We start from the raw sequence: 144,179 nt of genomic DNA on the forward strand, positions 1-144,179 counted from the left end.
CATTCATGAGGCAGAGGATGCATGGATAGCATTTTAAGAGAGATTGTCAACTGCAGGTTAGAAGCAAGCAAGCAGATAGGGAATGGGTGATTGTCAGGTAGTGAAAGAGAATAGGTTGCTAATAAAGAAGACGCCAAAGGACATTTTCACAAGAGGAATTTCTGGTTAGGAAAACAGGCAGGCATTTCTGCTGACGTCATCATGGCTTTAGAATGATTTGTTGCGTCCCTCATAGTAGGGTCAGGGATGTCACAGAATAGATGCAGAACTTTCTTCTGGGGCAGGGCAAATAGATAGATACCATGGTCTACATTGATACTAGCAACATAGGTAAGATCCTATATTCAAAATTTAAGGAGCCAAGTAGAAAATTAGCAAGGAGGATCTCTGAGGTAGGAAACTTCCAGTGCCTAATGCAAGTGAGTACAGAAATAGAAAGATAAGACAGATGAATGAGTGGCTAGGAAAATAGCATGTGATGAGTCATTAGTTTCCTGGGACACGGAACTGACTCTGGCTAAGATGCCACTTGGACAAGCCAGACTGTTTAAGTCTGAACAGATAGGACCATGTTCCTGGAGGGGCATTTTGCCCATGTCATAATGGATGGTTTAAACTAACTCTGAGGTCTGTGCACAGTAACGGCTCCGAGAAGCAGAAGATATGCGTTGGAGATTGGCACTGAATTAAATTGGTCAAAGAGCAGATGCAGGTACCATGGACCAAATGGGCTCCTTCTGCACCAAACTAATTCTGTGATTCTCTGACTCTGTGTCCACAACACTTAATGCAGCAACATTGAGGAAATACAGGGAATTCAGGAACTGTAAAACACTCTAGTAGTGTGCAAACCACATATGTGCAGAGGCTTAGATAAAGAAGTGTGAAAACAATCAGGACAGCAATCAACATGAGAACAACACACATGATTCCAACACACCTATAAATTAAGAATGGTCATGCATGAAATCTAGATTTCTGAAGTTTTAAACCATCACAAGATCCAAAAGGATTATGAAACTACTTTTATGTTAAACAGTCTCTTGGAGTCTTAAACACTTACATTTTTCAATTCTTTTTGTGTAAATTAAATTGTAACTACCCTAATGCAAATGGATTTTTATTCTTAGTGCATGTACTCTGACCTTAAGAAAAAAAAATGTTGTGTTAGTATATTAGGAACTGCAAAGTTTTAAAGCATGAAATGCTAGTTAACCAGGAACCGGGATGGGATGGGGGGTGGGGGGGGAGCAAAAAGTGTTAACCACATGACCAAGGCAGCAAGACAGAATATAAATCTGTAGTTGCAAGTTGTGTTCTGAGCTGTTAATAAACTTATTTGAACTTTTCAAGTTAACTGAATCCATTATGTCATTCTGTATTACTTAAAATAACAAATGCAAATATGACACAGTCCATGTGGTGTATGAACACCTACAACATTATTAGAAAGTGAATTCCAGGGTTTGGATCCAACAACAGTGAAGAAATGGTATTCCCAAATCAGTACTGTATTTAGAGGATAAACTAACTCCATGGAGGCTGGCAACTGTCACCAAGTCATCCTTTATTTACATGATTTGGAGATGCCGGTGTTGGACTGTGGTGTACAATGTTAAAAATCACACAGCACCAGGTTATAGTCCAACAGGTTTAATTGGAAGTACTAGCTTTCCAAGCATCGCTCTGAAAGCTAGTGCTTCCAATTAATCCTGTGGGACTATAACCTGGTGTTGTGTGATTTTTAACTTTATTTACATGTGCATGGTACTTGCACACCGATCAGCTAGCTAAGAGTCAGTCCCCAGAGTGAAGGGAATCCCTGAGACTCCTGTTTATCTTTTTTTTCAAGCAATGCCCTTCACATCCAAAGCACCACACTTTTTTTTTTTTGGCAATGAACACTCCAGTTTATTTTTTATTTTTTTTTAATTTAACCCCCACACTACTACCTAAGTGCGGTTGTGCTTATTTTTTCCCCAGCACCCATGGTGTGTGTGTGCAGGTGTGAGACACAGTGAAAGACACAAAGTGCACGAATCTTTATTCAATTTCCACCACCAGGAAGATAGGAAAACACCCGAGTGGCCAGTGACAAGCACTGAGAGACTCCTGTTTATTTTTTTTATTTTATTAAACAAATTACAAAAACAGTCTACAACAAACAGCTGCATACAAGAGACAGCAATTTTATAAGGGAGAGGAGCAGCAAAGCCAGGCCCAAAACCATACCATTCAAACAGTTTACAGGGACATGAGGACAAACCTCAAATCCCAGTTTCACAAAGATATAAAGAGACAACAGCAATGACAGTTGTACATTACACAGTACTGTTACATACAAAAGTGCAGACAATACAGACCCAGCAAGCCCCTGCCCCTCCCACCTTCCGACCACTCTAAGGCACACTCCTTTTTATTTTTTTTTAATTTAACCCCCACACTACCACCTAAGTGCGGTAGTGCTTATTTTTTCCCCAGCACCCATGGTGTGTGTGTATACGTGTGAGACACAGTGAAAGACACAAAGTGCACAAATCTTTATTCAATTTCCACCACCAGGAAGATAGGAAAACACCCGGGTGGTACTCCTGTTTATATCTGTCAGCCAGGACTTCCTGACTGGTCCAGCTTAGCTGCCCCAATCAGGGAACTCATACTCAATGGGATCCACCTGGCCAACCTTGTTCCAATCACTGGAGAGGGGATCTTGCAGGTGGTGGTATTTTCATGTATCTTATGCCCTTGTCCTTCTGGGAGGTAGAAAGCATATGAATGCTGCCAAATAAATCTTGATATGTTGCTGCAAAGTACCTTGTATATAATATATACTGCTATCACATATGTCGTTGGTGAAGGGATTGTGTTGTTAACGTAATGGATAGGGTCTCACTTAAGCAGGTGACTTTGTCTTCGGTGGGATCAAGCTTCTTGGCTGTTGCTGGAACTGCACACATCCTTGCAAGTGGACGTATTAGATCACACTCCTAACTTGTACCTTGTAGATAGTGGACAGATTTGGGGAAGTCAGGATTAGAATTACTCACCAAAGAGTTAATAGCCTCTAATGTGTTCTTGCATTTCTATTACATTTATATGTCTGGTCAAGTTTATTCTCTTTTCAATGGTAACTTCCAGGATGTTGATAATGGGGTTCCAACCAGGCTGAATGTGTCTACACTTAGGAGCAGATGGCCAGTTTCTGAGGAGTTTTAAATGTTGCCAAATGTTGTGAAATCTTCCATGAACAGCCTAACTTCTGCCCTTATGATGAAACCACTAAGGGTGATTGGGAATTGGAAACTTTCTTGAGGAACCCTTGCAATGATATCCCATGATTAAGGTGATTGGTCATCTCCAAGACTACTTTGATATTAAGGGTAGTCAGGCTCAGCTCATCTTGAGTCCACGTTAGTTCCAAAAAAGAGTCATTAGTCTCAAAACGTTTATTCTATTTCTCTTTCCACAGATGTTTCCAGACCTGCTGAGTTTCTCCAGCATGTTCTATCTTCAGTGTTTAGTTCAGCATTTTAGCCCATGTTTGAATCAGGCTGCAATGAGATCAAGAACTGAGTGCTCCGACCAGAACACAAGCTGAATGTCAGTGAGCAGATTATCACCACTACCAATAGCAATGTGATCAACTCTAAACTGCCTTCTGCAATGTCCTAGTAACGTCTTCACTTGTAACAATCATTGCCACGTTTCAAATACGAAATGAAACTGGACATTGACAACAGCAGAAACAGCCCTGTTGACCCTGCAAAGTCCTCCTCATTATCATTTGGAGCCAGTGTCAGTGAGAGTTGTCTCACAGACTAGTCAAACACCATTCCTGATGAAGGGCTCTTGCCCGAAACATTGATTCTCCTGCTCCTCGGATGCTGCCTGACCTACTGTGTTTTTCTAGCACGACACTCTCGACTCTGATCTCCAGCATCTGCAGTCCACACTTTCTCCTATCACGACCAATAACCCAATCCATCACAATCTGCTACCTCGTGGCCTGGCACATCCCCTATTAAGCCTTTACCATTAAGCCAGTGGATCAAACCTGTTAAATGAAGAATGCAGCAGGGCATTCAGGAGCAGCATACCTAAAAATGCAATGTCAAACTAGTGAAGCTACAGAACAGGAATACTTGTGTGGGTCAAAAAGTGTGGTACTGGAAAAGCACAGCAGGTCAGTCAGCATCCGATAAGCAGGAGACTCGACGTTTCGGACATAAGCCCTTCATCAGGAGGACTTATGTGTCAAATAGCAGAAGCAGCAAGTTACAGACACAGCAAAATTATTCCACATCTAAAAGATCTGATAAGCTCTGCATTTCTGCCATACCGAGTCATGAATGGTGGTGGACAATTCATTGGAGAAGACTTTACAAATATCCCTGACTTTATTTCTAATTTCTAGCTTTTTTAAAATTGTGTTGAGAGCCTGGTTTTGAATCACGCTATAACAGATAACGTAATTTTAATTCAATAAATACCTGGACTTAACCACTTGTCAATTGTCAGAAAAAAACAATGTGATTCGTTAATGCCCTTAAGGGAAGGACATCTGCCATTCTTACAGGGTCTAGCCTACATGTGACTCCAGATCCATAGCAATGTGATCAACTCTAAACTGCCTTCTGCAATGTCCTAGCAACGTCTTCACTTGTAACAATCATTGCCACGTTTCAAATACGAAATGAAACTGGGCATTGACAACAGCAGAAACAACCCTGTTGACCCTGCAAAGTCCTCCTCATTATCATCTGGAGCCAGTGTCAGTGAGAGTTGTCTCACAGACTAGTCAAGCAATAGCTTAACATAGCTATACTTTATCATACCTTACAGACAATGTCCCATACGCCACCATTAACTTCCTTGGATATGTCCTGTCCCACTAGCAGGACAGACTCAGCAGAGGTGGCAGCACAATGTTATACTTTCGGGATGGAATTGTCCTTGGAGTCCTCAACATTGACTCTGGACCCCATGAAATCTCATGGCATCAGGTTATACATGGGCATGGAAACCTCCAGCTCATTATCATGTGCTATCCTCCCTTTGCTGATGGCTCTATGCTCCTACATGTTGAATGACACTTGAAGGAAGCACTGAGTGAGAAAGGGCGCAGAATATATTCTTGGTGGGTGATTTCAATATCCACATTGAAAGTGGCTCAGCAGCAGCATTACTGATCAAGCTGGTTGGGTCCGAATGGACATTGCTGCTATGCTGACTGTGTAGCAGGTGATGAAGGGAATAAACAAAGAAAAACATATTTGACCTCATCCTCGCCAATTTGCCTGCTGTAGTCATCTGTCCACTACAGAATCGATAAGAGTGACCGCCACAGGCATTGAAAAGTCAAAGTCCCAGTGTCACATTGATAATACCTTACATCATGTTGTGTAGCACTGTGTAGCAACTCAAGACTGGGCATCCATGAGGCGTTGTGGGCCATCAACAGCAGAATCATACTCCAAAACAGTCATCAATTTTGTGGCCCAGCCTATCTACTTTTATCATCGAGTCAGTGAAACAACCCTGGTTCAATGCAGAGTGCAAGAGGACATGCCAAAAGTAGCACCAAGCAAACATAAGAAATGCAGTGGCAACCTAATGAAGCTACAAAACAGGACTGCCTGAACGTGTGGGCCACCAGACCACCAACCCAGTGACACCACCAACACCACCCTTACACTGCCTGCCTGTCATTCATCTTTTGTTTTGAAATCCCATCTCTAAATTAACTGATCAAAACAATGAAACAGTAATGAGTAACAAATACTTTCCATCAAGGGGGCACAGCAATGACAATAACAAAGGGAGGGTAGGGAAAAAAAAGAGGGTAAATTAAAATGGAATTGAAAGGAGTAATAATGCACTCCAGTCCCTGTTGTGCCTACCTGAGTCTTAATGCCTCAAGGATATTGGTGGACACCACATGGTCCCTCTCCAAGGACACCCAAGCACAAACGTATCTGGGGAAGAGAGACAGACAGGCAATCAAGATTGATGACACCCTAACAAGCCATTGCTAGAGCTACACTCCATGTGAAAACACTCAATGCAGCAAGATGGCGCCGGATATGGTCGTCTCCTTGCGAGCTCCTGCATGCAGATCTAAGTTTCCTATTTCCTACAATCGTTCTACACTCTTTACTTATCTGTGCTACTTAACTCTGTGGTCTGCCTGTATTGCTCACAAGACAAAGCTTTTCACTGTGCTTTGGTACACATGACAATAAATTCAATTCAATTCAATTCAATATATAACTTGCTTTTGTTTGAAAACCCACCAGAAAATCACCTATTTGACCAATTAAACAATTAACAAATTATAAGCACTGCTGTAGCCATTCAACTTTATTCTTTAATTTTGTTAAACCACCATCAAATCACCTAAAAAGATCAACTAAACAATTGACAAGCACGACTCACTAGGGGAAATGCAGCAATTAGAAAAAGTGAACAAAGTGAGGGGTTTAAAGCATACAATTTCAGGAATTTTCAAATCAGTCTACTATTAAAATACGCAAGTGCGGCTAGTGGGACTTGAACCTGAAATGCTGACTCCAGAGTATGGGGCCTGACTTTAATGAATTGTCGAACAAAGTCTTTCTCGTCGACATTTAATAGCATCACTGTTCTATCTTACTTTACGAAGTGTATGTCCACAGAAACAGACTGTCTGGTTAAGAATGAAAACTCATCCCACATCTCAACTCCTCAGTCATGGGTATCTCATTTATTATTTAGCTCTGCCTTGGTTCTGTACCTTTCTTTAATTCAACTGTACAAAACATGAAGATTTCTGACTGAAACCACAAGTAATGAGAAAGGGAACGTGCCAACAGTTTTTAAAATGTGTATGGAATAAAAAAAAAACTGGCCAGCAGTAAGAAGTGAATATATGTCTTTCAGCCTGACACTGGGAACAATGGAACAATTTACAATCGTAATCATAGAATCACAGAATCCCTACAGTGTGGGAAGAGGCCATTTGACCCATCATAACTGCACTGACCCTCCAAAAAGCATCCTACCAACCCTCCACCCTATTTATATAACACCACATGGCTAATCCACCTAGCTGGCTCATGCCTGCATACTACAGGCAATTTGCCACGACCAATCCACCTAACCTGCAAATCTGTGGACAGTAGTAGGAAACCAGAGCACCCGGCAGAAACCCACGCACGCATGGGCAAAACATGCAAACTCCATAAATGATCTGGAGGGGATTACAGGTGGTCTGATTAGCAAGTTTGCAGATGACACTAAGATTGGTGGAGTAGCAGATAGTGAAAGGGACTGTCAGAGCATGCAACAGAATATAATAGATTGGAGAGTTGGGTGGAGAAATGGCAGATGGAGTTCAATCTGACAAATGTGTTGTAATACATTTTGGAAGATCCAATTCAAGAGCGAACTATACGGTAAATGGAAAAGCCCTGGGGAAAATTGATGTACAGAGAGATCTGAGTCGAGAATGTGGTGCTGGAATGACAGAGTAGGTAAGGCAGCATCCAAGGAGCTGGAGAATTGACGTTTCAGGAATGCTGAAGGGCTCATGCCCAAAATGTCAAATCTCCTGCTCTTCGGATGCTGCCTGACCTGCTGCATCTTTCCAGCACCATACTCTCGACTCTTATCTCCAGCATCTGCAGTCCTCACTTTCTCCTAGTGCAGAAAGATCTGAGTGTTCAGGTACATTGTATCCTGAAGGTGGCAATGCAGGTCGATAGAGAGGTCAAGAAGGCATACGGCATGCTTTCCTTCATCGTACGGGGTGTTGAGTACAAGAGTTGGTAGGTCATGCTACAGTTGTATAGGACTTTGGTTCGGCCACATTTAGAATATTGCGTACAGTTCTAGTCATCACATTACCAAAAGGATGTGGATGCTTTGGATAGGGTACAGAGGAGGTTCACCAGGATGTTGACTTGCATGGAGGGCACTAGCTATGAAGAAAGGTTAAGTAGATTAGGATTATTTTCATTAGAAAGATAATGGTTGAGGGAGGACCTGATTTAGGTCTAAAAAATCATTAGAGGTATAGACAGGATGGATAGCAAGAAGCTTTTTTCCAGAGTGTGGAACTCACATTAGGGATAGTGAGTTCAAGGTGAGAGGAGAAAAGTTTAAGGGAGATATGCGTGGAAGGTTCTTTATGCAGAGAGTGGTGGGTGCCTGGAATGCAGCACGATAGCATCATTTAAGAAGTACCTAGACAGATACATGAATGGGCAGGGAGCAGAGGGATACAGATCCTTAGAAATAGGTGACAAGTTTAGATAGAGGATTTGGATCGGCGCAGGCTTGGAGGGCTGAAGGGCTTGTTCCAGTGCTGTAATTTTCTCTGTTCTTTGTTCCACATAGTCACCCAAGGCTGGAATTAAACCCGGGTCCCTGAGACAGTAATGCTAATCACTGGGCCAACATGCTGGTGAAATTAGTGGAACAGATTTTTCTCTTTAACTTAATCATAATTGTTCTGGTTATTGTTCTTTTGAACTTCTATCTTTTGTTTCTCCTGAGCTGCAAGTGCAGCATCTTAGAATCATAGAGTCATACAGCACAGAAACAGACACTTCAGTCCATCCTGTCTATGTCAAACATAATCTCAAGCTAAACTAGTTCCACCTGCCAGCTCTTAGCCCTATCACTCCAAAACGTTCCTTTTCATGTACTTATCCAAGTAACGCAAGAGTCTATGATGTCAGGACACTGTATTCGGAGTATATTGTTAGATTATTGTCTTCTATTAGTTAGCCAGAGTGCTGGAATAAGCCAGGTACTTTCAGAACAGTAACCTGTACCTAGTGGAGTACCAAAGGGATCACTGCTGGGGTCACAATTATTTACAGTGTACTTTAATGACTTGGATGAAGGAAGTGAATATGCTCCAGTCGAGTTTGTGAGTGACACAAAACTAGGTGGAAAGTCAAGTCATGAGGATGATACAAAGATTCTGCAGAAGGATAGAAATAGATTAAGTGAGTAGGTAAGAAGTTGGCAGATGGAATATAATGTGGAGAAATGTGAGTTAATGCACTTTAGCAGGCAGAGGAGGAGCTGACTACTATTTAAATGGAGTCCTTGAGCACAAATCGCAAAAAATCTCCAGCATAAACGCTCAATGGGTAATAAACAGGGAAAATGGAACATTAATGTTTATTTCAAAGGGAATGGAATATATATGCAAGGGATCTTTGCCAAAACTATACAAAGTGCTAGTTAGGCCACACCTGGAATACAGATGAATAATTTTGGGCCATTTATCTAAGGAAAGGTGTACTGCATTGGAACTAGTCCAGAGAAAGTTCACAATGTTGATCCTAGACACGGAGGGATTTTTCTTGGGAGGAAAGATTGAGTAGGTTGGACCTGTACTCAGAGGAGTTTCCATGAATGAAAGTCAACCTTCTGAAACATAGTGGGCTTGAAACAGTAGATGCTGAGGGATTGTTTCCCTTTTGGGTAGAGTCTAGAGTAAGGGGTTGCCCACTAAGGAGAGAGATGAGATATTTCTTTTCTCACAGGGTAGTGAATGTGTAGAACTCTTTAACACTGAGCCCTGTCGAGACTGGATCATTCAATATATTCAAAGCTGAGATAGACAGAATTTTAATTAATAACAGAAAGAAGGGTTATGGGGAAATGGCAGAGAAAGGGAGTCTATGATCTTGCTGAACGATGGAGCAGATTCAATGGGCCAAGTAACCTATTTTTGTTCTTACATGATATGGTCCAATGATGCAGTAATTGCCAAATTACTGTTTAATTCCAATAAAATGCACAAAATGACATACTATTCAATAATCAACTTTTGGGGTCCTCCAGTATATTACCTACCAGCTCCTGCTCCAAAGGTCCTGTCCCACAATATAAAGAAGCCATAATGATTCTCTCCTTAGCCATTTTGGTATGTTCCTTCATTACAACTTGAACAGGTAAGGTTTCCTGCTTCTTGAAACCTTCAGTTTGCTATTACCTACATACAACAGTTGGTGCTGATAGAATGTTCTGTTCTTGTACGATCCCACGTTATATGAAAATCGCGCAATGGCCATACCATTTGAATTAATGAGGCCAGAGTCACATTATAGTCAGTACAGGGAAGAAAAGTTCATGTTCTACAAGTAATTGTCAAAATTCTTCAATGGCATTAAAGCCAATTCATGTTGAAGAGACTCTCATTATGTCATAACCAACTGTACGTCCTAGTTTAATTCATCTTCCCTTTCATTCAATGCAACCTTGGTGGTTTATGAGATGAGCCACCATCCCTCAGCTCTAATAGAAGGTAATAGTGCTACTTTCCAAGATTTCTGATTTAGACTTCTGTTCCTAAAAGTTTGCAGATGGTACAATTATTGCACAGCTGTAATAAGTAGATGTTGGTTACAGCATATCATTTTACGATGACATGCTCAAGTATGTTGCTCAGAATTTGAAGGCAATTGACAATGCAAACAGCTGGACATCATGTAACTGAGCATGTGGTAAAGGACCTTTGGCTCACCAACAGCTGAATTTATGTTCAAGTTTAATTTACAATAGAATTCCTAACAAGGAACACATTTTTTTTCTTAATAGCAGGAGTGATTAGATAAGACAATAAAACTTTAAATAATAAATTATTCTAAACCGTAATCAATCAGCTAACTTTTAGTGATTCAAAACATGTTGCCCCAGGTGTATACTTTAATGAACTATTCATGAAAAATAATGTTTAAAAATGCTCTGCCTTGCAGATTATAATATTATAATGTCTCCCAAAGCACACAGATAAGAACTATAGTGAATAAACTGATGAAATTAATCACAAGGGGTTAATTTGGAACATTTAAAGTTTCATGCCAATTGCCAAATTTACACAATAAGTCATAAACCTATCAAGCTTTTAAGCATGTGGAACCTTCTTAAGTGCCAGAATATGATTTTGATACCATTTTGAGATGAAGACGTGGTATGATCATGATCACATAAACATTTATCAGGATTGGAGAGGATGACATTGATTGTTCCATAATTTTTGACTAATTACAAAGTGGATTCTTTCGCATTCCTGATTTTCCTCTGGAATATTTGTGCTGATTTATTGTCATTACTACAATGGGAAATTTCAACCATTTTCACAATCATCTCAATCTTTCAAGTTGCCTCATAACTGACAGCATTAAAATCTGGACAATAAAAAATCCACAACACATACAACTGTAACAAAAACAGAAATTGCTGGAAAATTTCAACATATCTGACATCATCTGTACAGAGAAATCAGAGGTAATGTTTTGGGTCCAGTGACCCTTCAGAATTATATTGTAAGCCATTCTCACTGTCATTGGCTCAGTATGGTTGACCAGGATGAACCAAACTCAATTTGACTTCTGCAAAGAAAAGTATCCACTACTGGATTTCTACATATTAAAACAAGTCTTAGGGTAAACATTTCTGTGCACCTACTTTCAAGCAAATGGGAGGTGAAATCATAAACTGTCCCCACAACATGGTGTCATTGCTGGACCCGTCTTATGAACTCACATGCATCAGAAGTCAGTGAATGCATCATCTTGCGGCATCTCCTCATCACTGCCCCACCAAACTCTCTCACTGAAAAACACTCAACTTGCTCTCTCCTCAGCATTCTAGTCCTCAGGATTCACACATTATGTTCAGGTACACCACACACCTTTCAATGATAGCAGCCTCATGCCCACCTCTCTCTGCTCCCACATACTCCAGTTATTCAGGCATGTCAGGAACATAGCTCTCACTGCTATTGATGTACTTCCCCCTTCCCAATGTCACACATGGTAGAAGGGTCAAAGTTAAAACTAAAGTAAAAGAAAGAGATCTTTTTCCCTTGAGCATAACATGGAGATGGTATTGTGCATTAAGGGTCCAGCAGTGACCTAGTTTGTAGTAACAAGCCTCATTGAGATAATTTGTGCTGATGGTATTCTATTGCCTTGTGTTGTCCACCCCACTCTCATCCTATTATCTGGAATAAAATGCAAACAGAAAATGGGGTGATAATAGCCCTTATAAATTTACAACCTGAGACCTGTCCCTCACCTCACCCTTCCTTCCTGATTTTGTGGCTTTCAGTCTTTCGAGAACTGCTGCTTGTTCAATGACAGCAGCCCCAGGAGGAAGAAAGAGAACAATACCACCGCACTGTTGAAGAAGCATCATCACTTGATTGGACACTCAGTCACCAGCTCAGACACTGGCACAATGTCTACCTTAGAGATAAGTATAAAGTAAAGATCTGTATATGGTGATTACATGGGCTGTGGTCAGCCCAGTGAGAAAGGAAAGCTTCTGTCCGGCTCAGTGGAGGGTGAGGTCCCAGGTGACTTCAGCTCCAGTACACTCAGATATACTTGTCTATTAGTGGCATCCTTTCTCTTGTGAGGCACCTCAATATCCAGGATACTTTCTAAGCCCTGTTTCAAACCTTAGTTACTTGCTATCTCCTGGAATAACTCCTACTTGAGAGTCTAGATTACAGTGGTGCTGGAAAAGCACAGCTGGTTAGGCAGTATCCGAGGGGCAGGAAAATTGACAGTTTGGGCAAAAGCCCTTCATCAGGACTGCTTCTGCTCCTTGGATGCTGCCTGACTGGATGTGCTTTTCCAGCACCACTCTAAGCTAGACTCTGATTTCCAGCATCTGCAGCCTTCACTTTTGCCTAATTCCTACTTGAGTTCTACTACAATGATATTCACTGCTCTTGTCTTCTGATTGGGTCTCCAACTACACCGCACGAAGGGTGACTGGACCCGAAATGTTACCTCTGGTTTCTCTTCACAGATGTTGCCAGACCTGCTGAACTTTTCCAGCAACCCCTATATTTGTTAGCAACTCAGTATGGTTCAATTGCCTTTTCAGCAATGCACCTCAACAGATTATTTCTGCATAGCAATTGCTTCTCTTTCTCTGAGGACTTCCCTGAATCCCAAGTACAGTGAGACTTCTTGGCATATTTTCTTGATTACTTCAACTACACTGAACAGATGTAGTTCAAATACTTTCTCTGCAGTATAGCTAAGAATCAATACTCCTAACATGGAGTCAGCCCCCTCTCTGTCTCTTTCTCCAAATACTGTGCATCTGGAACTGCATTTTCAGTGATCACTGAACTATCCCGAGTGACAGTTTAATAGTCTTGCATTAATCCACACCCAAATCACAGGCCAGAATTGAATGTTGCCACCTCACAACTTTTGGAACTGCTTATTTCCTGAACATTACAAGTCACAGATGGTGGCTTGCTCAGTACAAGGAAACATGGATAAAACTAGAGGATTTCAGCATACCAGGGCAAGAGCAAACAACATATTCAACATCTTTCAGTGTGCTGCCATTAGTACAGCCAGAAGCTAATGAAGATACAACATGCCAAGACAGGCGATGACCTGTATTTTCTAAAGAGGGAGAAGCAGGATAAGCAGACAGGATTTACTAGGATACTACAATTAAAGAGCATTTTTCCTATTATAAATTTTTCACCAACACATCCACAGAAGAAAAAGAAATGGAATGTTCACTCTTGTGTATTCCCTTGCCTCTTGACTTTGTGAATGATATTGCTTGGCTGTAGCTTTACCAAGGGTTGCCAAGGAGTACAGACCCAGGACAGAATAGTTTTTGACAAGAACAGGAGCATTCATTGAGATAATCCATCCTCTTGAGAGGGAGCTTCATGGCTGGATCAGTGAAAATAAAAGATTTATAAGACTTCAAGAAATGTAATGAGATTGTTGACTCATTAAGTTCTGGAGAAGTTACTGAGGAATTAGATCCGTCTTGATCACATTTGCTATTTGATGTGTGCTGTAGGATCAGAGTTGTTACCTATGTTTGCCAGATATTAAGTTTGAGTATTAGAAATATGTTGTACATATAATGTGGATTGTATTACTGCCGTGACTTGTAATACCTTTTTGCTTTGTTTTGCCATGGAAACTTTAATTGTTATTCACGTAGTAAGTCCCGTAGTAAGGTGTTATTCTCCTACTAAGTCCCCTGGATCGGTTTATTTTCATCAACGTAAATGTTACTGGTTCCTAACCAGATGGAAACATAATTTGGCAAATTTGGACCAGATCATAATATAGAATTGGTGATCTGGTGGTGATCACCTGGAAAGACGGTAAGCTACTCTTCCATTTTACATTCTGATAAAGGGACTAGCAGGGATGGCAGTGCAGGGAGAGGAGTGTTCCTCCTGCATGATGTTTGAGTTGAGGGATGCCACTAGTGTCCCATCCAAGTACATCTGCAGGAAATGCACCCAACTCTCACTCCATCAAGACCACATTAGGGAACTGGAGCAGGAGCTGGATGAACTTTGGATCATTCGGGAGCAGATGCTGTGATAGATAAGAGTTACAGGGAAGCAGTTACTCCTAGGCACAAAGAAAGCTGGGTAACTGTTTGAAGGGGGAAGAAACAGTCAGTGCAGGGATCCCATATGTAAGTTCCCCTAAAAAACAGGTATACCGTTTTGGATACTGTTGGGGGAGACGACTTACCAGGGGCATGCAGCGGGTTGCAGGTTTCTGGCACGGAGTCTGTCCCTGTTGCACAGAAGGGAAGGAGGGAAAGGAGAACAGTGTTAGTCATTGGGGACTCAATGGTTAAAGGGTCAGATAGAAGATTTGCTTGGAATGAACGAGACTCGCGGTTGCTTCCCAGGTGCCAGGGTCTGTGATGTCTCAGATCGTGTCTTTGAGATCCTGAAGGGAAAGGATGACCAGCCCCAAGTCGTGGTCCACGTAGGTACCAACGACATTGGTAGAAAGAGGGATAAGGATGTAAGGCAGGATTTCAGGGAGCTAGGGTGGTAGCTGAGAGCTAGAACAAACAGTTGTTGTCTCAGGTTTGTTACCCATGCCACGTGACAGCAAGGCAAGGAATAGGGAGAGATATCAGCTGAACACGTGGCTGCAGGGATGGTGCAGGAGGGAGGGTTTCAAGTATATGAATAATGGGACTCATTCTGAGGAAAGTGGGACCTTTACAAACAGGACAGTCTTCACTTGAACCAGAGGGGTACTAATATCATGGGAAATTTGCTGATACTATTCGGGAGGTTTTAAACCAGCTTAGCAGGGGGATGGGAACCTGAGGTATAGTTCCAGTGCACAGGTGGATGAGAGTAAGGAGGGAATGGACAAGATTTCATGGTCACAGGAATATGCTGGCATAGAGCATGCTGGTTTGAAATGTGTCTATTTCAACGCCATGTGTATCTAAAATAAGGTAGGTGAGCTTTCAGCATGGATAGGCACCTGGGACTTTGATGTTGTGCCCATTTCGGAGACATGGATAGAGCAGGGTCAGGAATGGATGTTGCTGGTTCCAGGGTTTAGATCTTTTATTAAGAACTTAGATCTTTTATTAAGAACAGGGAAGACACTAAAAGAGGGGGAGGTGTGGCCTTGTTAGTCAAGGACAGTATAAAGGTGGCTAAAAGAACTTTTGATGAGGACTCATCTACTGAGGTAGTATGGGCTGAGGTTAGAAACAGGAGAGGAGAGGTCACACTGCTGGGAGTTTTTCATAGGTCTCCTCAGAGTTCCAGGGAGGTGGAGGAGAGGATCGACAAAACGATTCTGGTTAGGAGTGAAAGGAACAGGGTGGTCATTATAGGGGACTTTAACTTCCTCAACGTTGACTTGAAATGCTCTAACTCTAGTATGTCGGATGGATCAATTTTGTCCAATGTGTGCAGGAGGGTTTCCTGACATAGTATGTCGATGGGCCAACAAGAGGGGAGGCCACACTGGATTTCGTGCTTGGTAATGAACCAGGCCAGGTGTTTGATTTAGTGGTAGGTGAGCACTTTGGAGAGAGTGACCATAATTCGGTTAAATTTAGTTTAGCGATTGAAAGGGATAGGTATGTGCCACAGGGCAGGGGTTATAGGTGGGGGAAGGGCGATCATAATGCGATTAGCCAAGACTTAGGATACATAGAATGGTGTAGCAAAATGCAGGGGATGGGGACAATCAAAATGAGGAGCTAGTTTAAGGAACAGATATTGCATGTCCTTGATAGGTATGTCCCTATCAGAGAGGAAGTGAAAGTTAAGGGAACCATGGTTTACAAAAGAAATTGCATCTCTTGTTAAGCAGAAGATGGAGGCATGAAGATGAGACGAGATGGTTCAGAAGAGGCAATGGAGAGTTACAGATTAGCTCAGAAGGATTTTAAAAAAGAGTTAAGAAGAGTAAAGAGAGGACATGAGTAGTCTTTAGCAGGCAGAATAAAGGAGAACCCTAAAGCTTTTAATAGGTATGTGGGGAATAAAAGGATGACAAGGGTAGGAATAGGGCCAGTCAAAGACAGAAGTGGGAAGTTGTGTGTGGGCCTTGCGGAGATTGGAGAGGTGCTAAGTGAATATTTCTCATCGGTTTTCACTCAGAAAAAGGAGAATATTATAGAGAAGAATGAGATACAGGATATTAGACTAGAAAGGATTGAGATTCATAAAAAAAAGGTGTTATCAATTCTAGAAGGAGTGAAAATAGACAAGTCCCCTGGGCTGGATATGATTTATCTGAGGATTCTCTGGGAAGCTAGGAAGGAGATGTTGGAGCATTTGGCCTTGATCTTTGAGTCGTCGTTGTCTATAGGTTTAGTACCAGATGACTAAGGGATTGCAAATGTTGTACCCTTGCTCAAGAAGGGCAGTAGAGATGATCCAGGTAGTTATAGACCAGTGAGTCTTACGTCTGTTGTAGGAAAAGTTTTGGACAGGATTATAAGGGATAGAATTTATAATCATCTAGCAAGCAACAATTTGATTGCAGATAGTCAACATGGTTTCGTCAAGTGCAGGTCAGGCGTCACAAACCTCACTGAGTTTTTTGAGAAGGTGACCAAGAAGGTGACCAGGGCAGTTGACGTGGTGTACATGGACTTCAATAAAGCCTTTGATAAGGTTTCACATAGTAGGTTGTTGAAAAAAATGCAGAGGCATGGGATTGAGGGCAATTTAGAAGTCTGAATTAGAAACTGGCCTTCTGTAAGAAGGCAGCGAGTGGTGGTTAATGGAAAATATTCATCCTGGGGTTCGGTTACTAGTGGTGTGCCACAAGGATCTGATTTGGGACCACTGCTGTTTGTCATTTTTATAAATGATTTGGAAGCAGGCATAAGTGGATGGGTTAATAAGTTTACAGATGACACTAAAGTCGGTGGAGTCATGGACAGTGTGGAAGAATGTTGCAGGTTGCTGGGGGACTTGGATAAACTGCAGAATTGGGCTGGGAGGTGGCAAATGGAGTTCAATGCAGATAAATGTGAAGTGATTCACTTTGGTAAGAATAACAGGAAGGCAGAATACTGGTCAATGGAAAGTGTGGATGTGCAGAGGGATCTTGGAGTTCATGTACACAGATCCCTGAAAGTTGCCACCCAGGTTGATAGTGCTGTTAAGAAGATATACGGTGTGTTAGGTTTTATTGGTAGAGGGATTGAGTTAAGGAGCCGTAATGTCATGCTGCAACTATACAAATGCTAGTGCAGCCACACTTGGAATATTGGGTACAGTTCTGGTCAACCCATTACAGGAAGGATGTGGAAGCATTGAAAAAAGTGCAGAGGAGGTTTGCCTGGTCTGGAGGGAAGGTCTTATGAGGAAAAGCTGAGAGACTTGAATCTGTTCTCATTGGAGAGAAGAATGCCAAGAGGGAATTTGATAGAGATATACAAGATGATCAGAGGATTGGATCGGGTAGACAGTGAAAGTCTTTTTCCTCGGATGATGATGTCAGCTTGTATGAGGGGGCATTGCTGCAAATTGATGGGTGATAGATTTAAGACAGATGTCAGAGGCAGGTTCTTTACTCAGAGAGTGGTAAGGGCGTGGAATGTCCTGCCTGTCAATGTAGCTCACTCAGCCACATTAGGGGCATTTAAACAATACTTGGATAAGCACATAGATGATGATGGGATAGTGTAGGGGGATGGGCTTAGATTCGTTTACAGGTTGGCACAAGATCGAGGGCTGAAGGGCCTATTCTGCGCTGTATTGTTCTACGTTCTACATTCTATGTTCTAAGATCAAATCACACAGAAATTGAATGGTAATGTGACAGTATAATTCTTTCACTGGTATGTTGCTCCAGGGTGTGTTGAAGGTGGTGACATAGTTCCTTGACAACCTCCTTTTTCAATCTGAATCACCTCAGGCACTGGAACTGGCTTCGGCTTCTCATTCTCCTCCTCCTTTTGTGAAGATCTTCCCCTTCTTGCAGCCTCTGTTCTATTCACCGGTTGTGTTTCAGGTTCAGATGCAATACAATGACAGGCCCCATATCTCTTGCAGCTGGACAAAAATCTTCTTTAATCTTTGATTGAATGAATAAGTTCACTAAAAGACCTCTGAAAACTGTTGATAGCACTTGCACCAATTTTGCAATGGAAGACGTAAGTTAAAAGTTCAAGTCAGAAGCCTGTCTCTTTAAATGGCGCTACTCTGAGCTTCACATCAGCTGAGAATGATAAGAACAGGCATTCAGTGGATCTGCACAGTCATAGTTACAATAACATGCATCATGAGGTGGCACGGTGGCTCAGTGTTTAGCACTGCTGCCTCACAGCACCAGGGTCCCAGGTTCAATTCCAGCCTTGGGTGACTGTGTGGAGTTTGCACGTTCTCCCTGTGTCTGCGTGGGTTTCCTCCGGGTGCTCTGATTTCCTCCCACAGTCCAAAGATATGCAGGTCAGGTGAATTGGCCATGCTAAATTGCCCATAGTGTTAGGTGCATTAGTTAGAGGGAAATGGGTCTGGGTGGGTTACTCTTTGGAGGGTCAGTGTGGACTGGTTGGGCCAAAGGGCTTGTGTCTGCACTGCAGGGAATCTATTCTAAATCAGCTTCAGTGGTGTTTAACATCATAATCAGATCTTTCCCATACAATGAGAAAGTGAGGACTGCAGATGCTGGAGATCAGAGTCGAGAGTGTGGTGCTGGAGAAGCACTGCAGGTCAGGCAGCATCTGAGGAGCAGGAGAATCAACGTTTCGTGCATAAGATTGATTCTTGATGAAGGACTTATATCTGAAATGTCGATTCTCCTGCCTTTCCCATACTATCTATGACACACCAGTAACAATCACACTGACCAGTACAGTAAATCACATGGGATCTGCCAAAAGTGGCTGTCAGTGCAGCCCAGCTCATTTTATGACTTCTGGGTTCTGTAATGCTGGAACCAAATAGAGACTATTTTCCCAACCCTTACATTCTCAAGATTTTACCTTTGAGCTCTTTCCTGTTTGGTTCAGTTGGTAGGATTATGAGCAGGAGAAAGTGAGGACTGCAGATGTTGGAGATCAAAAAGTCAAAAAGTGTGGTGCTGAAAAAGCACAGTAGGTCAGGCAGCATCTGAGGAGCAGGAGTCAATGTTTTGGGCATAAGCCCTTCCTGATGAAGGGTGTATGCCCAAAACATCGATTCTCCTGCTCCTCGGATGTTGCCTGGCCTGTTGTTCTTTCCCAGCACCACACTTTTACAATTATGAGCATGCCTCATTGTAAAGGAATTAGAGTCATATTGCTATATTTTTAGAAAGATACACAATAGCACAGAGGAGTGTTACATTGTGCTATCCTTTGAATGAAATGTTGAATTAAAGTAATCTTTTTTCATAATTTAGATGGATATTATAGATCCCTTAGCATTAATTGAACAACCAGAAATCCAACTGGCATCCTGATCAATTTGCCTCCCTCAAATAGCAGTCCCAATTTATTGTGTACCTCACTGATGCATGAGGGATTCTGCTCCGCACAAATTGATTGTTCTGTTGCATAATGACAACAAATATTCTTCAAAGTAAAACATTATGGTAGGAACTATTATAAGCATAATATGAAAACAAGACTCTTTCCATGTTGTTTGTTGTGACAAATCCTGTATATGCCTCTTCGTCCTATCCAAACAAATGAAACGTTTGTTGACCTATGCTCTGCACTTTCACTTGGTAGCAGCTGCACATTACTATCATTAAGTGGCTCAGCAGAAATGTGAAGTACTGAGGAACAATTGTTATCTGTCGGTGATTATAAGCAGAAATGAAACAGAAATAATTCTTGACAAATCTTTTGAAGATTTTCATGAGTGCAACTAACAGAAATATGGTATGTTTGGATTTTCAAAGCATACTCAAAAAGCTGTTACACAAACTTAGGGCTCTTGTGGAATGGGGATGTTATGTTAACTTGGTTTGTGGATTGGTTAACAGAGAATAGGCCAATCAGTTGACTGGTTGGCTGGTTTGTGATGCCAACAGTGCAGGTTCAATTCCCATATTGACTGAGATCATTGTATAGGTGCGACTCTCTCAACCTTGCCCTACTTCATCTGAAGCCTGGTGACCATCAGTTCAAACTCACCACCCTGTCTCTAACGAGAGAGCAGCTATTAATCCTCCAGAGCCATGGTGACTTTCACTTTCAGCAGTCAAATCTCAACTACTTACAATTTATACCCATGATTTTGTTGAGGGGATCAATCGTAAATGCATCTATGTTCAATGATGATAAGAATGCAAAGTTCTGTGGGAAACTAAGCTATGAGGAAGTAATAAAGAAACTGCAGAGGAATGCCTTAAATTGATGGCAGATGGAATATAATGTTTTCACTAAGGAAGAATATAATAGAAAATTTGTAGGGAAATAGTAGGCAGTTGGGTCATTTTATGGGTTTAGATTAATGAAGAGGAGGACCAGCTGACATGAATGTAAACATACTGAGGGAAGTAAAGGTAAAAATTGAGGAGGTACTGGTTGGACATTTCTTAGATAGAGGGTGGTATGAGAGGAATAGGGAATTGCAAGTGTTACACTCTTATTCAAAAATGGATCATTAAGTGGTAAGGTACTTTTTAGAAATAATGAGTTGGGATTCAAATTAGCAATCACGTGGGCAAATGCTTGTTAATTAAGAATAGCCAAAATGGATTTGATAAAGGAAAATCATGTTTAATTAACTTACTCGAGTATTCTGATGAGGTAACAGAGAGGAGGATAATAAAGCGCGAATTGACTTTTAGAAGGTACTTAAGAAAGTGCCATACAAAGACCTGTGAGCAAAATTAGAGCTTATGGAATAAAAGTTTTCCTAGATGAGCAATGGAGGGAATCCAGTTTGCAGAAGGTAGACTCAAGATCCAATTCAATTTTACGTTTTCTGGACATATCATTCCATTTCACAACTTTTCTTTTCTGGATCCTTCATTTATTCAAATTGCAGTAAAATATCACTCTGTTCTAAAAGACTTTGTTCTATTTGGTTGTATGAAGTAAAACTTTGACACTTGCTGATGATTTTTTAAAAAGTAGCAATGTAGTAAGTCGACAGCAGGAAAATGGAGGGCTTCAGGAATTTATAGAGAGACTGGTGAAATTGATGAACACATGACACGGTGGGCGGCACGGTGGCCCAGTGGTTAGCACTGCTGCCTCACAGCGCTAGAGTCCGGGGTTCAATTCCCGCCTCAGGCGACTGACTGTGTGGAGTTTGCACGTTCTCCCCATGTCTGCATGGGTTTCCTCCGGGTGCTCCGGTTTCCTCCCACAGTCCAAAGATGTTCAGGTCAGGTGAATTGGCCATGCTAAATTGCCCGTAGTGTTAGGTTAGGGGTATGGGTGGGTTGCGCTTCGGCGGGTCGGTGTGGACTTGTTGGGCCGAAGGGCCTGTTTCCACACTGTAATGTAATCTAAAAAAAATGACAGATACAATTTAATGCAGCTAACTTTAAAGCGATGTGCCTTTGCAGGAACAACAGGCAGAGGCAACATAATCTAAATGGTACTATTTTGAGGATCATAGAAGAGTAGAGAGTCCTGATGTGCATATGATCAAAACTTGGAAGGTTATGGTCAGGTTGATGAGGCAATTATGAAGAATTTGTAATACCAGGACATCCTGCTAAACTTTTATGAACTAGTCAGGCTTCAGCTGGAACATTGTGTATAATTCTGAACACTTTAAAAAGGATACCAAAATCTTGGGGAAATGTGGTGAGGAATTTTAACTAAATATGAAAAATTGGAGAAGATTGGGCTCATTTTGGTTCATGGAGAGAACATTTAAGGGAGACCCATTAGAGGCATTCAATTATGAAAGGTTTCATTATAGCAGGTTGGAAGATATTGCTTAGTCCGCATTGTTAACCAGAGGTCATATGTTCTAAATGAGTCCTAATAACTAAAGAGGACTTGAAGACGAAATGTTCCAACACAGCAGGTTGTTAAAATTTGTAATATGTGACATAAAGCATTGATTTCCAATTCCAATGATAATTCCAAAATTTGGGTATGTATTTCATGGGAGAAAAATTGGGTGTAAGACTAAATTTCAATAGACCCAGCACTGGTGGAAATGATTCGAGTGACCTCTTCTACACAATAATATTTTATGACTGTACAATTCAGCTCTGTAATTCCACATATATAGGTGCTATGGAGATCCAAGCAGGCTATAGTCCTATTCTGGCTCTCACCCACAACTCTTTCTCCAGTATATTGATGCTGCTGCTTCACTTTCTTGTCCAGAGTCAGAAAAGTTTATCAATTTCACTTCCAATTTCTACCCCACTTGCACCTTCACCTGATCCATCTCTGACTTCTCCCTTCCCTTCATCGACATCTCTGTTTCCATTTTATGTGTTAGGCTGGCGACCAATATTCATTATAAACCCACCAATTGCCCCAGTTACCTTGACTACATATTCTTACACCCCGCTTCCTGTAAAGACTCAATTCCATTCTTCCAGTTCCTCCGTCTCCATCACATCTGTTTCAATAATGCCAAGGGAGCCTCTAAAATGACCACTTTCTTCCTCAACTGAGGATTCCCCAGTACTGTTATTGACAGGGCCCTCAACCAGTTCCGACTCATCTCCCGAATCTCTGTCCTGCAACAGCAATACTGTCCCTCTTGTCCTTACCTACCATCCCACCAGCATCCACATCCAGAGGATCATGAACAACCATTTCCACCAGCTGCAGTGAGATGTCAGCACCAGGCACATATTCCCCTCCCCTCCCCAGCCTTCTGCAGAGATCATTCCCTTCGGGACACCCTAGTCCACTCTTCCTTCATTCCCAAAACTACCCCCACAGTCACATAGCACCTTCCCTGCAATCGCACATGGTGTAATACCTATCCATTTACTTCCTCCCTGCTCAGTATCCAAGGGCCCAAACATACCTTCCAGGGGAAGCAGCGCTTTCCTGCACTTCACACAATCTCATCTACTGCATTCGCTGTTCACAATGTGGTCTCCTTTACATTGTGAAAACGAAGTTTATTCTGGGTGACCGCTTCACAGCACACTGATATTCTGCCCTCAAAAAAGACCCTGAGCTTTCTGTTGCCTGCCAGTTCAATACACCCTGTTCCTTGGCCAAGATCTCTGTCTCAGGCTTGCTGCAGTACTCCTGCAAAGCTCAACACAAGCTGAGAGAACAGCATCTCATTTTCAGTAGGGGACCCCACAACCTTCTGGACTCAATATTAAGTTCAATAACTTTAGGGCTTGAGCTCTCCCACATGCTTACCCCAACCCCTACACACCAAACCTTGTTATCACATAGTCTGCTGTCATACACAACCCATTGTTAGCCACTAACAGTCTCCATTAACAGTTATTCACCCTCCCAGCCAAATTGCTATCAACTCCTTTGTCTGTCCAACTGCTCCTCTGTCTCTTTCAGCCCTATCCCCACATATCATTTACTCCTTACCCCCTCCCCCATCCTAGCTACTGTATATAAACTGACAGTTACCTAGCTACCATCACTGAGGAAGGGTCACTGAACCCGAAATGTTAACTCTGATTTCGCTCCACAGTTGCTGCCAGACCTGCTGAGCTTTTCTAGCAATTTCTGTTTATGTTTCCAATGTACTGCATCTGCAGTTCTTTCAGTTTTTGTTTAACACATTATTTTGCTGCTGCAGGTTTAGCAGAAGTTCTGTGTTCAGCATTGTTGGGAAAAGTTCTGAAAAGTGGTTGGAACCAGAAAGAATTTGCATTGGACTGTGTTTCAAAGAGTTCAGAGAACTTTAAATACTGTGCAAAATGACTGTTCACTAATGGAAGGGTGATATTTGAAGATGTAGCTAACTAAGTGTCCATACTGTGTACAAATTTGGTCACCCTATTATAGGAAGGATACTATTAAATTAGAGACAGTTCAGAAAAGATTCACACCCAGACTGGAGTGAGAGGCTGGAAAGGCTGGGGCGTTTTTCACTGGAGCATAAGAGGGGTGACCTTATAGATGTTTATAAAATCATGAGGGGCTTAAGATGAATAGCAACGGTCTTTTCCCTAGGATGGGAGAGTTCAAATTAAAGTGCCCATAGTATTCAGGGATTGTAGGTTAGGTGCATTAGTCAGGGGTAAATATAGGCTGATGGGGTAAGGGAATGATTCTGGGTGGGTTGTTCTTTGGAGGATCCCTGTGGACTTGTTGGGCCAAAGGGCCTGTTTCCACTCTGCAGGGACTCTACTCGTACAAGTTCCCCTCCAAGCCAATCACCATCCAAATCTGGAAATATAATAAGGGTGGCATTGTGGCTCAGTGGTTAGCACTGCAGCCTCACAGTGTCAGTGATCCAGGTTCGATTCCCGCCTCAGGCAATACTGTCGGTATGGAGTCTGCACATTCTTCCTGTATCCTCTGGGTGTTCTAGTTTCCTCCCAAAGTCTTACGTCTGTGGTCAGCAAAGTTTTGGAAAGAATTCTGAGGGATAGGATTTATGATTATTTGGCAAAGCATAGTGTGATTAAAGGCAGTCAGCATGGCTTTGTGAGGGGCAGGTCATGCCTCACAGATTTTATTGAGTTCTTTGAGGAGGTGTCAAGACAGGTTGACGAAGGTTGAGCATTAGATGTGGTGTATATGGATATCAGCAAGGCATTTGATAGGGTTCCCCATGGTAGACTCATCCATAAAGTCAGGAAGCATGGGATACAGGGCGATTTGGCTATCTGGATTCAAAATTGGCTGGCTGACAGAAGGCAGAGAGAGGTTGTAGATGGAAAGTATTCTGCCTGGAGGACAGTGTTGAGTGGGGTCCCACAGGGCTCTGTACTTGGGCCTCCGCTCTTTGTAGTTTTTATAAATGACTTGGATGAGGAGGTTGAGGGGTGGGCTAGTAAATTTGCAGATGACACAAAGGTTGGAGGTATCATCGATAGTATAGAGGGCTACTGCAGGCTGCAGCACTACATAGACAGAATGCAGAGCTGGGCTGTGAAATGGCAGATGGAGGTCAACCCTGGATAAATGCGAAGTGATCCATTTTGGAAGGTCGAACTCGAATGCTGAATATAGGATTAAAGATAGGATTCTTGGCAATGTGGAGGAACAGAGGGATCTGGATGTGCAAATACATAGATCCCTCAATGTTGCCACCCAAGTGGATAGGGTTGCTAAGAAAGCATATAGTGTTTTGGCTTTCATCAACAGGGGGATAGAGTTAAAGAGCCGTGAGGTTTTGCTGCAGCTCGACAAGTCCCTGGTGAGGCCACACTTGGAATATTGTGTCCAGTTCTGGTCTCCCTACTATAGGAAAGATACAGAGGCTTTGGAGAGGGTGCAAAGAAGGTTTACCAGGATGTTGCCTGGACTGGAGGGCTTGCCTTATGAAGAAAGATTGACTAGGCTCAGACTTTTCTCTCTGGAGAGAAGGAAGAAGAGAGGAGACCTGATAGAGGTGTACAAAATAATGAGAGGATTGGATAGAGTCAATAGCTAGAGACTTTTCCCCAGGGCAGGATTGATTGGTACGAGAAGTCATAGTTTGAAAATATTAGGAAGAAGGTATAAAGGAGATGTCAGAGGTAGATCTTTTACAGAGGGACTTGTGAATGCATGGAATGCGTTACCAGTGGTGGAGGTGGAAGCAGAATCATTGGGGACATTTAAGCGACTTCTGGACATGCACATGCATAGCAGTGAGTTGAGAGGTGCGTATGTTGTTACTATTTTTTACATTAGGATTAAATCTCAGCACAGCATCGTGGGCCAAAGGGCCTGTTCTGTGCTGTACTTTTCTATGTTCTATGTTCTATTCCAAAAATGTGCAGGTCAGGTGAATTGGCCATGCTCAATTGCCCATAGTGTTAGGTGTATTAGTAAGGGGTAAGTATAGGGTAGGGGAATGGGTCTGGGTGGGTTACTCTTCAGAGGGTCGTGTGGACTTGTTGGGCCAAATGGCCTGTTTCCACACTATAGGGAATCTAACCTAATCTAATCTAAAATCTCCATGAGCTCCAACCAACTAAGGAAGGAAGGGAGGAGGACTCTTGACACCATTGTGAAATATCCAGCACTGACTTGCCAGTACACAGGATTATCGCACACAGCCCCACCATTCAAAGTGGAGCCTGTCAATGTATGCAGATGAAAACCAGGAAATTCTTCAAATGGCAGCCTACAGCCGCAGCTGTGATCATAGCAGGAAGTTGGTTGTGAAGCAGATTGTGTGAAGATGCAGGTGTTCTGCTTTTAAACAATGTTGGAGCACAGGCCTCTTTGCTCTGGCACCAGGGTACTGCTTCCATGCATTGGCCTGGGTTTCACCTCTATGTTATTAGCTGGCTGACTGAAAATTTCAGCTGGCTTCAGAACATTGCCCAATTTTTCATTTTTCTCCTTTCCTTTGCATTGCCTTTAATTACCTTTAGTAGGCCAATCACTGCTTGTGGGCATGCCTGCCCAATGAATCTTCCAATCAAATCAGGCATCTGAAATTGCTGTGACCCTTCATATGGAGGTTGCAATGTTTGATCAAGTGGCAATTCTTGGATATTGGAAAGCAAAAACGCTGAAGTGATCAGCTGCTGGAATGATAGAAGATCACTAGAATAGAAAGCAAGAAGTCCATGGTCACATCACCTGCAGCTTGTTCATCATGTCAGACCATAAGATGGAGTCAAAGAGTCATAGAGTTTTACAGCATGGAAACAGACCCTTCAGTCCAATTTGTCTATGTCGAACAGATAAAGTTGGTACTGCTATAACACACATTTCTTCAGCGCGAATTGGCTATAACATGATTACCGAATCTAGATCATTATTTGTAGAAAGCGCACTTTCCTTACCTGGGTTAGCTATAATGTGATTCTGGTCCCATTAGTTTAAATGGTACTGCTATTATGCAATTTTCTTATAATGTGGGATCACATGGAAATGGAACTATTGCATTATATCAGAACAGACTGTATTCTAAATGAAGGTGCTCCCATTTGCTAGCACTTGGCCCATACCTCTCTAAACCCTTCCCATTCATATACCCATCCAGATGCCTTTTAGATGTTGTAATTGGACCAGCCTCCACCACTTCCTCTAGCAGCTCATTCCATACATGCACCACCCTCTGTGTGAAAAAGTTGGCCCTTAGGTCCCTTTTAAATCTTTCCCCTGTTAACTTAAACCTATGCCCTCTAGTTTTGGACTTCCCTACACTGTGAGAAAGACCTTGGCTATTCAAACTATCCATGCCCCTTATGATTTGTCCTTTCTGTTTAAGTATAGCACAACTTTAATCAGTTCTCGCTGTACAGAAAACTTTATTTCCCTGCCGAGTATGCAGCCAATGAGTACAGAACAACCTCGATTATCCAAATGAGACGGACTGGGAGTATTTTGTTTCAAATAACTGATCATACAAAGAAAGCCATACTAAACACAATTACATAAAAACGCTTGTTTACAGAGTTTGTATTTCATTCAATCGATAAAATGTGTATAAACATTTTGCTTAAATATTCATGGTAGTTTACAAATAAAATCACTTTATGCGTAGAGTTTGACTCAAGTCTGTGAAACTTTTCGCTGACGTTTTCCTCAGTTTTATCCTGGCAGTCGGCAGCAGCCGGATCTTTCTGTTCAGTGCCGTCCCATCAACCAGACTCACCAAGTGTTGTCCTCCCTCCTCAGCGACTGCCGAGCCCTTACAGATGGACAGGCGCAAAATACAGGGAAACACGAGACAGAGAGGAAAGATTTTATCGCTGACTTCAGTTTCTGTCGTATTATCATTATTTTAGGGGGTACTGTTTTCCTCGTGTTTCCTCCCTTCAAGTTTTCCTCCTGTTTATTTTCATGTGGGCTAACTCACTACGGTTTGCCCTTCCCCATCAAAAAAAAGTTACATTAAATTTTCTTGTCAACTGAAAGATATTGAACTAGTTTTTGTTTGCAAAAAAAAAGAGTCATCATGGGATAACGGGAGGAAAAAGCAACGGAAACGAAAAGTGCAAGTGACTTAACTCTCCGGAGAGTGAGTAAAGGAAAAAATTGTTGGGTTTGCAAAACGGAGCGGGTCAATGTTGAGAGGGCGCCTTGCTGTTAGAATGCACAGCTCAGGCTTGCACGTATGTTGTGTGTTCACAGTCACAAACCTTTGTCCTCGGGGAGAATAAGTATCGGAGAGCCTTTTTTATAAAAAGTGGAAGACTTAACTCTAAGATCATGTCTCAAGTATATGTTTGAAGCTAATTATTTATTAAAGCAAATTTGCATCTATATTCCTGATCAAATTTACAAAATGATGCATTAAATGGATGAGGAATAGAATTTTCCTACTTCAGTGAAAATGCATGTACAGGGACCTTGAGATCTTGTTTGGACAATCCGAAATTCAGATAATTGATGTTCGGATAACCCAGGTTGTTATGTATTTTATTTAGTACTGGGCTAAATGTACAAGCATGATATTGAGCAGACAGCATATTGTTTGCATACTGACTGCGCTGCCATCCTTGAATCTTTCCTACAGTGATTCTACACCAATTGGCTTATCCAACAGTCCCAAAGAGTCCACCTTCTTGAACTTCATGTTCTGCTGAACATTCATTTCAGCATTGGAAAAAAACATATTTTGATATATCCAGCAGAGTTGCTTGATCTGATACTTACAGAATATATGCGTCATCACTACAACAAACCAGTCTTGTGTTGTTTAGCTATTAAAAATTGCTTCAGATTTTTAAAATTCTGGAAAAGACTGACCTCTCAGTACAGGCCTCGGATTAACTGGGGTGTAAGTCTAAATTCAAAGGGCTTCTGTTGATAATTACACCACTCGAGATAATGTAGACCAGCACCAGTCTTTCCTTGGCTGCCCACCATTCATTCCCTTGGAGAAAGAAAACATTAAATTCCTCAGCATATGTTCCTGGCAGTTATGTCATGATAATATCTGAAAGTGCCCTCCAACATTGTTTCCTCCTGAGAATGTAAGGGTCAGTGAGAGAGCATTCAATTTGTACAGTTCAGGTAACTATAAGTGCCTTTCAGAATAGGTATTCTCTACACATGACATATCAGTTCCCACAGCATCAGAAATTCCCATTTTGCTGCTGTCTCCTGAAAACATTTCCATTCCTAACAAGGCATGTTGAAAATCACCAGAAACAACAACACCTCATATAACCAGGTATCTGTCATTTTCCAGTGTAATTCCATCAGTTCTCCCCCACACTTCTAGCAAATAGAACAGTTGGCTCTCTACGAATCTTTGGGCACAAGTTCTCTGGGTATATGAATCCTCAGAAAATATTCAGGGCAACAGAGTGAAGAATTACATTAATGAAAATAGTCTAAACACAAGTCAGAAGAACAATAGAATTCCTATTTTTCAGTTACTTATTTCACTGATTCCAACCTTAACTGAGACATGTTCCTCTTCTTTTGACTTCATTCTTGAAAATTGATTAATTCATGTTTGTTACGATTATAAATAGTCTTCTGTGATCAAGCTAGAATACTGTCAGCACTTATAATTAACCTATATGTGACCTCTTAGTCATTTAGAACTGAATTTACTGCTGATATGCTTTCTCTAATTTCATCCATAGGGTCTACAAATCATTGTGACAAGAGTTTCTACTTTGATGATCAAGCATTACACAAGTTTTAACCTTGAATATGCTTTCTCTGCAATAAATCTTTAATAACATCAAGGTAGAGGTGAAGCTATAACAGACAATGGTTCTTGCCAGTACATCATGTTCCTAAAAAATGTTTTCCTGTCAGTTAAAATTTAATGAACAATTCCATAAACATAGTGAAGCTGTTGTGCCTTAGGCATCTATTCCACTTGGGCACTTGAGGCATTTATGCCTCGCAAATTGGCATATGGTGTCAAACATGAAATGGTCTCCCTGTCCTTCCCTTAATATTAATACAGACATGTTTCCAGAAAATGAATACCTCTTACAAATCATTGCTTTTGATAGCTTTATTGTTGACGCATTTGGCTCACTACTTTTATTCAATGTTGGTTATTACAAGACCTCCTGTTTTTGTTGATTTCAAAGTTGAGGTCTTCAATCCTTGCTTGTGGGTATCAAAGATACCTCATAAAACATGCTTTAGATCCTTCCCCATTTCTCATCACCATGGAAACAGAAAAAAAAGTCTCTCCTTGGTTTATGTATCTCAATTGCATTTACAGATGAACTTGTCATGGCGTAATTAAGTAGGGATGTCATTATTCCCTTCTTGTCTGAAGACAATACATTAGAGCTCATATTTTCATTTTTTAATTTAGCTGGTTACATGTACATCTTTTTTATGATAAGTGAATTCCCTCAGGTGTTGGCTAAAGCAGTTTTCTGAGTATGAACAGTGCAACACAACAAGCATGATGGATGGGTTTAATTCAATATTCCTAGATTGTCTTTGATGTTATTCTGGTACCAGTGCAAAATAGGCTCAGAATTAAATTATCATTGCAACTGTTCTTTATCATCCTTCCTCTAGCCACCAGTCATGAAAGCCACTTGAGTCAACGAGGAAGCAAGCATTGTAATATTACCTAGTCCCCTCAGAGGTCTTTAAAAATATTTATAGGTGGTCTTAGTCGTACTGCATTTATTTTAGGTGATAATAGCTGCAGATAAACAAGCAATTATTTCTTCAAAAATGCAGAAGCAAAAAAGTTGAGCTGGCTGAAAAAAAAGGCTGTGAAATTTTGTACAATTGATCTACCACGTAAGGTATGTGTGACCTTCAACATATGTTATGCTCAAGAATGAGTCTCAGACTAGTATTTGTAAAGTGCAATTTGTAAGTAACAGGGATAGGATAACATGTTGGCTCACATTGGACTTTATATGCACATCAACAGTAAAAGCAGCCATATAGAGTCATAGAGTCACAGCATGGAAACAGACCCTTTGGTCCAACCCATCCATGCCGACCAGATGTCCCAACCCAATCTAGTCCCACCTGCCAGCACCCAGCCCATATCCTTCCAAACCCTTCCTATTCATATACCCACCCAAATGCCTTTTAAATGTTGCAATTGTACCAGCCTCCACCACTTGAAAAGAAATGATGGATCCAATTTAAATTATGACTGCTCAGTGTCAATGGGATGATAGTAACCCAGTAGGGACATTAGGTCACTTATGAGACTATTAATGCAAGTATTTTAGCCACGTTATGTTGGTAGGACCTCTTTAAACTGTTGTCCAAACATCGCTGATGCCTCATGTCTGTGGAGAGCATATGTGCCGTGAACAGGACTTTATAACCCAATTAGTTACTACTTTTGTTATAATACAATAGCTAAGGTCTTTATCTCTTCAATGTGATTGTAAAAAAAATTTACATTAGGGACATGTTAGTTCTCAGAATGAAGAGCACGATTTGCTTATAACGGTATTTTGTTATGACACCAAACTGGAGAATAATGAGGGTGTGAAATTATTTTGCAGAACGTAGCAGATACTTGGAGCCATGTTTCTTCGTTCTTGCTGCTATTGCTTGCTGTGTTGGACATTCAGTGTCGCTAAAGCAGAAAGATCCATACAAGGACATCACTTGCATTTGTTGGGAAGACTGCAAAGGAATATGTAGCATCGACAGTTTCTCTGTGTCAGAAAGATGACACCAAGATGTAGGTGCTATGGGTAAGCTCTGCAAGTCTCTGGAGAGCAAAACCAGAAAAACTTGCAAGTAATGTATTCACTTCAAAATAGGGCTCCATGATAATCAGTTGGCAAGGTGCTGGTATAATGCTAATATCACTCAATTAGTAATCCAGAATTCCATGTTGATGTTTTGGGCTCATGAGTTCAACTCGGCAGATAATGAAATATGAATTCAATAAAATCTGGGATCAAAATCTAACCTTTGCTATGGACTCGGCCAGACCACTCAAAACATTCTTAGGCAGGCAGCCCTAGACCTAACTTTGCAAGTTGTTTCTGTAAGTGTACAGTGAAAATTACCTGGAGTAAGATAGCTAGGTTTTAAAAATTTTATTCACAAAATTACACAATGAAACACAAAGAACAGAATAAAGAACCCCTACAGAACTCAACCTATGCAGCTAGACTTAATTATACTATTCCGAATACACATAACAGTCCCAATAAGCAAAATAAATTGAGCATGATCTCACTGAAAAATATGGCTGTGAAATTTTATGCCCATGAATAATCTATACAACTGATCTACCATGATGGGTATTAAGGTGTAAGTTCCAGTATAAATGTAACACAAGCTTACAGGTTGAAGTTGAAAGGCAGAAAAGAGAGAGAGTTCCCACACAGCTCCTTGTTGAACTTCCCAGTTCAGACTGAACTAAAACTGCTCAGCTCAGCTAGCTAAAGAGCTGACCACTCCCCTTTCATTATACAGATCTCTTCTAAAACATGATCACGATGGCCTGAAGTCTCATCTGTTTACATATAAATAAAACGCCTCTCAAAAACCTCTTCATCTCTGTACCAAACCAGAATGATTGGAGTCCGGCCCAGTTTATTGACCCTCTGAAAAAATATCAAGGACATAGTCTCCATGAGCCAATGAGGTTTTTCGAAAAAAAGGGACTAGCTTTGTGATACCTTGTGGTAACCACTGTTGAATATCATAAAAATCCACCTGTTCCAATAATTTCTTTAGGGAAGGAAGTCTGCTGTTCTAGCCTATGGTCTAGCCTATGTAAGTCCAGATTCACAGCAATGTGGTTGACTCTTAACTGCCCCCTGGACAATTAGTGATAAGTAATAAATGCTGAAATAGTTAGCAACACCCACATCTATTCAGTGAATAAAAAAAACTTTGTTCATTTCAAAGTATTATTGTTTACTGCCTAAAACCATGAGAAATCTAACTGATCTCTTAAACTGTGACTACAATTTCCACTTATATGTACCTTTAACAATGTAAACCATCACAATGTGTATATTAACAATAAAAAAAATTGAGATAGAGCTGCAGGAAGGAACAACAGAATAGGTGCTGAAAAGCCTGGTCAAACTTTTAGTTTGAAGGAACATCATAAACATAGATCGAAAGGCGTGAAGAGATTAAAAAAGTTTAGACCGAGAGTTCAAGGTGGTATGGCCAAGAAAGTTTCTCATTCCTGGAACTATTCTTGCAAATCGTTTCTGCATTTGTCCCAGTTGCATCTTCAGGGTATTCCGTCATTCCAATGTCAGCTTTGCCCAAGCCCAGGAACCATGAATTGAACTGTTATGAACTTTGTCTTTGTATTCTATCCTGTAATCATTGGAATTATCCTTACCAATGGTTTTGAACAAGATAATTCTCCAGTCTTCAGGCACCTTTCCCTAGTCCAGGAAAGACTGAAAGAGTATGGCCAATGCCCCACAATGTCTACACTCATTTCCCTCAAAATCCTTGGATGTATCTCATTTGGTCCAAATTCTTGCCAATACTAAGTGCCAACAATCTATCCAACACATCTCCCTTATTTAGTACAGTACATCAGCATGTTATGGACTAGACCAAACTGCTTTAAAATATATTAAGAAGATAGCCTAGATCCTTTTTCCCCCCTTTTTTAAAGGTAAGTATAAAGCATTGCATTCCAGGTGCAATCCGATTGGTCAAACTACTCAACTTTAAGCAAAGCACACTTTATTTTTACATGACAATTAAAATACATACAAAATAAAAATAAAAGAATAAGCATAATTATAACTTTATCAAAATGCTTAACAAAATAATATATATATTAATTAGTATAAATTAATTGTTTCAGTGTAGGAAAATTCCATAAACATACCCTTAGCAAAAGCAAGTTCAGTAAAATAAATTGCCTCACATCCAATTCTAGCAGCAGGAAGAGAACCCCAGCTTTTAGCTGTAACAGAGAGAGGAATAAGAGCCAGCTTCAAGGTCCTAGCAACTGCTGAAAATTAAAGCTAAAATTCTTGGTTCTATGGAAGCTTGACTCCACTCATTCAGGCTGCTTCTATTGTTCCAACTTAAAAAAAAACCCAAGGCCTCTCAAGCTGTTTATTTAATTGGCTTTGAGCAGACCGTTCTTCACCTCTGTCTCAACATTTCTTCTTTAAAAAAGAAACAGGACAAAATGCACCTCTTAAAGCCATAGTATTGTCACAAGCAGTAAGACAGGAAGCAGCTGGGGATAAAGTGAAGCCCAGAATCAGGGACACAGCACTTTGTCAGCAAGAGAGGAGATCCTGTTTTGACAGTTTCAGCTTCAGGACAACATAGTGGTTAGGAATACATACATCCCAACAAAGCAGAAACACTCTAAGGGACAGACCTATCATCCATGTGCAAAAATAGGTGGCAGGTCAGTGATTGGACAGAATATAATCATCAAGAAAGAAATACTAAAATAATAAAGAGAGAAAAATTAAAGTAAGGTGGAAAGTTAACAAAAAATATAAAAACAGATAGAAAATGTTTCTTCAGATATTTAAAATGAAAAGATTTTACAAAGCAAATTTTGGTCCTACAGAAAAGTTATGGAGGATAAAGAGATGGCAGAAAAATTAATTAGGTATTTTGTGTTGGTCTTCAAAAGAGAATGTACAAGTAGCATCATAGAAATAGCTAAAAATCAGGAACTGAAAGGGAGAGAGGAATTCAAAAAATTACAAATAATAGAGAAGTAGTGCTCAGTAAATTGTTGGAACTGCAAATTGACAAAATCCCAGGCCCTTATGGATTTCATCCTCAGGCCTGAAAAGAATCACTTAACAATATAATTGGTCTTGATTTTCCAAAACCCATCAGATTTGGGAGAGGCTTCTTTAGTTTACAAAACAGCTGGTGTAACTTTTTTTACCTTAAAGTGTGGGAGGCAGAAAGCAGAAAATTACAGACCTGTTAATTTTCCTATCTATCACACAGAAAATGTGAAAAGCTATGGTTAAAGATGTTATATCAGAACATTTGGATAAATTCAAGCTAATCAAACAGAGCCAACATGGTTTTCGAAAGGGGAAATCATATTTCACTAATTTATTGGATTGCTTTGAAGAAGTAACTTGTGAAGTTGATAAAGGGGAGCCAGTGGATGTATTGTACTTAGATTTCCAGAATGATTTGACAAGGTTATTGTGAAAATGGAAAGCCTGTGGTGTAGGGATAACATACTGGTAGGAAAGTAAGTTGTCAAGAAGACAAAAGGAGCCTACAAAGTGATCTGGATAGATTGATGGGGCAAAGACATCGCAAATGAAGTATAATATGGGAAAAATGTTAAATTGTCCACGTTAGCAGAAAGAATAAGAAAGAAGTATATTGTCAAAAGGATGGGAAGTTGTAGAGCTCTGAGAGAAGTCTAGGTATCCTAGTGCTTGAATTATTGAAGGTTCGTATAAAGGTACAGTAAGTAATAAGGAAAGCTAATAGAAGCTATGTTTGCTTGTTAGGGGAATTTAATGCAAATATAGGGAGGTTTTGCTTTAATTATACTGGGTATTGGAAAAACAACATCTGGAGTGCTGTGGTCACTGTACATATGGAAGGATGTTAATACATTGGAAACAGATCAGAGAAGATGTTCTGGACTAATATTTGGAACGAGGTGACTGCTTATGAGGAAAGGCTCGACAGGTTGGGTCTGTATCTTCTCGAGTTCAGAAGAATCAGAGGTGTCCAGTGACGTACCACAGAGATCAGTGAAGGGTGCATTAATGTTTGTGACATATATTAATGATATAAAAGGATCTGTGGTTGAATAATTGAGTTATTGGATGACTTGAAGATTGACAGGGTGGTTGCTAGTGAGGATGAACGCCCTAGGTTACAGGAGGATATAGACAGATTGGTCAAATTACCAGATCAATAGCTGGTGGAATTGAACTCTGAAAGGTGTGAGGTGATTATCATTGGAAAAATTAACAAAATGAGAGGAGTACTCAATAGATGTCAGGAAATTAGGAAGCTCAGAGAAATAGAGACCTGGTGTGTTTATCCACAGACCCATGAAGGTGGAAGAACAGGTTAATGGGTAGTTAAGAAGGCATGTGATATTTAACTTATGACTTGTGGCATAGATTGTAAGAGTAGACTGTTGGAGCTGTACAGAACTTGGCTAGACTTGAATACTGTGTGCGGTTTTGGTCACCACATGATAGAGAGGATGTGATTGCACAGGAGGGGATGCAGAGATGGTTTGCCTGGATGTTGCTTGGGATGGAACAATTTAGCTATGAAGTTAGAGGCTGGATAAAGTCAGGTTGTTTTCTTTAACGTAGAGAAGGTTGAGAGGGGATTTGATTAAAGTGTTTAAGATAATGAACAGAATGGATAGAAAATAGCTGTTACCCTTAGTTGAAGGGTCAATAATGAGGTGACATGACTTAAAAATGAAAGGCAAGAGATTTAGAAGGGAGGTAAGGAGTTTTTATTTCCACTCAGAGCATGGTGGGAATCTGGAATGCACTGCTGGGAGGGTAGTTGAAGCAGGAAACCTCACAATCTTTAAAAAGCATTTGGATGAGCAATTGAAGTGTCAAATTGTCCAGGGCTATGAGCCAAGAGCTGGCAACTGGGACTAGTGTAGACTTAGAGTAGTTTCTGTCAGTATAGACTCAATGGGACAAAGGGTGTCTTCTGCAATGTATGATTCTAGATGACTTAATTAAAACATATAAGATTCTGAGGAGACTTATCTAGGTCGATGTGGAAAAGATGTTTCCTCTTGTGAGAGAATTTAGGACAAGGAATGATAGCTTAAAAATAAGGGCTGCCCACTTAAGACAGAGATGAGAAGCTTTTTTCCCTCTCAGTGGGTAGTGGGTTTTGGAATCCTCTTCCTCAAAAGGCAATGGAAGCAAAATATTTCAATTTTTTTAAGACAGAGGAAAATAGATTTTTGCTCACCTATGGGATAAAAGATTAATATAAAGATATGCAGGTATGTAAAATTGAAGTTAAAATCAGATCAGCCATGAAATCATTACATGACAGAGCAGGTTCGAAGGGCCAAGTGACCTATTCTTGTTTCTTGTTCATATATTTATATAAGGAACAGTGATAGTATGGAAGGATTCTCAAATAAGACTGAGAATTTTCAAACTGGGGTATTGTTGGTCTCCAGGCTAGTGTAGATCAGCAATCTTAAAGAGTTCAAAGTTTGTGTGAAGATTTGTAGCTCGGGTGCTTGTTGTTGTGGTTCTGTTCGCCGAGCTGGAAGTTTTTGTTGCAAACGTTTCGTCCCCTGGCTAGGCGACATCATCAGTGCTTGGGAGCCTCCTGCGAAGCGCTTCTTTGATGTTTCCTCCGGTGTTTATAGTGGTCTGTCCCTGCCGCTTCCGGTTGTCAGTTTCAGCTGTCCGCTGTAGTGGTTGGTGTACCACAGCGCACAGCTGAAACTGACAACCGGAAGCGGCAGGGACAGACCACTATAAACACCGGAGGAAACATCAAAGAAGCGCTTCGCAGGAGGCTCCCAAGCACTGATGATGTCGCCTAGCCAGGGGACGAAACGTTTGCAACAAAAACTTCCAGCTCGGCGAACAGAACCACAACAATCTTAAAGAGTTACTACCAAGATAGCAGTGGGTGAAATATCTGCGTTCATAGTGTCATAACTGACCCCATACCCTTACTGGTAGCTGTCACTCCGTTGACATTGAGCTGCCACCATTTAAATTGGACCCATTATCCATTTCAATCATATGCAGTTGCTTCTATCTTATTGTAATTTTCTCACATTGCCAGGCCAACACACAAATCTCTTTTAGCCATCAACAAACTAAAAACAAATTCAGGAAATTTGCTCAGGTTTGAATAGCTTTCTGAGATTTACTGTATAGGCTCATACATGAAGAATGTTGTCTCGGCTGATGAAACAGTGGGTGTCCAGTGCCTAAGGGAAGTATCATAGCATTAGCTAGTATCTCCAACAGAGGATGAAAAAAATACTTGAGCGATAAATATCACGCATGTGGTGGAAGAGAAATCTGTAATAGTTTCTAGCCCTGCATCAAGATTACAGCCTTAGAAAATCTAAACACTGTATCCAACTGAGAACTGAAAATCCCCATACACATGTGCATCAAAGTCTGTACCAAGGCTGTCAGTCTCACTTGTTTAATCCTAGTTTGATTTATCACATTTCTATCAGCTTTGAGATAAAAGAAAGAATTATGTCTTACTTTAATTACAAAGAATATTTCTAACAATGTTAGAGCAATAATTTCACATAACTATTTAAATAATCTTTGAATTCATGACAATTCCGACTCACAGTTTGTCTGAATTTTAGATGAAGGATATTGAAGTATTGATGTATCAGAGAATAATGTGTCAGTATTCCAAGGTTCATTAAAATGATTTTGTTTAAACTGTAGGTAATGTTTATGCAAGCCAAATAGTCTCTGCATCCATTTGAAAAATCATTTATAATTTTTTGGAAGTTTGGATTGTCCATAGAACATAGAACAGTACAGCACAGAATAGGCCCTTCAGCCCACAATGTTGTGCCGACCATTGATCCTCATGTAAGGTAAACATAATGTACGAACCCTCCAATTTCTGTGACCATATGCATGTCCAGCAGTCTCTTAAATATCCCCAATAACCTCGCTTCCACAACTGCTGTTGGCAATGCATTCCATGCTCTCTCAACTCTCTGCGTAAAGAACTCGCCTCTGACATCCCCTCTATACTTTCCGCCAAACAGCTTAAAACTATAACCCCTCGTGTTAACAATTTCTGCCCTGGGAAAAAGTCTCTGGCTATCAACTCTATCTATGCCTCTCATTATCTTGTACACCTCAATTAGGTCTCCTCTCTTCCTTTTTTCCAAAAAAATAGTAATCATGCATAGCAATCTTCCAAAAAAATGCTTAGTGTATACTTGCAGTTAAAGAAATATCAACTAAATGTGTAATGACAGTAGACATTGGTCACTTCCTAGAAAAGTTCCATAAAGTGCGTTGGGAGATACAATTTTTTCAAAATCTAGCCAACTACCCCGGCCAACCCATCATCTCTGCATTCCCTTGCCCCACTGAGCTCATCTCATTCTATCTCGACTCCATCTTCTCACCCTTGGTTCAGGCACTTCCCACCTACATCCATGACACCAACCACGTCCTCCACCTCTTCAGGAACTTTCAGTTCCCTGGCACACAGCGCTTTATCTTCACCATGGACATGCAGTCCTTATAAACACCCATACTCCACAAGGATGGCCTCCAAGCCCTCAGCTTCTTCCTCTCCAACAGACCCATCCAGCCCCTCCCTCCACATATCCCCTCCTCTGCCTCACTGAACTGGTCTTCATCCTGAACAACTTTTCCTTTAACTCCTCTCATTTCCTCCAAATCAAGAGGGTGGCATGGGCACCCGGATGGGCCCCAGCTCCACCTGCCTCTTTGTCGGCTATGTCGAACAGTCCCTCTTCAGTACCTACACAGGCACTGTGTCCCAAATCGTCAGCTGTTACTTTGATAACTGCATCAGCACAGCGTCCTGCACCCAGGCTGAACTGGAGCAGTTCATTGACTTCACCCACAACTTTCACTCTGCCTTCAAATTCACTTTTTCCATCTCAGCCACCTCCCTCTCTTTTCTTGATCTCCTCATTTCCATCTCCAGTGACAGTCTCCTGACAGACATTTACTATAAACCCAAAGACCCTCAAAACTACCTGGACTACACCTCCTCCCGCCCAGTATCCTGCAAGAACTCCATCCCGTTCTCCCAATTCCTCTGCCTCCGTTGCATCTGATCGGATGAGGAGACATTTCACTCCCACACATCCCAAATGTCTACCTATTTTGAACAACATGCTTTTCCCTCCTTTGTCATCCAGACAGCCCTCCACTGCACCACTTCCATTCCCTGTTCCACTGCTCTAACACCCCCCTCTAAACGTAATAATGACAATGATTCCTTTGTCCTCACCATACCACCAGTCTCCGCATCCAGTGAATCATGCTTAAACACTTTGGCCACCTCCAACTAGACCCCACCATCAAGAACATCTTCTCCTCCCCACTCTTCACTGCCTTTAATAAGGACCATTCCCTTCGCCAACAGTCGGTTCACGTCACTCTACCCACTCAGGTACCTTCCCCTGCAACTGGAAAAGATGCAAAACCTGCCAGTGCACCACCCCCCCTCACCTCCATCTAGGGCCCCAAACAGTCCTTCCAGGTGAGACAGAGGTTCACCTGCCTCTCCTCCAACCTAGTTTACTGCATCAGCTGCTCCTCATGTGATCTTCTCTACATCAGGGAGACCAAATGTAAACTTACGGAAAGTTTCCCTGAGGATCTCAGCTGAGCCCGCAGAAGCCGACTGGACCTCCCAGTCACCACCCATTTTAATTCGCCTTTCCACTTCCTTTCGGACATGACCATCCTTGGTCTCCTCCATTGCCATAGCGACTCAGACTGCAAATTGGAGGAACAACACCTCATTCTTCACCTGTGCAGTCAACATTGAGTTCTCCAGTTTCAGATAACCTCCCTCCCCATCCCCTAACTCCCTTTCCAGTCCCTCCCATTCCCTTCCACTCCTCTCATCGACCCTTCCTTCTAGCTACCAATCGGATTCATTCCTCCTATCGACCAGCCAAGTCGTACCCTCTGCCTGTCTTCAGCTATCCCTATCTTACCACAATGGCTCCCCCACCCCCTTTATCTGCAACTCCCCCTACACCCATCCCCAGTCCTGAAGAAAGGTTACACGCAAACGTTGACTTCTCCACTTCCTGATGCTGCCTGGCTTGCATGTGTTCTTCCAGACCCCTGCTTATCTACCTTTCAAAGACTTGAGCATGATTGGCCACTGTCGCATTAGTTGCTCAGCCCAAATCCTCTTGAGAAAGTGGTAATGAGGTGTGTTATTGAAACATTGTAGTTATGTGATAAAGGGAGAGTCACAGAGCTGTTAAGCAGACAATTCCAGGGAATTCACGTTGTTACAGAGATGAAACATAGTTCCAAATCATGATGGTGTGTGGTTTGGAGGAGAACTTGCAGTTATTTGCATTCTCGTGCATCAGTACTGGTCTTGTCCTTTTGTGTGGTAGAGGGCTGATTAAAAAGCGGAGCTGGAAAAGCACGACAGATTACAGCATTAGAGGAGCAGGAAAGTCGATGTTTTGGGTTGGGACCCTTCTTCAAGTGATCAGAAGGTGCTGTCAAAGGATACTAAATGAGATACTGCAGTGCATTATGTATATTATATCTGCTGCTACCATTGTGTGTCAATGGTGGAGGGACCATGTGTTTGAGGTGGTGGTCAAGTGGGTTGATTTGTCCTAGATAGGTCTTGAAGGTTATTATAGTTGCACTCATTTGGGCAAGTGCAGAACATCCAGTTGATAGCCCTAATGTGTACATTGTGCATGATGGAAAGGCACAGGGGAGTTAGGAAGTAAATTACTACTCTAGAATTTCCAAACTGTGACCTGCTTTGTTTTTTAGATTAGATTCCCTACAGCATGGAAACAAACCCTTCGGCCCAACAAGTCCACACTGACCCTCTGAAGAGTAACCCACCCAGACTCATTTCTGTCTGACTATGGGCAATTTAGTATGGCTAATTCACCTAACCTGCACACCTTTGCACTGTGGGAGGCAACTGGAAAACCTGGAGGAAACCCACGCAGACACAGGGAGCATGTGCAAACTCCACACACACATAATTCACCCAAGGCTGGAATCGAACCTGGGACCCTGGTGCTGTGAGGCAGCAGTGCTAGCCACCCTTGCTCTTGTAGCCACAATATTTATATGGTTAGTCAGGTTCAATTTCAGATCATTTCAGGTTGAATTCAGGTCAAGTTCAGTTCAGTTTTTGCTCTTGTAACCACATATGGCTGTTTCCATTGTGGTTAATGCTAACCACCAGAATGCTGATGATGGGTGGTCCAAGGATGGTAATGATATTGAATGTTAAAAGGAGATACCGTTAGATTCTCTCTTGTTGGAAACAGTCATTGTCTGGCACTTATGTAATGCAAATCTTTTGTTTTATTTCTTCATGAGATGAGGGCATCACTGGTAGGTTTGATTTGTCTTTTTTCATCAATGAAGATGAGAAGGTTGTGGTAGCAATTCCTCCAGTTAGTTATTTAATTGCTCATTCACGACATAATGTACTAGGATTACAGTCTTAAAAATACCATCTGTAGGATTTGGGCTTTCTTTGCGCTTTTATTACATGCTGCTTCAACTGTTTGGCATGCAAATAATCCTGTGATGTAGCTTCACCAGGTTGACACCTCACTATTGGGTATACCAATTAGGAAAAGATATTCAGAAAAATAATTTCTGTCATCTATCTATGAGGGCTTCTACTTCCTCACTAGCAGGTGCTATCAAATGCACCTCCAGAGAAGACGCGCAGCAATCAAAAAGCCAACAAAAAGTTCTTGGGGTCCCATCAAAGCAATAAACTGAAATCTATTCCTCTGGCTCTATGTGTGCGTTAGGCATTTATCTATTGAAGCAGAAGTGGAAAAGGTGAAAGACTAATGGGAACTTTATCCCTTAGTTTTTAACTCCCATGGTTTCTGTCAGGCAGAGGGAATAAAAATGTCCCTTCAATTTCTCCAAATCGTTCTGAGTTTACAGAAGCCATTAGCATCAAATTAATGCAATATTTAGATGCATCCAACTGCATTCTATATTTGAACAACCAACAAGTGAACTAAAGAAAAAAAAATGCAATAGAAAGTCATGCTCTACCATGGTAAGTAAAGGTCACACTAGTATTAAATTGCTTGAGGTTAAGTTTGTTTCACTTAGAATTTCAGCAACCAGAGATTTTATACCGCATAATGTCTTCTGTCAGATCTTAGAGTTGTGAATCATCACGTAGCAATGGTAGGTCAATACTGACTCTTTCAAAAGAGTATTTGCTGTAATGTGCTAAATGACAAAGCTACTACCAATATAGTTGTGCCTATTTTATGTAAGAGAACATAAGGACTATTATTCCAATTCAATGCAATGCTGATGAGAGAGAACTGCTCTGTCACTATTTGTATTTAAGTAACACACAGGATTCATGGCAATTGGATGAATGCCACACCTTATTTTTTTGTTTGTACTAGTTCAAAGAGTTGGTCAGCGTGAATCACATAATCCTAGCATGCTGGTCTCTGCACAACTGGAGCAGGCTTCCTGAACAGCGTGACTGAAGTGAGGAGACCTTTCCCTTGAGTACTGTAACAACTTTTCTGACCCTGCATGTTCCAAGGTGACTTTCTTGGACAGCTTACCTTTGATAGAGACCATGCATTTAAGAAGGATAAGCTGTCTGGTACTCAGGGCCCGGCCCTAATATGATCACGCCGAACGTCACTCACACACCCTGCCCAATGCTGGCTACACATACAGCTCTACATGTCTGTTTTGTTTGGAACACTAGACAGTCCCTGCAGGTGCCACTGCCAATGCTACAGTAAGGGCAACAAGGGATCCATTTGTATCCATACTCCAAACATAGAAAGAAGGTTGGTATAACAATTTTAAGTGCAGACCACCTCATCTGTAACCAAGCAAGTTACAAAGCGCAGTGTCTGTGTCCCAAAAATATGTGCATCTAGGTTCTGGCCCCAGGTTTTACTCCACCTTCTAAGCTTTTAGATCCCATTTAAATGTAATTGTCAACTCCCTATGACGTTTCACCTGCTTTGATATTTAAGTAACCTTTCAATAATATTCCCAGGGAACAACTGGAATATCTTCTGAACATTATTTTAGCTGTTTGAATTCTTCTCTATTCAACAAGCAGTCAGATATCATAACATCATGTTCCATGTTAGTTTTAAAATAGCAACTCCTTTTGCAACAAATGTTTGAATCAATACATAGTCATAATACAACTTATATTCTTTTGGTGAGAATTACACTATCTAGCTCTTTGAAACTAAAATATTAAACATACCATTATCTCAACAGTAAATTCCTCTTCTTTGTAGGAACATTTTATTTACATATTAACCATTTTCCTTTCTTACACCTCTCCAGGGTATGAACTAATGTGACTTAACTCTCAATGTTCCAAACAGGTTTTCTTTCTGCAGTTCTGAATAACTCTTATATTATCCAGTTGGGGTTTGAGTCACTGACAACCGAATAAAAGAAACTAACTGGCTTTGACACACGTCACTGAGCAGCTCATGCAGCATTGATAGGAACTGCCTACAAGCTTCAGCAGAAGATTGCAGCAAGTCTGGATACACTGCATATAAGACTGGCAAATACACTACACAAATAGGCATTCCCATTTATCTTTCACTGAAGGCCTTTGTAATTGTTTGATGGCGATTTAATCATCTGTCATTCCTAAATTATCAAAACTAGTTCAAACTATCCTCCCAACATTTATATCAATCAAAGTTAGGACATGGAATTTTACAAGGGTGGCATGGTGTCTCAGTGATTAGCACAGCAACCTCACAGCGCCAGGGACCCAGGTTTGATTCCCACCTTGGGCGACTGTCTGTGTGGAGTTTGCACATTCTGCCTGTGTCTATGTGGGTTTCTTCTGGGTGGGTTTCCTCCCACAGTCCAAAGATATGCAGCTTAGGTGAATTGGCCATACTAAATTGCCTACAGTGTTAGGTGCATTAGTCAAGGGTAAATACAGGGTTGGGAATGGGTCTGGGTGGGTTACTGTTTCGAGGGTCGGTGTGGACTTATTGAGCCAAAGGGCCTGTTTCCACACTGTAGGGAATCTAATCTAATCTAGTTTGCAATAGTGAACTCACAGGAATTTTCCTGTTCTTTCAACAATATAAATGGCATTATTGCATGTTAGTGTTGATTTCCTGGAACTTCAGCCTTGATCATAGCAGGAAATTTGGAGAACCCTGCAGGGGTGATTCTGCATTTCATATATTGGGTTTAATTTTGATATGTGGAAATTATTCTGATCTGATATCCCATTTTCAAAGTCACCAAATGTTAAAAAGTTATGACTGAATTGAAAAGACAAACCAGGAAGTCCAAACCTGACTGAATTCTTCACTTTTATTACACTATGTATTTGTCTGTTCCTGCCTTCTGTACTGAATTAGCATTGTTATTACTTATTGTGGTAAAATGTGGAGAATACACGTGTAATTATAACTGTGGTCTCACATGCAAGGAGCATGATGCATTTCAATTAAGATTGTACCATGGCACAGGATGTTTGGAAACAAGGGAAAGATTAAGAAACATTTCTTCAATAATGCTGATATGCACTAAACAGCATTGGCAATCAGTTGTTACAATCAAGTAAGGAGAAATTGAATTAGCCTCCTTCTCTTACCAGTCCTGGCTTGACTGTAACGGATGTTTTTGAAAAGGGTTTACTTTCCAATTCAGTGAGTAGTTAACAGATTACATGCTTTGACTATAAAGGATGCATTAAATGGGTTTTGTTTGAGAAGAGAATAATTTTATTGTACTCAATGCAATCAATGTAAAATATTAAGAAGGACCTGTTTAACCATAAACTTGCTCTTGAAGTTCACACACAAATAGATTACAGAGTAGGGAGGATATCTTAAGTAAGTCACAGTTCATTAAAATTAAGTTGGTGAAGCCACTTTTTGAGTACTGTGTACAGTTCTGGTCACCCTGCTATAGGAAAGATATAATTAAATTGGCAAGGGTTCAGAAGAGATTTACAAGGTTCTTACTGGGATTGGAGGATTTGAGTTATAAGGAGAGGCAGGATAGCAGGGATTATTTTTCACTGGAGCATAGGAGGTTGAGGGGTGATCTTATACAGGTTTATAAAGTCATGAGGGGCATAGAAAAAGTGAATAGCAATGTTTTTTTCCCCTCGGGTAGGGGAGTTCAAAACTGGATGGTTTATTTTTAAGGTGAGAGGAAAAATATTTATAAAGGACCTAAGGGGTAACTTTTTCACACAGAGGGTGGTTCATATGTTGAATGAACTGACAGAGGAAGTGGCAGATGCAAGAACAGTTACAACATTTAAAAGATATTTGGATGGGTACATGAATAGGAAACGTTTAGAGGGATATGGACCAAGTACATGCAAATGGGACTAGTTGAATTTTAGAAACTTGGTTGGCATGACGAGTTAGACCCAAGGTTCTGTTTCCATGCTGTATGACTCAATTACTTGAAAAGAGTATACAGGCTTCTTAGACATAGAGTCATAGAGATGTACAGCACGGAAACAGACCCTTCGGTCCAACCCATCCATGCCGAACAGATAAGACAACCCAATCTAGTCTCACCGCCAGCACCCAGCACATATCCCTCCAAACCCTTCCTATTCATATACCCATTAAAATGCCTCTTAAATGTTGCAATTGTACCAGCCTCCACCACTTCCTCCGGCAGCTCATTCCATACACATACCATCCTCTGTGTGAAATTGTTGCCTCTTAGGTCTTTTTATATCTTTCCCCTCTCACCCTAAACCAATGCCCTGGACTACCCCACCCCAGGGAAAAGACTTTGCCTATTTATCCTATCTATGCCCCTCATAATTTTGTAAACCTCTATAAGGTCACCCCTCAGCCTTCAATGCTCCAGGGAAAATGCCCCAGCCTATTCAGCCTCTCCCTATAGCTCAAATCCTCCAACCCTGGCAACATCCTTGTAAATCTTTTTGGAACCCTTTCAAGTTTCACAACATCTTTCCATTAGAAAGGAGACCAGAATTGCATGCAATATTCCAACAGTGGCTTAACCAATGTCCTGCACAGCCACAACATGACCTCACAACTCCTGTACTCAATACTCTGACCAATAAAGGAAAGCATACCAAATGCCTTCTTCACTATCCTATCTACCTGTGATTCAAATTTCAAGGAGCTATGAACGTGCAGTCCAAGGTGTCTTTGTTCAGCAACACTCCCTCAGACCTTACCATTAAGTATTAAAGTCCTGCTAAGATTTGCTTTCCCAAAATGCAGCACCTTGCATTTACCTTCGGTGAATATGCTCTTCAGGCTAGATTTGTTGATTCTGTTTCTTTTGTTTGATGCACCCTACTGCAATTTAATGATGTACACAAATGTTTTATCTATTCTTCTGGAGACAACAACAATGGATTGGGCTAATTTTTAAAAGTCTCTGTCTCTAGCACTTGGTCAATCCAAATCAGCAAATAAGATCAAGAGAGAGTGAAAAAAGGTATCTGGTGCAGTTTTTCATATAAGCTGTCTCCATCTTAGTGTTTTTGGAATGCACAAGGATAAAGGGTATAAATTTGCAGCCATCTTTGTCTGTGATCTCAAATCACTGGAATGTGGCTTTGGTTCTTTAACAAAAAAACAATAGTGAGGGATTTCTGGACAGTAGGTTCAAAAATCAGTTTTGATATAAAGCCTAGATTCATAATATAGAGTTATAAATATACAGTGGGTTTGATATTATTATTGGAATAGTTAATTGATAGGCGTATATATTAAATACATCAGGAAGTGATAGAGAGCTTTGCTGCCATAAGATTACCCCTGAGGGTTTAATTTCAGATTTAAGAGCCATGATATTATGGCTGCCACGGAAACAGAAAATAAATGAGATGTCAGTTTAATCTTGTACCAATTTTGTTTCTGTGTCCATTTTTTTTAGTTTTATCAAATACAAAGAAGAAAATTGGATTGAAGAGTACTTCTAGTCCTATGATGTATTTTGGTAGAACGACCATTTTGCAATGTAAGGAAACAAATCAGTCCATAAACAACAATGAAATTAAGGTTCAAGTAAACCATTAACAATGTTGGTTGAAGGACAAATATTTGTTTGAGGACAAAGGAGAGCTAATCTTTTTTTCCCTCAAATAATGTCATCACAATTTTTTAACTTCAACATGATCAAATAGTTTAACATCTCACCTGAAAGGTAGCATCTCTGACAGTGCAGCACTTATTCTTCGTGCACTTTAGTATCAGACTAGATTTTATACTCAAGTGTTTGGGGTGGATAAAATAAACCACAAACTTCTGATTGAACAATAAACAGAAATCTTTGAAAATTTGCAAAATAATAAGTTAGAAACAAGGAATAACAGCATGGAGAAAGGGAATTAAGTTGAATAACTAACTAGCAATTTGAAATGGTCTTGCTGATGGAGTGGATATCAGATTGGAATTGCATCTCAAGCCTACAACCAAGATTGGAAATAGTCTTGTTCATGTTCAGGAAGTGACCAGGAATGGAAATAATACAAGAAATGACCTTGTGGAAGAAACCAAAGACAGTGGGCTAAGTTATTCTAATTTGTTTTGGCAATGTATTACTTTCAGTGAGATTCATTTTTCGCCTGCAATTGTTCGGTCTTCACCTCATTAATGAGGTAATAGACTTCTGTAGTGGTCAGCTCATGCAATCTTGCAACAGAAGAGGCAGAAGTGCTCACTACTGCCAATATTTTGTGATATTCATGCCATTTGCACATGTTTAAAACCCAGCTCCACAGCACGTCGGATTCTATAATTACCAGGGCTGTCTCTACTCCCTTTCTTGAACAAGGGAACAACATTTGTTATCCTCCAGTCTTCTGGAACTATTCCTGTAGACAATGACAACATAAAGATCAAAGCCAAAGGCTCAGCAATCTCCCCTGGCTTCTCGGAGAATACTAGGATAAATCCCATCCGGCCCAGGGGACTTATCTATTCTTACACTTTCCAGAATTGCTAACACCTCCGCCTTGTGAACCTCTATCCTATCTAGTCTGGTTGCCTGTATCTCAGTATTCATCTCAACAACATTGTCTTTTTCTAGTGTGAATACTGACAGAAAGTATTCATTTAGTGCTTCCCCTATCTCCTCTGGGTCCTATCCTTGATTGGCCCTAATCTTACTCTAGTCATTCTTGATATACCTATATATTCCTGATATACCTACAGGATTTTCCTTGATCCTATCCACCAACAACTTCTCATGTCCCCTCCTGGCTCTTCTTAGCTTTCTCTTTAGGTCTTTCCTGGCTAACTTGTAACTCTTAAGTACCCTAACTGAGTCATCTCATCTCATCCTAACATAAGCCTTCTTCTTGCTCTTAACAAGTGTTATAACAGAGGGTAAATTCTCCTGCTTAATTTGAAACCAGCAACACAGAGAAGATTTATTCCATGCAGTAATCTGTGAAAATTTGAGAGGCCAAGAATTATTTAAAGTAAAACTTAACAACTTTATTTGTTAAAGTATAACAAATAATAATTAACTAACAAATATTTACAACTCTGCTCTCTAAACTATTCTTTCCCTTCCCCTTCCACAATACTAGTCCGATAAAACTCCCAATTAAGATTTACAAAACAAAACTTCTCATCTCAAAACCAGGCAGCTTTTGGTTCTTCTGTTTGGATCTTCCTGTGTCTTCTTCTTCGGGTTTCTGCTTCACAGGATTGATAAAGGTACTTTTAAGAGAGCTAAGTTTCAGGCAGTCTTTTACATGCTGGTAGCTTGGCAGTTCTCCTCTCAACTATTCAATTTTCCACCAATCTTATGTCCCCAAAGCATTGGATTGTGTCATTGGTGTTTAGGATTGTCAATATACTAAATTCAAACTGAATTGGAGTTTGGTATTTTTCAGGGTATAATTTAATTGTAGCTTATTGAGAATACTTGGTGCTATCAGGTAGCTCTACCAACTTTTAACTCTCCAAGGGACAGTACACCCATATCTTCATAATAGTTCCTCCCTTAAGAAAAAATTAACCATCATAATGAAAAGATTGCTTCTTTTTTTTCTCTATGTTTTACATTACCCTAACATACAGATAACTTTAATATAAGTTCACCTTAACTTCTTCCCATATACCTATATATATATAACATTAAATAAAAACAAATCTCATCTAAACTCTCAGTTAAATCCATGATAATTCATCTGTGACTACATTCTTCCAACCTGCAACATGTATGATTTTTAAATTAAAAGTCTGTAACATAAGACACCAATTGAAATAGTGACATATTCTTGTCTTTAAAGATTTCTCAGAATGTAAGCAGATTATGATCCGTGCACACAATTGTCTCCACCAAATTGTTCATGACGTACACATTAAAATGTTGTAAGGCCAATACCACACTCAATAGTTCCTTTTTAATTGTGGAGTATTTCCTTTGATGGATGTTGGTCTTCTTCGAAAAGTAACTAACTGGCAGTTCAAACCCATCCTCATCTTCCTGTAAGAGTACAGCTCCAACTTCTACATCACTGGCATCAATGGTGATTTTAAAAGGTTTTGAAAAGTTTGGTGTAGCTAAAACTGGTTTGGTAGTTAATATTGATTTCAGAAGGTCGAATGCCTCCTGGCATGGTTCTGTCCACCAAAACTTTAGGTTCTTCTTCAGCAAATCAGTTAACTGTGCCAATACACTGCTGAAGTTTGGAACAAACTTCCAATAGAATCTGCTGAGTCCTAAGAATTGAAGCACCTCTTTCTTCGAGGTTGGTCATGGAAATTCCTCGATGTCCTTTGTCTTTGCGTTCCCTGGGGTCAATCTTCCATGACCTATGTTATGTCCCAAGAACGTCACCTCTGCTTTCGCGAATTCAGTTTTATTCAAGTTTATCATCAGTTTTGCTTCTCATAGTTGTTCAAAGAGCTCTGCCAACTGTACCTGGTGATCTTTCCATGACTTACTGAAGATCACTACATTGTGCAAATAAATTGCACAGTTTGTTAACCCAGCCACAACGCTGTTCATGAGACTTTGGAATGTGGTGGGTGCATTCTTCATTCTAAAGGGCATCGCTTTAAACTGATATAGCCCATTTGGGATTACAAATACAGAAGTTTCTTTTGCCAATTCTGATTAGAGATACCCCAAATGAATCTACTCAGCTCACTCCCTTTGAGCTAATATTCGGGCATGAAGTGACAGGCCCTTTGAAATTAATTAAAGAAAAATTGACAGGACTGAAGTTAGAGATCTCACAATTAGATTATGTATTGAGGTGAGGGAGAGACTAAATCGAGTAGGTGAGTTAGCTAAATAGCAGCTAAAGAGGGCACAGTGTAGAATGAAACAGGTGGCAGATAAAAGCTCTGACACTTGGACTGGTAAAATAATTTTTATTTTTGTTGCAACCCATGAAATGAAAGTGCAACTCTTCCAGCCTCAGTCATATTAATTGGATATTGGATTATATAATAAACGTAACAAGACTTTTGGACAGAGTAGATTGGGAGCAAGGGGACTGAGATTGGGAGAACTAGTCACAATTATAAAAGGATTTGGATGAGAGAGCACAGATTCAAAGTGATGGATAAAGCAAAGGTGATGTGTTGAAAAAAAGCATATAGCACAGCAGATAGTTCAGGTCTGGTAGGCATTACCTACAAGTGTGGTGGAGGCAGGTTCAATCAAGCTATTTAAGGGAGCATTATTTGAATAGTTGATTGTTTGAATAGAAATAAAATATGCAGGAGGGCAAAAGGCAGGAGAATGGAACAAAGTCATGGCATCCATTTGTAGATCTTGTGCAAACATGATGAGCTGCGGGACCTCCTGCACTGTAACAATCTGTAATTGTGTGATTCTATGTCTGTTTCATGCACTTTAAGAAACTTTTTAGTAACCATCATTTCTCACTATTCCTATGAATAATCCATTTGTGGTATAAGCAGCACATTCCCTGAATCTATCAGAATCCAGAAGAATCCTTTGTCCTTCTGGGGTGCAGATACACCCCATTCTTATCCAACTGGTCAAAATGCCATCTAGATCAGTTGTAGTGATAGCACTCTTTCACAATGTCTTCTGGAAATATGTTCAAACTGCAGATGTCTAAGAACTATTTACCTAATTAATAATTAATTATATTAGAAACATTCTATTCATTCCACAAACAAGAAAGCATCAAGTTGTGCATATATAATCTGACATTCTCACAAAAAGTCACACTTATTTCTAAATTCATGAATTATGTATCGAGTAATTTAATAGTTGAATGGAATTTCTATGACTAATGTTCAAAGGTTGAACCTATCCACCACCTCCCTCCTATTTAAATGCTCCTGATACATTGAAAGGTACGTTGTTTCTCAGGACATGAACATTATATCCTGTCATGCACTCTTATTTTGTGCTGTTGCTAAGATGCAGTCATGTGTAAAATGACCTGTCCCTCCTAAGGTTACAGGGTGTAATTACAAATGCTGAGTCGATTCCCTTAAGCATTTCCTAGATAATTTTGACAATGATTGCTTCTCGGTAGATTAGCAGCAACTAGAAATGATGAACATTTTCTTTCCTTTTGTGTACTGTTTTAAAGATTTTTTGCACACACACCAACATTGAAATTAAGGACACTCTATTCTTCTAAAGTAGCTAAAGGTTTACTTATACCCTGTGTGAGTCTGCAAATCACTAGTTCATGAGAAAAGATATAAATCTGGTCATAATTGAAAATTATACCCTTAAATGTTGAGGGTTGCAACACAAATTAATGAAAGAACAGTTTGAAGAATGAAGGGTTTTTGGGGAGTTTTGATCTCCAATCCTTATTCCAGAGTAACAGAGAGTTGTGCAGGAGGTCTCTGCAGCATCTTGATCATAGCACATTCTGAAGGAATTTTCTGTGACATTGAAAATTTCACTGGATCATTCCTCTACATTTGGAACCCTCCAAAATTCCCTGTTTAATTGAAATTAAGTAAAGAGTTATTCAGGAAAAGTAAGATTAACCTGACTCCATACTTACATATCGCAACTACAAGCACCAGGAGCCTGGGTTTGATTCCGCTCTCGGGTGACTTGTCAGTGTGGAATTTGCATATTCTCCCCATGTCTGCGTGGGTTTCCTCCATGTACATTGGGTTCCTCTCACAGTCCAAAGCTATGCAGGTTAGATGGATTAGCATGGGGAATGCAGGGTTACAGGGATAGGGTGGGTGGGTGGTGGTAGTAGGATGTTCTTCAGAAGGGCAGTGTGACTTGATAGGCCAAACGGCCTGCTTCCACACTGTAGGGATTCTACGATTCTCCTATCACTTGCAGGCCCCAGATATTGACTGAACACCCCAAGGACATGAATTTCTCTTTCCCCTGCTCCAGATCCGACGCCACTTTCCCCACAAATGAATCTGATCACCCTTCACTTGCCCCTTCACAAGTTGGGAGTCTAAACCCCCTTCAACCACTGCAGTGCCACTCACTTCTTCCTTCAACACCCTTCCTCCAGCCAGGAATCGACACTCCCACTTCACCCATTCAAAGTCCAATATCCCTTCACCACCCCCCCCCGGGACCCAAATCCCCTTTCTCCACTAGAGACACATTCCTACCTTCTCTTGACACCACCTTCCCGGTCGCTAAACCCAAACCATCTTCATCTACCACCAGATCTGACCTCCCACCTCCCCTTCTTTGAAACTGATCCTCCATCTGCTGCTTCTGGACCGAAGACCCCTTCACCAGGTCTGGAGCTGACTCCCTTTACTTTGCACCAGATTTACTCTCCACCTCTCCATGGCCCTTTTTCCCCCACTTGGGATAGTATCTACCTCCTCCACTTGCAATGCCATGCAACAACTTCTTTCTTCACTGCCAAATGTAACCACCCATCCTCACGACTTGACACAAGCCATCCCCTGTCTTTACTAAATCCAACTTTTTCCACCTACTCAAATTACCTTTAAACACTTCTTCACTTAACTGGCTCCTTTTCCACCTTGTGCACTGGCACACTACCCACCTGGCACCCTACCCCTTACTCAGCTTAACCTCACACTTACTTTATTTACTTACCATTTGCCAGTGGCTGCCAAAGTGACTGTCTGTGATTCTGGGGCTTTGGATTTCAGAATACGACAGCTGACTGCTGTGAAAATGAGGTATGGTTTCCATCCCCCCCCCCCCCGAGACCTCTGTGCTACTAAACAACTGTCAAAATGGAAGCACAGCTCCATGTTTCTGAAGGAGCCCCGATCAAAATTTCTCGTCAGAAATGTACAGCTCTTTCCTTTTGTGAAAAAAAAGGTGCAGAATGGTAACTTGCATGAGATTGGCACTCGGAAAAGCCAGCCCAACATGTTGTGTGGAGTATAACAAATTACACAGCAACATGACATAACCTTGTGTTCTGATTTGCAGCCTTGCCAATTAAACTATGTCCTGAAGTAGAGTCAACGAACCTCAGGACAGAAAGAGGGGTGTAATTTAATGGAGAGAAGTGGGAGGAGATGTATTTTTGACAAAATGAATAAGGAGCATCACAATAAACTCAATGGCACAGTTCTAAGTTGTAGATCTTTCAAAGTGGACCAAGGTGAATGTTTCAGGTCCAGTGACCCTTCTTCAAATCTGGTTGTAGCTAGGAAAAGATTGGTATATATGCTGAAGATGGGAGAGGGGAGGTGTTGAATGGAGTAGATAATAAGTGCCCAAAGAGAGAGAAAAACATGTGTGCAGACAAAGGAATGGGTAAAGGTCAGCCTGAGAGAATGAATAGCTGCCAATAGGGACTATTAGTGGCTGACAGTAGGTTGTTTGTGGTAGCAGCTCATGTGATGTCAATGCCTGGTGTGTAGTGGCTTAGGTAAGGACATGGGAAAAGGTGCTCAGGCCTTAAAATTATTGAACTTGATATGGAGTACTGCAAGCTGAAGGGTGTCCATGTGAAAAATAAGGAGTTATTCTTCAGTGGAACACTGCAGCAAGCCCGAGAATAGAGATAGTGGCCAGGAAGCGCAGCAGTGTGTTGAAATGGCAGGCAACCAGAAGCTCAGGGTCATTTTTGAGGACAAAGCAGTCACCCAGTCTACAATTCATTTCTGCATTGTAGAGAAAACTAAATTGTGAGCAGTGAATACAGTTGATTAGATTGAGTGAAGTGCAGGTAAATTGCTGCTTACCTGAAAGTTGTGTTGTGGGCCTTACAAGGAGGAAGTAAACAGAACGGAGTTATAGCTTCTGTGGTTGTAGGGTATGGTGCTGTGGAGCTGTAGGGTGGTGTTGGGAGTGAAGGAAGAGTGGACCAAGGTATCCTGGAGGGAACGGTCCCAGCAAAAGGCTGACAATGAAGAGGAGGGGAATATGTGTCGGATGATGATGTCTTGTGGAGGTAGCTGAAATGGCAGCTAGTGATCCTCTAGATGTGGTTGCTGGTGGGGTGGTTGGTGAAGATGTGGGGGCCCCAATCACTGTTGTGGGAGGGAAGAGAGGGGGTGAGGGTTGAAGTGTGTGAGATGGCTGAGGGCCCTGTAAGCCATGGTAGTGGGCAATCTAATCTACTGCATTTGCTGTTCATAATGTGGTCTCCTCCAAACTGGGGAGGCAAAGCACAAACTGAGCAACCGCTGTGCAGAATGCCTATGTTCTGTCCACCTTCTCTCTTTCAGGGCTCCATCTCCGACACACACACACACAGACACAGACACACACACACAGACACAGACACCCCCAACCTTTTCCTAGCTACAACCAGTTCTGAAGAAGGGTCATTGGACCCAAAACATTAACTCTGCTTTCTCTGGATGCTGTCAGACCTAGCAATTTCTGATTTTGTTTCTGATCCACAGTTCTTTAATTTTCTTTTTAATGATGTTCATTGAGGAATAAATACTGATTATGTTACTGCAGAGAATTCAACTATTTCTTTTTGAAAAGTAACAAGGGAATAAACTATTCCAACTTGTGACTTTAATCACCTTTGATTCGAAAATCATTAAGTCAAGACTGTCATCTGAGAAGCACGAACTATGCATTCATATCTTTCCTTTGTTTCTGAGCAAAGTTCTAATTAAGAAATTGTGCATATTGATAAATATTTGTCAAGCATGAAAATTTGTCCCTTGCAAATGGCTGCACTCTCTTGGAAAAAAAATGACTCCGTGCTTTCAGAGATACCTTGCTCGAAACTATTAAATGGAAAATATCATTGTATGCTTTACTCTGGGAATAGAGGAAATAACAAAAATAACTAAAAGCAAAAACCTTCATCTCTTTCCCTGGGTGTGTAGAAAATATTGCATAGTGTAGAATAGTGCATCTGATGATTGCCTGCTTGAGAGCTGAACAATGTCTAATCATATAAGTAGGCACTGATATTAAATTGATCACTACATTTGTATAAATTGCAAAGCCTCTTTTTCCATTCATGCTTGGCATCCATTATTGCTGTTATTGTTTGTCGTGTTCATTGAAAGCATTCAAGCTTACCCAATCATCACAATACTCCAATAAAATTCACCTTAAGAGCCAAAACCTTTCACAGCATCAGAACAATTTCAATATCAACTGCACTATTTTGGAAGAATATATTCAGGAGGATTTTAACATCTCTCCTCAACTCTGCTCCCCCATCCCCACAAAACGATTAGGGTAGGGAAGGGGAGTGGGTTATATTGATTAAAGTGTGAAACCTGTCTTCAACCTACTACCATGATTATCCCCTACCTCTTGTCCCATTTTCCCTCCTCAGTCGAAGCAAAACACTCAGAGATACAGTATAGTTTTACCTCCTTCATCTTTATTCTGGGCCCTGGAGGGAGAGAAAATAATCCACCATGTGCACAGGGACATGAGTTCACTGTCTTTTCTGGAACAGCAGTTTCTCAATGAACTATGTAGTCATTTTACAAGGAGGAGCTTCTAGATAAGGCAACATGCATATTGATTGGGTGATCATTACAATCAGCGAATGTCAATAGTAAAGATTAAGCCTCTGCTGTTACACAATGAATTCATATAGTGAATACGTTTTTCCTTGTTAACTGACGTCACATACAGAATGAATGTTTTTCCACCTTGTTAACACATTACCCTTGCCTCGAGCATCCTATTGTTAACTGTAAGTTGTTATCTAATGTGGGTCATGCTCAGCTGAACCTCTTGTTTCATAAAACACAGAACTTAACTATTTCCCTGTCTGCTTATACCCTGTACACATTCTCACTAACTCCTTTTATCATTGCATCATAACCAATGGCACTACCAGCTTTCGTAAGACTCTGACAGCCAGTATTTAAGCAAATTATTCACACACAGCATACAATGACTATAACAAGAAAAAATACTAGTCCATTACAGTAATTAGAGTTTGAAGAATCTTCCCATATGGAAAAAAAAATCACCAGTAGAATTCTTAAATCCACAGTCCATAGTGACCACTCCATCCCCTCCAGGTCAAGTGGAAATGAACCAGTTCTCCAAAGTCTCCTTCAGTAAAGTCCAACCTGATAACAAAATTCAGTCAGTCCTTGCACACCACTCTGCAGAGAAATCTGATTTCTTGGATAAGGGCTGTTAAATGCTTCACAAAACTGACGAGACTTCCGTCCTTGCAGAGGTGCTTCAGATGGAGGATACCAGCGCATCTGAGCATGAAGTGCGGTGGCTGCAAATGCAGGCTAAGTGAATGCAGCATTCTTTGCTGCCTCTGCTCCCACTCGCTGCCAAATGCAACAAAGCCAACTGGCTGTTCTGGTGTTAGCTTGATCAATAAACTCTAAGGTCCCTCTTCTTCACCATTGTCAGTTTCTTCACTTTTCTTGCTCATGACTGGGAGCTGATTGAAATCATTGGATCAGGTTATGGAGAGGTGGGCAGTGGTCCGAAGGCTTGCTTTACCTGTGAATGGAGAAACGCTAGAGACGATGTTAGCTGCTGAAAGTATCTTTGCATTTCCTTTCTCATTCCTTCCTTGCCAAGGTAGTTATCATTAAGAAGACAGTCACACATTTACTACACTGAATTGTGTCTGCCTTTTTCAACATTGAATTCTTGAAGTCTATTACTTTGTTCACTATTTATGACATTATCAAGTTTTATACAATCCATACACTTCTAAATGGTACTGCCTAATCAATTCAATCAATTATAAACAACAATCAATGGTCCTAAAATCAAACCCATTCTTGTTATTCAAAAATTATTTTCCTTTAACAAATTGATACTTGGCTAATGTGAAAGCTGTCAGGAAAAGTACTTCAAAAGTTCTGGAACAGCAAGAAAATAACAAATCATTCCGTGTGCTTTTGCAATTAAAGAGGCAGTTTCAGTTCAGATTTAAACCTCAAATATTTGTGGGAAACAAATGCAGAATGTGTTAAAACGTTTTCTCCAAATGAAACTTTACAAATAAAATGGTCAAAATTACAGTGACAACTTTGGTTGTGATCAACATTCTTTGAATTTGCAATATGAAGGGGATCTATGAAGTCTTAACAATAATTTACAGAATTTAGTTAAAGATCACACAACACCAGGTTATAGTCCAACAGGTTTAATTGGAAGCACACTAGCTTTCGGAGCGTCGCTCCTTTGTCAGGTGGTACCATCTGATTAAGGAGCGACGTTCCAAAAGCTAGTGTGCTTCCAATTAAACCTGTTGAACTATAACCTGGTGTTGTGTGATTTTTAACTTTGTACACCCCAGTCCAACACCGGCATCTCCAAATCATAACAGAATTTAAGCAGCTTAGCCTCAAGTTCTAATATTCTCTAAAATCTTAACAAAACATCTTTTTGTGAATACTCTGCACAGTAGCAGCAAAGATATTTTAATATAATACTCTCATCTGGCTAAAGCATGACCACTGACGCAGCTGTTTCTTTTTAAAAACAGGCATTGTAGAATTTCCAACAAATCGGGGACTCAAGGCACTCAAACAATTTGTTTTTAAGGTTACAAGTTTGATCATTTTAAAAAGGACATAATGTTGTACAATTTCAATGTAAAAACAAAATCTACCCCATTACATAGCCCACAAAACATACTGAATCGAGGGCCTGATTCAAACAAGGCAAAACAGCAACTTAAAAGGATTTTCTGAACCAGTATTTAAACTAACCAAAATTTATAAACATCAAATACTCTCAAGATGGCACAATTTACATTGAAACTTCCCTTTTTCAGCCTTAATTTCAGCATTTTCTTGTTTTTTTTACTTGCATCCTTTCACTGAAATTACCTTTATAAAAAGAGAAAGCCCTTGCAGTGGACCACATGGCGCCGCAATCCAAGACACTCTCTTCCCCCAGACTCACAAAGCCTCATATTTTGCTACTAGGGGACTTTAACCCCTTTCTCACTTTGTTCCTCATGGGGCTCGAACTCCACTTCAACACAGACAACCTGAACCCCTCTTGAACACAGAGAACCTGAATCTCACTGAAACTGAGAGAACTCAAACCCCTCTTAAACAGACAACATGAACCCCACTTAAACACAGGGAACCTGAATCCCACTTAAACACAGACAACCCGAATCCCACTTAAACACAGGGAACCTGAATCCCACTTAAACACAGACAATCCAAATCCCAATTAAGTACAAAGAGCTCGAACCTCGTTTAAACACAGAAAGCTCGAACCGCAGCACAGTGCAGAGGACTTGAACCTTAAATCAACCCACCCAGTAGAGTCAAACCCCAGTATCGTGTAGAGGACTTGTACCTCAACCCAACCACCCTCCCCTCCCCCCCGGACTCTAACCCCAGTACTGCGCAGAGGACTTAAACCTCAACCAAACCCATGCCAGGGCATTTTAACCCTAGTACCACGCAGAGGACTTGAACCGCAATCAACTATATAGTCATTTTACAAGGAAGAGCATCCAGATAATGTAACATGCATATTGATTGGGTGACCATTTCAATCAGCGAATGTCAATTGTAAAGATTAAGCCTTCTGCTGTTACACAATGAATAACTGACTTCACATAGTGAATACTTTTCACCTTGTTAACTGACGTCACATACTGAGTGCTACCTCATCTTGTTAATTGGCTGTACATAATGAATCATTTTCCACTTTGCTAACCCATTACCTTCCAGCACCCGTTAACTGTTAGTTTTTATCTGATCTGAGTCATATTCAGCTGAATCTCTTGTTTCACAAAACTCAGAACTTAACTCTTTCCCTGCCTGCTTATACCCTATACACATTCTCACCTCAAGTTTAAAAGTGGCAGAATTGGTTCACTCTGGAGAGGTGGGCCAATGTTTATAATATATAAATAGTCTTCATTCCTCACATGTCTGGAGCCATTTGAAGTTCACACACGTCGGTCAGATCTCCGTTTCTTAGGCAATTTGACAGTGAAATGAGGGGTGAGCTACTGGATCCAGTAAATACTTTCTCAGGGTAGCTTGTGGGCCAGGAGGTACAGGAGTTATTATGCCCCATCCCTTAGGACTTTTATGCTTTGCTGTGATCTTTCGTGATTGGCCAATATTACCATCCTTCTACCTCACCCCCAAAACTCCACTACTCTGCATGATCTTCAGACCCATCCCAACAGTCACCAGGCCACATCATCTCTTGCTAAAGATGGACAGTGGGGTAGCCGGCAGTCAGCTCCTCACCTGTTGTGAGGAGAAGATCTTCAAACAGTTGGAAGAGGATCAAGACTAAATGAATCCATAGTCAACTCAGTAAGTGTCATTGTGTGATGCTGCACTGCTCCCCTGTTCCAACACTGTTAATTTACTCTTAAGATGCTTGAGTTTATACCCTATTGTGTAACCGACTATCTCTCTTCTCTTATCCAGCAGCATCCCTGAAGAGGTAAGCTACTTAGTCCATCTGCTCCTTCTCCACCACTGAGGGAGAAGTTATAGATACCCCAGGTGATCACCAGCAAGGCTTTGTCATGCATCGTCCGCCAGCTCAGAAGCTTCCACCTCGGTGGGTTCACTTTCTATGTTAGATTCAGGAGCATAGTACTGACATGTGTTGACAGCTGATCAAAGAAGAAAAGCTATAGGTCAGAGGCACTCAGAAATCTTTCAGAGACTAAGCACATGCTTAGCTCCAGAAAGAAGGTGATCCATGGTATCAGCTAATCAATGCACAGATGGGAACAGGAACAACAAGTAGTTTTCTCAAAGATTTGCAGTGAACTTAATTGAAGATTGGATGAGTCAACCAAAATGATAAGGACTGGGCTTCCTTTGGCACTGTCCATGGATAGATTGATGGTCACATTGGAAAGCCACATCCAGCAGGCAGCTGCAGCTGAAAATGCAAGCAGACATGAGTTCCATTGCTTTAGATATTAGCTTGGCATCATGGAGGAGCAACCATGCACAGGCCCCCAGCCAGAAATAAATAGATATCTGTGTGAATGTTGACAGCTCCCATCACTTAGGACCTGTTCTGTTTCAGATATTCGCTACACAGATACATCGGAAGCATAACCAATGGATCCAGTCATTGTAGGGGGTCATGGTCTCTGTGACCCAGATGGAACGAAGGGACAGACTGATTGAGGAGGAAGAAATGTACCAGTAAGCCAAGGACCAGCAGCAACTTCACATGGCTGCTGAACAGCCTCCATATGAAGCAGTTGCAGCTGAAGATACATGAAGATAGCTCAATGCGCAGGAGGTGCAGAAGGCTGAGAAGCTATCATCTTCGGTGCTGTTCCTTGCCGAGGTTCAGAGAATAGCCCACTCAGGCTGATAAAAAGAAACCCAACATGAAAATTGCTAAAAGTTGACCTTTACCTAATCTCTAATAAGATTTAGCTCACAAATTTCTGTTCCTCTTTTCCAAACCTTCTTCCATTGCCAACTCGCTGGATTTTTTTTTAGTTTTCTCATAGTCCACCCTTAGCTTCTTCTTAACTGTATGAAAAGTATGCGTAATATCTGTGATTGATATTTTCAAATAATACTGCAACATTTATTAACAAAATACTCTCACAATTAGTTGAGGAATAAAAAATATCTGGGCAGGAAACAACAAATCCTCTGACCTCCAGTTGCAAACTTCTACCGATATCTTTTTATTGAAGCCTTTCATGTCTGTCCCTACATCTTTAAACTTCCCTCTCCTTTCCTTAGACTTTCCAACTATTTGGCTGGAATTTCTCTTGGATTCTGCAATGAGAGATTTTAAAAATCCCAGAGAAACAAATGGACACCTAAAAACAATTTTGAGTTGTTTCTCCAGGATTTCTGCTGAGAGGAGATTTTGAGATTTCATTGTAATTTAGAGTCACACTGCCTTCCGGACACCGCTGCATTCCTGTATTGAAAACTTAGGCTCATCAAATAATTCATATTTTGTGTTCTCATCCAGCACATTAGCTACACTAGCTACATAATGCTCAATGCCAAAAACCTCTTGAACTTTTGCCCTTCCATCCCTCAGGATAGCAATACATTTATATGCAGCACATCTAAAGTTAGCCTATTCTTGCTTTGCTCCTCGCTTTTATTTGTAGTCTGTTAGCAAATAATATCTACAGACAAAAACTAAAAGAACTGCAGATGCTGTAAATCAGAAACAAAAATACAAATTGCTGGAAAAGCTCACCAGGTCTGGCAACATCTGAGTTCTGAGGAAGGGTCACTCAACCCGAAGCATTAACTCTGATTTCCCTGCACAGATGCTGCAAGACCTGTTGTACTTTTCCAGCAATTTCTATTTTTGTTTTTAATATCTATAGACATATACTGAAAGAGAAGGATCACGTAATGATTTATTGTTCACATTTTTTTCAACAACTTAAATAACTTCCAACAAGTTATTTAATATTAGTCATTTTCTCAATGTAATTAATTTAGGTAATATTGTAACCAGAAGACACACTTAGAAATATTAAGGTCAAATAGTCAGAGAGCTTGAATATCTTAACTTGCATATGTAACTTTTAATCACAGACCATGAACGTTCTTGGTCAATATTTTGTTCTACTTAAATAGTGGCATAAAAACATCTATTATTGAACATTGGCTGGTTTGAGTTAAAGCATTAAAATCATTTTGAAAATTAACCGCGGAGAGGTTCTTATCCCTGATCCCAGCTCATTGCCTTTAGAACTGAACACAGTCAACCATCTGTTCGTCAATGTCAGACCATTTCCATTGAAAATAAACTATAAGATGTTCTCTGTTAACTAAAATCTATATTACCAATAATATATTGCTTGAAGATTATTTCATCCTTAATTCAGAAATTAACAGCAAATGCTCAAGAATGTATGGCAGCATGTTTTAAAATTGCTCCATTATTCACATTTTGACATTCTTGACCAGCTAAGTGTTGATTGAAAAAAATAAACATGCTGTCAGAGAGAAATGGCTGGGTAGCACATGTTTAAGTGCATGATTTTCTATTACCATGGCAACTCTTTGACCTAGTTGTTCTATATTGGAATCCAGCACTTGATTCCTTTGCTCCAAATTTTATAAGCACCTTTTTGGCATTGCCCATGGGTGAAGAGAATTGTTATTTGAGGCAGCAGTTTCCACAGTCAGAATCACAGCCTTTATACTCATGGTCACTATATAAGAAATTGAAGTTCCTCTTGGAATTCTTAGCAGGAAAGTGAAAATTTGTTATTTAGTAAAGAGTAGAAGGGAAACTCTGAATCCACCATAATCAAAAGATTTTTTGATGAGATCAAAATGTTATGTGCTACATCCTTTTCCCTCTAAGTATCAGTGATTATTACGATTGTATATTTTCTTTATCCACCTAGCTAATGTATCATAGAAGTAACGCTTTAATTGGCTTTAAGTTTGGGAAAATGTCAGAAGCAATAGTTTTTAATTAAGGTTATCATTACGCTGGTATATTCAAAAATGCAACTTGTAGATAGTTTAATGGGAAAGTTAGGATCAACAGCAAAGGGAGCTGTAATGGAAATTGTAGAAATGTGAGTGTGTAATTACGAGTGTGTCCTTGATAGACTTTCAAAAGAGGTTATGATAGGAACAACTGAGTTAGAAACTGTCCATAATAAGTTAGCCTACAGTGCACATTTGTGTGCTTTATAATTGGATAAAGAAAATAGAAAGCTGCAGGAATTGGTAAACGAGCTGCAGGTTAAAAATGATTACAAATAGGAAAGCTCTGTACCCAATACGAGGAAAAGGACCAGCATTGCAACTGGACAAAGCGGATATTGATGTTGAAATTGACAATGAAATGGACTTCTCCTCTGATAAGGAAATCTTCAAAACATGCCTGACAGAAATCTGTGACCAAACAGCAACTGGGATTGTTACCTAGCAAGACCTTGAGAATATTGTTATCAGAGCCTCCTCCACACAATATCAAGTAGCGAGACAATACCGGCATGTAATGTCACCCGTGAGACAAAGGGGGTGGAGGAAGGAGTAGAATCCTTAGGGACAGTTAGAGAAGAGAGCGACAAGTCCTTTTCCTTCAGTGATGTTAAAGAAACTCTTTATGAAAATTGGATTGTATTCACAGAGAGTTACCATGACAGTTACATGGACAGCATCCCTTGCATTCAACTGAAATCAACAGTAAAGCAAGGAGTACTCTGAAAGTGTCATAGATTCAAGACTTGCAAATCTTATTTCTTTGAAAAGTTTTTTAAAATTATTTTAACTGTTGTAGAAAAGATGTTGAGGAAGAAATGTTTAAGCTTGTTCTCAAAACATAAACAGAACCTTTTTGGATGACATCCAATTTGAACTCTGAATTTGGAATGAGAAATGTTTTGTCAAAATACCTTCTTAGAATATGTTTTCTTTAAGACAATAGAAATTTAAAAATACCAGTATGACATTATTAAAAGATTTTCTAACTATTTTAACTGAATGCATGAACATATGACATGAGGTCACCTGGTAACTTGGGCTGTAATCCTTCTGAAACCAACAGAGTTAACTCTTCCTGCTGGCAGTTTTAAATCTTCTCACATACTGTGCAGTGCCGTGCGGTGAGATTTGTGATTCTAGGTATTAATAATCCACTGAGTTTTGTTTTTTGTTTCTGAACATGCTTGAAGAACACAGCAAAGGAGCTGGAGAGGCAGTCTTTGAAATCAGGAGAACCCTACACTGACTACAATCACTGGAACCCCCAACAGAAATGCATGGTTTAAAACCTCCATGTATTGACGTAATTGTTTCTGAAATTGGGATTGATAAAATTACTTGATACATACAGCTAATTCAAACACGAAATGGAAAATTCAATTGGAATATATAAGTGCAAATAAATTTAAATGCTTAAATTTTAATTTAAAACAAGAGCCAGTGGAAACAGTCAAGGTGGCTTTAATTTGTATCAGGAAAACCTGGTTAGATTGTTTTGGAAGAAATTAATTAAAATCTGTTCGCTCAACACTGTCGGGGTTGGAAACAGAAGAAACTTGAGTCAGTTATTGTCGATTTTGTATTTGGGATAATTTGGGATAAAATTAGAATAAAAGAATAGTGAAAAGGAAAAGAGTGACACAAATGGAAATGGGAAGCAGTCACCTTAGGCGCAGTTAAATGGAATATACTCAATGAAATCAAAGTGTATATAGAATTAGATAATTAACAGTTTTCTCTTGGAGATACGTGTGCCCTCGCCTGTGAGTTCTTTTTAAATGGATTTGAATTGCCTGATTTGGCCACCATCTTGAACACTGGACTGTGTGAGGAGGGTACACAGACACCCACAAGTGGCTTGTGATCTTTTGTAAAGATAACCTGAAAGACAAGAATATGTGGCATGTTCTTGGGAAACTGATGTAAGCGTGTAAAGTGGTTGTTACATCTGAAGTGACTAACATGCAGGAATGCATGGCAAAAATGCACTGAAGAACGGGTCACAGAAATATACACTTACTTGATAAAATGATTAGTGTGGCCTGGAAGAGTGCAAAAAGCATCGTTTAAATGATAAGGCACTGACACATAACCCATAGAGATGTTGACTTTTGGTATTGGTGAGAAAGAGATAATAAAATGCAATGGGAGACAGAGAGGGTAAAATATTGAAGAAATATCTACAAGTTAGTAAAAACAATGAAGGGAAAGCTAGAGAATCTTTTAAATCCATGAATAATCTATCACCTGAGCCAATCTTAAACTATATATATGTATACACATACACATATACACACACAAAATCAGCTTGCAATTATTGAATGTGTATGTACTTCAAAAATAATATTTCAAAGCAGACCATTAAGAATTACTCGCTAAGGGCTAATTGGGCATGACATTGAACAACTGAAATATTGTGCAAAAGTAGGCAGCCAAGGTTGGGAAGACAGGTAATTTCTCTTTAAAATATCTATTCTTACTTTACTGAGTTTGAAAGCCATTGCAATATTGCATGGAAACTGCTTTTACAAATCTGTTTTCTGACTGTATATTATTTAGTTTTCAATCAGTAATCTTACAATGAAAATTAATATTATTTACCATATCTACATTATTTTGCAAAAAAAGCCCCATTTATTTGCCCACTCATGAATCTCTCTAAATAGCTTTGAATAATAACTTTGGTATATTTTGTCCTTCCACATAAATTTTCTGAAAACCTTAAATTTCGGTTTGTTTTTTCTCTTAATTTTCTATCAAGACAATCATGTAGATTGGGAATATATAAGGACAATGGGTTGATCACCGGGATGTCCTAATCATTGCATAATACTGAAGAAAATGGAGGTCAACTACATCAAAGCTTTTTAAGTGAAGATATTTAAAGGCTTGATTTTAAATGTATCCGTAGTCTAAAATGAAACCATTTAGTGACACTTTGCAGGACTTTACAGGTGAAACATTCACTCCAGTGAACTACCACACATCAATTTAACTCTTGAGGGATTAATTTAGGGTCAGACTTCATCCCCATCCAAGGAGAACAGGTAGAGCTGTTGACCAATCAGATTGACAGTTAGTGTCACTCACATTCCAAAAATGAATTAAAAAAGGGTTACAGTGTTCCAAAAACTTGAAGGAATAGCCCTTTTTGCATTAATATCTGTTTCTTGCCCAGTCATCCATTCACACTGCTATTTACCCCCTACTCTATTTGCCCTTAACTTGCATATTAACTTTTGACACCTTATTGAATGCTTTCTGGATCTTCAAGTTTCTCATATCCACCAATTGCCCTTTTCCTATTCAAGTAGTTATCTGATCAAAATCTCTAATAAATCTGTTAAAACACATTTTTCATTTTGGAAAATGATTTTGATTTTGATCAAATTATAATTGTTTACATACATTAGTAAAATTTTTCTGAATAAGTTCAAATTGTTTTCCAATGACTGAGTTCAGGCTAATTAGCCTATAGTTCTCTGCTTGCTCTTTCACTGCTTCCTGAAATACCATTGTGGTCAAGTGACCACAGCCCAAAAAGGGACATTCTAAATTGGCCCACAGCTGGACACATTGGACCTAGCAGCAAATTGGCCAAATTAAATTAACAGCAACCAGCAGCTCTCAGTTACAGAGAACACTGCAAACCAAGGTCAAATACATCACAAAGGTTCAGGAGGAACCAGATAAAACCAGCCGGTTGGTTGTATATTAGAGAATGATTGATCAGACTTTCTGGCACTTTGACTTCCAGTCAATGACTAAGCCTGTGCACTTTACACCTCCCCACCATTGCACCAGTGAAGGGTATTGGCATAACCCAATTGGATGCTTTGAACTCTGTTCATGACTCCTTTGGACACAGAACGTTTGGGATGAAGGGGGATAAAAACACATTCCTGGAGGCTCCCCCTTAGCAGACATTTATGGTGGAAAACTGTGTGGCATCCCAAGAAGACCTAGGAGAAGATACACTCTGATTTATGAGATTCAGCTTCATGCAGGAGAGTCAGCCCTACGTTGGAGAGGAAGGAGATTTCAATGGCCCAGTTCAAACTCATGGATCATTGAGGGTAATATCCTTTTTTAGATGGCTAGAGCTAGATAGAGACTAAATATTGTGGGGATTTGGGAAATGCTCACATGGTGTTTTTAATAAGGAACATTTTGTGAAGTAAAGTCGAATTGAACCACAAACTGAATTCTGTGTCGCTTTGCCCACTTCAACAACAAGAGCACTTTGATAATATTTTTTATGCATTAATTGGTCAAAGTGTTCAAAGAAATGTATTCAAAGCCACACACTGGAGAAATGTATTATTTTCCTTCCTACACACTTTTGGGGTTGATCTATCGTCTGTTATATTCGGCCGAATTTTACCGGAATTCAGTGAAGTATCAACTTTGGCTGGTTTCACAGGGAGTTTATTTTCAGGAAGCTACTTGCTTTTCTAAACTATTCTCTGAAACCAGCCTCACCGCCAACATCTTGTTCCTACTTTCCCTTTCTCCAGAGATAGAAGTACTCACCATTGCCGGGAGCTCCTTTGATTCCCAGAGACTGTGCCATTCTTAAATCCCAGCCACGTACCTGGTTAGGTTTGCCAGCCAGGAGTTGCCCTTCACCATACATATAGTAGAAAGGGACCAAAAAGAAATGTCAATCAAGACAAGTAGGTGCCGTTGCTGAACACTTCATTGCAAATACAAATGCACATACATAAATGTATTGGCAGTTAAGAATTAAGCTACACTACATCCCCATCCTTAACCTCATCCCATCTTAGAACCTTGACTAAGGGAATGCTACTCTGTCCCCAATGCCCAGTGTTGCCTACAGCTTAGCCACACCAGCTAGCATGTTGCACTGTTCCCCATTGAAGCCAGACTGACCATGACCACTGAAACCCTACTACCCACCCCAACAAATCTTCCACCCCACAGTAACCCAGGTCCTCCAATGCACTATTGATCCCCATCTTATATGCTTGTTGTCCCCCTTCACAGTTATTGCTCTCTCTACATCTATCCCCACAACTGACTTGTTCAACTTCCTTAATACAGCAGTGATCCCTGATAAATCTTTTTGACGGCATTGCACAGATCCTCAGAACTGACTTTGGCCCATCCCATTGACTGACTGACCAGACCCCTGACTAATGTCTCTATAGCTCTCTGACTGACTTACAGCAATACCCAGATTGTTTGCACTGGACATGCAGGACTGGCGGTGGCCCACTTCCTGGACTGTAGTGACATGGACCTACTAACCCTGACTAACTAAAGTAGCCAACTCATTGTATCAGGCTAAACCCCTGCCTGATAGCAGATGTTGCTCCTTACTGACTGAAGCCTTTCTCCTTTGGCCTGACTGAGGACGACTCCCCATAGAATGATAGACATGGTCATTTGGTTGAAGCATATACAGTGTGTTTACCATGTAGATTGCTAGCTCATGCTGCAGCAATGACAATGACATCACAACGTATCTACTCCTTTGCTGATCACTACTGACGAACATGACAAGCTGCTAGGCTTTGTGTCTGCACTAATCAGCAAGGCAAAACAGAAGTATCGTGAGCCTTTAAGCTGTGGCTGAAGGGGCAAAGCTTAAAAAGGCAAGCCAGAGATGTTATGACCATCCGAATAGCATAAAGTGAGTGAGCACTAAGAAGCAAGCGAGGAGCCCGAACATGTACCCAATCCATGAGTGGCTGCTTGCCCCTATGTACAAAGTATCCTGGCAGCTGTATTACAATGAAAGGTGCTGTTGCACTCCAAAGCGCAATATTGCAGTGCAGAACCGTATTGTAAGTGGGTTGGAAATATGTTATGTGTGTGCAGTAAGTTTGGAACATGACGAACACCTACCTTTTTATATGATTGGATGCAGGCAGTCATTTCCCATGGAGTGCGTCCTGAGATGCTGGTGAGTGCTGTTCAAGACCTGAACAAGCAAGTAGTGGGCTGGAGTTGCCAGGTACCCACCATGACTTTCCTGTAGGGATTTATTGACATTTATTTTCTATCCAATGCATGGGAGAATGGGATGCTACATATTTCTGAGGTGAAACCAAGGGATTGATGGTGTGCTAATACATGCAAATATGGATCTTACTGCTCACTAGTAAAAGTCTCATCCCACCATTCAAAATGTGTTTTGAGAAACAGACTTTCTTCTGTGAATGTTGAGAATCTAATTGTTCTGATTTCACCATATTTTCCCAATGGAGTCAATAACATCTACATGATTCAAGGGCTGAAAAGATTATAACCAGTGTTTTTATCTATTGTCAGATGTCACATCATACCAGGCTATAGTCCAATAGGTTTGTTTGAAATCACAAGCTTTCAGAGCACTCATGAAGGGGCAGTTCTCCAAAAGCTTGTGATTTCAAGTAAACCTGTTGGACTATAACCTGGCGTTGTGTGATTTCTGACCTTTTTCAACCCAGTCCAACACCAGCACCTCTATTTCATATTTATCTATTGTGTAACAAATTTAATGTAAATGTTTTTTTTCTTTGACCAGTTTTTATTAAAATTGTGTTGAATAAAATTCATTCCTTTGATTTTCACTGGACCAAGTTAGTATTTTTTTGCCTTGTTAATCATTTTAAATTGGACAAGGACATTCGTCTGATGGTTCAGTTGCATTTTGCAATGAACTGACTTGGACTCTATTGGTGGCAGGTTTGCCTTGCCCTTAATAACTAATTTAGGTGCCATAATTAGTCATGTTGCCTCTTGATTAATGAGGGAGTCTTTGGCCATGCTTTCTGTTACTGATTGCCATTGAACAAGTCATGCTGAAAATGCCTGTCTGTGGACATCAGTTCAAGACAAGCGGAGCATCAGTGGTATGGCTCCCAGCAGTTAAACAGTCTGCAAACATTGCCTATAAAGTATCAACATTAAATAATAGAAACTTGTGTGAAATATGGAGTGTGTTCAGTCCCTGTCAGATTGTATGCCTGCAAGAAATCAGCAACTACAGGAGAACCCAATGGAATCAAATACTATTTTCTTTTCTTCTCATGAAGAAAAACATACAAAAAGCCCATAACTTCTGTTCACATACAATAGAAACTTCCTGACTTTTGTTATTTTTAGCTCATATTTTTCTTGGTAAAACCAATGAATTGTGTGTGTTTTTTATTTCCTTATTGTTTCCTTTTGTTTCATGTTGTTGGTGAAAAGGACAACATGGACTTGTGATAATCTTTCAATTTTCAATAAGCAGGAAGGAGAAAGTCCTTTGATTTAATACTGTGGCAGAAAACAATCCTGCAGGTTTCCTCAATTCTTTTCATCGACTCTGATATAGTATAATGAGAATGGATAAGGTAATGAGATTGTGATCTATACTATTATGTCACAGTCACATTAACTGTCACATACAAGAAACTGAAGAATGGAATAGTTGGTACTAATGAGAGAAGTATTTCCAGAGAACATTATTATGTGTAATAGTGTCAATAACAGAGTTAGTAGAAAATGACCAGAGTCAGATACCAGGTGCTCCCAGGTAAGACAAAACTATTACAGGCCACATACGATCAACAAGAGACAAGAAAAGCCACTTCTCCAATGTGCAGAGATTGAGCTATAATCCCTCTGGCATCACAAACCATGATCACTAGCCAAATTACAAATCATTTCGAACCTTCTTGAAAGTCCACTGTATTTAGTGCCATTGCAGATTTCTGACAAGTAGCAGAGATGTTTTTAAATACATTATGGGCGCATTTAAAAAAAAATGGGTAAACAGAATGAAGATGAATCAGTGTTGAGACAATGGGGGGCGTTTACCCAGCCCCCAGTTGCTTGGGTAATAGTAACAGTTGGGAAAATATGGCGAGGTCAATAGAAATGAGATTATTGATGGCAAGAAAATGAAGTCTGATTCTGCCACCCATGTTTTGAAGGGTGTGAGGAGTATCTCACGAGTGAGCTGAGACAGGTTTACTTTTGTACATTTGCATAACCACGAGTACATAGTCTCACCTTATTGATATGTATTTTCCTATTCTCTGCACTGGAGAGAAACTTGACATTGACAATTTTTGGCTTGAAGGTTCGAGTAGGTAACTGGTGGTGCTTGCTTGTTGCTTTCTCTTCCAAGCCTCCATCTTGGACAGCAGTCCTCAACATCTCAGGGCACACTGTACAGACAGCAATCACCTACTACTGGAAATTGAGCTTGCTTTAAATTATTTTTTCCCTCAGTATTTCCTGTGTAGCATGAAGGGTTCAAGTACATAGTTCCTTGAAAACTATGTCACAGGTAAACAGGGTGGTTAAGAAGGCATTTAGCGCACTTGACTTCATTCCTCAGATCATTGAGTATAGGAGTTGGGATACCATGTTGAATTTGTACAGGCCGTTGATGAGGCCACATTTGGAGTACTGTTACAGCTCTGGTCACCCTGGAATAGGAATAATATCAGTAAACTGTAAACGGTGCAGAAAAGATTTACCATGATGTTGCCAGGACTGGAGGGTTTGAGTTATAAGAAGAAGCTGAATAGGCTGCAACGTTTTTCACTGAAGCATTGAAGGTTGAAGAGGTTTGTATAATCATGAGGAGCATAGATAAGGTGAACAGCAAGGGTCTTTTCCCTAGGGTAGGGGAGTTCAAAATGAGAGGGCATAAGTTTAAAGTGCGAGAAGAAAGATTTAAAAGGAAACCATGGGACAATGTTTTCATAGAAGATGTTTCAGTTGTGGAATGAACTGCCAGAGGAAGTGGTAGATGCAGGTACAGTTACAAGATTTAAAATACATTTGGACAGGTGCATGAACAGGAAAGATTTGGAAAGGTATGGACCAAACGCAGGCAAATGTGATTAGTTTAGTTTGGGAAAGCTGGTCGGCATGGATGAGTTGGACCAAAGGGTCTGTTTCCATGCTTTATGACTCAATGATTCTATGACTCTCTTAGTGACTAACCTTCACCAACACAAACAAATTTATGGTAAATGAAAACAGGAGGCGAATACAAGAAAGACCACTAGAATCATTAGGATCACCGAGGCCATGATGATCCACTGAACTGATGTCAAATATTTATCCAGCACTATACATACCCTATTATCAGTGCAGTGTTTGGGAAAATAGGAGTTTTAATCTTGGAAAGAATAGCAACTAATCTTTGGATGACAGTGGGCAATATGAATAGCTGTCCCCTGTGGTTACTGGCCAAAAAGATTCAAACAACCTGGCAGGTGGGTTGGGATAACTGATCGGCATGGACAAGTTGAACCAAAGGGTTTGTTTCCGTGCTGTACATCTCTATGACTCTATGACTCTAAATGATTGGCAAAGTATAGATTACCAACACCAAAAATAGAGTACATCAATAGAGGTATGTGAAAGTGAGGTTGAGAGGGTCCAGAGGTAAAAACCATCTTCTTCTTGGTCGAAGGACAGGAGTTCCCATACATCAGCCTGAAGGAAGAACAAAGACTATTGCTGTTCAAAACCTGTGAATAAAGAACCAATTGAGATAAGGATCACACCGCCCCAAACATCGAGGTTCACAGCTTCGACTTCTCTATTGAATGGAATGGCTTCAGCACCAGGAAAGCATTCTCCTCTGTCACAGGTCCTAAATTTTCTAGCTTTGTCTAATTAAATAATGCTTCATATCTAAAAATGCAGAATTATAAGTAACGTAGTAAGCTATCTAAACATTTCTTATGAATGGTTGACTGCCTCTATTAAGTGCCTAAGCTTTGCAAACCCAAAATCTAACACCAACACCACCACCAGCCCCCACCAGTTGTTTCTGGAGGTTGGCATCAGGCATATATCAGCTTCTCTGAATTGTCATAGCATGTCTCTAAGTCACTCACTATACAGTTCTGCTCTTCTGTTGCACTTTGGGGTACAACGGCACCTTTCATTGTAATTCTGTCTCCAGGAGACTTTGAACGCAGAAACAAACACCCATCTTATGGATTCGAGCAGAGTACACCTCAGAGATTTTCACTTAATCTGCTTGTGCTCACTCTGACTCTGCCTCATTGCACACTCACAATAGATCTGTCTTGCCTTACCTTGTGTGTCTTTTTTCCTTCATCCCCTTATTGAGCACTTAGTCCCTGTAGGATCCCAGTACTTACATCTTGCCTTGCTGTTTAACACAGGTACAAAACCAGCAAGTTGTGATGGTTATCAGCAGCGATCAAACAAGGACATGGACATGGACATGTTGCTACACTGTGCTACATTCATTTTGTACCTGCACCACGTGCCAGCACTTTACACTGAAAACACACTGTGCTTCAGCCAGATGGCCATGTCTCAAAGTCTAAGTGCTCTTCAGTCAGGTGAAGGGGGATAGTCACTAGTCAGGAGGTTTCAGTGCAGTAAGTCAAAGTATTGTCGAATAATGGTTCAAGGACCTGGTCAGTTGGCCCCTTGGGCATCCAGGGTCAAGGTGTCTGTATCTTTACATTCTAGGGAGTGAGCCATGGTCAATCCAGGAAGGTCCAGTTCAGCCTCTCTGGGGATTCAGTGTAAATCAGTCAAGAAGCTACACAGATATCCATCAGGGTCGTACATCAACAGGGGAATCTTTCAAAGTCAGTCTGTGGAGTTGGCTCCATTCAGCCCTGGGAACCTGTCCACCTTAAGGTAAAATGTGTCATCCACATCACCTAGGAATTTCAACTTCCTTGCCCTCTCGCTGTGTCTAGCTGCAGTGCTAGGGTCCACGTCTGGTGGAGAGAGACACTACTCTATGGTGGAGCCTATGGTCCTTGGTGGTTTGGGCAGGGGTCTTCAGCGTATTATGTGTTCAGAGAGGCCAGGTATGCTGAGCATGTCCTGCCTATTTGCAGTTCACCCTCCTCAGCATTGACACCCTTGAGTATGACGATGGAGATAAAGGGCCTGGCCACCTCAGGAGTATCCTGAGAAGTAACTAATGTGAGTATGTATATGGCTGCTTCTCAGCTGGGTACCTCCTTGTGAGGAAAGGGCTCCTCGACTGAGTTCAATGTCCCTTGTCCCTTTGCCTGCTTGCTGTTGGATCTGAGCACCAATGGCTGGAGCGATGCAATGTAAATTTGTGCACATATTCAGCAGAGTGAGAGTGTGCAGGCCCTGGTTATTAATGGCAGCCATTAACTGGTTCATGTAGGCAGCTAGTCGTTCATATCCCTAAGGTGGAGTGGTACAGACAGCACTGCTAGAGTCTTCCAACTTCCAACAAATCCACCTGCTGCTCTTGTACCAACTCGTACTTTTGGATAATGGTCACCACCAAGGTGTCAGCTCCTGTCTGGAGTTGAGCAGATGTCTGGTCTCTGGCAGTTTTCTGACATACCAGTGATCTGGGATCTCTTCTGCAGCCAACTGTGACTTTCTCATCAGGATGGCTTCCAATTCTACGCTTATTAATGTACCCGTAGAGGTGTCAGTGTCTGAGCTGGTGGAGGATGCAGGAAGCAGTCTTGCCAATGTGTCATGTGAGGGGCCAGTGGCTTTTTTAGAACTGCAGGAGGAAGTAATGTTTTGCTGAGCTATTGTAACCAGAGTTCTTGCCAAGCAGTACTATTATATTTTGTTTCTTTTGAAAGCAATGTTCTATGGAAATTCAACAAATTTCCATTTGGCAGCATCTTCCAAGTCCATGACCATTACCATCCAGAAAGATAAGGGCAGCAGATAAGAGGGATCAACATCACTTGTGTGTTCCTCTCCAGCCACTCACTATCCTGACATGGAAATATATCACTGTTCCTCCCTTGCAGCTGTGTCAAAATCCTGGATCTCTCTCCCTAACAGCACTGTATGTCAACATATAATAAATGAACTGTTGCAGTTCAAGAAGGCAGCTTATCACCACCTTCTGAAGGGCAACTGGGGCTGAGCAATTAATGCTAGCCCTACAACCAACAACATCCTCATCCCATGAAAGAATAAAAAGTCTCTTCTCACATTTCCCCTTTTTTTCTTCACTTAGCTGCTGAATTTTCCGTACTCAATTTGCCCTCATTTTTATGATTAACTTGATATCTGTCATATGTATCCTTTTCAACTCATCTTACTCTCTGGATTGACTATTTTCATGGATACATCTTAACAACATTGTGAGCAGAGGCAAGTGCCCAGATCTCACACCCATGAAGCCAGTCCCCATCGTTTTCATAGGATGGAATGGGGCCATGTTCCAATTTGCACATTCATGGTTCATACGGGTAACTGCACACATCAAAATGCTGATAGTTCACTCATTTCTTATTTTTACTCCTGGAATGTCCAAAATATGACATGTGCTTCAGACCTGGTAAGAGAAGTACCAAAGCTGCTTGAGTTCTTTGCTGAGGTGGAGAATCCTGTTGGAGACATAAGGTAATCTTTTGAATGTGGTCCCACAACATCAGTGAAAGAGGTTAGGTTCCCTTTGGGAGAGATACTATGCCTTTTGGAATTGTTAAATTTAAACATGAATGTGTGTAAAATATGCATTAATCATTAAAACAGTCAAGCTCATTAGAACCATCAAGAGAGTTATCAAGAAAACTACAAAGGAAAGAAAAATATCAAGTCAAGTGAGCTGCCATGGGATTTGAAACTTCTGTTATTCAAATATCGGTGAAAAAAATGTCTGCATTGTTAGCAGAAATCAGTGTTTGCTATTTCACTCTGTTAATGCAAACTTGAGGGTTATCATTACAGAACAGTGCTGCATGACTGATTTCACAGCCTTTCATTATTACAGAGGAGTACCTGTCAATTCATTGGACGCATGAAGTGTGCTGGAGATTTGGCATGGATCAGGATGTGTGGTCCATCAGTCCAGGATGTCCTGCCATGCTTGCTTTTAATTAGATTATTAACTGACTTAACAGAAAAAATCTTAACCTTAAATACTTACTGATAAGCTACTTAACAATCAATGGCTCCTGATTCACTGATTTCAGTTTATTTTGCCGGGAGTAAACCTTAATTTTCTTCATTAACTCTGGTTATAAACTCATGTTATATTTTTCTTAAAAAAATTCAGAGCTTATTGGTGTTACTCTCTCTTGCTATATATTTTTAACTATGTCCTACATAGATAAATCAATTGAATATTCTTTTTAAGTATATGATAAATTATCAAAATGGCTTTAGATTTTTACTGATTAACCTATTGACTCATACTTTATGACTGATTAATATAAATTAAATTAAAACTTGATCAGTATACTCAGCCCTCATGATTTCTTGTCCTGTGATATTATTTTGTTACTTTTTTTCCTCCTAATTGATTCAGACTCTCAGCCCAATTACTTAAGAAAGAATGCATTGGCTTAGGAGGAGAGATTGAGTAGACTGTCACTGTACTCATTGGAATTCAGATGTATGAGGGGGACCTTATAGAGACATAAAATTGTGAAGGGAATAGATAAGATAGAATCAATGAAGTGGTTTCTATTGGTGGGTGAGACTAGAACTGGGGGCATTGCCTCAAAATAAGGGAGAGCAGATTTAGGGGTGAGTTGAGGAAGAACTTCATCCAAAGGCCTGTGAATCTGTGGAATTCCCTGCTCAGTAATGCAGTTGAGGCTACCTCATTGAATATTTTTTCAAGGCAAAGATAGATAGACTTTTGAACAGTAGAGGAATTAAGGGTTAGGGTGTGTGGCCAGTTAAGTGGAACGGAATCCAGGCAAAGATCAGTCATGACTTTAATAAACAGCTGAGAAGACCCGAGGCGCCAGATGATCTACTTCTGCTCCTATTCCTTATGTTCTTATAATATTACTCCTTTCAAATGCCTCGCCTTTTGATTTCTTTATAAGTGAGTTAGTGGCAATAATCACCATTCAAACTGGGCTAAATTTGCTTTTAATCTATCTCTGATAGATTAAATCACCATCAATCATATTGTTGGTGTTGTTAAATAGTATTAGAAGCTCAATGTCAAATTTAGTTTTGGAAGGTATAATGTGGTCAGGCATCATCACACATGACAAAACCTTATAAGATTAAATTGTGCTTGGAAAGAAAATAGTAGAACAAAAGGTGAAACAGAAATGAAACAGGTCAAACTTATTACTCTGTCTATTATTGATTACAATTAAATGAATATAAAGTTTTGTATTTCATGGATTGGATCACACAGTTGTAGCTGAACATAAATTGCACTCACTTGTCCCCAGAAGTGACAAATTGTAAATGAAACTAGAATGGGAATAACATGATGAATTGTGAATCCCTATTAAATTGTAATTTGTCTTGGTGTTTTCACTATGTCTTTTTCACCAGCTGTTTTTCTTATTCAACCTCTCCTGTCACAGTTTCTTGTTTCTCTTTTCATGTCTCTGTTTCATCTAGAACCATATTTTCTGAACTTTGTGAATATAAAATATCCTCACCTTGTAAAATTTATGAAGATTTCTCAAAATAATGATGTGTGCAATTTCTTTGCATGAGTTCATGAGGCATAGATTCATTTGGCAGAAATAAAAGAACACCGGTGATTTTTAAAAAAGTACACTCATGCTCTTTTCTCACTTCTTAATTTAGCTCAATTGGTACTTAACAGGTTGGGAACAATTAAGCCTTTTCCCTTATTATGGCTTATTGCATTGAATTCTTTCTTGCTCGTCACAGTACATAACACATTGAAATTAGTTAATGCAAGGAACACACACCAGATTTTCTATGAGACCCACACCTCAACATAAGAATATCAAAACCTTTCTGAACCAACTTATGTCAAGTTTTACCATTGACTTCAGCTGAAGGTCTATCCATCTTGTAAGGAGCTGTAATATTTTTGACTGACTTAATCATATTTTAAATGAAATTCAAATTCAAATTTGTGAAACCTATTCAGCCTGAGTGGGAGGTACTGATAGCTTCAACAAAATACTTGTTGGCCTCTGCAGACAGGAGTTCATAAAATTGAATTTTGTGAAGGCCAAAAGGCTTTTTGAACCAAAATCAAATAATTTGATTGCATCAGGGACAGACACTTTACATTTGCCTTTAAAATAAGAAAAATTTAGAGTCTGGGCTACCTTCTTAATATATTTTGAGAGGGTCTGATCTGGTCCATAACAAATCCCACCAAGGCGTAAGTTCTGACACACCCTCTGTAGTGTGCAGCATCTTCTTTTACTTACTCCCCTTACTCCCATCCTCCCATATCACTAACCATTCCCCCCCCTTGCTTCCGCACTCCCTTGGAACACCTCAACACCACTTCTCCACATGCAGTCATTCCATCAACCCTGTTAGGTAATTACAGGGGAAGACATCCCACAAGAGATTAGAGAGATGAACTGGTAGCGAGATTCTGGATGTCAGAGTCCTTACCGCTCATGAGGAGATGATGCTCGCTCTGGCTGGAGAGGACCAGGAGACATCCTGCAGCAATGCAGGGACACCCATGTCCTGGCAACTGAGTAAGTATCACGTATAGTAGCACTGAATTGCTGACATGTGCCAGGCAATTCGTGATCTCCATCTGGCAGTGCCTCTCACCTTTGATCGTGATGCCTTCTGCCTGTTGTGTCTTACAGCTGCAGCCAGTTAGCCAAGAAAATTTGGAGAAAGGCAACTGGAGAAGACCTCCTCGACATTGTGGCATTCTGACTGAGAGGCATTCAGTCATAATCCCACAGATGGTAGCTTCTCACCATTGGCTCCTCAGCCAAGCACATACACCAAATGTCTGAATCTGTGGTTGCTCTTGTACTGAGCAGGATGGCTTAGAAAGGGTGGACACTGGAGAATTGTTTCCATCAGGCGGGTCTACCAGGACTCGTGGGCACAGCCTTAGAAATAAAGGGGGGGTCAATTTAGAATGGAAATGAGGAGACATTTCTTCAGCCAGAGTATGGTGGGCCTGAGGAATTCATTGCCACGGAGAGCAGTGGAGACCAAGATGTTAAATGTCTTCAAGGCAGAGATTGATAAATTCTTGATCTCACAAGGAATTAAGGGATATGAAGAGAGTGTGCGAAGTGGCGTTGAAATGCCCATCAGCCATGATTGAATGGCGGAGTAGACTCGATGGGCCAAATGACCTTACTTTCACTCCTATTTCTTATGGTCTTATGGCCTTATGGAGTTCAGTGGAGGAGACAGTTCAGGTCCTGCAGGAACCAATGGCATGGCTGCACCCTGCAGAGGTAGCACCAGATAGTGTATTATACTGGAAACTGGTATTTATTCTCAGCAGACCAAGTAAAGACATTAGCATTTCTTTTGAGGTTTGAGTGTTGTCTTGTAATTTCTTGCAACTCTGATGGTCAAACTGAGAGTAAATCAGTCATGTGTAAGAATTTGCATCTTGCAAACTAGTCATTCAAATCCATTATTCAATTCAAATACAAGCATTGCATGAAGCTGTTTACTGTGTAGGTATGCCAGCTGTATTTATGTGGAAAAATGCCATTTTTGAGAATACTATAAGTGGAAATCGTATTTATTTACCTTTGATGGATCCTGCTTTTAATGCCCTCCAACACACCTAGATACAATAGTGGATCTTAAAAAAAGAGAGGGCTGGCTCCCCATATACCAACAGAAATTCTCAGGGTGAGCCTAATTCCATTTAGCTGGACAACCAGGCTTTACTTTTTCAGGTGATGGCACTTTAAATTCAAGAAGTATTTAATGAGATATGGCATACGGTTATCTGGACCAGCCTTTATTTCCCGTCCCAAATTGCCCTGGAGAAGGTGGTGAGGAGCTGTCTTCGGGAACTGCTGCAGTCCTTGAGGTGACTGAACATATACAATTCTGTTAGAAAGGTATGCTAGGATTTTGAATCAACAACAGTGAAGGAATGGCAATACAGTTCTAAATCAGGATGGTGGACTGCTGATGAACATGTTTCGATAGACTCTGGGACAGTATCCAATAATTGGAGAGTTGCTAATGTAACCCCACTATTTTAAAAAAAGGACATAAAAGTCAAACTGAGAATTGTTGACCAATGAGTCTGATACTTATAGTGGGAAAGATGCTCAAGTCCACTATGAAATACTTCATAGCAATGAACATGGAAAGCAGTGACAGGATCAGGCAAAGTTAGAATTAAGGTGAGGCATGACTGAGTGAATACACCATCAATGGCATGGTGCCTTGTTATTCAGGTCCAACCACCTGTTTCCCAACCACAAATGTCCAGTAGGAATCAGTCCATGGATTTGGGAACTCTCTCTCTCCAGCTGTGATATTTACCTAAGGCCTTTGTGCTGGGATAACCTTGCAGCAGTTTAGCTCCTCAACAATCACATGCCCTGCACCATCTGAAATCCTGGCATCCTGCTTGAAGGGCTCCTGCCCAAAATGTTGATTTTCCTGCTCCTCGAATGCTGCCTGACCTGCTGTGCTTTTCCAGCACCACACTAATCTTGACTCCTGCTTGTCATTGTCTGATTTCCATTGACACTGAAAAGAAAAGTGGCAAAATTCTTCATGCAGAAAGTGCACCTCACATTTGAAGAAGTGCAAGCTGCATTTAAGTAATGCCACACAGAGTCAGCCAGAGACAGTCACGTATGAATAAAGAAAATCCCTGCTGAATTTCTTGCAACTACAATGGATCAGCTGCTTAGTAACAATTAGCCTTGAAAAGTAAAGTGAGGTTTGGCCACAAAAATATTTTAGGACTCCCACAAATGTCTTTTGACAGGCACAATGGATATCATACCAACTAGCTGCCCGAGAAATGTATAGCATGAAAATTGTCCCCATGGTCCTCCTCAGGCAGTAGAACAGTCTACTTTTTAATGATGAACATTGAAAGGGTATCGTGATTCATTCAATTTATCTACTTAATTTCAAGCCCCTATTGATAAACTCAGATTTTACCAATAAATGTTTAATGCTGTTTGGATCATTATTATTGAAGAGTTATATCAAAAAAATGGATTTCAGGATGAGATTAAATATTGCATGGTGACAGGAAATTAATTTCAGAATTTTAAATTAATTCATACAGCCAGACATAGGGTAGTTTATGACAATCACAATTGCAGTTTGATTCTACTTCAGTACATAAGAGGTTTCTATTATTCATTGGTCCATCTGTTGGCTTTGTTGTCATTTATAATTAAGCGAGCATGAAAACACAAGTTGGAAAAGCAGAAGTGATGTTGCACAGCCTTGAACAACCCTACTAGCAATTCCCAATTAAACAAATCAAAATAAGAAGCCAGATATTACGAAATAAATTATTTCAAAATTTTAACAAGATGATCAATAATACATTTGGCATCATCACATTAAAAAGAAAGTTTCATCATGCAATATGCTTTCTTTCTCTTAATTAACTGCACTTTTTTTGTTACTTGTGCCTAATTGCCCTTGAGAAATCTTTACTGAGCTGCCATCTTGAAATGCTGCCATCTATTTGTTGTAGGTAGAGCTACAGTGCTGTTTAGGAGGGAGATCCAGGATTTTGACACAGTAACAAGGAAGGAACAGTGATACCCAAGTCCAATTGGTGAGTGGCTTGGAGGGGAACTGCTGCCCTTATCTTTTTAGGTGGTAATGGTCATGGATTTGGAAGGTGATACCTAAGGATCCTTGGTGAATTTTGAAAGTGCAGCTCCAGACAAAACAGTAAAGTAAAACAGTAATATTTGCAAAGAATTCAGTGGCTGCAATAGCCCAGCAAAACATTATCTCCTCCTGCAGCTCTGAGGAAGCCACTGATCCCACACAAAGCACTTTGGCAAAGTTTCCTCCTGTATCCTCCACCAACTCAGACACTGACATCTCGGGGGCTACATTAGCCAGAGTAGAATTGGGAGCCATCCTGGTGAGAAAGTCACTGCAAACTCTCCTCAGCTGGTTAGAGAAGAGATCCCAGATCACTGGCACAGAGGACTGCCAGAAACCAGACATCATGGTGGCGACTATCATCCAACAGTATAAGTTGGTACAGGAGCAGCAGGTGGATTTGTTGGAAGTTGGAAGACTTTAGCAGTGCCGTTTGTACCACTCCACCTCAGGGATATGAACAGCTAGCTGCCTACATGGAGCAATTAATGGCTGCCACAGACAGCCAGGGCCAGCACACTCTCACTCTGCCGGATATGTGCTCAAATTTACACTGTATCGCTCCAGCCATTGGTGCTCAGAGCCAACAACAAGCAGGCAGAGGGACAAGGGACATTCCTCACAAGGAGATACCAGCTGGAGAAGCAGCCATATACATACTCACATTAGTTACCTCTCAGGATACTCCTGAGGTGGCCAGGCCTTTTATCTCCATCGTCATACTCAAGGGTGTCAATGCTGAGGAGGGTGAACCTGCAAATAGGCAGGACATGCTCAGCATACCTGGCCTCTCTGAACACATAATACGCTGAAGACCCCTGCCCAACCCACCAAGGACCATAGGCTCCACCATAGGGTAGTCTCTCTCTCCACCAAATGTGGGCCCTACCACTGCAGCTAGACACAGTGAGAGGGCAAAGAAGTTGAAATTCCTAGGTGGTATGGGGGACACATCTTACCTTAAGGTGGACAGGTTCGAAGGGTTGAATGCAGTCAACTCCACAGACAGATTTTAAACAATTCCCCTGTTGATTTATGACCCTGACGGATATCTGTGTAACTTCATGATGATTTACACTGAATCCCTAGAAAGGCTGAACTGGACCTGCTGGATTGATCACAGCCCACTCCCTAGAGTGTAAAGATAGAGACACCTTGACCCTGGATGCCCAAGTTACTAACTGACCAGCTCCAAAACCCTTGAATCATTATTCGACAATGCTTGGACTTACTGCACTGGAACCCCCTGACTAGTAACTGTCCCCCTTCACCTGACTGAGGAGCACTCTTCTTAGACTTTGAGACATGGCCATCTGACTGAAGCACATACAGTGTGTTTTGTGTAAATTGCTGGCACATGGTGCAGGTACAAAATGAATGTAGCACAGTGCAGCAACATGTCCATGTCCTTGTCTGATCGCTGCTGATAACCACCACAACTCTGTTTTGTATCTGTGTTAAACAACAAGACAAGATGGAAGTACTGGGAGCCTATGGGGTCCACGTTCTGAATAAGATGCAAAGTGCAAAATAGTATACAAAATATGGCAAGATGGAACCACTATGAGCATGTAAGGAGTGTAAGTGAGCAAGAAGTGATCAAATAAAGATCCTGGAGGTGTATTTTATCAATAGCCTCACAATACCATTTGGGGCCCAGCAACAAGGAAAGAATTGCTATATGTTTCCAGTTTCAGATGGTGAATGACTTGGAGAGGAACTTGCAGGTGTTGATGTTCCCATGTATCTGACGTCATTTCAGATGGACATGGTTATGAATTTGAAAGCTGTTGTTTAAGGATCTTGGTCAATTTCTGCACTGTGTCGTTTATACAGTGCACTATATACTTACTCTGATTCTTGCAGTGACTAATTGTTTATGCTTGTGGCATCCATCAAGTGGGCTGCTTTGATATGGATGGTGTCAAGCTTGAATATCATCGGAAGTACACTCATCCATGCAAATGGCGAGTATTCCATCATACTCCTGACTTGTGTCTTGTAGGTGTTGGATAGGTTTTGGGGAGTTAGAAAGTGAGGTATTCACTACATTATTCCTAGTCGCTTACCTTCATTTGGAGCCACTATATTTATATAGTGAATCCAGTTCAGCTTTAGTCAATTGTAAGCCTTATGATGTTAATAATGGTAGTTTAGTAATGGTAATGCCATTGAATGTCAAGGGATAGTGGTTAAATTCTCTCCTATTGGAGATGGTCATTACCTGGTTTGTCTTGTCAATGTTACTTGCCACCTGTCAGCCCAAGCCTGGATAATGTCCAGATCTTATTGCATTTGAACATGGACTGCTCTACTATCAGAGGAGTTGTGACTAGTGATGAATATTGTGCAACCATCAGCAAGCATCCCATTTCTGACCATATGATGGAGAGAAGTTGATGAAGCAACTGGAGAGTTCAACCTCAAAAGACTACTGAGAGGAATTCCTGTGGGGAAGTTTGACAGCCGAGATGACTGACCCCCAACAGGCACAACCATCTTTATATGTGCCAGGCATGACTCTAACCGGCAGAGAACTTACCCCCAGATATCCAGTGATTCTAGTTTTGTTTGGGTTCCTTGATGCCACACTCTATCCATTGCAGCTTTGATGCCAAGGGCAGTCACTCTCACCTCACCTCACCTCTGGAATTCAACTCTTTTATCCATGTTTGAACCAAGACTGTAATATGGTGAGGACCTGAGTGGCCCTAGCAAAGCTTGGCGTCATTGAGTAGATCCTCCCTGATACCACTATTGATAACACTTGCCATCAATTTACTGACAACTAAGAGTAGACTGATGGGGCACGAATTGGCCAGTTTTAATTTGTCCTTCTTTGTGTACAGGTCATAACTGGGCAGTTTTCCATACTGTTTTGTACTGGCAAGTGTTGTAACTGTACTGAAATAGTGTGGCTATGAACGTGGCAAGTCTTGACAAACAAGTCTTCAGTACTAATACTAGAATGTTATCTATGGGACCTGACTTGGCAGTATCCAGTGCCTCCAATCATTTCTTGATATCATGTGGTGTGAATCTATGACTGCCATTTGGGATCCTGGAGACCTCTGGAGCAAGCCATGAAGGTTCATCCACTCAGTACGACTTGCTGAAAATTGTTACAAATGCTGAAGATTTATCTTTTGCACTGACTTGTTGGGATCTCAGGTCATTGAGGATGGGGGTATAGTATGGTCTCCTCCTCCAATGAGTTAGATTGGACACCACTATTCATGACTGGATGTGGTAGGACTGTAGAGAATAGATTTGATCTGTCTGTCACTTGCTGCTTGTTCTGTTTGGCGTACATTGTAGACATACTTTGTAGCTTCAGCAGGTTGGCACCTCATTTTTGAGCTGTGCCTTGTACTGCTTCTACCATGCCCTCCCTGCACTCTTTATTGAACTAGGATTGATCCCCTGGCTTGATGGTAATGGTAGTGTGGGAGAATCTGCCATGCCATGAGGCTGCAGATTGCGCAGGTGCGATTCTGCTGCTGTTGACGGCCATAGTGCCTCATGGATACCCAGTCTTATGTCACTGGATCTGTTTGAAGTCAGCCTCATTTAGCCTGATTCAGAGATGCCGGTGTTGGACTGGTGATAGTGCCAGATGATGTAAAGGTTTTATCAATGTGAAAGCAGAATTTTAGTCTTTGTAAGGACAGAGGCAGTCACTCTTACTGACACTGTCATGAACAGATGCATATTCAACAGGCAGATTGGTAAAGATATGGTCAAGTATGTTTTTCTCTCGATTCCCTCACCATCTGCGGCAGATGCAATTTAACAGTTATGTCCTTTAGTATCTGACCAGCTCAGTTGTATTGCTGCTAAGCCACTCTGGTGGACATTGAAATCCCCTTCCCAGAGCTTGCCTGACGTGCCATCCTCAGTGCTTCCTCCAAGTGATATTCAACATGAAGAAGCAGTGTCATCAGCAGTGCATGCACAATACATGGTGATAAGCAGAAGGTTTCTTTGCCCACCTTTGACTGATGCCATGAGGCTTCATACATAAGGACTCAATGTTCCCTACCTCTGGGCCAGAAAAACTACATTCAGGTACCATCTGCGACAGGTATGTATGAACAGGTTGCTTAAAATATCTACATCAGTTCTGCGTGTGTCAAGACAACAGAATAAGCTTTTGAATTAAATGATGACAGCTGAATATGGGATGAAGACAATGAGCTGCAACCATCCAAGAATTTATGGACACTTATGGGAAAGAATAATCATCGCAACAACCTTTACTGCTAGTGATGGTCTCAATACACTACACTACACATTAAGGAAAACATCTCAAGAAAGTTACTCAACAAAACAGGGGTAAAGGGACGCAACGAGATCTTTAATGCCTCTTGGCTACAATGACAAGCTGGGATCAACGAGGAACTGTTTGCTAAAACAGCTGTCATTCCGTGAAGAGTATGATAGGTTAACAGAGCAAATTCAATTCTTATTTAAATTGTAAAATTACCTCCAAAAAAAGTTCAGTCAAAAGTGCTGTTTCAATCGTTTGTTACAGTACAAGTTTTAAAGCATGAAATCTCGATGTAGCATTTATTCAGGCATTAGCCAGAAGTTCAAAATTTCTTTTTAACGGTTATTGGTCTCAAATTGAAGTTATAACAAAATATTATTCTAATTATGAGATGCAATCACAAAGAAAAACCTGAAATGATGATTGCTCTTCCAAAACATTCTTGACTGTAATTGAGCAAGAGTAGAGAAGAACAAAAAGGTAATTTTAACTTTTGACACTATAAAGCAGGAAATATTGAATAAGTTGGCCTTTTATATACCATCCTATTTTTACTGATCAACTCTTCTCATTGGTTGTATCAGTTAATCTGTTTATAATAATTGGTTTTATTATTTTAAAAGTTAACACTTTTCAATTAACACGAGAGTTAACCAGATCAAAATGAGTGCCAATTCCAAGGTTTTCTTGAAGAAAGAATTAGACAATTATAAAAATCAAAGAAAAATAAGAAAATGTCACATTAAACAATGACAGAAACACAAGCAATAACAGAAGGATCTGGAACAGAAAGGAGGGTAAAGGCAATTACCGTTTAACTTTATTTGAAAAGAGTCCTTGAGTTTTGAAAGTGAAAGTGAAGTCCCAATGATTTAGTTGCTGTCCTATTTTTTCAGGAGGAGTAAAGTTTGCAGATACCCTTGATTTATTAGTGGATTGCGATTATTCTGAGTTATTTTTTCGTTTTAGTAATTTTCACAAGAGCTTTCAGTATCGATATTCTTATCTGTTCATGTTACTTTGTCTCTCCTTTGTTGCTCAATGACTGCTGGTAACATATCATTCCTTTGTAGATTCTTGTGTCTATAACAATTCAGCTAAGAATGAGAATCTTTTACTTCAATATGTACATTTGTAATTCAAGTGAGTCAAATTAAGAATTGAAAATTTCTTAATACCTCATTGATTTTAATGCCTCTTGGCTACAATGGTCTTTTCAATGCAACAAGCTTTGAATATTCCATGTGAGTTGACAACATTTGTCAGGTTGTCACAACAGCATTTTAGGTCAGCATTGACTAAAAAAATGGTTTGAAAGTACAATGAAAGCATTAGACAGTAAAATCAACTTATGAAAATTGAATACTGATTGTCCATTTTTACAATCATTGTAGAAATTTCTACAAAGTCTCACCTCAGCTCACTCAATCAGCAAACCTTTCTACAATGACGTTACTATCCTGACACTTGGACATTCCTCTTTCATCATCCTTGGCAAAACAGTGAGAAGGTGAATGGGGTGGCATGGTGGTTCAGTGGTTAGCACTACTGCCTCAGTGGCTGGGGACCTGGGTTCAATTCCAGCCTTGACAACTTCCTGTATGGCATTTACACATTCTCTACATGTTTGTGTGGGTTTGCTCTGGTTTCCGCCCACAGTCCAAAGATGTGCAGGTTAGGTGGATTGGCCATGGTAAATTGTTCCATAGCCTGCAGGCCCATAGGGCATTGAGCTGCTCTTTAGGGGGTTGGTGTGGACTTTATTTGCCAAATGGCCTACTTTCACACCATGGAGATTCAAATATGATAGCTTCATAATCAAGCACCATTTAAATGGAATGAAACCAGTTTCAGAATGCTGTCAAGTAAGGGCTTGGGTGAGTGAGAGTTACTGCTCTGAATCAATTTTCTTTAACTAGTTGGCCCCAGCTCCATTGGTAAGTTCCTGGGGAACCTAATACTGAATTGCGTTTTGTTTTTATGCAAGTGTTAAAATATGTGGCAACTTCACACAATTATAACAAAATGAGAAGCAAAAAGACATTTCAGCTTGAAAACTTCCTAAGTTACTGGAAAAAAAAAGACATGACATACCAATCAGCATCCAATTCCCTGCTTAAAGTGAAGTAACAAAAAGGTTGATGAGAGCAGAGCAGTAGACATTGTTCACTTGGACTTCAGTGTAGCATTTGACAAGGTTTCACATGGTAGACTAACTAATAAAGTTAGATCACATGAGATTCAGGTGATCTTGGATACAAAATTAGCCTTATGGTAAGAAACAGAGGGTTGTGGAGGAGAGTTGTTTTTCAGACTGAAGCCCTTTGACCAGTGGTGTTCCACGGGGATTGCTATTGGGTCCACTTTGTCTGCCATTTCTATAAATGATTTGGATAAAAATATATGAGGCGTGGTTTTTAAATTCACAGATAGGTGGTATAATATACAGTGAAGGTGGTGATCTAAGATTACAAAAATAAATCTTGATCAATTGGCTGAGTAGTTGCAGATGGAGTTAAATTTGGAAAAAAATGTGAGGCACTGCATTTTGGCAAAACAAATAAGGGTAGAACTTATACAATTAATGGTAGGACCCTGGGTAGTGTTATAAAACAGATAGACATAGGGGTTCAGGTACATAATTCTTTGGAATTTGTGTCACAGGTAAATAGGATGGTTAAAGCAGCATTTAGCATATTTGCCTTCATTGCTCAGATCTTTTGAGTATAGGATTTGGGACATTACGTTGAGGTTGCACACTCTTTTGGAGTAGTGTGTACAGTTCTGTTCATCCTGTTATAGGAAAGATATTTTGAAACTGGAGACGGTTCAGAAAAGATTTATGAGAATGCTGCTGGGAATGGAGGGTCTGAGATAAAAAGACTGGAAAGACTTGAGTGTTGGACTTTGAAGGCTGACCTTAAGGTTTATAAAATCATGAGGGGCATAGATCAGGCAAATGGCAAGGGTTTTTTCCCTAGGTCAGGGGAGTTCAAAACTTAGGAGCATATTTTTAAGGTGAGAGAAGAAAGATTTAAAAAGGATGTGGGGGCAACATTTTTTCAAAAAAAAATACAGCGAGAGTGGTTTGTGTGTGGAATGAGCTGCCAGAGAAAGTGATGGTTGCAGGTACAGTTAAAACCTTTAAAAGTCATTTGAATAAATTCATAGATAGGAAAGATTTGTAATGATATTGGCCAAGCACAAACAAGTGAGACAAATTTAGCCTGGGAACATGGTCAGCTTTGATTGGTTGGACTGAATGGTTTGTTTCTGTGCTGTATGACTATGACTATATGTGGAGGGAGAAACAAAGTTAATCGGTAGAATTTTATGAGCCCCCAAGAGGTGTACTGTGCACTTAGTAAAATCATACAGATTCAGATCAGAACAATTCTCCAATCTTGTGCCACTACTAAGTCATTCAACTGCAGTCTGCTGTGTGGCTCCGACTTCAAGGAAGTTGGCAGCCAATTTGCAAAACAGCTAAAGGCCATTTCACGGCACCATTGAAAGGGAGGGTAGACCCTCTAGGGCCATGGTTGCAGCCTCCTTTGGGCAGTATAAGGTTCCCATTGGAGTCAGAGGACAATTGTCATTTTGTTCTTCTATTCAAGAATACATTTTGTAGCAAAGCACAAACTCCATAATTTTGTAGGGAATCTAATGTAATCTCTAATCAAGCAACAGCCCACATCAGACTGAACACAAATAAATTTACATTGTAATATGCAGAGTAACAGGCATATACCCTCATCACACAAACCCAAAAGGAAGATCAATATTTCAGATAACCTATCATAATCAGAGCCAAGACACATGGATCTGTTAAATAAATCTTTCAAACTACTTGTGAATTTAATATTTACTGAAGCTGAATGGTTTTGGGAGAATTATGGCGGTCTCCTCTTGTGCACTGTCACTCGCCTACGAATGTAATAATCCCAGAAATAAGTTAACGTTGTTTCTTTGGAATTTCCACAGTTCTTCTGCTGAGGTTGTCTCAGATGAGTGGAAGATCCTGATGAAAGTCTACTACCCTCCCTCCTCCTGTACCCAGCAATTTTCTGAGAATTCCTGGTCAGATCACATTTGGATTATTGTGGGCAGGTTTACACACCATATCTCAGGAAGAATGTCATGGCCTGGAGCATGCTAAGAGGAGCTTCACGAGTACGTGCCAGGAATGAAAAGCTTATCCATATGAGAAATGTGTGAGGACTCTGGGTCTATACCCGATGTTTAGAAGGACGGGGAGGGGTGGTATCTAATTGAGACATACAGAATACTGAATGGCTGGACAGAGTTGATGTTGGAAGATGTTTCCATTGATAGAAGAGACTAGGACCTGAGGGTACAACCTTAGAGTAGAAAAGGAAGACCTTTTAGAACAAAGATAAGGAGAGACTTCTTCAGCCAGAGACTGAGCAATTTATGGAATTCATTGCCAGAGAAGGCTTGAGGCCAGGTCATTGAGTATATTTAAGACTGAGATAGATCGGTTCTTGAGTATTAAGGGGGTGATCAAGGGTTACGGGGAGAAAGCTGGGGAATGGAGTTGAGAAGCTTATCAACCATGATCAATTGGTAAAGTAGAATCAATTTTTTTTTCAGTAAAATCAGAACTTTAGAATGACACAATGAGATGCAGAATGTACACTGGACCAAAATTAACACTTAACGATGACTGTTCATAAAGTTCAGTTCTTTGGAATGAGCCAGGAACTCTGACGCTAGCTATCATTTTCCCAAGCAGGATATTAGTGCAGAATTTCCTTCAATGTTTGGACCTGCACACTATAAAGTTACTCACCTAAAGCTTTGATCTTGCCATCGAAAACTTCCTCCAAATTTTGTCATTGCCTTTGAAAATATGCTATGAATTGCTACATTATAAATATATACAACTATTTTCTATGCAATTGCCATACACTGATATTCCAATAGCCTGACAATCAACTTGAGGTGCACTGAATGTTTGCCACAAAATTGGAACCCAGACAGACATCGGTGTGAAAGGCAGGTCTCCAAGTCAACATTTGATTTTTAATTTTACTGCAGGCAACTTTGATTTCCTGCAAGAGCAGCATTCAATTAAGGCTGGTGGGAGATTGTCCAGCTTGACACGGTCATTTAGCATGTCTTTGGAGTTTCATTATAATGAATGTGGTCACTTGAATGGGTGCTGTTAGACAACTTTTCTTCCAGTTTATAACTCCAAAATTAGCTGTCAGGGATGCTCGTAAGGGCATTATTAAAGCTTTGGCCTTCACTATCTCTTTTGCAGTTGGAAATCTGAGGAAAAACAGATTGGAGCTTAAATTGCATCGCAGAACTGTTGAAGTCTGCTCTCCCAGAGAAGTGGGAATATTGCATTGTAGTATGTCTCAATGGAACACTGCATGTGGTCTTCTCTTCAGGTGACTTTTCCCCATCATTGTCTTAGAAAATGTCCATCATGGCATCAGAAAATTGGGTCAGACTGTCCCATCTGATGGCAAGATGTTGCATTTTGCAGCTAGATCCTCCCAGATCTCATCACAACAATCTCAGGAACTATCATCTAAACAGCTTTTTCCTTCCTGTATCTCCCCCTTCAAAAAAAAAACATTCAAGGGAAACATTGCAGGCTTAAATCTGGGTGGAAATTATTTCAGAAAGTCAAAAAAAGTTATATAGTTTGAGTTTATGACCGCAGCAGCAGAATTCCAATGTTATAAAGTTAGCTAGAATGTAAAGCAATGACAACCAGTTCCAGAATTCTTTACTACATGGAATGTGTGAAGAAAATGGGTAGAGGCAATACAGTTTGTATTGTAAAAATGAGAGTAGGTATTGAGGAAGGAATAGGTTTGGTGAAATACCGTGTATAACTGTTGGAGAGACATTGAAGCAGCTGCATCTCTTCCAATTCAGTTCCATCTAGTTCAAGTCCATCTTGATAGAAAACACTTTTTAGACTTATCTATTTTGAATTTCAAAGCTGGACTGGAGAGCTCCTCATACCCATCCCATAAGCTGCATGAATGTAAACATTACTATACAGAAGATAACAGGCCACAGGAATATTATTGTATATAAATTATATAGAAAACAGTTGTATACATTCGAGATTAGATTAGATTAGATTACAGTGTGGAAACAGGCCCTTCGGCCCAACAAGTCCACACCGACCCGCCGAAGCGAAACCCACCCATACCCCTACATTTACCCCTTACCTAACACTACGGACAATTTAGCATGGCCAATTCACCTGACCCTGCACATCTTTGGACTGTGGGAGGAAACCGGAGCACCCGGAGGAAACCCACGCAGACACGGGGAGAATGTGCAAACTCCACACAGTCAGTCGCCTGAGGCGGGAATTGAACCCGGGTCTCTGGCGCTGTGAGGCAGCAGTGCTAACCACTGTGCCACCGTGCCACCCACAATTCATTACATAGCAAATCGTTGCATTTTCAAAAAGGAGAAGACCCACAGGGTTGAGGTTAAAAAAATTGCTTTCATTGGAAAGCCATCAGTAAGATTCATGCAGAAATCAGTTCAAATATCTCGGTAATTTCTGAATAAGTCTAATTTGGGAGATCCAGGCCTTTGTCTGAAAATACACTTAGTTCCTCATCCATCTAAAAGAAGAAACATGTACTTTAAGTTAAATTTAACTCTCAAAATACAATAATTGTTCAGGATAATTGATTACAAGCACCTCCAGGTTTAACTTTGACAATCAACAGCTCACTCCATATAAAATCTGTAATAAGCTGTTGCACCTGAGCATGATTTTACAACATGTGCTCAAAAATGGTCAAATTTGATCCTTGGTAGCACATTTATTCTAGTACTATCCATCCTCCCCTGCAGAGAAAATGGGAGGTTGGCACAAAGTGAGAAGCTTTCTCAAAATTTGAAGTGCCAGAAAAGATTTGTCTTAATAATACCCAAAGAGCTGTTGATAGATGGTTATTCAGAAGTAGTTTATCTCTTGTCATACACATTGAAAATGCAGGTTTGAAAGTGTCAAGGTAAAAATAGAAAAGACACATTCATACATAATGGAACATTCGGTTCCACAACTTGCCCCTTATATTCTTCCCTGATCAATTAAAAGGTTGCATCATCATTGTCAAAAGGTGTCACATCTGAAAGAATTACTTTGGATGAGTTATGCCTCAGATGCTGCACCTCCAAAACATAACACATCCGAAGCAGATATAGCCATTCATTTGTCAAGCCATTTTCCTAGCTAACCATAAATGCTTTGAAAGCTCCAATTATAAGAATGTCTGTTTATTTTGTGATTTTTCAAGAAAAAAAACTTTGTTTAACAAAGGCTCTTCTCATTTCAGCTAGGTAAAAACAATGACTGCAAATGCTGGAAACCAGATTCTGGATTAGTGGTGCTGGAAGAGCACAGCAGTTCAGGCAGCATCCGAGGAGCAGTAAAATCGACGTTTCGGGCAAAAGCCCTTTTCAGTCCAGTGTTTGAAAAAATGGCTGTAGTTTTGAAAAGTGAATAACCTGACATTGTGGCAAGCAACTGATTAAATAAGCAGTAAATAGAGTTTAAGATACAGATGATTGAGTTGAGAGGGTATATGGATGCGACAAGAAGTTGATTGGTTTGTGGAGTAATGATTAATTATGGATGATTTTTGCTTGGCAGCAATTGAGTGATGGGTTCTCACATATCTGAACAGCTTTGAGCTGGTAACAGGTTAGAGAGAAATAAGCATTCACTTCTTCCACAGCTCAAGAACAATGTCACTTCTCCAATTAAAACTTGCCGCAACCTCAAGTAAGCTAGTTTCTCTTTGCTGCAATGGTTGTTGTAAGCTGTGACTTTTAACTGATAAGTGAGAGAGATTTTTGAGAAGATTTGTAGCTCAGGTTGACAATAAGTATGTAAGTTAGCTCGCTGAGCTTGAAGGTTTGTTTCAGATGTTTTGTCACCATACTAGGTAACATCATCAGTGAGAGTCTCCAGTGAAGCACTGGTGGTATGTTCTGCCTCTCTATTTATAGGTCTAGGTTTCTTAAGGTGGGTGATGACATTTCCGGTTCATTTTTTCAAGGGGAGGAGGACAGGATTGAAATCTATGTGTTTATTGATGAAGTTCTGGTTAGAATGCTATGCCTCTAAGAATTCTCGTGCGTGTCTTTGTTTCGCTTGTCCTAGGAGGTGTGTGTTGTCCCAGTCAAAAGTAGCGTCCTTCTTTGTCTGTGTGTATAGAAACTAGTGATAGTTGTGTCGTTTGGTGGCCAGTTGGTGTTAATGAGTCCTGGTGGCAAGTTTCCTGCTAGTTTGTCCAATGTAGTTTGTTTTTTTACAGTTCTTGCATGGTATCTTGCTGGTGGTTCCTAATGGATCCTTCAGGTTAATTAGTCACTGTTTAAGTGTGTTGGTAGGTTTGTGGGCTACCATGATGCCAAGGGGTCTGGAAGTCACTTCTGATATATCTTTCATGTAAGGTAATGTGGCTATGGTTTTTGGTTGTATTGTGTCTGCTTTTTTGAGTCTGTTTTTGAGGAATCAGTGGTTTTTTTGGGGGTCCCCGTTTTTCTTAAAAAAGTGTTGTACAGATAATTTTCTTCTTTTTGTAGATGGGTGAGAGACTTTTTACTGAGTAATCAGATCACCTAGTATCTTTTATCAACCAATGGAAGTATCTGGAGAAAGACAGCTGAAATAATATACTGACCAGAGACCAAAAAAAGGTCATAAGGATTGTCTCAAATGAGATCAAAGACTAATAAATGGTCTTTCCCATTTTACCCCACTGCCCATAATCGATTTTATCCCATCAATTTATCTGTGTATGAAAGGAGTGGTTATAAATGATTTAGAGTTTTTAAATTAGTAGAGTTATATGCTAATGGTTTGTAACTTAACCTACAGCTAAAGTCTAATTATTTGTCAGAAGTAATCATTCTTGTTCAGTACAGAAACCTGATCAGTGCTTTCTATCATTCTGGTTCTGAAGGCCAGATATAAAGGGGAATTTTGGGTACTTTGAAATCTTTAACATTTATGACAATTGAGAATAGTGGTGCTTGATCTCTAGCTACCCTTGAGAGTCATGACACAGAGTGAGTAAACCAGAAGATGTAGGAGCAGATGCCGTCCATTCAGCCCATCGAGTTTGCTCCACCACTCAATGAGCTCATGGCTAATCTAATAATCCTCATCTCCACTTCCTTGCTTTTTCCTTGTAACTTTTGATTTCATTACTGATTAAACCTCTGTCTAATTTAGCCTTGAATATCCCTAACAACCCAATAATCTACAAAATCACTACTGTCTAAGGGAAGAAATTCCTCCTCATCTGTCTTCAAAGGCAGATACCTGAGATTATGCACAAGCCTAGGTTCTCTCAAAGCATGAGCCAATCTTTCTGCATTTAATCTGTCAAGTCCTCTAAGAACCTTTTATATTTCTGTAAATTTGTCTTTCATTTTTCTAAAGTCCAATGAGTGCAGGCCCACCTACTCAATTTCTCTTCAAAAGAAAAAAAATTCCCTCCACAACTGGTTTAGCCTAATAAATCTTTGGACTGCCTCCAATAAGGAGCACTCAAATATTCAGTTTTTCAGTTGTGGTTTGACTAATGACTTGTATAGTTTTCGCAAGATTTCCTGATTTTTATTCTTCATTCCCTTTGAAATAAAGATCAATATTGCATTTGATTTCCCTAGTAACTGCTAAATGTATGATAGCTTGAGATGTATGCACAAAGACTCCCAAATATCTCTATTCCATACCTTTCTGCATGTCCTTCATTTACATAATAATATTTAGCTTTTCTGTTCTTCCCAACAAAGGACATAATCACGTTTTTTCCACATTATGCTGCACCTGTCACTTACCTAATCTGTCTTTAAATTGCTCTATTATCCTCAAAACTTGCCTTCCTACCTACTTTTGGCATCTGCAATTTTGACAGTACATTCATTTTCCTCATCCGAGGCAACATACTCAAAGGAGGCTGCCAATGTACAGTTAATAAAAAGACAATGAACATTTATTACACACAAAAAAAAAAACAAGTGTGAGCAGTATTACACTAAGAAATATTCAAAGCATTATAAAGAGCAGAAAGAGAGTCAATGCTTCCCCCCGCCCACCCCAACAAATTTACCACTCAAATCTCACTGAAGTATCATCCCTATAGCACCTCATTCAGCAGGCAGGTTTGAAATCAATTTCTTTGTGACCAAGTTCTATGTATTCGCTCAATGCTTTTTCTTTTGCTAGTGTCTCTTCCTGAGAACCTTAAACAAATTGCTATTTCAATCAAAAGTTGGGAAATCATGTTGAGGTTGCACAAGACATCAGGCTCTTCTGGAATCTAGATTAGAGTGGTGCTGGAAAAGGACAGCAGGTCAGAAAGCATCCAAGGAGCAGGAAAATTGATGTTTCGGGGAAAAGCCCTTCATCAAGAATAGTTCGAGCCGCCCATTACAGGAAGATTATTATTAAGCTAGGAAGGGTTCAGGAGAGATTTACCAGAAAGTTGCAAAAGGTTTGAGTTATAAAGAAAGGCTGGGACCTTGTTCACTAAGCATAGACGGTGACCTTAGAAAGGTTTATAAAATCATAAGGGTATAGATAAGGTTAATGGTCCATGTCTTTTCCCTTGGATGGGGGATGGGAAGGGTGCGAGGATTTCAAGTCTGGGCATATTGTTAAGTTGAAGAGAGTTTTAAAAAAATACGTGAGGGGCAATTTTTTTTAAAATAGCGGCTCAAGTGTCAAATGAACTTCCTGAGAAATTATGGACGTGGGTACAGTTACAACATTAAAAGACACTTAGATAAGTGTATATAGGAAAGGCTTGGAAAGATACGGGCCAGCAGCAGTCAAGTGGGACTAGTTGAGTTTGGATTATGTTCGGCACGGACTGGTTGGACCAAAGGGTCTATTTCTGTGCCATATGACTGTTTCTTAAATTCATTACTTTAATAGCCCTATAGGATGTCTTCTCCTCTGACACCTTAACAGCCTCAGTTTCTGGACCTTACCCTTTTTTGGCCTCTAAACTATTCAAGCTTCTTTATAGCCCAGACTGTTTGGAGACGGTTGGTAACAGCACCTCTGCTATTAGAGAACTCTCCGCTGAATGTAACTGCCTTACATCTCCAGACGCGTTCTGACTTTCTGGACGACTGTCTCTAGGCACTGGTTGCTTACTATTCCTCTCTTCTGCCTTTTATTTCCAAATGTATCTGATTGTCCGCGTCAAGGGTTTGAAACCCTCATTAAAATGCATGTAAACAAAACAAATCTCCAGATGCCCTGGCAGAACTCAGAACAAATTGAAAAATAAATCAAAGAGTCATATTGTCTCCCTTCTTACAAACAATATAGAAATACAAACCTAATCTAATTGGGGGTAGGGAAAATGACAAAGTATAATGTTAAGCAGATAAGAAAGCAGCAAGTTAACATGCGTGCAGGAGGGTTTAACTACACATCTATGAAAGAAGTTAAAAAGGAAGGAAAATGCAGGAGGTATTATTGATGGAGATGTTAGAATTCTAAAAGGCATAAAAACTAGCATAAGGACACTCTACCTGAATGCTCTACCAGCATTCAAAACACGGTAGACAAGTTAATGCACAAATCATCATGAATGACAATGCTTTAGTACAAAGTTAAAAAATCGCACAACACCAGGTTATAGTCCAACAGGTTTAATTGGAAGCACTAGCTTTCGGAGTGCTGCTCCTTCATCAGGTTATTGTGTAGTACACAATTGTAAGACACAGAATTTATACCAGAAGTTACATTCTCAGATGAACTTTAACAATTGGTGTCAGCCCAGATAATGTGTTGAAGGTGTTTGCCCCCTGTGTGCTGTTGTCTGTGCCATAATGTTTAGACTGATTCTAATCTTAAAAAATGAATTAACAGAATCTTACATGGATTCATGCAATTTGAGCAAAGTACAATATAGCTCTGCAAGTACAAATTCACCCCACAAACGTAGGGATGAGCGTGTGGCAGTGGGGTGAGCATATGCGTGCAATGGGGTCACTTGTAGTGTGACATGAACCCAAGATCCTGGTTTAGGCCTTCCCTAGGAGTACTGAACTTAGTTATCAGCCTCTCCTTGGCCACTTTTCACTGCTGCCTGTCCTGAAGTCCGCCTTGGAGAATGGTCACTGGAAGATCCGAGGTCAAATGTCCTGGACCACTGAGGTTTTCCCCAACTGGGAGGGAACACTCCTGTCTGTTGATTGTTGTGCAGTGGCCATTCATCCGTTGCTATAGCCTCTGCTTGGTTTCACCAATGTACCATGCATCAGGGCATCCTTCAGACACACACACGCACCCTCTCAGACTTAGGACACCACACACACACACACCCTCTCAGACTTAGGACACCACACACACACACACACACACACGCACCCTCTCAGACTTAGGACACCACACACACACACACCCTCTCAGACTTAGGACACCACACACATACACGCACTCTCTCAGACTTAGGACACCACACACACACACACACACACACACGCACCCTCTCAGACTTAGGACACCACACACACACACCCTCTCAGACTTAGGACACCACACACACACACACACACACATACACACACACACCCTCTCAGGCTTAGGACACCACACACACACACAGACACACACACACACTCTCAGACTTAGGACACCACACACACACACACCCTGAGACTTAGGACACCACACACACACACATACGGACCCTCTCAGACTTAGGACACCACACACACACACACACACACACACACACATACGGACCCTCTCAGACTTAGGACACCACACACACACACACACACACACCCTCTCAGACTTAGGACACCACACACACACACACACACACACACACCCTCTCAGACTTAGGACACCACACACACACACACACCCTCTCAGACTTAGGACACCACACACACACACACACCCTCTCAGACTTAGGACACCACACACACACACACAAACACACACACCCTCTCAGACTTAGGACACCACACACACACACCCTTTCAGACTTAGGACACCACACACACGCACTCTCTCAGATTTAGGACACCACACACACGCACTCTCTCAGATTTAGGACACCACACACGCACCCTCTCAGACTTAGGACACCACACACACACACACACACACACTCTCAGACTTAGGACACCACACACACACACACACGCGCACCCTCTCAGACTTAGGACACCACACACACGCACTCTCTCAGACTTAGGACACCACACACACACGCAACCTCTCAGACTTAGGACACCACACACACACACACGCACGCACCCTCTCAGACTTAGGACACCACACACACACACACGCATGCACCCTCTCAGACTTAGGACACCACACACACACACACACGCACGCACCCTCTCAGACTTAGGACACCACACACACACACACACGCACCCTCTCAGACTTAGGACACCACACACGCACACACACGCACCCTCTCAGACTTAGGACACCACACACACACACACCCTCTCAGACTTAGGACACCACACACACACACACACACACACCCTCTCAGACTTAGGACACCACACACACACGCGCACACCCTCTCAGACTTAGGACACCACACACACACACACACACACACACCCTCTCAGACTTAGGACACCACACACACACACACGCACCCTCTCAGACTTAGGACACCACACACACACACACGCGCACCCTCTCAGACTTAGGACACCACACACACACACACACACACACACACACCCTCTCAGACTTAGGACACCACACACACACACGCGCACCCTCTCAGACTTAGGACACCACACACACACGCACCCTCTCAGACTTAGGACACCACACACACACACACACACACCCTCTCAGACTTAGGACACCACACACACACACACGCGCACCCTCTCAGACTTAGGACACCACACACACACACGCGCACCCTCTCAGACTTAGGACACCACACACACACACACGCGCACCCTCTCAGACTTAGGACACCACACACACACACACGCGCACCCTCTCAGACTTAGGACACCACACACACACACACGCGCACCCTCTCAGACTTAGGACACCACACACACACACACGCGCACCCTCTCAGACTTAGGACACCACACACACACACACGCGCACCCTCTCAGACTTAGGACACCACACACACACACACACGCGCACCCTCTCAGACTTAGGACACCACACACACACACACGCGCACCCTCTCAGACTTAGGACACCACACACACACACACGCGCACCCTCTCAGACTTAGGACACCACACACACACACACGCGCACCCTCTCAGACTTAGGACACCACACACACACACACGCGCACCCTCTCAGACTTAGGACACCACACACACACACACGCGCACCCTCTCAGACTTAGGACACCACACACACACACACGCGCACCCTCTCAGACTTAGGACACCACACACACACACACGCGCACCCTCTCAGACTTAGGACACCACACACACACACACGCGCACCCTCTCAGACTTAGGACACCACACACACACACGCGCACCCTCTCAGACTTAGGACACCACACACACACACACACACACACACACACCCTCTCAGACTTAGGACACCACACACACACACACACACACACACGCACCCTCTCAGACTTAGGACACCACACACACACACGCGCACCCTCTCAGACTTAGGACACCACACACACACACGCGCACCCTCTCAGACTTAGGACACCACACACACACACACACACACACCCTCTCAGACTTAGGACACCACACACACACACACACACACACACGCACCCTCTCAGACTTAGGACACCACACACACACACGCGCACCCTCTCAGACTTAGGACACCACACACACACACGCGCACCCTCTCAGACTTAGGACACCACACACACACACACACACACACACACCCTCTCAGACTTAGGACACCACACACACACACACGCACCCTCTCAGACTTAGGACACCACACACACACACGCGCACCCTCTCAGACTTAGGACACCACACACACACACGCGCACCCTCTCAGACTTAGGACACCACACACACACACCCTCTCAGACTTAGGACACCACACACACACACACACACCCTCTCAGACTTAGGACACCACACACACACACACCCTCTCAGACTTAGGACACCACACACACACACACCCTCTCAGACTTAGGACACCACACACACACACACCCTCTCAGACTTAGGACACCACACACACACACACCCTCTCAGACTTAGGACACCACACACACACACACCCTCTCAGACTTAGGACACCACACACACACACACACCCTCTCAGACTTAGGACACCACACACACACACACCCTCTCAGACTTAGGACACCACACACACACACACCCTCTCAGACTTAGGACACCACACACACACACACACCCTCTCAGACTTAGGACACCACACACACACACACACACACACACACACCCTCTCAGACTTAGGACACCACACACACACACACGCACCCTCTCAGACTTAGGACACCACACACACACACGCGCACCCTCTCAGACTTAGGACACCACACACACACACACACACACACACACACCCTCTCAGACTTAGGACACCACACACACACACACGCACCCTCTCAGACTTAGGACACCACACACACACACGCGCACCCTCTCAGACTTAGGACACCACACACACACACACCCTCTCAGACTTGGGACACCACACACACACACACCCTCTCAGACTTAGGACACCACACACACACACACCCTCTCAGACTTAGGACACCACACACACACACACCCTCTCAGACTTAGGACACCACACACACACACACCCTCTCAGACTTAGGACACCACACACACACACACACACACACACGCGCGCACCCTCTCAGACTTAGGACACCACACACACACACCCTCTCAGACTTAGGACACCACACACACACATACCCTCTCAGACTTAGGACACCACACACACACACATGCATCCTCTCAGACCTAGGACACCACACACACACACACACTCCCCCTCTCAGACTTAGGACACCACACACACACACACACACACACACACGCGCGCACCCTCTCAGACTTAGGACACCACACACACACACCCTCTCAGACTTAGGACACCACACACACACACACCCTCTCAGACTTAGGACACCACACACACACACACCCTCTCAGACTTAGGACACCACACACACACACACCCTCTCAGACTTAGGACACCACACACACACACACCCTCTCAGACTTAGGACACCACACACACACACACCCTCTCAGACTTAGGACACCACACACACACACACCCTCTCAGACTTAGGACACCACACACACACACACCCTCTCAGACTTAGGACACCACACACACACACACCCTCTCAGACTTAGGACACCACACACACACACACCCTCTCAGACTTAGGACACCACACACACACACACCCTCTCAGACTTAGGACACCACACACACACACACCCTCTCAGACTTAGGACACCACACACACACACACCCTCTCAGACTTAGGACACCACACACACACACACCCTCTCAGACTTAGGACACCACACACACACACACCCTCTCAGACTTAGGACACCACACACACCCTCTCAGACTTAGGACACCACACACACACACACACACACACACACCCTCTCAGACTTAGGACACCACAAACACACACACCCTCTCAGACTTAGGACACCACACACACACACACACACACACACACACACACACCCTCTCAGACTTAGGACACCACACACACACACACCCTCTCAGACTTAGGACACCACACACACACACACACACACACACCCTCTCAGACTTAGGACACCACACACACACACACACACACACACCCTCTCAGACTTAGGACACCACACACACACACACACGTTTGCACCCTCTCAGACTTAGGACACCACACACACACATACCCTCTCAGACTTAGGACACCACACACACACATGCATCCTCTCAGACCTAGGACACCACACACACACACACACTCCCCCTCTCAGACTTAGGACACCACACACACACACACACACCCCCTCTCAGACTTAGGACACCACACACACACACACACACACACACACACACACCCTCTTAGACTTAGGACACCACACACACACACCCTCTCAGACTTAGGACACCACACACACACACACACACCACTTTTCTCAAAAACTGCATGAATCCATTTAAGATTCTGGTAATTCATTTTTTAAGGTTAGAATCAATCTAAACATTATAAAACAGACAACAGCACACAGGGGCTAACACCTTCAACACATTATCTGGGCTGACACCAATTGTTAAAGTTCACCTGAGAATCTAACTTCTAAAAAAGGTTTTGTGATTTACATATGAAAGAAGTGAAACTAACATGGTCATTCGAACACAGATGAGAGACTTAAACAATCAAGGTATTTTTCCAATTTCAGTTACATCACACTGTAAATAAATTGTGTCTTACAATTGTGTACTCCACAACCACCTGATGAAGGAGCAGCGGTCCGAAAGCTAGTGCTTCCAATTAAACTTGTTGGTCTATAACCTGGTGTTGTGTGATTCTTAACCCCAGTCCAACACCGGCATCTCCAAATTATGCTTAAGTAGGCATTGCGGAGATGTGAATGTAGGATGGTCATGGCTGAGAATTAATTATCCAGGGGTATCAGACTTATAGGAAGGACAGACATGATGGTAAAGGAGGTGGTGAAGCTCTGATATTTAAGGATGACATCAGGGCAGTAGGGAGATGATAGGTTCTATGGAGAATAAGGTTGAATCCATTTGGGTGAAATTCTAGGGGAAAACACAGTCACTGATAGGCATAGTCTATAGGCTACCAAATACTCAGGATCCTACAACCACACTGCATCAACGTTGACTTCACCAGTTTCCTAGTCTCCCCAATACCCTCCATCCCATCCCAGATCCAACACAGCACTGGCCTCTTGACCTGACCATCATCCTTCCCACCCATCTGCTCCACTCTTCCCACTGACCTATCACAATTAACTCCCACCTATTGCCATCTCACCTATCTCCCCTCCAGCCCCACTATTTATCTCTCAGCCCCCTTACCCTCCATCTTTCTATTGAACAGCATGTCTGAAACGTCAAGTCTCCTGCTCCACTGATGCTGCCATACCCGCTGTGCTTTTTGCATCACCACACTTTGACACCAAATAGTTGTTTCACATTGGGGCAGGCAATAAATAAAGAAATAACGAATGGATGTAAAAATGGTATGGCAATTATCACGCGAGATTTTAATCTGCATGTTGATTGGTCGAACCAGTTCAGTCAAGGTTGTCTTGAGGAGGAATTCATTGAGTGCATCTGCGATAGTTTTCTTGAACAGTACATAATGAAGGAGCAAGCGATCCTAAATCTGGTACTGTGTAATGACACAGGAATATTAATGATCTCTAATTAGGGATCACCTCAGAGAGCACCTCTGGGCCACCCGGACGAACCAACCCAACCACCCTGTAGCACAGCATTTCAACTCCCCCTCCCACTCCACCGAGGATATGCAGGTCATTGGACTCATCCACCGCCAAACCACAACAACGCGACGATCGGAGGAGGAGCGTCTTATCTTCCGACTGGGAACCCTCCAACCACAGGGGATGAACTTGGACTTCACCAGTTTCTTCATCCCCCCTCCCCCCACCTTGTCTCAGCTGAATCCCTCCAGCCCCGCACCGCCTTCCTGACCTGCAGTCTTCTTCTTGACCTCTCCGCCTCCATCCTACTCCGACCTATCACCCTCACCTTGACCTCTTTCCACCTATCACATTTCCAACGCCCCTCCTCCAAGTCCCTCCTCCCTACCTTTTATCTTCTCCTGCTGAACACTCTCTGCTCATTCCTGAAGAAGGGCCTGTGCCCGAAACGTCGAATCTCCTGTTCCCTGGATGCTGCCTGACCTGCTGTGCTGTTCCAGCAATAAAGTTTCAACTTTGATCTCCAGCATCTGCAGACCTCACTTTCTCCTCTAATTAGGGATCCTCTTGCAAGGAGAGAACACCGTTTAGTTGAATTTAGAAATCAGATGGAAAGTGAAAAGATAAAATCCAATACCAGGATCCAGTGCTTAAACAAAGCAGACTATAATAGGATGAGTGAGGAGTTGACTTAAGTAAACTGGAAGCAAAGACTTTATGGTGGGACAGTTGAGGAACAGTGGAAGAATTCCTAAGCAATTTTTCAATCTGCTCAGCAAAAGAGTATACAGCGAAAAGGAAGGATTGTTGAAAAGGGGTAATCTGCCATGGATGTCTAAGGAAATGAGGGAAGCTATCAATTTGAAAAGTAAGGTAGGCAAAGTGGCAAAGACCAGTGGGAAACTAGAAGAATGGGAAAACTTTAAAAGGTCAACAGAAGGCCACACAAAAAAAAATAAAGTAAAGTAAGATAGATTATGAGAATAAAGTAGCTCAGAATATAAAGACAGATAGCAGAAGTTTCTACAAATACACAAAACAAAAGAGTGACTAAGGTACTTTAGAGGATGAGAAGGGGGATTTAATAATGAGAAATGGGAAAAAGCAAAGGCATTGAACAGGTATTTTGTGTCAGGCTTCACAGTGAATTAACATGCAATTGATGACAAGAATAAAGTAGGTGAACCTTGAAATGATCATTATCAGGAAAGAGATAGTGTTGGACAAATTAATGGATCTCAAGATAGATAAATCTCCCCCCAGCCATGATGGAGTGCATCCCAGGGTTCTAAAAGAGATGGTAGGAGAAATAGCAAATGTGCTCGTGGCAATTTTCCAAAACTTCCTGGACTCTGGGGCAGGTCCAGCAGATTGGAGAACAGCAAATGTGATGTCATTGTTTAAAAAAAAGGAGAGGGACAAAAGATGGGGAATTATAGGCTGGTTATCTTAGCTTCTGTAGTGAGGAAATGCTTGAGTCTATTTTCAAGGAAGAAATAGTAACACATCTAGATACCAATTGTCCCACTGAGCAGACGCAGCATAGGTTTATGAAGGGCAGATCATGTTTAATTAATTTACTGGCATTCTATGAAGACATTACAAGCAAGGTGGACAACAGGACCCAGTGGATGTGGTGTATCTGGATTTCCAAGAGGCATTCGACAAGGTGCTGCACAAAAGACTGTTGCATAAGATAAAAGGTGTACTGTGTTATAGTCAATTATAAGCATGGATAGAGGATTGGTTAACTGACAGAAAGCAAAGATTGGGAATAAATGAGTGTTTTTCTGGTTGGCAATCAGTGACTAGTGGTGTATCTCAGGGATCAGTGTTGGGACCATAATTATTCACAATTTAAGTAGATGATTTGAAGTTGGGGACCATGTATAGTGTGTCAAAGTTTGTGGATGACACTAAGATAGTGGTAGAGCAAAACATGTAGAAGATCTGAAAGTCTGCAAAGAGGCATGGATAGTTTAAGTGATGGAACAAACATCTGGCAGATGAAGTACAATGTTGATAAATGCGAGGTCATCAATTTTGTTAGGAATAGCTGTAAAAAGGATTATTATTTGAACAGTAAAAACTTTAAGTGTGCTGCTGTGCAGAGGGACCTGGGTGTCTTTGTGCATGAATTGCAGAACATTGGTCTGCAGATGCAACGGGTATTTAGGAAGGCAAATTGAATTTTGTCCTTCATTGCTAAAGGGATTGAATTTAGAAATAGGGAGATTATGTTGCAGCTTTACAGGGTGCTGGTGAAGCCACACCTGGAGTACTGCGTATTTTGGTCTCCTTACTGGAGAAAGGATGTATTGGCACTGGAAGAGGTGCAGAGGAGACTCAATAGATTGATTCCAGAGTTTAGGCTTAAGGAAAGACTGAAATTATATTCATTGGAATTTAGAAGAGTAGTGGGGGGGAGGGGGGGGGGGAGGTGGGGAAGGGGGCTGGGGAGAGTGCGATCTTATAGAAAGAAATTATGAACAGGAAAGAAGCAGGAAGGATGTTTCCACAGGCGGGTGAAAGTTGAACAAGTGGGCATAGCCTCACAATTAGGGGGAGCAGATTTAGGATTGAATTGAGGATGAACCTCTTCACCCATAGGGTTGAGAATCTGTGGCATTCCCTGCCCAGTGAAGTATTTCAGGCTTCCTCATTGAATGTTTTTCAAGCTAAAATGGATAATTTTTTGAACATTAAAGTAATTAAGGGTTATGGTGAGAGGGTGGGTAAATGGAGCAGAGGCCACAAGATGATCATCCATGATCTTATTGAATGGCAGAGCAGGCTCAAAGCATCAGATGGCCTACTGTTGCTCCTGGAACCATGTTCTTATATTCTAAAGCAAGTTCTCATTCCTGTAGAACCCAACCTCTGGAAAGTTTATTACATTAGTAACAATCCTGAAAAACAACTATTTGTGACCAAGTTTCTGACTAAATTTCAATACGCTAAACAAAAGTCAACTAATTTCTCTTCAGTGCCTGTTTTGTCCATACCTTTGTATGTCTTAATGCTGCTGTACAACAGAGTCTCGGTATCTGCAACATAACTGGTGAAGGGTTGCTGACTTTCACTGGGGAAGATGTTTGCTGAAATTGCAAGACTTTTGAGCTACACAGGAACAAAATGATCCAGTTTCAGATTGTACTCTCCTAGTGTGTGTGAAAAGATATGTGTTAGAGTAATTTCAATGGAAGCATAGCAACATCATTCTTAAAAAGGACAGCAGTTTCATGCACCACAGTGTCACTTCCACTCCTTAGGGAGGGTTCCTCAGCAATCCTAGCTATTGACTTGAGCATAGTTGTTTGGGCTATTAGCAAACCATGAAAGCCCCTTTACGTGCCTGTATCCACACCCAAAACAATTGAGCCTGCAAGGCTGCAGGTTGAGATATTATGACCCAAGTCAGATCTTCCACTGCAGCATTCAGACATTGGGTTACTTGTGCCGCTGCTGTACCCGGGCCAGATAACTACAAATCTTATAAAGAAATGGAAACTACTGGCACATAAAGAAAATCTGCAAAAACTTGTGCCAAGTTGAAGCTGGACTCCTCCATTCTGCTTGATGGGAGAGATGGCTTTCTGACAATATACCAAGCATTTCTGAGTGCATACCCATTGATCTATTCCTTGCAATCTGGCACCTGCATCACCAGTGTCCCAGCTCTTACTGCAGTACCGGTGAAGGTGGCATGAGGGGCAAGGAACGAAGTTGTGAGTGAAACTCATGATTCATTTGTCAGCATTTGGTACTTGAAGATACATTTACCCACCGTGACCATTTGTGTGATCTAATTGAATTTTTACAACCTTGCATCCAGCTCCTTGGGGATAGAGAGCTAAACTAGAAGTGGCTACCTGAACTCACTGCCTTTGTACAGACTGAAGAGAAATTGCTAGACCTTGAGGAGAGAGAGGACATTTTTCCTCCTGTTTATTTTCTGCACCAAGGTCTTCAGTGCTACATTGTAGAATTTAAGGTTAGACTTGCTCCCCTATTACGTCATTTCAATTCTCCTCATAAGAAATAGACAATAGACAATAGGTGCAGGAGTAGGCCATTCTGCCCTTTGAGCCTGCACCACCATTTAATATGATCATGGCTGATCATCCTTAATCAGTATCCAGTTCCTGCCTTATCTCCATAACCCTTGATTCCCACAATCCTTGAGAGCTCTATCCAACTCTTTCTTAAATGAATCCAGAGACTGGGCCTCCACTGCCCTCTGGGGCAGAGCATTCCACACAAATAGTTCCAGAGCAACTGCTGGAAAACCTGATTTCAACTTTTAATAGTCCAGGCTGGTTTTAAGTAGTGGAGACTAACTTTACATGGTGCTAGCCTCATCGGAATCCATGTCCCTGTTGATCTCTAATGTGCACACACTGTCAAGTGTATTAATAGGCAATACAAGTTTTTCATTATTCTGCATCTGCTTGAAATGATGCAGACAGAATCAGGTATCACAAACCCCATGTCCAATTACAAGCCGCTTTTATTCCCCCAACCCCCATTATTCCAATTCCTCATGTAATTGAAAAGTTCCACAGAAACAAATACAGAGAGAATAACTGAGATACTTTAAAGAAAATGCAATTTCACACTTAAGCAAAATTTATACTTTGCAAATGCTGAATAGAATGGCTTGTATCCTTAAGCAGCAAATTAGTTACCTAACGATGTTTGTGCTTTGAATGATTTGAGAAATATATTGTTTGTGCACAACATTGTGGATTAAGATTTAATGATGGTAAATAAATTTGATGAAAAATTGAATGGGATACATTTCAAAGTGATTGGAAATGGTTGCTTTCATCAGATCTCAATCACACAACTGTTAAGGCACAGAAGATGGTTATTCAAGCCATCGTGTCAGCATTAGCTCTTCAAATCAGCATCATTACCAAAGGTCCTGCTTCCCCACACCCCGTACCCTTACCCACTATTCCTATCCCCTCTTGAATGTCTCAATTGAACCTGCCTCTACCACACTTCCAGACAGTGTATTCTGTAACTTTACTTACTGTGAGAAAAGACCTTTTTGCCCCTCACCTTGCATTTGAAAGTCACCTTAAATCTGTGCCCTCTGGTTCTTGATCCTTGTCCAAGTGGGAACAGTTCCTCCTTAGCTATTCTGTACAGCCCTGACATGATTTTGAAAACCTCAACCAAAACTTTTAGCCTTCCTCTCTCCAGGGAGAACAGTCGCAACTTCTTTAATCTATCCTCATAACTGAAATTTCTCATCCCTGGAACCATCCTTTTAAATTGCTTCTGCACTCTCTCCAAAGTGTTCAGTTTTCCAATAATGTTGCAATAGTACAATACACAATTCTCCAGCTGAGGTCCAACGAGAGCTTTTTAGAAGTCCAACATCACCTCCTTGCTTTTATACACTATGCCCCTATTAATAAAACGAAGGATACTTTACTTACTGCTCTCTCCACCTGTCCGGACATCCTCCATGAACTACGTACCTATACACCAGAATCCCTCTGCTCCTGAGCCCACTTTCAAATGGTACCTTTAATTTTAATTGTCTTTCAATGTTTCCCTATATCAATGCAGAGAAGTATGAGGTGATGCACTTTTGATGAACATCAGGTGACAAAGGAGTAGTGCTCCAAAAGCTTGTGATTTTAAATAAGCCTGTTGGTCTATAGCCTGATGTCATATGACTTCTAACTCTGGAAAAGGACAGCCTCAAAGACTGGTATGATGCATTGTACCACATTGTAGTCAAAAACCCCCATGCTCCTTGACAGTGACAGGTGTCTGTCTAGCAAAGACACAGGATTATAGATTGTGAAAAGACACAGGAGGCTACAAGTGGGTTAAATTACTGGTCAACGAACTGGCAAAGTCAGTATAATGTGGGAAATTGAGGAATTGTCATTTTGCCATGACAATTTTTGAAAAAGCTAAATGGTGAGAGATTATAGAACCGCAAGATACAGAGCAATCTAGGTGTCCTTGTGCATGAATTGCAGAAAGCTGGCATGTAGGTACAGCAAGCAATTAGGGAAGCTAACAAAGTTATTCGTTTATTCCTAGAATAGAAAATGTTAATTACTAGGGGACATAGGTTTAAGGTAATGGGGGTAAGTTTAAAAGAGATGAGAGGCAAGACTTTATACAGAAAGTGGTAAGTGCCTGGAATGCACTGCCAATGGTAATAGTGGAGGTGGTTACATAAGCAACACTTAAGAGACATCTTGATAGATATATGAATAGGCAGGGAAAAGTGGGATATGGACTGCTTCGAGGCAAAATGTTCTGAGTTTAGAAAGGTATCATGTGTCAACACAGTATTGGTGGGCCATAGAGCCTGTTCCTGTGTTGTACTGTTTATTCAGAGAACAGATTAGATATGCTATGCTTCAGTTATACAGAGCCCTATTGAAATCATATCTGGAGTACATTGTATACTATTGGTCACTTTATATAAACGCATTGGAGGTATTTCAGTGAAGATCTACTAGACTGGTGAGTGACTTGTCTTAAGAAAATGTTAGACAGGCCAGGCTTGTATGCATTCTTGATTAGAAATATAGGTGGTGAATTGATTGAAACTTAAGATTAGATTACTCAGTGTGGAAACAGGCCCTTCAACCCAACAAGTCCACACCAACGCACTGAAGCGCAACCCACCCAGACCCATCCCTTCACCTAACACTACGGGCAATTTAGCATGGCCAATTCACCGAACCCTGCACATTTTTGCCCTGTGGGAAGAAACCAGAGAACCCGGAGGAAACCCACGCAGACACGGAGAATGTGCAAACTCCACACAGACAGTTGGCTGAGGTGGGAATTGAACCTGGCGCTGTGAGGCAGCAGTGCTAACCGCTGTGCCAGCGTGCCACCCACAAGATTGTGGAATGGTGACAGGATATTGTTATGGACTAAGCCAGACCACTCAAACTCATTCTTGAGCAGGCTGCTCAGGCCATACATTTTGCAATTTGTTTCAGTAAAGTTACCGAGGTTGACTACTGGATTTTAAAGTAGACAAAACTTTATTCACAAAATTACACAATAAAACACAATGAACAGAATAAAGAACCCCTACAGAACTCAGCTTATCCAACTAGACTTAATTACACTGTTTCGAATATACACAACAGTCCCAGTAAGCAAACTCCCTTTAAAATCCAGTATAAATGGAACACATGGTTATGGTTGCAGTTGAAGGGCAGAGAGCACATGCAGGGGGGGGGGGGGAGAAGAGAGAGAGAGAGGGGGGGGAGGAGGAGGAGGAGAGAGGGGGTGGAGGAGGAGGAGAGAGGGGGGAGGGGGGAGGTGGAGGAGAGAGGGGGAGGAGGAGAGAGGGGGGGAGGAGGAGGAGAGAGGGGGGGGAGGAGGAGAGAGGGGGGGAGGAGGAGAGAGGGGGGGAGGAGGAGAGAGGGGGGGGAGGAGGAGAGGGGGGGGAGGAGGAGAGAGGGGGGGAGGAGGAGAGAGGGGGGGAGGAGGAGAGAGGGGGGGAGGAGGAGAGAGGGGGGGAGGAGGAGAGAGGGGGGGAGGAGGAGAGAGGGGGGGAGGAGGAGAGAGGGGGGGAGGAGGAGAGAGGGGGGGAGGAGGAGAGAGGGGGGGAGGAGGAGAGAGGGGGGGAGGAGGAGAGAGGGGGGGAGGAGGAGAGAGGGGGGGAGGAGGAGAGAGGGGGGGAGGAGGAGAGAGGGGGGGAGGAGGAGAGAGGGGGGGAGGAGGAGAGAGGGGGGGAGGAGGAGAGAGGGGGGGAGGAGGAGAGAGGGGGGGAGGAGGAGAGAGGGGGGGAGGAGGAGAGAGGGGGGGAGGAGGAGAGAGGGGGGGAGGAGGAGAGAGGGGGGGAGGAGGAGAGAGGGGGGGAGGAGGAGAGAGGGGGGGAGGAGGAGAGAGGGGGGGAGGAGGAGAGAGGGGGGGAGGAGGAGAGAGGGGGGGAGGAGGAGAGAGGGGGGGAGGAGGAGAGAGGGGGGAAGGAGGAGAGAGGGGGGGAGGAGGAGAGAGGGGGGGAGGAGGAGAGAGGGGGGGAGGAGGAGAGAGGGGGGGAGGAGGAGAGAGGGGGGGAGGAGGAGAGAGGGGGGGAGGAGGAGAGAGGGGGGGAGGAGGAGAGAGGGGGGGAGGAGGAGAGAGGGTGGGGGAGGAGAGAGGGTGGGGGAGGAGAGAGGGTGGGGGAGGAGAGAGGGTGGGGGAGGAGAGAGGGTGGGGGAGGAGAGAGGGTGGGGGAGGAGAGGGGGGGAGGAGGAGAGAGGGGAGGAGGAGAGAGGGGAGGAGAGAGAAAGAGAGAGAGAGAGAGCGGAGGAGAGAGAGAGAGAGAGGGGGGAGAGGAGCGAGGGGGGGAGGAGAGAGAGAGAGGGGGGAGGAGCGAGAGAGAGGGGGGAGGAGCGAGAGAGAGGGGGGAGGAGCGAGAGAGAGGGGGGAGGAGCGAGAGAGAGGGGGGAGGAGCGAGAGAGAGGGGGGAGGAGCGAGAGAGAGGGGGGAGGAGCGAGAGAGAGGGGGGAGGAGCGAGAGAGAGGGGGGAGGAGCGAGAGAGAGGGGGGGAGCGAGAGAGAGGGGGGGGAGCGAGAGAGAGGGGGGGGAGCGAGAGAGAGGGGGGGGAGCGAGAGAGAGGGGGGGGAGCGAGAGAGAGGGGGGGGAGCGAGAGAGAGGGGGGGGGAGCGAGAGAGAGAGAGGAGGGTGGGAGAGAGAGAGAGGAGGGGGGGAGCGAGAGAGAGAGAGGAGGGGGGAGCGAGAGAGAGAGAGGAGGGGGGGAGCGAGAGAGAGAGAGGAGGGGGGGAGCGAGAGAGAGAGAGGAGGGGGGGAGCGAGAGAGAGAGAGGAGGGGGGGAGCGAGAGAGAGAGAGAGGAGGGGGGGAGCGAGAGAGAGAGAGAGGAGGGGGGGAGCGAGAGAGAGAGAGAGGAGGGGGGGAGCGAGAGAGAGAGAGAGGAGGGGGGGAGCGAGAGAGAGAGAGGAGGGGGGGAGCGAGAGAGAGAGAGGAGGGGGGGGAGCGAGAGAGAGAGAGGAGGGGGGGAGCGAGAGAGAGAGAGGAGGGGGGGAGCGAGAGAGAGAGAGGAGGGGGGGAGCGAGAGAGAGAGAGGAGGGGGGGAGCGAGAGAGAGAGAGGAGGGGGGGAGCGAGAGAGAGAGAGGAGGGGGGGAGCGAGAGAGAGAGAGGAGGGGGGGAGCGAGAGAGAGAGAGAGGAGGGGGGGAGCGAGAGAGAGAGAGGAGGGGGGGAGCGAGAGAGAGAGAGAGGAGGGGGGGAGCGAGAGAGAGAGAGAGGAGGGGGGGAGCGAGAGAGAGAGAGAGGAGGGGGGGAGCGAGAGAGAGAGAGAGGAGGGGGGGAGCGAGAGAGAGAGAGGAAGTGGGGAGCGAGAGAGAGAGAGGAGGGGGAGCGAGAGACGAGGGGGGAGCGAGAGACGAGGGGGGAGCGAGAGACGAGGGGGGAGCGAGAGACGGGGGGGGGATAGAGAGACGGGGGGGGGATAGAGAGACGGGGGGGGGATAGAGAGACGGGGGGGGGATAGAGAGACGGGGGGGGGATAGAGAGACGGGGGGGGGATAGAGAGACGGGGGGGGGATAGAGAGACGGGGGGGGGATAGAGAGACGGGGGGGGGATAGAGAGACGGGGGGGGGATAGAGAGACGGGGGGGGGATAGAGAGACGGGGGGGGGATAGAGAGACGGGGGGGGGGATAGAGAGACGGGGGGGGGATAGAGAGACGGGGGGGGGATAGAGAGACGGGGGGGGGATAGAGAGACGGGGGGGGGATAGAGAGACGGGGGGGATGGATAGAGGGAGGGGGGGATAGAGGGAGGGGGGGATAGAGGGAGGGGGGGATAGAGGGAGGGGGGGATAGAGGGAGGGGGGGATAGAGGGAGGGGGGGATAGAGGGAGGGGGGGATAGAGGGAGGGGGGGATAGAGGGAGGGGGGGATAGAGGGAGGGGGGGATAGAGGGGGGGGGGATAGAGGGGGGGGGATAGAGGGGGGGGGATAGAGGGGGGGGGATAGAGGGGGGGGGATAGAGGGGGGGGGATAGAGGGGGGGGGATAGAGGGGGGGGGATAGAGGGGGGGGGATAGAGGGGGGGGATAGAGGGGGGGGGATAGAGGGGGGGGGGATAGAGGGGGGGGGGATAGAGGGGGGGGGGATAGAGGGGGGGGGATAGAGGGGGGGGGATAGAGGGGGGGGGATAGAGGGGGGGGGATAGAGGGGGGGGGATAGAGGGGGGGGGATAGAGGGGGGGGGATAGAGGGGGGGGGATAGAGGGGGGGGGGATAGAGGGGGGGGGGATAGAGGGGGGGGGGATAGAGGGGGGGGGGATAGAGGGGGGGGGGATAGAGAGGGGGGGATAGAGAGGGGGGGATAGAGAGGGGGGGATAGAGAGGGGGGGATAGAGAGGGGGGGATAGAGAGGGGGGGATAGAGAGGGGGGGATAGAGAGGGGGGGATAGAGAGGGGGGGATAGAGAGGGGGGGATAGAGAGGGGGGGATAGAGAGGGGGGGAGATAGAGGGGGGGAGATAGAGGGGGGGAGATAGAGGGGGGGATAGAGGGGGGGGCTAGAGGGGGGGGGCTAGAGGGGGGGGGCTAGAGGGGGGGATAGAGAGAGGGGGGGATAGAGAGAGGGGGGGATAGAGAGAGGGGGGGATAGAGAGAGGGGGGGATAGAGAGAGGGGGGGATAGAGAGAGGGGGGGATAGAGAGAGGGGGGGATAGAGAGGGGTGGGGATAGAGAGGGGGTAGAGAGAGGGGGTGGGATAGAGAGAGGGGGATAGAGAGAGGGGGGTATAGAGAGAGGGGGAGGGGGATAGAGAGGGGGTGGAGGGGAATAGAGAGAGGGTCCAAACAGCTCCCTGTGGAACTTCTCACCAAGTAAGACTGACTTAAAACTGCTCAGCTCACGAGCTGACCATTCCCTTTTCATTATACAGGTCACTTCTAAAACATGACCACTTTGGCCTGACATCTCATCTGTTTACATATAAACAAAAGAAATCTCAAAATCCTTTTTGTCTCTGTACCAAACCAGACTGATCAGAGCCAGGCCTGGTTATTACCCATCTGAAAAAAAAATCAAGGAACAGCTTTTAGAAAAAAAAATGGACTGGCTGTGTGACAATATATTTGGAGTGAATGTTTGTTTTTTTTAAATTGAAGAACTAATGGACATTGTTTAGAAGTAAAAGTATTCTCCATTTAAGACTGAAATGAGGCAATTTCTTTCTCTTGCAGAGAATTGAGTCTCTGGAACATTGATGGGAGCAGAGTCATTAAAAGACAAAGCTGGATAGATGCTTGGTAAGCAACTTATTGAAAAGTTATCTGGGCTAGATGGAAATATAGATTTGTGGCTTCAATCAGACCAGCCCTGATCATAATTAATCGTAGAGCAGGTTTGAGGCACTGAGTAGCCTATTCCCACTCCTTGTGTGTATATTGTTCCTCAGAGTTCTGATGTAGGACTATATGGGTGGTATAGGTATGGCTTCTTTGGAAATGTGGACAGTGTTTTCCTGTGACCATGTATATGTCCAATCTTAGATCCTTGAGAAGCACCACACATGCTACTGGCAGCCAGGCACTCCATGATGCGGCCACAAGAATACCTCCTGCACGTAGCCATTCAGAAGATACAAAGCAAAGTCCATCTGATATACCAGAACCATCCAGTAAGACAAAAAAAATGAAATTGTTGGAGAAACTCAGCAGGTCTGGCAGCATCTGCAGGAAAAAAAAGCAGAGAGTCAACGGACTTGAGTCCCTTGACTCTCCATCAGTTTCTCCAGTAATTTCTGATGGCTTCAGAACTCCTGCATCTGCAGTTGTCTTATTTTAGCATTCCACCTAGTAAGAAGCTGTCAAATCTATAATAGACAATGCTGGCTTCATTACAAATGAGTGGCTTAGCATTCTTTTAGATGTATCTTAGCCTGATAAGTAGCTCTGTGTAAGGTTAAGAGAGGCTACTAGTATGTTTGCAGCACTGCAACCACAAGATGCTATTGAGCTCTACAGCAATCTCTATCCAGATTTGCTTAGCTTCCGCCCTTCCCCGGGGAAGAGGACATCCCATCTTGCTTGAACAACTTGATAGGGTAACTGCAGGCAGATATCAGTGATTGTAGGAACAGCCATGATCTTTCTTTACCATTCCTCATCAATTCCAGCAATGTGACCTGATACCACCCAACTGGACTGCTTTTCCACTTTCTAGCTGTTAATTTGCTAGCAACCATAGAACTCTATCCCTTTGTATTCAGTAAACCACCACCTGACAATGACTCAGACCCTGCCACAAAATTCAGCACTAAATTTCTACGTACATGGGGGAAATCAACTTGCATGTGCTAGTTGTAAAACTGTTGCAGTATGTCTAAAAAGAAGGTTTTGTGTGTAAACTTGAGGTGATGCAAGATGTAAATAGCATTCATTTAGTGCTCAGTTGGGAATTTTTTTTTTCAGTGATTTTGATGGGTTTTGGGAGTGGTGACAAGAGATCTTTCTGAAATGGTATTAAACATGTGATATTTTCACCTGTTTCCTTCCCATTCTTAAAACTGGAGAAGCTTCACAAGAATGAATAGTGAGCATGAGACAGTGGCAAATATCATTGAACTACCCAGAAAAAAAAAGCCAGTAAACTTTGGAAATGAACATACTGGATATCTATTTGGAATTATACAATACGGATTGCACCAGTATGTCTCATTCATTAGTTTTACTGGTTTTCAGAGCCCCAATCTAATGCTCCAGTGACACCGGTTTAAATTCTACTATGGCAGATGTGAAATTTAAATGCATTTAAAAAGTCTGCAAAGAAAAAAAATTAGCCCAATGGCTCCTCCTCAGATCATTATCAATTTCCATTTAAAAAAAGAGTAAAACATCTGGTTCACTACTGTTCTTGAGGGAAGGAAATCTGTCATCCTTACCATCTCTAGCCTACATGTGACTCCAGTCCCATACAACGAGGCTCACTCCAATCTGCTGACTGACAATTAGACGGGTCATAAATGCTGGCCTGACCACTGCTGCCCACATTCCATGCACAAATACAAAAATAAAGCACATTTCAAAGAAATTAACTTCTTCTGTAGTCAATAAAAAAAGTGTTCTATGTGCAAAAGCGTTAAGTAAAAGATTTCAGAAGCTCACTATAATTAAACAAAAACAGCCACAATACTTTATCCATTCTATAAAGCCAATGCAAAGAAAAAAGTAAAATGATAGAGTTCTTTAATATTGGTGTTCTACGAGTAACATAAATCATAGACCTTATCAGTTGCAACAGCTGTGTGCAGAATGTTAGTTTTGAAGGTGAAGAGAATTTATGTAGGAGGATCACTAGAAGGTAAACATTCTCCCACCAACTGTGTTTATTTTTTTCTCAAAGATCCTTCAACTTCATTTAGCAGAAATTTAATATAAATAGCATTTATTAGATTTGTCTTTGACCTTTGTACATCAGAAAACTCAGAGGGAATGTATCACAATAAACAAACATTCTTAATCAAATGGATGTTTCCATCACTATCGTGGTCTCTGTGTGGATTCACTTCACTACATGTCCATGTAAAAATATTCTCTAAGCAATGCTGCTATGTATGATTGGATTATGTGACTAAGCAAGTCCTAAAGAGAATTTAAATTAATCTATTGGAGTCATTTTAACTTCTACTTGTCTTTACAATGTATACACAATGGAGCAAGGAAATATTTCAAGAGGAATACTGACATGTCCTCTGTAAATGTTAGATAATAAATATAATTTTACAGCAAAGCATGTTATTTCGGTTAGCCACAAGGTCTGTCCCTGCACTGCCTCTTGATATCTTAGAGACTTTCGAGACACCACCCATGCTCTCCACCTCCTCCAAGACTTCCGATTTCCCGGCCCCCAATGCCTCATCTTCACCATGGATATCCAATCCCTCTACACTTCCATCCGCCATGACCAGGGCCTCCAAGCCCTCTGTTTCTTCCTCTCCCGATGTCCCCAACAGTACCCTTCCACCGATGCTCTCATTCGTTTGGCCAAACTGGTCCTCACCCTTAATTTCTCCTTCGAATCCTCCCACTTTCTCCAGACCAAAAGGGGTAGCCATGGGCACCCGTATGGGCCCCAGCTATGCCTGTCTCTTTGTTGGCTATGTAGAACAGTTCATTTTCCATAATTACACCGGCACCACTCCCCACCTCTTCCTCCGCTACATTGATGACTGCTTTGGCGCCGCCTCGTGCTCCTGCGAGGAGGTTGAGCAATTCATCAACTTCACCAACACATTCCACCCTGACCTTAAATTCTCCTGGACCATCTCTGACACCTCCCTCCCCTTCCTGGACCTCTCCATCTCCATTAATGACGACCGACTTGACACTGACATTTTTTACAAACCCACCGACTCCCACAGCTACCTGGATTACATTTCTTCCCACCCTACCTCCTGCAAAAATGTCATCTGTATTCCCAATTCCTCCTCCGTATCTGCTCCCAGGAGGACCAGTTTCACCACAGAACACACCAGATGGCCTCCTTCTTTAGAGACTGCAATTTCCCTTCCCACGTGGTTAAAGATGCCCTCCAACACATCTTGTCCACATCCCACCCCTCTGCCCTCAAACCCCACCGCTCCAACTGTAATGAGGACAGAACCCCTCTGGTGCTTAACTTGCACCCTACCAACCTTCGCATAAACCACATCATCTGACGACATTTCTGCCACCTCTAAACGGACCCCACCACCAGGGATATATTTCCCTCCGCACCTCTTTCCCCTTTCCGCAAAGACCATTCCCTCCATAACTATCTCCTCAGGTCCACGCCCCCCAACAGCCAACCATCCCTGGCACCTTCCCCTGTCACCACAGGAATTGCAAAACCTGCGCCCACACCTCCTTCCTACTTCCATCCACGGCCCCAAAGGAGCCTTCCACATCCATCAAAGATTTACCTGCACATCCACCAATATCATTTATTGTATCCATTGCTCCCAATGTGGCCTCCTCTACATTGGGGAGACTGGACGCCTCCTAGCAGAACACTTGAGGAAACATCTCGGGGACACCCGCACCAATCAACCCCACCGCCCTGTGGCCCAACATTTCAATTCCCCCTCCCACTCTGCTGAGGACATGCAGGTCCTGGGCCTCCTCCACCGCCGCTCCCACACCACCCGACCCCTGGAAAAAGAACGCCTCATCTTCCGCATCGGAACACTTCAACCCCATGGCACCAATGTGAACTTCACCAGTTTCCTCATTTCCCCTTCCCCCACCTTACCCCAGCTCCAACCTTCCAGCTCAGCACTGTCCCCATGACTTGTCCTACCTGCCTATCTTCCTTTCCACCTATCCACTCCACCCTCCTCTCTGACCTATCACTTTCATCCCCACCCCCATTCACCCATTGTATTCTATGCTATTTTCTCCCCACTCCCACCTCCCTCATTTATCTCTCTACTCTGCAGGCACCCTGCCTCTATTCCTGATGAAGGGCTTTTGCCAGAAACGTCGATTTTCCTGCTCCTTGGATGCTGCCTGACCTGCTGGGCTTTTCCAGCCCCACTCTAATCTAGACTGTAGATATTGTCTGTCTGCATTGACTATTTCTGTCCCTGCTCTCCCAGAGGGGGATGAATCTTCAGTCTCACTGGAAATATTTCCATGCATTGCCACAGCATTACTTTGCTTCCTCCCATCTTAGCTAGAATCCTTTCCCTGCCTTCAGTGTTGTCTTATCACTGAATGTCTGACTATTCATACTACCCACATTTCATCATCAGTTGTGAGCACTATTCACTCTTAGCCAGAGATGATAGGTTCAAGCGCCAATCTGTGGATATAAGTAGTTTATAAGTTAAAAATCTATGTAGTGCTGAAGGAGTGCTGGACGGTTAGAGGTGTCACCTTCCAAATCAGATGTTAAGCCACATTCTAGTCTCCCCTCGGTTATGTGCCAAAGATCCATCCCCATTGTTCAAAGAGCAGAGGAATTTTCTTAGCATCACGGCTAATGGCGATTCCTGAGCCAAAGTCATTAATACTGACTATTTGAAGATGCATTTCATTGCTGCTTGGGTCACCTCTTCATTAGTAAATTACAACATCACACACTTCATGCTCTGAAATGGTTAGAGATCACAAGCTTTTGGAGTGCTGCTCCTTTGTCAGGTGAAGTGACAAAGGAGCAGCGCTCTGAAAGCTTGTGATTTCAAGTAAAGCTGTTGGACTATAACCTGTTGTCATGTGACTTCTGACTGTTCACCCCAGTGCAACACCGGGACCTCCACATCATAAAATGGTTTGAATTACTCAAATTGTAAAGGCAAGTTTTTTTTCTTTAGTTAAATATATATATTTCACAGCATTTTTAGGAGATCTTTAAGGATTTGCATTCAGAAGTAAACACTTCGATTTACAATTTTAAAGGGGAAACCATACCTGGAGTATTGCTTCCATTTTGGTCTCTCCCTAAGAAAGAATATACTTGACATACTGAGTGAGCTGAAGAGGTTCACTGAGCTGATGCAAGGAATGGCAGGATAGTCATAGGAGGAGGAATTGGTTAGCTTGGGTCTATATTCACCTGCGGCAGCCTAGTAACTGAATATAGGAGCTTAGAAATGTGTTGCTGGAAAAGCGCAGCAGGTCAGGCAGCATCAAAGGAACAGGAGAATCGACGTTTCAGGCATAAGCCCTTCTTTAGTAACTGAATATATTCAAGAAAGAGATAGTTTTTTTATGTTAAAGGCATCAAAGGGCATAGGGAAATGCAAGAATATGGCATTCAGATAGGATCAACCATGATCCTATCGAATGGTAGGGAAGGCTCAAAGGGCTGGATGGCCTACTCCTGCTCCCTGTTTCTATGTTCTATATAGAGTTTTGAAACCTAACTACCAGCAAAATTGCATTTCCTCTTCTCATTATGAGAGCAGAAATTATAGACTACTGTATCTGAGATCTTTCATGGGCTAAAATGCTTTTTTTAGAAAGGAACAAAAAGAATAGATTAAAAAAAAGGTGTTTCAGGAAACAGCTCCCTGTGAAAAAGAAACTGGGAATAATGATCATTTACTGTGTTCTTATTTAAAAAATTCTACTGTTTCAACTATTGAAATACATTTGACTCTACAATTAACTCACTGTTGCCTCAGGTTTAAAGTCTAACACCTCCAAAAACTCTCAGGCCTTGTTAACAACTAGATTTTTCTTCCTGCCTGTTCTGCTCTCAATTTGAGAGATAATCAAAGCGTGAAAAGACAAAACTCATGGACAAAGTCACACAGGAGCTGGGCATGCATTTTCAGAAAGTGCAAGGATCAGGTTTTCCAAGCTGACAGGAAAGTCCTTGGCCCTTGTACTTTAGGTGAATTGGCCTGCCTGATGTCATATCATTTCAGTAAAACACTATAGTACTGTGACAGCAGTGTAGAAGGTATAGTTGAGAATCATATAGCGCGGTTGTGACTTGAGTAGAGGTTATGCCTCTTGTTCTACATCTCTTCATCAGTTCACCTTTAAGTTGCTTGCTGTTGAATTGTCTGAAAGCCCAGTTGTTCCAGATCTTCTCACTGTACCTTACTAAAAAACAGAACTTGTAGCATTCCAAACAAGCATTCTCTCATATATTGAGAATCACATGAAACCACCCTGACTTATTAAACCAAGCAGAGTGATATAGTCAGCACTTTGCCCACATTTATTTCTGCCTTCAGCCTTATCACAACCTGCTATAGCTTTTGATTAGTGACCCTACAGTGGTGAAAATAACAGCCTTACTGAATATAATCACACCTGAATACATTACCCTTCCTTCCATACTTTTTTAAAAAAACCAACCTGTTCAGATGTGTTATAACATTACTATGAAACAGGTGGACTTGAAACCAGGCCTTCTAGATCAGAATCAGGGACATTGTCATTGCATTACAAGGACCTTTAATTTGTCCTTTTTTACTCTTCAGCAGAGAGAATGCAGCTGTGGCTCATCAAAGCTAATAAATTATATGTAGCCTACCAATACCCATCATTAAAAACTAATTAAGTAAGTTGTAAATTGAACAAAGAAATAAACATAATACTAATTAATGTATTACAATTTATCATCAATTGTTTAAGGTGAATTGACAGTTTAAGGTGAAATCACAGTTTAAGATAAATTGACTATACCAGACAAGATTGCAGTTTTTAATTCTTCTAGACTCGTCTTCCTAATGACTCGCAAATCTATATTTCTAGATTTTTTTTCTAAATCTTACTTTAACACAAATTAGAATCAATACGACACAACACTTTGAGTTTCATGAGAATGATTATCATTTAGCAAGAAATACATCTATGGACTGTTTCTCCTTCAGGTTCTGATAATTCTGATACTGTAACCTTCCTGAATTTTTTTCAACTGACCAACCAATAATCTCCAGTTCATTATTTGGTCACTACAGGAGAAGTGTCTAGCTCTTTAATGTCTTGGACATACACACACAGCTTCTGGATCCAGCTTGAAAAAATACCTCTAAAACATTTTGTCTCCTTTTCTGACAATGTTCTTTTTGCTCTTTACAAGTAATATTTGTGTTCTTCTTTCTTTCTTTCTCTGTCTGTTTTCCCTTTGTATGTACCACCTGTGTGCTGATTACCTTCCCCTCCAGTTTCTTTGCTTTTACCTCTTCATATAGTTGCTTGCTCAATTTCCTTCCTGTTTGTACTGCTGTCAGGTAAAGGGTTGCCAGGTCATATGGACTACACACTTTGTTATCCTTGAAAATTATGATTAATCATGTTGCAATTAATGAAAACTATTAAAAGTCCTTTTCAAACTTTCATAAGACTGTTACAGATTTCACACACTTTTCAAGAAATTACAATTTTCCCTTATAATATTGCTTCCAGATCAAAGGCTGTCACACTGCACATATAAACATACACACACTGTGTAAAATATATGCACCGTAATTTATGAATTAGTCATTTATAAATAAATGTCCATGTTATTCCTGGTACATAGTTGTGTTCTAAAAATGAAACAGGCAGTGGGGATATTGGATTAGTGGTGCTGGAAGAGCACAGCAATTCAGGCAGCATCCGAGGACAGGCAAAATCGACGTTTCGGGCAAAAGCCCTTCATCAGGAATAAAGGCAGAGACCCTGAAGCATTGAGAGATAAGCTAGAGGAGGGTGGGGGTGGGGAGAAAGTAGCATAGAGTACAATAGGTCAGTGGGGAAGGAGATGAAGGTGATAGGTCAGGGAAGAGAGGGTGGAGTGGATAGGTGGAAAAGGAGCTGGGCAGGTCGGACAAGTCCGGACAAGTCGAGTTGCTGGAGGTTAGAAACTAGGATGAGGTGGGGGAAGGGGAAATGAGGAAACTGTTGAAATCCACATTGATGCCCTGGGGTTGAAGTGTTCCGAGGCGGAAGATGAGGCGTTCTTCCTCCAGGCGTCTGGTGGTGAGGGAGCGGCGGTGGAGGAGGCCTCTATTGACAAATATCTACTGAATGGCAAGTTCACCCAGGAATGAAGCATGGTAAGATGGATATAAAATAGAATATTAGAGTCATAGATCCCTATAGCAGGGAGACAGGCCTTTTGGTCCAAACTGGTCCATGCTGACATGAATGTCTGCTTATGCTAACCCCATTTCTCTGCACTAGGCCTATATCCTTCTAATCCTTTCCTATCCACGTATTTGTCCAAATGCCTTTTACATGTTGTTAATGTACCTACCTCAAACACTTCCGCTGGCATCTCATTCCATTTGTGTACCACCCTCTGTGTAAAGACGTTTCCCCTCAGGTTCCCATTTATTCTTTCCTCTCTAACCTTAAACTGATGGCCTCTAGTCCTTTGGTAAAAGACTGAGTGCATTCACCCTACCCATGCCTCTGATGATGTTATGCACCTTTATCAAGTCCACTCTCAGTCTCCTTTGCTCTAAAAAAGGAGTCTTGAGTCTTCTATGTCTAAAAAAGATTCTTGAGTCCAGGCAACATCTTCGTAAATTTCTTCTGCACTTCTTCCAGTTTAACTACATCCTTCTCATAACAAGCTGACCAAAACTGAACACAATACTCCAAGTGTGGCCTCACAAGCATCCAGTATAACTGCAACATAGCTTCCTAACTTCTATACTCAGTGCCATGACTGATGAAGGCCAATGTACCAAAACCCTTCTTCATTCCCCTGTGTCCCTGTGACTCCACCTTTAGAGAACTATGAACCAAAAATCCAAGATTCCTTTGTTCCACTAAATTCCTTAAGGTCCTACTATTCACCATGAAACTGCTACCTTGATTTGACTTTTCAAAAAGGTTTACATCAGAGTGGTGCTGGAAAAGCAAAACAGTTCAGGCAGCATCCGAGGAGCAGGAATATCTACATTTCAGGCAAAAGCCCTTCATCAGGAATAGAGGCAGGAAGCCTCAAGGGTGGAGGCTTCCTGCCTGTATTCCTGATGAAGGGCTTTTGCCCGAAACGTCAATTTTCCTGCTCCTCGGATGCTGCCTGACCTGCTATGCTTTTCCAGCACCACTATGATGTGAGCTCTGGTTTCCAGCATCTGCAGTCCTCACTTTTGCCCAGCTGACTTTTCAAAATACAGGACCTCACACTTATCTGTATTAAACTCCATTTGCCATTTCTTGGCCCACTTCCCCAGCTGATCAAGGTCCTACTGCAATTTCTGATAACCTTCTTTACTGTCAACAATTCCACCTATTTTAGCGTCATCAGCCAACTTACTAACCATGCCTTGTACATTCTCATCCAAATCATTGATATAGGTAACAAACTAATGGGTCTGCAATGATGTCTGCAGCACTCCATGAGTCACAGGCCTCAAGTCCAACAAATATCCTTCCACTATTACCCTCTGCTTACTACCATCATGCCAATTGTGTATCCAATTTGCCAGCTCATCCTAGATTCCATGCAATCTAACCCTCCATATTAAAAATGCATAAGTAGTTTAGCATTTCTCAAGTTCCATAATGTTAAATCAGACATTCTTGGATGAGACAGAGAGAGTGTTGATGGAAGCAATATGATGTGGTATTCACTGACTTCCAAAAAATAATTTTATATAGTATTGCACAATAGGCTCATGAGCAAACTTAGAATTCATGGAATAAAAGTGTTAATAGCAACATAGAATTATCTAAGTGACAGGGAACGGAGCTTATTGGTTAATGGTTTGTTTTTGCCGAGAGGAAGGTTCCGCAGGGGTTGTTGTTCGGATTTCGTTCTCTTGTTGATATATGTTAATGACCCAGACTTTCTTGTAGGAGACATAATTTCAAAGTTTTAATATGATTCAAACTTAAAAGTGCTGTGAACTACGAGGCAAATAAAACAGAACTTCAGTCAACAATTTAGTGTACTGAGCAACCAAGTGGCAAATGGCATTTAATAAAGAGATATTTGAAGCTGATTATTTTCATAGGAAGAGAATGTATGGACAATATGAAGCATGTATGGGCAATATATAACATGAAAGTATATAAGGGAGTGAAGGAGCAAATGGACCAGTGTGTATATAGATATAAACCACTAAAAATTGCAGAACAGTTTGAAAGAGTAGTAAATAAAATGCACCATATTGTTGGTTTTACCAGTAGGAACATAGAATAGAAAAGCAAGGAAGTAATGTTAAAATTTTATAAAATATTGGATCAGCTTCTGCTGGAACACTGTGCCCACATTTAGAAAGGATGTGGAGGCACTAAAGAGGGTCCAGAAAAGATTAATGAAAACGATTCTCGGGATGAGAAACTTTATTTATGTGGATATATTTGAGGAGTTGGGATAATTATCTTTGGAGAAGAGGAAAATGGGAGGAGATTTGATGAGGTTTTCAAAATTTTGAGGAGTTTACAGGGTAGACATGGAGAAACTATTTCCATTGGTGGAATGATCAAGAACTAAAGGATAGAGGTTAAAAGTTTTTGATAAAATAAATAATGGGAACATGAATACAAGTATTTTATTGTGTATCAAGTAGTTAGGATCTGCATTGCACTGCCTGAAAGTCTGGTGGAGGAAGGTTCATTCAAAAATTCAAGAGGAAATTTGATTGTATCTGAAAAGGAAGAATTGCAGGGTTATGGGGAGGAGACAGGCTGTGGATGAATTGCTCCTTCAGAATCCTAGCACTGATACAATGGGCCAAATGGCCTCCATCTGCAATGAAATCACTTTATGAATCTGTGAGGAAATGAACATTCAAAAGTCCTAGTTGTACAATCTTTACAAATATAATACATTTTTTATAAGTACAAGTTTAAACCTGAACTTGGAAGAATAAATCAGGTGACTGTCAGGCCTTTGATATATTATTAGAGATAAAATTGAGTTCACAATTCTCCTTTATTTGGACACTATGATGTCTTTTAGATTCCAAATTGGCATTCCTGGCAAGCTGGTTCACTTTGATAGGAACTGCGTCAGATGCTGTATTGGAAATTATCCCCAGCAGTGCTATTTAAAGGCATCATCAGATACTTAGAAATTAATGGTTTGTTTTCTTCTTTCAACTGTTCCTTAGATCTATAAGCTTTTCGTTCTTTCAGAATTTGTTAATGTTTCGATAGTCAGCACTTAATGGTTTGAAAGCAGGTGCTGAAGTACTTTTTTTATTGACTTAAATGTTCTCAACAGACCAGTTCCTCTCATACAGCAGTAAATCTGTAATCCCTCCTCTAAGCATAGAGTTTGACTGCAAGAACAAAAGGGGGCAATCAGAGCAGCCCGGTTATGAGAAGTGCAATCGGGGTGCCAGATAGAAGGCCTCTCAGCAGGAGAGTTTTTCCACAGAAGATGCTTCAGGAATAATTCTCCAACCTGATTTTTGAGGATGATTAACTTTTGAGAAGCTTATGTCCCATAAGAAAGCCCAAGACTGAAATTTGCAGTCACAAGTCCAATCTCAGAACAAGGCAAGCAAATCATTGCTTGTAATTGTCAAATTTTCTGAGACTTTAACGACCCCAGCTTCTTCCAAACATGATCATTCAGTTTGTAGTGTATTGCTATATAAGGGAGGTTGCTGAGATTCTCCATACGAAGGAAGATAAGGTAATTTAATTCGCGCTTTCCAGAGGCAAGCAGCTACAGTAAGTCTGAAAATTTACAAGCTTCTCCACGGTTCAGGATACAACTGACTGCGTACATACCGCTTTGTGTTAACTCTGTCGTGTATCTGAATTGGGATTCCAACCCTTCAGCTTTCACGTGATTGTGTGACCATTGACAGTGAATCATAGAAGTCAGTGCTTAATAAGCTGGCAGCATCTGTGGCATCCTATCACGCTCATGGCATTTCAGCTACTGTGGTAAACAGAAGTGCATTTATTCAGTGAGAAGCACTATCTGAAGATGTGGGAATAGGCTGTCGCAGGAAATCAGGAATAGTACACCATTGCAGTCCTAATGTAACAATTCTGATTCCACTGCCTGAATTGCTCTGGAGGAGAACTGCTGAGATCTCCTGAATAAGAACAAAGAACAAAGAAAAATACAGCATTGAAGCAGGCCCTTCAGCCCTCCAAGCCTGCACTGACACATTTTGCCCTTCCATACTGAAACTATCTTCACTTACAGGATCTATATCCCTCTATCTCCTTCCTATTCATGTATTAGTCCTGAGGTTTCTTGAAAGCTGCTATTGTGTCTGCTTCCACCACCTCCTCTGGCAATGCATTCCAGGCACTCACCATCTTTTGTGTGAAAAATGTGCCTTGTAATCTCTTTTAAAGATCCCCCCTCATGTCTTTTATAATTCCCCGCTTGCACTTTGAACCTGTATTCCTTACTAATTGATCCCTCCACTCTGGGAAAAAGCCTCATACTTTCCACTCTATCCATGCCATTCACAATCTTATAAACTTCTATCAGGTCGCCCCTCAATTTCCTGCATTCCAGTGAAAACAAACCCAATCTATCTAGCCTTTCTTCATAGCTAAAATACCTCCATACCAAGCAACATCTTGGTAAATCTTTTCAGTACCCAGTGCATCCACATCCTACTGGTAGTGTGGTCACCAGAACTGTATGTAATATTTCAAGTGTGGCCTAATTAAATTTCTATAAAGCTGTAGCATAACTTGTTTATCCTTATACTCAATGCCCCTTCCAATGAAGGCAAGCATGCTGTAGCCCTTTTATCACTACCTTATCTACCTGCACTGTTACCTTCAGTGATCAATGGATCTGCACACGCAGATCCCTCTGCATATCAATACTCTCAAAGGTTCGGCTATAAGTTATCAGTTGAGAAACTGAAAAGCAAAAGGAGAAGCTGGAGTTGAGAATGAGAAAGACGAAGTTCGACTTAGATAGTCCTTTTCTGCCTGGACTCTATGTGACCAAAAAATTAATATCTAATTGGTCAAAAAGTTTAACTGCACCATTCCATTCATCATTATTCCCACGTTCCCTCCCTTCCTCTGACACTGACTATCATATCACTTCTTTCTTTTTTATGATATAAGAATAAATCAAATGCAAAACACATATTTAAATTCAAATTTATATCTTGAGCTATATCATAATATATGCAAGACTAATCATGTTTGTGCTTTCCTTGGTGTTTGAACTGTGTGCCTTTGATCTGATGTTTCTGCAAACTGTTCCTCATTGGTTACAATACAGTTGGTTAAAAACTTCCAGCTTTCAGTGCACAGGACCACTGCCACTCTTGGAGGACAACTTTAAGGAAGTCTGCACTTGAATGGCCCAGCCGTACCAATTTGGTGTGAATTGCAACAGTCAGGATTAGTGAGCTGACAAAGAACAGCAAATGTGTTGGCAGTGTGGAACGGAGGGGTGGAACAAATTCACGCTCCTTGAAGCCACTACTGCTCTCCTGGGAAGTGCCTCGGCACTGCCAGAATTCTATTGGAAAGCAGAATGTTAGAGCGCTGCAACATAATTGCAGACCATTCAAGCAAAGGTTTCCACAACGAAGATGTCAGCAGTCTGAACTTACCTGGCAGCAGGTTGAATTTGCGAGTATCTAGTTAAGATTGCATGACACCAGTCTGAGCTTTCACTGCACACTCAGAAATTCAATGGAAACTGATGCAATGCTGCTTCATCTCAGCATTTCTGCAGCAAAGTTGATAGAGGTGATTACGTGTTCTCTGTTAGAAGGAATGGGCTCCAAGATTTGCACAAAACTCAGTGCCAAGTCAATGCTGATCCCATTTATTTCTTGATGTTGAACACAAGTCTACGAGCACATTTCCAGTTAAAGTGTATTAAGCATTCCTTGAGCCGTTCAATCTTTCTTGTTCTGTTAATTATTGAAAATGATGACTGAGTTGTCTGTAACAGAACTAGCATGTGAACTCATCCTCTGGTGAGTTGTCAACTGCACTGTCTTGTTCTCTTGGTTTGGCAACAGCACACATAGGGTGGTGTTTCAGCATGTACACATCCTGCTTCTGCACTATCCTCGAAGTTATGTGCAGTATCAATATCTGAGCTCATGGCTGCCATTGAGACATCGAGTGATGATATGTCTTCATTTTCATTCTTGTTCAGGCTGCATTGCCTACACAGGCTCTGGGTTCTTGGGTATCTAAAAGTACATTGAGTCAAGGTTAGAACTGTGATGGGGAGATAGAAGAGAAAGTTAGAAGTGCAAGTTTACACTATCAGTAATCTCCCCCTCATAAGAACTTGTGGAATGAGGGAGACATGCAATGAGAGGAGAAGGATTAGGCACATAAATCACCATTAGCCCTTCGATTCAAAGACGACATCAACTCAGAGTCATGTGTTTCCACCTTGTGTCTCCTTGTGACTGAGTAGCTGAATCCAGCTGAGCAGACCATTCGTCATTGAGGCAGGAGAACCTACAGAGCATATTTATTTCCCTTTTCTTTCCTTCATGGAGTTGTTTGAACTCAATAGATGATGTTGTTTACATATAATAGAGTCATAGAGTTGTAGTGTTATACAGCACGGAAACAGATCCTTCAGTCCAACTTGTCCATGCCGACCAGATAACTCAACCCAACCTAATTCCACCTGCCAGCAACCGGCCCGTAACCCTCCAAACCTTTCCTATTCGTATCCTCATCCAGATGCCTTTTAAACGTTATAATTGTACTAGCCTCCACCACTTCCTCTGGCAGCTCATTCCATACACGTACCACCCTCTGTGTGAAAAAATTGCCCCTTAGGCCTCTTTCATATCTTTCCCTTCTCACCCTAAACCTATGCCCTCTAGTTCTGGACTCCTTCACTCCAGGGAAAAGACTGTGCCTATTTATCCTCTCCATGCCCCTCATAATTTTACAAATCTCTATAAGGTCACCCCTCAGCCTCCCTCGCTCCAGGGAAAACAGCCCTAGCCTATTCAACGTCTCCCTGTAGCTCAAATCCTCCAACCCTGGCAACATCCTTGTAAATCTCTTCTAAAACCTTTCACATTGCACAACATCTTTCTGATAGAAAGGAGACCAGAATCGCATGCAATATTCCAACAGTGGCCTAAGCAATGTCCTGTACAGATGCAACATGACCTCCCAATTCCTGTACTCAATACACTGACCCATAAAAGAAAGCATAACAAACGCCTTCTTCATTATCCTGTCTACCTGCGACTTTACTTTCAAGGAGCTATGAACCTGCACTCCAAGGTCTCTTTGTCCAACAACACTGCCTAGGACCTTACCATTAAGTGTATAAGTTTTGTTTTGCTGTCATTTAAGGACAGGCTAATGGTCTTGTATGGAAATTTGAAAAGATTAAGAATGGGTTGCAAATCTGCGGCAGAGTGGGCATGACGTCCACAGAGTTGGTCAAGTGGTTAATGTGGTCAGTTTAACTTTAGCAAAGAGGTCACTGGGGTTAAAGAGTTTTCACTGAGTTAGCATTTAATGCATACACCAGGCAGTGCTGGATCTTTAATGAGGTGATTAACCTCATGCGAAGTACGTTTAAGAGAGAATGAAAGCTGTTTTGGCACTGACTGCATGGAAGCACTTGTCATGTGACTGACTAACAGTTTCAGAGTGTACTGGAAAATTGAAAATATGTCACATTTGGCTGTTACTTAGATTCCTCAGTTGTTTTGACCACAATTCAAATCTAACCAATCAGTTCAAAATTTGCCCCATGTACTAAAACACAATCAAATTTGAATTTATTGTTTTGACAACATCAAACAATGAGACAATCCGATGTTTGGCGTTTAACGAAGCATTTCAGAGAGTTAGTCAGAGAGCGCGACCAACTGCCATTGTCAGAGTTACTGCCAGCAAATCACTCTCTATCAAAGGTAACTTTTCATATAAGGTGTTGCTGCAGCAAAAGACCAAAGACGACCCAGGAAGATCTACAGCCAGAGGAAGACAGACACTAGAGACAACAGCCGCTGCCTGGTTTTGAAAATTAAGTTGATATAATTTTAATAGGAGCTTTTATTGGAACAATATTATTATAGAGTGGGAGGTAGATAAAAATTTAAGAAAAAGGAGGCTTAAAGTTGTAAATAGTTGTTGTTTAATATTCACTTTTACAGTTAATTAATAAATTGATATTTGTTCTTTAAATGGCGGAATTTGGGAGTTCTCTGTCACTCATACTTTAAAAGCTTACAAGGTGAGGTGAGCCTTTCTGGGTGTTTAGTTTAATTAGCAGAGGGAAAGGAAGGCTGCGTGTCTCACTGCCTGCAAAAGGAGAAGAATGTTGAAGCTGCAAGATGGTTCCAGTCATCATGGTTTGACAGGTTGTTGAAATCTCACCTACAACCCATCAATACCATGTGAACAATGATAGTATACCAAGGTCCATCATTACACAAAGACACACATAGGGTTTCATTAGGGTTTGCAGATAACTTCATCTCCAATCCCTTTAGACCAGCCATTGGTCACTGTATCAGCAATAGTGCTTCCCAAAATAGTCAGCACTATCCTCTCCATAGGAGTGTAAATATACAAAATCACAACTTCAGCTGCATCCAGACTGGACCACCTTCTATTGCAAAAGTGAGGGAAGTGTGTATTTTAGAGACATATAGTCTAGTGTATGATGTAATGGATTATGTTGTTGTTACAGTTGGACAGATGACATTGGGAAAGCTGTGAAAAATGTATTTAAGGCTTGCAACAACAGTGTAAGAGCGTGAAAGTGAGATAGAGCTTACACATGTTAGGTATTCATAGAGATTTTGGTACAAGAGTGATAAAGGTATCATGAATTGAGCAGTGCCTGAAGCTAGCCAAACAGCTGATGAGTTATGGCATTTGAAAATGCATTTATTAGACTTGCCAGTTTGTGAGAGATCACAAAGCATTTCCTACTCTCCATCCAGGTCCTCCGAGCTATATTCCTGAAATAGGCTTGAGCAACTTTTTTTTGACACTGTTGGTTGAGCATGTGTCTGGAGGACCTTGTGATCGCTAAGGATATCAGATATTTCACCTCCATCCCACCTTTCAACCAAGTACAATATTTGAAAATCATGTTGCCTGCCCTTTCACATGGTAAGCTTTTGTTGATTATTTTGCAACATATTGTTTGTAGGAGCTACAGTTCAGCTTTACATAACACTAAGCAGAAACATTATCAGGCTGTTATTGTGTACAGGGGAGAAAGTGAGGACTGCAGATGCTGGAGATCAGAGCTGAAAATGTGTTGCTGGAAAAGCGCAGCAGGTCAGGCCGCATCCAAGGAACAGGAGAATCGACGTTTTGGGCATAAGCATTCCTGAAGAAGGGCTTATGCCAGAAAGGTCGATTCTCCTGTTCCTTGGATGCTGCCTGACCTGCTGCGCTTTTCCAGCAACACATTTTCAGCTCTGTTATTGTGTACAGCCAACAATAGTGCCGGGATCATTGGCTATTTGTTAAAGCATTAAGGAAGCTCTGACCTGAGCATTTATAAATTAAAATGCATTCTTTAAATCACAAAGCAACTCTCCTTCTGTTACATTGCATTGCATTATTCAATTTTTAATTTAATTATACAATATAAGTCACTGGAATATGGGAGTATCCAAGTGACTTATTTTGTACAAATAAAATAGAAGTTGAGCATATAGACAGTGACAGGAGTTCAAAGAGAGAAATTGCAAACAACGATTAAATGATCACAAAGTCCAAAGTCAAATATGCAAAAAGCAAACATCTCATGAAATATCACAACTGACCAAGTACAATTACATCTATTTGCTTGTTAAGCACCCAAGACTGAATGACTTATCTCTGCTTCTGCTCTGATTAACGTCCCCAGCCCCATAACTTTCTTTGGGTAACTCAAGAGATTCAAAGAAAGAGAAGGGACCCAAGAGAGTGAAATCCATGAAGTCTAATTAAATGCAATGGCATCAAAACATTTAGTGATGAAAATGATCAAATGATGCACATACTTAGCATTAGCGCTGAGTTCCAAATATAAGGCTTTTGATGATAACATTCAGTGTGGCTAATGTATATGCTTTCATTAGTAATAGGTTGAGCAATCACAGCAACCGTGGAGGTTGATAAATTTACAAAGCACTGAAGATGAAAGTTATCTTGAGCCACTCAAGCTATGTTTTGCCCAAAGCAATTTCATTCAAATGTATTTTGAATAATCTGGTGTAGAATTGGCGGATTACTTTGCAAGAAATAGTTTTTTTTTGTATGACTGCGTGACAGAGCAACCATCAAAGAACTAAATGTCCCTAATATTCTTGTAGATCAGTAATGCCTTCTGGATGAGTTAGAAATGTTTGCAATAATTTATGCTGAAGTAATGGTGTGTATTTCCAACTGCTTGTGAGTTTTGTTTTGCATGAAACATATATTTTAAAAGGCCATGAAACAGAATTTAGTTTTCATGGATTTTAATTTGTTCATGTGATGTGCATGCCAGTACTAATTGCCCATCCTTAACTGCCCTGGAGAAGGTGGTGATGAGCCAGCTTCTTGATCACTGCAGTTCATTTGATGCAGGTTACACCCATAGTGTCATTAGGAAGGCAGTTCCAAGATGTGGATCCAGTAATGGAGTAGAAACAGAGAGATAATTCAAATTGAAGATGGCACGTGACTAAGGCCAGAACAGAGAAGGTACATCAGGACAAATAACTGGAGTCTGGGACACTAGGAGACAGGACAGGAGCAACACTGGGACTTGTGAGTTCTGTTCCTGCCCCTGCGCATGACTTCGAGGGAACTTACAAATGGTGGTGATGTCCTTGTTTGCCCTTGCCTTTTTAAATAGTAAAGGTTATTGGTTTGGAATTTACTGTTGCTGAAGTCTTGGAGAGTTGCCAAGGCTACTGTGAAACTAATCATTTTAATCTTTTATCCATAGAAGAAGACATATTTTCTGCCGCAATGGAGGAAGTGTCATCTTTCATTACATATATTTTTTCTTCTAAAATTCTCTAATAATTTTTTTGAGAGAGACGTCTTTTTGCTGGAATAATCCTTTTCAGTTTCATCTACTTGTTGAGAGATAAAGTAATAATTTGATGGAACTATGTAAATTACACCATTACTATTGGCTAGATGGAGGTGAAGAAATATTTTTTGTTTAATTTAAGTTATTGCCTCTAATATGAAGACTTCCATTTTCCAATACATTATTAAACTGTTTCTTTTATAGAAAATTTACTTTCTTTGTTGCCAATTCCAGATGTGGATCATCTTTTGCGAAACAACATACTTCCTTATGTCAGTCCTGAATTTTCCCAGTACATGCGTTGTTTTGTCCTGTCGTATAGTGACTCTGTTTTAGGCTTACTTTCACCATTGCACTAAGTGTTTTCTCTACTAATGTATGGTTTGCTTAATACCTTTTTAAAATTAATTTATCCTTCTAATACTTTTGACTATTTACTTCCAATGGTAATTTCTTCTTTAGTGAGAAATAGAGAAAATGATAAGATTTAGCTTAAGATCTAGTATGAAAGATACAAAAAATAAAATATCTTTCCAATTTTTGAAAATTTACTGCTGCATAAAGAGGAATGTTTCTGCAATGTACTGTTGACATAAGTTAACTAATGTGAAGATATGAATAATTTCATGTATGCCAATGGGATAACTCTCATTTTACATTTATTTACAATAACATGAGCATAACAAATCTAAATTACCAACATGCACACTGATCAGGAAGAGCACGAAAGCATTTAAGACCACTCAGGGTGCAAATTGTGAATTTTATGCATTTGAATCCTTCTGGATGCTGTAGAAAATATAAGCAATATTCACAGTTTGCAATGCACTTTTTTTTAATAAAGAAACTGAATGAGATTCTTTATACAAAACAAAATTACCTCATTCCCTTTTGCCAAAGTTAAACAGGAGGAACATCATGAGGGTTTGACAGACTGCAGAGTATTGCCTGTGTACACATAGTATTGACTGCGGACAGATCACTTTGTATGTTCCTCAGTTGAACTCCGCCATTTTCACGAACAGAAAATAAATCCACTCCCTCAATGTGCAACTGATATGCAACCTCAGGAATGATATTATGCAGGTGAATGCCTATTATTCTGGCAATGGTCATAATTTTTCAACCAGCCGTAGTCCTCTATTCCTCCTTATTTGAGCTAAAGTGAAAAGCTGAGAATACAGGGTGACGAATGTTATGTTCTCACGCCTTGCTGCTTGACTCTGTTCAGGATCACATACATGAGCATGAATTGTAGGCATACAATTAATGCCATGTTCCAATGATGGACATTATAGAGTATGCATAGGCACCCTCAAAAGTTACATTTGTCACCTGGACTACTCTTGAACAGCCCTGAAGTACTCAGCTGAGCAAGTACCAAAAGCATATTGCAAAATCCAGCCATTATATCTTTCACGCAAGTTATCTGGAGGTTTCTGGAGGACCAGAAGGAAGAATGATTATTACAACACAGAAAACCCCTTTCTGACCAGATTCTATGTGATCTGATTATTCCTGAGTGACACAATCAATGAAATCTGGAATACTGTATAACTACCTTTGTACATTCTCATGTTGCCTGTTTTCTGTGTGCCTTGTTTCTCCTAATGTTCCAATGATGGACCTTTCTAGTGGTACAACGTCAATGTTAACGGATGTTGACCTCCAATTACAAACAAACAATAATAGAAAGAAACTCTGGGTCTAACTGTGGACTGTGCCTGGACATGGGGTAACAGCAGTGGGCTTGCTGACTGCCAGGTAATATCATAACTACTGATGATGTGGCAGGACTCAGAATAGAAATAATGTCATCCTGAGAGACAACAATAGATTCCTGTCCAATGAAGATATCATCATCTTCTAGGGTGACACCTCAGCAATACTGATGAATTGTTGGAGAAGGTACTGATAAATTGCTGCGATACCCTGGAAATCCCTTTGAACATTGGTATCCATATTCATGAAGGCAGCAAAATGTGGCTCTTCTTCAGAAATCATGCTTTTCATGGAATAGTCTTTGTATTGCAGTAGAAGTTGTGATATTTCCATTAGATGTTATGTAGTGGTGGGTTTCTCAGCTGTATTGATTGAAGTTTCCAACTTTCATGTTGCACAGACTTTCTAATAGACTTTTCTTGGTGCCAAGCAGTTTATTGTCAATATCTACAAAGTTTCTTCCATAATCTGACACATCAAAGCCCTCATCTGAATGTTCTGCAGTAGAACTAATGTTCGGCATCAACCTCCAGTGAGTTGGCATCTGTGAAAGATATGAATTATGCATTCAATGCTTTTGTACTTCTCAGTATGTTTCAGTTTGTAGCAGTCCCATATCATGTGAGATAGAAAGTTCTATCTAAGTTTAGGTCCCCTGCAGGTCCTTGAGCATAAAATTCAAAACCGCCATTCCAGTTCAGTACTGAGGGAGCATCATACAGTTTGCAATGCAATGTCTTGGCTGAGACATTCAACTGAAGTCTTTTCTAGCATCTCAGGTAAATGTGAATGATTCCATGCTGCTATATTGAAGAAGAGGAGCAGAATTCTCTGCAGTGTTCTGGCCAGTACTTATATCTCAATCAACATAATAAAAGCAAATGATTATGCCACTGTCACACTGTTAGAGACAAAAATAAACCTGCACATGCTGGAATCCAAAGTAGACAGGCAGGAGGCTGGCAGAACACAGCAGGTCAGGCAGCATCAGGAAGTGGAGAAGTTGATGTTTTGGATGTAATCCTTCTTTAGACTGTCACGTTGTGGCAGCTTACTTTCACAGTATTTAGAGTCATAGAGATGTAAGCATGGAAACAGACCCTTCGGTCCAACCCATCCATGCCGACCAGATATCCTAACCCAATCTAGTCCCACCTGCCAGCGCCTGGCCCATATCCCTCCAAACCCTTCCTATTCATATATACATCCAAATGCCTCTTAAATGGTGCTATTGTACCAGCCTCCACCACTTCATCTGGCAGCTCATTCCATACACGTACCACCCTCTGCGTGAAAACGTTGCCCCTTAGGTCTCTTTTATATCTTTCCCCTCTCACCCTAATCCTATACCCTCTAGTTCTGGACTCCCTGACCCCAGGGAAAAAACGTTTTGCCTATTTACCCTATCCATGCCCCTCATAATTTTGTAAACCTCTATAAGGTCACCCCTCAGCCTCAGACTCTTCAGGGAAAACAGCCCCAGCCTGTTCATCGTCTCCCTGTAGCTCTCGTCCTCCAACTCTAGCAACATCCTTGTAAATCATTTCTGAACCCTTTCAAGTTTCACAGCATCTTTCCGATAAGGAGACCAGAATTGCATGCAATATTCCAACAGTGGCCTAACCAATGTCCTGTACAGCCGTAACATGGCCTCCCAACTCCTGTACTCAATACTCTGACCAATAAAGGAAAGCATACCAAACGCCTTCTTCACTATCCTATCTACCTGCGACTCCACTTTCAAGAAGCTATGAATCTGCGCTCCAGCAACACTCCCTAGGACCTTACCATTAAATGTATAAGTCCTGCTAAGATTTCCTTTCCCAAAATGCAGCACCTCGCATTTATCTGAATTAAACTCCATCTGCCACTTCTCAGCCCATTGGCCCATCCGGTCAAGACCCTGTTGTAATCTGAAGTAACCCCCTTCGCTGTCCACTACACCTCCAATTTATGCTGTGGTACTACCTATATTCCATCAATAACTGCATTGAAAAAAATGTACAATATTGGCTGTAAATATCTTTAAGGTCAATGTCCTCTATGTTCCTTTTTTTAGTGCAAAAGCTAATTAATGGACAGGATTTCTAAATTATTCTGCTTCGCTGTGTAGGTGTGATTACTTAAAGGTTCTGCAATATACTTGGATTGCAAGGGAAATTCTGTATTGCAGCCATGCTGCTAATCATTCAGATGTTCATATTTGTGCAAAATCCTTTGTAAGTACAATTATTTCCTGTTAATCATGCTGTATATGTATGAGGATGATAAAAGTCCTATGAATTGGCGGGTTGAGTACTGATTGAATTACCCTAACCTGACTCCTGCATAATTACAGAAGAGCCATAGGACTTGAAATATTAACTCTGCTTTCTCTCCACAGATGCTGCCAGACCTCTGAGATTTTTCCAGCATTTTCTGTTTTTGTTTCTGATTTCCACCATCTACAGTTACTTGTTTTTCTTGAACAGCACTGTTGGGCTTGATGTCTTAAGACATGCAGATCCTCCTCCTGACTTTTAAAATAAGCATTGTGTCATTCTGAAAGTGATGGTTGTGAGTGAAGGTGTCTCTCCAGACAAAGACAGAAGGATTAGATTAGTAGATAGGCCCCTCATTGATCCCTCCCTGTCCATGACTTAGTGATGCTCCTTTCCGTGATAGCCACCAGTCTCGTCCATGAGCATTACAATATGAATGGTGTGTATTTTTTTGCTGCTTCCTTCTCCCTCAAGACACATAAAGATGCATCACTGAGTGTCCCGCTATATGTGGCTGGTATGGATTTAAGGCTGCCAGTGTATAACCCATCTGAGACTTGTAACAGTACTAAGTATATGTGAGTAAAGTAAATCATATGAATTGCAAGGCAGAGTGTTGCTAGTTCAGGTGATGGGAAGTGCAGCAAATTAAGTAGAAGATGAATATAACAGAACTCATTCCCTTTGAAAATTTGTCAGATTACATGTCTTCTTTTGCTTAGGAAATAGTTTCAGAACAACACCAGGTATTGACTTCAGCAGCTGCTTCATTGCACTGCATCCTAAGTGTTTGTCTGGCAGACCTACTGTCCCACAGGATACAATGTATTTCTCCACATCTTGCATGAGGGCCCCAGAAAACCACCTGAAAATTTTGTTACTTGATTTCTCACATGTTCAGCAATTCTTCAGTTTTTCACAAAACAAACACTATTCTTCAAAGGCACTGTCACTTCTGCCATCCATTCAACATCTCACTCTTTCAAGAGAAGTGTTTTTAAACTGCAATATTGTTGTGTACTCCTAAAAAACAGCATGGGTAGTACATGGTTATACAACAATCACTTCAAGCAATGGGCAGCACGGATTTAACTTGCTGCCTATAATGCAATGGGTCCCATATTATTTTCAGGACCCCTCCAATTTAACCTGCAAGTTCTTTCAGCTTGTGTTCACTATCCAAAAGCAGATGTGATTGAATTTGCAGCAGAAATAGTTGATTATTTTAAATTAAAAAATGTGAATAATTATACCAGATTTAAGTAATTTTCAAATAATAATTGAACAGGTTTTTCACTGAACCGGCTAAAAGATTTTGTGTCCAAATGTTCAAAAAAGCAGAGCAGCAGGGACATCTGAAAAGGTGAATTGTGATGATGTCCTGGGAATAACTACACTGCTTTTGGATCTGAGGAAGTCACAGTTATTGCTCAAGGCTTGAGTACAGTCCACCATCCATTCAGTCACACAGGCTTAACATACACTTATTTAACTAAAAATGGGGGAATAATTTATTGACTTTATAGCTAAACCTGAGCTAAGGAAAGCTCTTATTGATTCAAAAATTTAGCCTGATGGTCAATAAGAAATATGAATTGGCAAAACTAATGATTGAACATACTTTATGATGGGGCAACATTGATTGTGGAAATGTCTGAATACTTTTCTTGCTTTCTTGTTTGTGCTACCTGACTTTTCTGGATGACATTTCTAAGATTCTTAACCTTATAGTGAGGCAATTGGCAACAGCAGGGTCTGCATTGTTGAAGCAGGGAAGAAATTATTAAACTGTGGGCCTGAGAAGGATATAGTGATTGTTTTGCAGGAAGATTTAATAAAGAACTGGTTATTTTACATCTTCTGAGATTCAATTACAACAATTACTTAGGATCTTCATTTGCTGTCTGTAAGATATGAATGGTTTGCAATTTTTACTTGACTTTAGCACTTCATATCATTCTGCAATAAGAAATGCATGCCACATTAGTGGAGTTACTTCTGTTTTGATCAGCACTGCAGCCAGAACATTGACAAATTAATTTCTCCCCATTTCATCAAGGTTCTTTTCAAGTCTTAGAATATTGATGAGGTGCCGTTTGTCCATTTTGGTCCTATATTCCCAGGAAATGCGATGGCTGTTTTCCACTGAATTCTTCCCCATGTCAGTAGGCCATTCAACACAATGTGCTAGCTCTCCTCTTTTTTCTCTCCTCCCTCCCCCTGTGATATGGCTCTCAAAATCAAATGTATGAGAACAATTTGAACTTACCAGTTTGGATTCTCCTGCTGTTGGCTGCTAATATCATAGCAGGAATATATAAGCCTACTATCAAGCTATTCCACCCATATTTACCATTCAAGTAAGATAGGTTTCAATGACCAGGGACCATTTCCGTGTTCCTAAAAGGAATCTAACATTATTTCTCAGACGTTAATTGAAAGGATTATCAGACTGCCATTTTCAAAGTGGTACCTGATTCCATCCTATTAATTTAGTATTACCTCCCAAACTTGCAATACACAAAATGCTAATTTGCAGAAAAATATATGTTAACGAGTCTCAATTGAGCCAACAACCTATGACAATCTGATTTGAAATTGAAACAAACATAGAAAATGCTGGAGAAACTGAGTAGGTCTGGCAGCATCTGTGGAGAGATAAATGAAATTAATATTTTGAATCTGGTATCATTCTTCTTCATTTGAAGTTGATTTAATTATGATGTTGACAATCTAGCCCAATTCAACTTAAATTCACATTATATCAACATTAAACAAAAGATACTTGGGTTTCATTGCTGGATCAAATTATAGGGAAGAAAATTTTAAGTTTGCATGACTTAAAACTGTCATAATTTCCATGGAGACCAATAAGTTTTAAGAAGAGGAATAGAAATTAAAAGGTTTTACCTTTTTAGTTGTCTACTGGAGCAGCAAACATAGATGAAGCTTTAATTAATAGAAAACTAATGCACCAAACTGCAGAAAAGTTATTGCCCCATGAAATAATTAACACAACTACAATTATTTATGATGTGTTCCCAGTAGATATGTAGCCTTGAAGGTTCAGTTGCACATTTTGAAGCAAACTCCCTCTTCCCTGTCATGTGAGGGTGAGTCTTCTGGTGAACATTGATCCAGTCAAACTTATCAGCATCCACAAGTTCTCTTACAGTGACAAGGTGCACTCACTGATCCTGAAAGTTTCAAACATCTCTCTCTTTGAATAAATAATAGTTCATGTTGGCACCCTGCTCAGTTGCTATTCCAAAATAATCTTTCGTCTGCTTTTCTCCACATCTCGAAGACTGAGTGTCTCTATCCAGAAAATTAGGTGCCATTATTTCGTGACAAGGTATGAAGCCTATTATTTGATTTGAGCTTCTTCCCCTATGACAACAAAATCACATCGTACAAACTAAAGTAGAGTTTAGTATGATTTTTCCATCCCCATTTTTTTGGGGCCTATTTTGGCACTTTAAATTGAGGGATAGATTTCAAAACATGACCAACATATCCAGTCTCTCATTTATAACAAAAATATCCACTCAAATACAAGTTATTCCTGAATCCTTCCTACAGGAAATGATCCAATTTTCATATGGAGCTGAAGGAAACATTACTTGTAAAACAAACTAATATTTTGACCCAAGAATGCATGAGCTTGCGCTATTCACTGTGCTTTATACAAACATAACAACTTGATTCAAAATTATCTTTGGTATGGTTGTGATGCAGCAATAACAGATCATTATTCATGAATCACAGAAAGTTATTAGTAACCAGGAACACTAATGGAATGTTACATTTTATTGTGGGGGGAATTGAATGCAAGAGGACGAAGATGATGTTGGACATTGGTGAGATTGCATCTGGAGTACTGTGTACAATATTGGTCATCATACTTGTGGAAGGGTGTCAATGGATTGGAAGCAGTTCATGGAAGGTTTATTAGACTATGCTTAGAATGAGCCGATTATGTTATAAAGGAAAGGCTAAACAGGCCAGGCCTGTAGTCTTTGGAGTTTGGAAGAATCAAAGTTAACTTAATTTAAACATTCAAGATCCTGAGAGGACTTGACCAGGTGGATATTGAAGGGATGTTTCCTCTTGTGGCAGAATCAAGCAAAACAGAATACAGTAGCAAGCATGTTTTAAAAAACAGACAGATTTTGTTCCAAGTCTGAAATCCAGTAGAGCTAAATCTGTGAGCACCTATAACAGTCTCAATCAATTTTAACAATATCAATGAATACTAACAGTCCTTAGCCAGCTTAACAATTGTTTGACATTTGATGTTCCAATTAGATAGTCCAGTTTTATGCATGTGTATGTCTGCTTTTAACAATCCCAAAGTTCAACTTATCTCTTCAAGTGAAACTGAACTCTCCCCTAAAGGATGTGCTTTCTTGTCTCTGTCAAAGGACACCTGACTTTTCAAAATTAAGTCTTGGAGTCACATAAAAAGGGATACCTTACATCGCCAAAAGACTACCCTGACTATCTAATGAATCTACAAGGTTCAGACCTGTTCTAGTTATATCTAATTGACACACATGGGTTTCAGATATCTACCTCTACAAAATCACACAATTGGATGTAGTCTGATTTATCAGAACAGCTGCCTCCAAGAATGAAGCCTATGCAATTTAAAACCCACGTTCATTCAACCAACAATCCTCAGCTCCCCACAAAAAATGGCAGAGGTCAGATTAGGATGTGGGACTTCCAAATCGCTTTTGCACAGACAGCCTATAACCCCAGCAACAGCAA

This window comes from Chiloscyllium plagiosum, unplaced genomic scaffold (assembly GCF_037043375.1).
Source record: "Chiloscyllium plagiosum isolate Xiang-an unplaced genomic scaffold, Cpla_swu_hap1 HiC_scaffold_11, whole genome shotgun sequence".
In the NCBI taxonomy this organism is placed as follows: domain Eukaryota; kingdom Metazoa; phylum Chordata; class Chondrichthyes; order Orectolobiformes; family Hemiscylliidae; genus Chiloscyllium; species Chiloscyllium plagiosum.